The sequence below is a fragment of the Alosa sapidissima genome, chromosome 21, assembly GCF_018492685.1.
Source record: "Alosa sapidissima isolate fAloSap1 chromosome 21, fAloSap1.pri, whole genome shotgun sequence".
Taxonomy (NCBI): domain Eukaryota; kingdom Metazoa; phylum Chordata; class Actinopteri; order Clupeiformes; family Clupeidae; genus Alosa; species Alosa sapidissima.
In genome coordinates, this window is record NC_055977.1 from 12,294,781 (window position 1) to 12,434,408 (window position 139,628).

General features: G+C 41.9%; 14 protein-coding genes and 1 long non-coding RNA gene across 30 annotated transcripts in view; 9 read left to right on the plus strand and 6 right to left on the minus strand.

Annotated features, from left to right (window-relative positions):
• grinaa (glutamate receptor, ionotropic, N-methyl D-aspartate-associated protein 1a (glutamate binding)) overlaps positions 1–3,315 on the plus strand; it is a 24,408-nt gene extending 21,093 nt beyond the window's left edge. The window contains exon 7 of the mRNA XM_042077712.1: positions 804–3,315. Within this exon, the coding sequence (XP_041933646.1) occupies positions 804–953 (150 nt within the window). The 3' untranslated portion in view covers positions 954–3,315. The remainder of the gene's footprint in view (positions 1–803) is intronic.
• A 3,644-nt stretch (positions 3,316–6,959) lies between these two features.
• On the plus strand, positions 6,960–17,408 carry LOC121696293. Of its 6 annotated transcripts, none has more exons than XR_006026282.1 (8): positions 6,960–7,043; positions 7,129–7,189; positions 7,949–7,992; positions 8,305–8,485; positions 10,640–10,676; positions 10,790–11,112; positions 17,006–17,090; positions 17,208–17,408. XR_006026282.1 is itself a non-coding variant. In XM_042077711.1 (8 exons), the coding sequence occupies exons 6-8, from the start codon at positions 11,028–11,030 to the stop codon at positions 12,583–12,585; spliced, it is 1,257 nt and encodes a 418-aa protein (XP_041933645.1). In that variant the 5' UTR covers positions 6,960–7,043; positions 7,129–7,189; positions 7,949–7,992; positions 8,305–8,485; positions 10,640–10,676; positions 10,790–11,027; the 3' UTR covers positions 12,586–13,327. The 6 variants fall into 6 exon arrangements, 5 of the variants coding, with proteins under 5 accessions (XP_041933645.1, XP_041933640.1, XP_041933641.1 ...); XM_042077711.1 differs by lacking the exons at positions 17,006–17,090; positions 17,208–17,408 and adding exons at positions 11,275–11,317; positions 11,457–13,327; XM_042077706.1 differs by lacking the exons at positions 17,006–17,090; positions 17,208–17,408 and adding an exon at positions 11,457–13,327.
• Positions 17,409–17,963: 555 nt separating this feature from the next.
• On the plus strand, positions 17,964–21,059 carry LOC121696296 (transmembrane protein 249-like). Of its 2 annotated transcripts, none has more exons than XM_042077714.1 (6): positions 17,964–18,037; positions 18,476–18,615; positions 18,762–18,862; positions 19,239–19,431; positions 20,032–20,120; positions 20,870–21,059. In XM_042077714.1, the coding sequence occupies exons 2-6, from the start codon at positions 18,504–18,506 to the stop codon at positions 20,999–21,001; spliced, it is 627 nt and encodes a 208-aa protein (XP_041933648.1). In that variant the 5' UTR covers positions 17,964–18,037; positions 18,476–18,503; the 3' UTR covers positions 21,002–21,059. The 2 variants fall into 2 exon arrangements, with proteins under 2 accessions (XP_041933648.1, XP_041933649.1); XM_042077715.1 differs by having other exon boundaries at positions 17,969–18,037; positions 18,457–18,615.
• Positions 21,060–21,314: 255 nt separating this feature from the next.
• Positions 21,315–34,605, plus strand: LOC121696295 (regulation of nuclear pre-mRNA domain-containing protein 1A-like). The gene is made up of 7 exons (XM_042077713.1): positions 21,315–21,900; positions 26,856–26,985; positions 27,580–27,686; positions 28,351–28,445; positions 28,807–28,933; positions 29,143–29,318; positions 32,718–34,605. The coding sequence occupies exons 1-7, from the start codon at positions 21,750–21,752 to the stop codon at positions 32,865–32,867; spliced, it is 936 nt and encodes a 311-aa protein (XP_041933647.1). The 5' UTR covers positions 21,315–21,749; the 3' UTR covers positions 32,868–34,605.
• A 564-nt stretch (positions 34,606–35,169) lies between these two features.
• On the minus strand, positions 35,170–45,615 carry LOC121696292 (Na(+)/H(+) exchanger beta-like). The gene is made up of 12 exons (XM_042077704.1): positions 44,969–45,615; positions 43,394–43,854; positions 40,137–40,387; positions 39,433–39,650; positions 39,064–39,266; positions 38,630–38,719; positions 38,404–38,474; positions 38,046–38,201; positions 37,314–37,428; positions 36,945–37,052; positions 36,758–36,827; positions 35,170–36,588 (listed from the first exon to the last, which is right to left on the minus strand). Exons 1-12 carry the CDS (start codon positions 45,252–45,254, stop codon positions 36,263–36,265), a joined length of 2,355 nt encoding a protein of 784 aa, XP_041933638.1. The 5' UTR covers positions 45,255–45,615; the 3' UTR covers positions 35,170–36,262.
• Positions 45,616–48,520: 2,905 nt separating this feature from the next.
• LOC121695683 lies at positions 48,521–53,342 on the minus strand. The gene is made up of 3 exons (XR_006026137.1): positions 51,749–53,342; positions 50,411–50,500; positions 48,521–49,472 (listed from the first exon to the last, which is right to left on the minus strand). It is a non-coding gene; the product is annotated as an uncharacterized LOC121695683 (long non-coding RNA).
• Positions 53,343–54,965: 1,623 nt separating this feature from the next.
• LOC121696177 (cilia- and flagella-associated protein 69-like) lies at positions 54,966–66,260 on the minus strand. 3 transcript variants are annotated; one of them, XM_042077519.1, is made up of 24 exons: positions 66,139–66,260; positions 65,941–66,053; positions 65,745–65,807; positions 65,482–65,547; positions 64,968–65,077; positions 64,381–64,457; positions 64,208–64,300; positions 63,736–63,894; positions 63,171–63,348; positions 62,912–63,035; positions 62,752–62,800; positions 61,877–61,998; positions 61,416–61,683; positions 60,908–61,072; positions 60,136–60,248; positions 59,823–59,941; positions 59,637–59,718; positions 59,200–59,392; positions 58,616–58,753; positions 58,194–58,270; positions 57,728–57,925; positions 56,551–56,637; positions 56,086–56,196; positions 54,966–55,167 (listed from the first exon to the last, which is right to left on the minus strand). In XM_042077519.1, the coding sequence occupies exons 2-24, from the start codon at positions 66,022–66,024 to the stop codon at positions 54,991–54,993; spliced, it is 2,853 nt and encodes a 950-aa protein (XP_041933453.1). In that variant the 5' UTR covers positions 66,025–66,053; positions 66,139–66,260; the 3' UTR covers positions 54,966–54,990. The 3 variants fall into 3 exon arrangements, with proteins under 3 accessions (XP_041933453.1, XP_041933454.1, XP_041933452.1); XM_042077520.1 differs by having other exon boundaries at positions 61,461–61,683; positions 65,941–66,260; XM_042077518.1 differs by having other exon boundaries at positions 65,941–66,260.
• A 119-nt stretch (positions 66,261–66,379) lies between these two features.
• Positions 66,380–78,370, plus strand: LOC121695978 (lysine-specific histone demethylase 1B). 2 transcript variants are annotated; one of them, XM_042077244.1, is made up of 21 exons: positions 66,383–66,571; positions 66,724–66,884; positions 67,033–67,154; positions 67,244–67,333; positions 67,650–67,761; positions 68,489–68,602; positions 68,733–68,771; positions 69,185–69,377; positions 70,322–70,506; positions 70,853–71,023; positions 71,268–71,345; positions 71,801–71,935; positions 72,555–72,726; positions 73,031–73,158; positions 73,383–73,514; positions 74,301–74,375; positions 75,174–75,290; positions 75,758–75,883; positions 76,271–76,393; positions 76,499–76,651; positions 77,767–78,370. In XM_042077244.1, exons 1-21 carry the CDS (start codon positions 66,556–66,558, stop codon positions 77,848–77,850), a joined length of 2,526 nt encoding a protein of 841 aa, XP_041933178.1. In that variant the 5' UTR covers positions 66,383–66,555; the 3' UTR covers positions 77,851–78,370. The 2 variants fall into 2 exon arrangements, with proteins under 2 accessions (XP_041933180.1, XP_041933178.1); XM_042077246.1 differs by lacking the exons at positions 76,271–76,393; positions 76,499–76,651; positions 77,767–78,370 and having other exon boundaries at positions 66,380–66,571; positions 75,174–75,310; positions 75,758–75,876.
• A 560-nt stretch (positions 78,371–78,930) lies between these two features.
• LOC121696076 lies at positions 78,931–84,440 on the plus strand. The gene is made up of 9 exons (XM_042077400.1): positions 78,931–79,051; positions 79,434–79,688; positions 80,027–80,299; positions 80,466–80,522; positions 80,828–80,863; positions 80,957–81,079; positions 82,553–82,609; positions 82,952–82,983; positions 83,969–84,440. The coding sequence occupies exons 1-9, from the start codon at positions 78,967–78,969 to the stop codon at positions 84,092–84,094; spliced, it is 1,044 nt and encodes a 347-aa protein (XP_041933334.1). The 5' UTR covers positions 78,931–78,966; the 3' UTR covers positions 84,095–84,440.
• Positions 84,285–87,959, minus strand: LOC121696079. The gene is made up of 5 exons (XM_042077404.1): positions 87,803–87,959; positions 87,301–87,666; positions 85,313–85,426; positions 84,943–84,983; positions 84,285–84,805 (listed from the first exon to the last, which is right to left on the minus strand). The coding sequence occupies exons 1-5, from the start codon at positions 87,843–87,845 to the stop codon at positions 84,671–84,673; spliced, it is 699 nt and encodes a 232-aa protein (XP_041933338.1). The 5' UTR covers positions 87,846–87,959; the 3' UTR covers positions 84,285–84,670.
• Positions 87,960–87,981: 22 nt separating this feature from the next.
• lgals17 (galectin 17) lies at positions 87,982–98,979 on the plus strand. Of its 5 annotated transcripts, none has more exons than XR_006026233.1 (8): positions 87,982–88,157; positions 89,342–89,456; positions 89,626–89,973; positions 90,534–90,812; positions 91,179–91,232; positions 91,605–91,687; positions 94,355–94,599; positions 98,033–98,979. XR_006026233.1 is itself a non-coding variant. In XM_042077403.1 (7 exons), exons 2-6 carry the CDS (start codon positions 89,387–89,389, stop codon positions 91,679–91,681), a joined length of 828 nt encoding a protein of 275 aa, XP_041933337.1. In that variant the 5' UTR covers positions 87,982–88,157; positions 89,342–89,386; the 3' UTR covers positions 91,682–91,687; positions 98,033–98,979. The 5 variants fall into 5 exon arrangements, 3 of the variants coding, with proteins under 3 accessions (XP_041933337.1, XP_041933336.1, XP_041933335.1); XR_006026234.1 differs by having other exon boundaries at positions 94,377–94,599; XM_042077403.1 differs by lacking the exon at positions 94,355–94,599.
• Positions 92,398–105,427, minus strand: vps52 (VPS52 subunit of GARP complex). 2 transcript variants are annotated; one of them, XM_042077394.1, is made up of 20 exons: positions 105,272–105,427; positions 103,433–103,517; positions 103,291–103,343; positions 103,109–103,184; positions 102,857–102,924; positions 102,334–102,509; positions 101,807–101,957; positions 99,609–99,709; positions 99,369–99,501; positions 99,008–99,065; positions 98,629–98,762; positions 98,050–98,205; positions 97,138–97,256; positions 96,878–97,001; positions 95,142–95,237; positions 94,853–94,960; positions 94,404–94,469; positions 94,106–94,217; positions 93,782–93,900; positions 92,398–93,163 (listed from the first exon to the last, which is right to left on the minus strand). In XM_042077394.1, exons 1-20 carry the CDS (start codon positions 105,359–105,361, stop codon positions 93,017–93,019), a joined length of 2,172 nt encoding a protein of 723 aa, XP_041933328.1. In that variant the 5' UTR covers positions 105,362–105,427; the 3' UTR covers positions 92,398–93,016. The 2 variants fall into 2 exon arrangements, with proteins under 2 accessions (XP_041933328.1, XP_041933330.1); XM_042077396.1 differs by lacking the exons at positions 92,398–93,163; positions 93,782–93,900; positions 94,106–94,217 and having other exon boundaries at positions 94,414–94,542.
• Positions 105,428–105,635: 208 nt separating this feature from the next.
• rps18 (ribosomal protein S18) lies at positions 105,636–108,344 on the plus strand. The gene is made up of 6 exons (XM_042077405.1): positions 105,636–105,739; positions 106,416–106,514; positions 106,629–106,715; positions 106,827–106,928; positions 107,170–107,261; positions 108,221–108,344. The coding sequence occupies exons 1-6, from the start codon at positions 105,737–105,739 to the stop codon at positions 108,294–108,296; spliced, it is 459 nt and encodes a 152-aa protein (XP_041933339.1). The 5' UTR covers positions 105,636–105,736; the 3' UTR covers positions 108,297–108,344.
• Positions 108,345–109,132: 788 nt separating this feature from the next.
• Positions 109,133–115,911, minus strand: LOC121696075 (E3 ubiquitin-protein ligase RING2-A-like). 2 transcript variants are annotated; one of them, XM_042077399.1, is made up of 7 exons: positions 115,657–115,911; positions 114,946–115,071; positions 113,593–113,753; positions 112,795–113,010; positions 111,212–111,535; positions 110,637–110,862; positions 109,133–110,157 (listed from the first exon to the last, which is right to left on the minus strand). In XM_042077399.1, exons 2-7 carry the CDS (start codon positions 115,021–115,023, stop codon positions 110,002–110,004), a joined length of 1,161 nt encoding a protein of 386 aa, XP_041933333.1. In that variant the 5' UTR covers positions 115,024–115,071; positions 115,657–115,911; the 3' UTR covers positions 109,133–110,001. The 2 variants fall into 2 exon arrangements, with proteins under 2 accessions (XP_041933333.1, XP_041933332.1); XM_042077398.1 differs by having other exon boundaries at positions 114,946–115,037; positions 115,657–115,910.
• Positions 115,912–135,532: 19,621 nt separating this feature from the next.
• Positions 135,533–139,628, plus strand: part of slc39a7 (solute carrier family 39 member 7) — a 9,432-nt gene continuing 5,336 nt past the window's right edge. Inside the window, exons 1-6 of the mRNA XM_042077397.1 lie at positions 135,533–135,674; positions 136,203–136,726; positions 137,460–137,628; positions 138,106–138,186; positions 138,635–138,775; positions 139,225–139,332. Coding sequence (XP_041933331.1) covers positions 136,208–136,726; positions 137,460–137,628; positions 138,106–138,186; positions 138,635–138,775; positions 139,225–139,332 — 1,018 coding nt within the window. The 5' untranslated portion in view covers positions 135,533–135,674; positions 136,203–136,207. The remainder of the gene's footprint in view (positions 135,675–136,202; positions 136,727–137,459; positions 137,629–138,105; positions 138,187–138,634; positions 138,776–139,224; positions 139,333–139,628) is intronic.

Below are 139,628 nucleotides of genomic sequence, written 5' to 3' on the forward strand. Positions count from 1 at the left end.
TGCGCGTGTGTGTGTGTGTGTGTGGCAGTGTACCAGGTAAACTAGTCTAATGTGTGCACTAAGCAACAGCCATGAGAAACACTGCTGCATCGACTTACACGAAAAGCCTCTTAATGTTTAGTTTCTCCCTCTCAGCACACTGCAATGTGGTGCTGGTACAGAACTGGTGTACACTGTCAATGTCAAAGTTCTACTTGGAACAGAGAAGCATTACAGATCACGTCACAAGTTCACAATGACTACCAGAATTTAGATAGATAGATACTTTATTGATCCCCAAGGAAAAATCCCCAAGGGAAAAAGAATTTATACTTTACTTGTGGGGAAACTGTTATTTTTCAACCTGGGCCAGGTATTAAAATGTTAGAGGTACCCAGAAGAAGACTGCAGTAAGATATATTACTGTATAAATTGTAACTTTATGAAATTTGTTTACAACAGAGGTAAACGAAGATGTCGCTCAGTAGAGATTTTCTCCATGTTACCAAAGCACTTTTAATAACATTGCGAGTCTAGTCAGTTTTCCTCATGCCCGTAAGCTGTCATTGCAGTTTTTTCGAAGCTGACCTTTAATCTGACTTTTTTTTTTTTTTTATATATATAAATGGGACTTCTATGTATGATGTGCTAGTGACATATGAAGTGTTATGTTGCTGTACTGGTCTGGATTTGTATGCAATGCAGATGAATTTTGCTGAGGGTACATCCTTCGTCTAGTGTGCGTGCATGTGTGTGTGGTTGTGTCTGCATATATTTGCTGTTGCTATATTGGCCTTATCTGACCCCTCCTCTCTCTTTGGTAGTTCCTGGCCGTGGACACGCAGCTGCTGCTGGGCAACAAGCAGCTGTCTCTAAGCCCAGAGGAGTACATCTTTGCCGCCCTGAACCTCTACACTGACATCATCAACATCTTCCTCTACATCCTGGCCATCGTAGGCCGCTCGAGGGAGTAAGCGCTTGGCGCCCCTCAGTGGAGAGGAGGAGAAGCGCGTGTGCGGTGTGGAAGGAAGGGGAAATAAAATCAAGCGAATGGTTGTTGTTTCTTCTCTCCCTCTCCCTCTATCTCTCTCTCTGTCTCTCTCTATCCTGTCGTCACAACTTTTCCAAAGAACCCTGCACCTCCGCCTTCATTTTCCATCCTCCCTCCGCCCGCCAGTAAGAGTAGGCGTGATTGGCTGAATGATTGACTGACAGACAGACCAACCAATGAGAGCCTCTCTGCCCTGTGGAGAGCAGATGAGAAGTGCAAGTTTTTAAATCCTTATTATTTAACCACTTAAATCAGTCTGAGACCCCTGGCCACAGACTCTTTATCCGTGTAAGGTTTTGTTGAAACTCTGCACCATGCTGTGCTCCATGCTGTACAGTTCGCTTCTTGCGCTGGAGACGCCGACCTCTTGTCAGAGAAGCCGGAGGGATGCATGTTTGAGCTCAGCACTCTGAAGGCTGCAGATGGAACAGATAACACACCAAAACGGGTGTAATTCTTTGTAAAAAAATGGAAAAATCAGACCCGTTAATTCACTCTTGCACCACATGTTGCCCTTCTGTAAGCCTTCAGTGTAACCTCCTGTGCATGCTGATTGCAACACTGCTCAGATAGACAGACGGACAGACCGATCTGAGGACAGACTTCCTCTGCTTCTTGCTAAGCTGTAAATAGCACATCACTTTTCAACCCTCTGCTCTCCTCCTCTCTCCTTTCTTCCCTTTTTTCCCGTCCGCTCTCTTTTATCTCTCTCTCTCTCTCTCTCTCTCTCTGTGCATGCCTGCTCTCCATGTGCAACCCCGACCCAGTGGTGCTACATGGGAAATATAACAGAATGTGCAGACATCACTGTATAAGTAACCAATCACTCTGTTTGGAACAACAGTAGACAACATAGAGAAGAGAAAATAATATAAGAGAATCTACACCGGTAGAGCTAGACATTTGTACTCCTAAATAGACACTGATCTCGAGGAAAAGGCCTTTTAAATAACACTCCCAGCACAGGCGTGAGGGAGAAGGTTGCGGTTTCGTTTTGGTGATTGACCAGAAATTTGCCGTTTTTAAAAGGCCTGTTACACTTGTGTTCCGTATTTGATATTTGCTTTCTCCTTTTTCGTCAGAATCACTGAAATGTTCCCACTATCCCCCTCCTGTCATCCGCCTGTCGCTCCCCCCCCCCCCCTGCTGCTTCTCTGTATCTCTTTTGTCCTCTGTCTCTTTTAACGTAGCGGTCTTAGTGTTGTGTTTTTTGAGACTAATGTGAAAGTTTGAAAAGTATTGAAAGTATTATTAATTTGTTTTTGTTTAGTTTTTAACCAAGCACTCTGAGGGGTTCGGAAGTTATGTACATGAGGCATTTTAACATGTTAACAAGCATTGGACACTTCTCCAATGTGTGTAGTTGTAATTATATTTGACATATTTATTGCAGAGACTGTATAGGCTAGGCTGGAATTGGGCAAATGTATTGGTTGGTTATTTCTCTCTCTTTCTTTCTCTCTTTCTTTCTCTCTCTCTCTGTAAACTTTGTAGTGGTTTCAGGCTGCTTTCACAAGATTAGCATAGAGCATTATCATCGCAAACAATCTGACTTCTAGAAGTAATGAGATGCTATCAAAATCCGGAAACATCATGTGTCAATACGATACAGTTAGCTACATTTTATTTAGGCTTACCGTTGTCTTGTACCCTTGGAAGTTAACATATTTGAAGTCAAATTAATTGCCTACGTATTACCGCTGTGAGTGGTGTAGAATTTATTAAATACATTTCTATTAAATGCATCCAAAGCTGGAGGAAGCATTGATTTGGCCACAGATGCATTTCAATGAAAACTTGTTATAATTCCATACAAATGTTTTAGCATGAAAGAGAGAGAGAGAGAGAGAGAGAGAGAGATGGACAGACTAATGTATTTGTGCTGTAAATCTAATAAATGGTGGATTGAATGTTCATTTCTTAATAAAGGATCTACAGGAAAATGGTAACCAAAAAAAAAAGACTGCTTCCTCTCAACTAACCTGCATGTGGTGCTGGTGTGTGCTGAAACTGCTGTTGCTGGGAGACGCCTCTCGAGAAAGCCCCTCCTGCCTCCCATGTTTTAGTTCTGATCTGCAACCCTCTTTTAGACCTCTGATTTCTCTGTTTGTGTTTGTAACTAACTAACTAACTGTCCGTAAAGCCTCTGTAGTGGACTGAGTGTATAGGGTGAGCTTTGGCCTTTGTAGTTCTGTTTGCACTGTACATTTGCATTAAACTGAACTGGGATTGTATTCCTCTTCACTGCTGTATGCTTTACATTAAAACAAGAAACAAAACAGAAACTCTGACTGTGTGTGTGTCTGTGCATGTCTGCCTGTTTGAGGGGAAAGGGGTTTGTCAGAAAGCCATGTTAAAAAAATGGGTCAACCAGAAAGTTCATGTTCTCACAAATGCAGTTCTTTTTGCGGGCCCTATTTCGGCTGGCAGTTGATCGTTTTCCAAATTCACCTTGAAAGATTACGAGGTTTTAATCGAGGTCCTTCAGACACTTTGGAATTGTTATCAACAACCTCCGTGTAGAAACATCACCCTGTCCATCAGGCACTGAGCTGACCACTATTAGTGACTGGTTCCAAACTTAGTTAAAGTTATATATTAAAGAATTCAACTTATGTAAGTAAAGGACTGTAAAAGCAATCATTATCTTCCATATCCACATTTCCTAACATTGCTCCATCTGTAATCACTAGCACTAGCATTAACACTAACATTGCTCCATCTGTAATCACTAGCAATAGCACTAGCATGATTTCCTAACATTGCTCACTAGCAGCTGGACCTTACTCCTTCACCATATTGCCACATGCAGCTGGCCCTAAATATTATGAATATATTATGTGTTCAGTAGGTTTCTAAACCAGCTATCAACCCTAACGTACTTACACACGGCTTAATTTTTCTTAACTCTTCAAGAGTGGTGTAGATATCTTTTTCAGCTTTTATCATGTGGAATTATACTGACACAAGGCCAAATAAACTAAACTGGAACTTGGAAGTCAAAAAGGTGATCTTCACAACAAACAAAACAGTTCTGATTAAGGCTGGTGGCTTATGCCCCAAAACAAAGTTCTGTGGGTCACAGCGGAACATTGCATTCTTTATACTTAGACATTGTCTCATTCCAGGAGTCATTTGGGAGTTGGTCTGAGTACAAGGATACCTGTTATGGAAAACATATTGTTGATACACACCTTCAATATGTAATTGGTGAATACAGTATAGTGAAGGGGATGGTGCAACAAGGTAGCACTTCTACATAAAACCACAAGGTGGCAGTAACTCGAGCTTTTAGCACCAATCTCTACAGTATACAGTGCTGATTGAAAGTTTGTGAGCCCTTAGACATGGTCAGTTGCTGGTTTTTTTTTTTTTTTACAAAAAAATAATAAAATAAACTTATTTAATGCACATCCAAACCCCAATTTGTAAAGCTGACCTTTCAATGAAAATTAGTTATTTTTACTAATTCTGGCATTTTTACATGGTGTTTTCTATACAATGTTCATAAATATACATGGTCTCTATCAAATAAACCAATAAAATAAATAATAGACAGAAGCAAAAGAAAGTTATATATTTTCATTATTCAACAAAAACTTAAAATATGAAATTTGCAAAAGTATGTGAACCCATGTAGTTAATTTCTTGTACAGCTCCTTTTACACTACTACTTCAACCAAACATCCTCTGTACCCAAACCAGTGTCACATCTGGTTCTGCGGATTTGCCCGTGGCGGACATTCCTTGAGTACATTTAATCAATTACTGTACTTAAGTCGCTTTTTCATGTGTACTGAGTATTTCAATTTTGTTAAACTTTTCACTTTTACTCCAGTACAGGCCAAATATCTTACTTTTCAATCCACTACATTTTGTGACAACTGAAGTTCCTTTTGGAAAAAAAGACTGTCCAAATACATATGTACTTACATGTGTATTTTCTATTAAGTGAGCTATACTTTAAATAATGGTGTTGCCTAACCTATGTTATTGTTATATCGACTATTTACTGTACCTTGTTGACCCCTTTTCACAATATTGATGTTATAACTATGACACCATTGAGCAAATGATGATAGGCAATGATAGACAATGATAGACAATCTGACACTATCAAACACAAAAGGGAACATCTTGATTTTGGTCCGAAAGTGTTAAGCATTCAACAAAGCAAAAAGTGGTTACTTTGAAGTATCTAAGATAAGATATTACATTAGTTTGTTTTTACTTCTTTTTACATACAACAATTCTTAGTTGATTTTGTCCTTGAATGAAGAAAGGCTAATTTAAAAAATAATAAATGCAACTGTTAGTAACAATACATTTCAGGACTTTTACTTTCAATACTTAAGTACATTTGAAGGCAAGTTCTTTGGTACTTCCACTCAAGTGGAAATGTAAAAGGAGGACTTCTTTTACTGGAGTAACATTTGACCATGTGTATCTCTACTTTCACTCAAGTACAGGATTTGTGTACTTCGTCTACCACTGGGATTTGCCTACTCCTCCTAGCAGAACTCAGCCAGTTGAGAGAAGTTGGAGGGACAACTGGCTAAATACATGGCCATGTACTGCCCGCTTCAGATCTACCCAAAACATTTCTATTGAATTGTGGTCTGGACTTTGACTAGCCGAATCCAGAGTACGATTTTTTGTTTTGTTTATTTTGCTTGAATGTTTACAGTATAAGGTCCTGTTGTTAAATCTATTTCCTCCCAAGCTTCATCTCACTGACTGACGTGGGGTTCAGATCAAGAATTTTTTGATAGAATTCATGGTTTCCTCGATGATATGGAGTCATCCTACCCAGGAAACTCCAGAGTTCTCGCTGAAGTCCGGAATCAGTCCGTAAACATTGGACGTATTGTGTTATCCAATTGCGTGCAGTGAGATTTTCAAATGCACGCTTGGTGCTGCCCCTCGTGTTGGGCCATTACACTATTCGTGGTCAGACCTTTAATCATCTAGATTACCAGGGTCTGGAATCTCCAGGCTAGAGCTGTCCAAGTCCAGAGGCAGAAAAGCAGCCCCACACCCAGGGGCGCTGCTAAAAAATAGTATTATCGGGGTCCTCTCGGGGGGCCCCCTTTCAGTGCTGGGCTCTTAGAATCGAAAACTGTGCTGGATAAAAACAATGTTACTGTGTAGATGTGATTTCCTTTATTCCAACTACTCTGGCGCATTTTAAGGTCGCCTGTTGCTACTGAAGAAGTGTGTTGTGTGTGTTGTCCCGTTCACTTGTTCAATTGGCTAGGTTCTTGGCCTAACTTCACTTACCCTACCATGAGTTTGGTATTTCTGTTATTTGGATCAAATGAGTGAGACCCAGTAGCCTAAGTGTTCAAAATAAAACTTTAGGCTAAGGTATTCTCCTAATAACGTAGCCTAGAGAGTCTACAGCGCACGAATTTTGCGGTGAAAATGTTCCGTCAATTTTGATCTAGGCTTGGCTAGCCTTTAAGAAAATGTTTGTTTATGTTGCAAGGTGTGCATTATGTTGCTAAGTGTTGCATTCCTGAATAGTTTCTGGGCCAGAAGGAGTTTTTTCTATCGGGTTTTATCTATGGTTGTTCTGCATTCTGACGGGATGACGGACTGAGCCACTCGGAGGCTGCTTCTGGGCTGCATGTGGCCCGTAAGCCACCATTTGAATAGCCAAATAGGGATGGACAATAATGACACTGTTTGATGCTTGGAAATATTGGTAAACGTGCGGTAATCTAGCCTAATCAATGGCACTGCTGACCAAAGATTTTAGAACAGAGCTCTGTTCTAGAATCTTTGCTGCGGACATTATGTGGAAAAGACGTGTTGATTCGAATGTGTGGCACACAGAGCAGCCGCAACAACGCAAGACTCATTGTGACATCACCAAAGGTCCATGATGTGAATTTATCACTTTTGAGATAAGATAGCATTTATCTAGTGACAGTGGACGTGTGTGTGAAGAAAACGCGTTAACAGTCAGGACTGTGCCTATGTGCAGGGGCGATTCTACAGGAAATCAATGGTAGGGTATTTTTTATATCTTAAACCCATAACTTTTAAGACTATATATAGGTGTTTATGCAAAGCAAAATCTGAATGTCTTTCAGAAAATGCTGCAGCCCAAGCAGACCGAACCTGAGTATGGGCTCAGCACTGACGCTGGTACAGGTAAGATTTACTTGTCCAGAATCTCATGAAAACTATGCGGAATTTTACAGTTGCAGTAATTTCCAGTTCATCCTCTAAGTAATGTTCCATGGCTTCAAGATGAAATTATTTGTATATTTCTGTTAAAATTAATTAACTTTAATTAATGAAATAAATTAACTTCAGGTGGCACTGTACCTGCAATATCTACAATGGCTGAGACTGAGGCAAGAGCTCAGCGCCAGAATGGGAGTTATATCGCAGAGCTCCTTAAGTTTTTTGATGATCTGTCAGAGGAGTGTCTTTTATTTAATTTATATCCTAACATAACAGGAGATCAAATATATTTGTATTAGTCTAACTGAATGTAAATATAACTAGATGTACCGCATAGCGGTACAAAATATGACCGTTGCTCAGTCCTGTACACCCGTTCCGCGAAAATAAATCACACTTAAATTTGTCTCCATATTTTACTCCATCCCCCACTCTTGAAACGTTTGTGTATGCTTGTTTGGCATGCCTGAGTGTGTGTGTGCGGCTGCACAGAAAGTAGCCTACTGGTGCGGAAAAGGTGAATAGATTGTAGAATAGCCAAAGAAGTTGTAGCATTGTTATAAAACCTTTAAAATCTCTAAACAATCACAAGTAGGGCAGTTCATCACAGTTCATCCATTGCAACTGGATTGATGAAAGGTCACTTACACCTGTAGGCTACATTGTATTTGGGAAAAGCAAATGTTTTTTTTTTTTTTTTTATGTATTTATAAACAAAAACAGCTCTGTCAGTTCCATGCCGTTTTCAACAGCTATCAAAAACAAAGGTAATTTTTGTGAATGTTTCTTCTTCTACATAAGATTTTAGTCATCTTTAGTTCATGTAATACTTTATTGTCAATGCACAAAGTAAGTAACAGTAGTCTGAAACGTTATTGTTAATACACAAATTAAGTAACAGTAGTCTGAAACGAAATGCTATTTTACATCTAACCAGTGGTGCAAATAACTTTTACTTTCAATACTTAAGTACATTTGAAGGCAAGTTCTTTGGTACTTCCACTCAAGTGGAAATGTAAAAGGAGGACTTCTTTTACTGGAGTAACATTTGACCATGTGTATCTCTACTTTCACTCAAGTACAGGATTTGTGTACTTCGTCTACCACTGGGATTTGCCTACTCCTCCTAGCAGAACTCAGCCAGTTGAGAGAAGTTGGAGGGACAACTGGCTAAATACATGGCCATGTACTGCCCGCTTCAGATCTACCCAAAACATTTCTATTGAATTGTGGTCTGGACTTTGACTAGCCGAATCAAGAGTACGATTTTTTGTTTTGTTTATTTTGCTTGAATGTTTACAGTATAAGGTCCTGTTGTTAAATCTATTTCCTCCCAAGCTTCATCTCCCTGACTGACGTGAGGTTCAGATCAAGAATTTTTTGATAGAATTCATGGTTTCCTCGATGATATGTAGTAATCCTACCCTGGAAACTCCAGAGTTCTCGCTGAAGTGAATGTTTCTTCTAGTCATCTTTAGTTCATGTAATACTTTATTGTCAATGCACAAATTAAGTAACAGTAGTCTGAAACGTTATTGTTAATACACAAATTGTTAATACACAAAGTCTGAAACGAAATGCTATTTTACATCTAACCAGTGGTGCAAATAACTGACATGTCCAAATGGGTCTTGATGAAAGGCGTCGCTAGACTGTTCATACACATTTTAACGGGCCAAAGTTGAAGAGCTGTTGTCCGTTATTGTTCGTGCAAATATAGGCTGATTCATGTTCCCTTGCATTGTGTAACTGAGGTCCATGGCTAGTCTGGCTTTCATCAGACCAAGCTCAATCTTTTAAGAAATCAAAAAATAAATAGCGGGCAAATCAGGCTGGGTTCACCCAGCCTAGTCCATAGGCACCCGATATTGTTTAATTTTCCGATTGAGATATCCACGCTCTGGCTATTCTAAATGCAAAAATGCATCAGGGAGTTATGACATAACTGTAACTAACAAACTAGATCCTAATAGAAAGCTGTTAGCTTCCCTAAGCTACAGGTAGGCTTATAAGGTAGGCCTATTTACAACATAAATTGTCAATAGGCTATGCTGGCGACACAAAGTAAATCTCCTTTGGAAACCAATGGCTTACGCCTTACAGTATCAAGCGGACTTAAATTGCCATATCGTGGCGAAAAGTTGTAATAAAATTCACGCAGCCTCATGAGTCAATGAAAGCGCGAATGAAGTAGCCACTTCTAAATGGGACCCACTACACAGTAGCTTAAGGTGTGTTGCTAAAGCAGCCATAATGAAATGAAGGTGTCATTGTTTGGATAGGCCTACTTCACACACACGTGCTTTTTAATTTCACAGACTACAACTACCAAGCTGGAATCAAAGCACATCGATTCCCCTCTCACATCCTGCAAGCACTTAAAACAAAATAAACAGGCGTCTCAGTCTCACGCATGTATAGGCAAAACTGTATCAGACCGGTGTAACGTTGGTTAATCTTCCATTGCACAGAATGATTTTGTAGCACGTGCAATAAATGACAGTCGAAAGATACAATTACAGTGCTGCTATCAATTTGCTTGGTATAACCGCATTTATAGTTTTCTACAAATGCAATCAATCAAATTGGCCTCCATCACTCAACCAACGCTAACGGTAACATTACCTAGGTCCTTATTGATATTATAAGATTAACGTACCTGCAGTAAAAACCAAGCATGTCCGATAAACATCCTCAGATTTATTTCGGCTTCAAGAAGAAATGGGAATTACATTTCATGTGAACATCGTCCTATCCTTATTAGATGTTCTCTGCTGTAAATTACAGTCCTTGTAGGAAGCGTCCATTGTTTTTCCAACCCACTTTTAACTTCCAACAAAACGTTGGAACTGCAACGATGCGCCATCTAGTGGACAAACGACTACTTATCGACAATACTGGAAATGCAGCCATGATGATGATGATGAATATTTATTTTGACTTTCTTTTAATCCTACTGAATTTGTAATTATGTATCTGCCGTTCTAATACCGATAGTATGTGGGTGCCTGTGTGTGTGTGTGTGCATGTGTATATGTGTGCACCGCCATCTACAGGCCAATGAGTGTACAGTCACTAAATGTACACATAACCTAATTTTTTTTAGACCCCCCCATGGATGAAATTCTACGAAACTTGGCATTTAGGAAAAACTGCTTTTTTTGCGGTTCGGGGGGCCTAGCATGGGGGGGGGAGTGGCCCCCGGGGACGAAACGAAATTTCTAGTGGTAAAAGTCTAGTGGGGCTACATACCCACCAAATTTCATGTGCCCCGGTGGTTCGGTGTCCCGGGTATCGTTGACCAAAAATTCAGGAAGTAGATGACGAAAAAAAAAAAAAAAAAAAAAAAACTTTGACAATCCCTATATGAACGCTTCGCTAGCGGCGGTCATAAATATTCTTTGTTTTTGTCAGGGAATGGACTGCTTTTTCTCTGAAAATGGACATTCCAGTAAGTTCTTTCTCTTTTGATTTTGTAAATCACATTTGGACTTGTATTTTCATATTACAGACAACATGCAATGTGTGTGGCATTTATCATTTATTCCTCCCATTAATAACCAGGTGCCAAGAGAAGAATTTCTCACAACATGTGTGGACATAGCAAAAGTAGTTTGTTTAACTTCACTGCACATTGTCCTTCCGGCCCTCTACCAAATGGTGGACAAGGACACACAGGCAGGACATCGGGTATCGACACCCCAAGCTGCCAGTCGACCCTCCAGTGGCAGCTCCAGGTCATCTCGTCCCAGAACCTTGTACAGCTTTGTTCAGGATGACGTGGATGTGATGATTATGAAGAATGGCGTCCTCTCCAAAATCCTCCGAAAGAGAAGTGCACCGTCTTCACCCAGCCTTCCTAAAGGCCAATATTCTCCGTCTCACAGGTACAGTATCAATCAGTCTCAGTCATTTGAAAAGGATTCCGTTAGGATTCAGTGTGTTAGAAAACTAGATTTTGAATTGTAGTGTTATGACTTTTAAACTAGACTATTGTGACCTAAACATACTCTTACTCATACTTAATTCATATTTTATTATATTAATAGCACACATCACATTATGGTTATACAGACGAACATACAGATACAGGTGAATATACGCTATAATGTCTTTACTGTAACTTAACAATAGCTTCTAATTAATTTGTATGCCTTCCCTATAATTATTTCGATATTAATGTATCACATGTCCTTCTGCAGTCTAATCTATGTCGTATGATGTCTTAAGGGTCTAAAACCTCATTGGTGGAATTCAAATCGACTGCTCTCTGTGATCAGCTGGAGACCAGCTTTGACCTCACTAAAGAGAGTTTATGCCTCAGTGTCATGCAAGACCTGATGAAGAAATTGATTGAGCGTCAGTCCCAGTCTCTCAGTGGGGACCTGCGGGACTATTCCAGTCACGTCGTTGAAGAGGTAGTTGTTTCTGTCTTTAGGGCACTGAGGACGTCTGGTCAGAATGGTGTTAGTGCTCAGGAGACTACAGAGATGCTCCAGCAAGTCTCCAATAGGCTTTGTGGGTTTTCAACCAAGCAGGATGCAGCAAGAGCCCAGGTTTCTCCTGCTGAGGATGAGACTCTTGAATCCACTTTGGCCTGCACAGCAAGAGACACAATGGATGCTCTAATTCAAACAATGGAAGACTGTCTGGAAGATGGAGATAAATTCAAGCCAACAAAAAATATTCTTGCAACTCTGAAGAAAGTTGTCCAAGTGTTGGCTTGCCGTAGCACTTCCTTGGAGGAATTTAAAGCTGATGCTGTCATCGACCGGGACTGTAAAAGTCGAAGCTTAGAACAAGCTAACACCATTGAAAGTGCCCAGATGCTATCTAGTGAGGAGTTCCACTCCAAATTGGCTGTTACGGATGTACTCTGTGTCCACGGCTTTCTTTCTACTCCGTCCGTTAATTCTCGTCTGACTCCAAGTGCTTCTCCTGTTGGAAATATCTTAGAGAACAAACCTGCCATCTCCTCAAGGTCAGCTCCTGTCCTTTCGGGATCATTTCCTCAGACAGTTGACCCAGCCACCACAATCCTTATTGAAACATTTGTTGGTGAGATAAGGAAAATAGCGCAGTCCTATGAGGCTAGCTCATGTGAGGGTAATTCTCTGAAGGCAGAGAAAATTGCGGCTGAAGAGGCCCTGGATTATGAGGCAAGTGTCACTGGGGCCAAAAAGAGCTCAGTCCTAGAGGCTGCAGTCCACATCTATCACAAGGTGCACACTACGGTGAGGGACCTGTTCAAACAACCACACTTTTATCAGAGCAAAGGTGACGTTATACCCAATAAAAATGATACACATGAACAGGAATGCCAAGGCCTCTCTTTTCAAGGCCTGCCGTTGTCTAACTAAAGTTATAAGAGTTTATCTGTGGCCATCTCAGAGGATTCTGCAGAGCTCTGTGAAGATTGACATTGAATCCTCACAACCCATTCCGGCTTTAACTGAGCCTCAACTGGACACTTGCACAAAGGGTGTTCAGAGGTTTCCTTGCTGCATACTTTAATGGGGTCAAAAAGCAACCCCTCTCATCCACGACTTCAAAAACTAGCCAGTTTCTGGACAGGGTACTTTACCAGCTTGATGATTTGACGTCCTCATCCTCAGCCTCAACTCTCCAATCCAAAGAGACTCTTCTCAGTGACTGTGCCACTTTCATTTCTGATAATGATGAATGTTCAACCAGGACAGCCCTTGAGGAAGCTCCTGTAGCTCCATGCATTGAAGAACTCTGTAGTGAGGAGTTCCAAATAAAAGCCTTCAAAGGAGTGAGTGATGCACTTCTAGGGTCAGGAGTAAGCCACGTTTCTCTTGAATTAAACACCTCTACTAGCAGTGCATGTGGCATTGATTTGACCAAAGAGACAGTGAGTGGGACTCCAGAATCAGCTGATGAGGCCATACCTGACAACTTGAGTGACAACAAGCCTGGAGTGATGCTGGATTCCGCTGCCGCTGGACTTTACCAAAGCATGCATAACAAAGTCAGACAGATCTTTGCCCTGTGGAACTTTAAAGGAGAATTCTGGTGTGATATTGACCTAAAGTGTGTTGAAACATGATACCGAGTGTGAACGTATGTCTCATAGCTCACCTCGGCTTGTCCCCTGCACTCAGAAATCTGGCGCTAGTTAGCCAATGCTACCAACACAGTGTTTTGTTGTGGTGCCTCGGGCATCGCCCTAGCCATGCAAATAAATAACTGTTTTACACCATTTACGAGGCTCAAAGTAGCTCCATACTTCATTGGTAGACTTACAAGGGCCTTGACATTTAAAACGAGACATGGAGAACTTTGAAAAAGCACTGGTAGTTTATTTACAAGACGATTTATACAGACAGTACCTTAAAGAATTTTACCGTTCGACGCCATCTTGAATTTAGTCACGATAAGTCGAGCGATGAGTACGAACGAACAGGTATGATGAGGGATCAGGTCCAAAAAGAATTCAGTGGAAATGCATGGATTCAGTTGCTTCCAGTAGCAGCAACTGGAATCCATGCATTTTCACGGAATTATTTTTGGCTAGGCCGATGCCCGAGGCACCACAACGAAACATTGTGTTGGTAGCATTGGCTAACTAGCGCCAGATTTCTGAGTGCAGGGGACAAGCTGAGGTGAGCTATGAGACATACATTCACACTCGGTATCATGTTTCAACACACTTTAGGTCAAAATCACACCGGAATTATCCTTTAAGGGCAAACGGCCAGAACAAGGGATTACTTTGGAGGATGCATCAACTAGTGGTCCTGCACATGCAGTTGCACTGAATAAAATGAACCAGAATGAGAATGTGGTCAACCCTGAAGCCTCCCAACCAATGGGAGCCACTACTGATGCCCAAGTTCTGGGTGCTGATGCTGATGAGTGCACTAAGGAGATAATGACAGAGATTTTGATGGTCTACAAAGAACAAATGGCTAGAGTGTATATGGTATAAGTATAAGTATATATACTCTTTTGATCCCGTGAGGGAAATTTGGTCTCTGCATTTATCCCAATCCGTGAATTAGTGAAACACACACAGCACACAGTGAGGTGAAGCACACACTAATCCCGGCGCAGTGAGCTGCCTGCATCAACAGCGGTGCAGTGAGGGGTTAAGTATAAGTATAAGTATATATACTCTTTTGATCCCGTAAGGGAAATTTGGTCTCTGCATTTATCCCAATCCGTGAATTAGTGAAACACACTCAGCACACAGTGAACACACAGTGAGGTGAAGCACACACTAATCCCGGCGCAGTGAGCTGCCTGCAACAACAGTGAGGGGTTAAGTATAAGTATAAGTATATATACTCTTTTGATCCCGTAAGGGAAATTTGGTCTCTGCATTTATCCCAATCCGTGAATTAGTGAAACACACTCAGCACACAGTGAACACACAGTGAGGTGAAGCACACACTAATCCCGGCGCAGTGAGCTGCCTGCAACAACAGCGGCGCTCGGGGAGCAGTGAGGGGTTAGGTGCCTTGCTCAAGGGCACTTCATCCGTGCCTACTGGTCGGGGCTCGAACCGGCAACCCTCCGGTTACAGGTCCGAAGTGCTAACCAGTAGGCCACGGCTAACCAGAGTAATAGACCGAAGTGCTAACCAGTAGGCCAAGTGGACTCTGGTGAAGGAAGGTACTCGGTCAGCTCATCTTCGGGATCCCAGCTGATAGATGATATTATGTCTAAGCTTGGAGAGGAATTGGTATCCAGGCCAGGTACACCCATTCCAGAGGATTTAGAAGATAAAGATACTGATGTTACTCTTCCAATCCCAAAAATCATTTTCAGTGAGGACATTGAAAGGAATGCAACAGCAAAAGTGAGCCAGGTTACTTCAATCCGCCGAAAGTTTTGATGTTGCTGTTGAGTCAGATTCCAAACTGCCTCAGGACTCCTTGCAAACCACCACTCTGCCTACCCAGTCTACTGCATCTGACATCATTAGAACAGTCGTCAGAGATATACAAAAGCTTTTCCACTCCAGGCCATCTCAAGATGAATCAGACGATGCAGAATGTGTCCTCCAAGGAAACAAAAGAGCTGAGTCAGCAGCCACATATTCGAGGTCTCAACCAAACAATAGAGTTTGTCATGCCGAAATATGGAACACAGCTCAAAACATGTTTCAAATGCTAGAGATGAAACTCAAAGACTTTCATCATCTGAAGATGCCCACATGTATCAAAACCAATGAAAGAACTGATGCAGATGCCAAAAAGGCTGTCAGCAAGATTTTAGTGACTATTCAAGAGGGACTGCTGAATTCAGCTGACTTTGAACGTTTAGATGAGCTGAAACGGATGTGGAGTATTGTTAATTCCATGATTGATAATGTAGAGAAGATGGATGATGAAAATGGACTAGGTGAACGAAATGTATCATCTGAGGAGCCTCAGAGATCTCAAACCCATCATCTGCTTCTTCAACAGCTGGCACCAGATGCATTTCCGTGGGGCCCATTGTGATACATACATACATAGACATGTCAGACACAGGATCTGCCCACCGTCATGCTTGCATAACTCAGGATACAATTGTCAAAGTGGCTAAAGTAATCATCTCCAAGCTTGGTTTAGCGAAAGACAAGAGTGCTGTCCCATGTGATGATCATTCCACAGTTCCAAAGAGGATTGAGAGAGTCCTCTCCAGGGGAAGCATTTGCTACTTCTCCCCCAGTCTTACCGGTGAGGTGTATTGTCTTTTCCTGGAGGGCAACAAGTCACCCGAGGCCATGGCCCTGGCCGCTGGCAAGAGTGCCTCAGATTCAATACTGCTGAAGGTGGGTAGGGCTAAGAAGGCATCCAAGAGAGATAGCATCGTCCAGCTAATTAAGGCTAATTACTCGGTGGAAAGTATGAAGTACCTGCTCTTGCCACTTTTCCAGTTCAGTTCACTCTAGAGCTCCAATCAGGACAACACCTTGCAGCCAGCTTCAGCGTCAAAATCCTGTCCCAGTGTTCTGCGTAATACACCAGATGAGGTGCCACGCCAGGGAGCCTCAAGATCGCCATCACAGATCCTCAATGAAACCGTGACCCTTATCAGTAATGTTATGGTCAGTGATATCATGGCCACCTCCCTGTCAGATATACTAGAGGATAACGTACCTCTACCCTCTCTTAATGCTGAGTGTCTCTCCCTGAGCCCAAGTTCTGCTGTTCTTGAACCACCTTGTGAGGGCCAACATGGTGTCACAGTTACTTCTTTACCCACTTCTCCAGTGGACGGCGATACGAAGACTACACCAGCCTTGTTTCTTTACTGGTAATATGCTTGCTGTCTCAGGTAAAGAAACAGCCTTTCGGATGATATGTTAGACATGTCCAGAAGGTTGATAGACAAGGTTTTCTATAACTTGGATGTTACAGCAGGCATCTCACGAAATGAGACTTGCGCCCATGTCAAGGCTCACAAGGTCTACAGGGCCATCTATAAGGATCTAGAGAAGGAATTCGGTTCAAAAGAGCTTATGGCAATGGAGTCTCAGGATCCATCCTTTGAGGAGACTGTGATCACATTTTAACACGTGAGCTAGTGCGAACAAGGACTCCCGTTGTTTTGTCTTCTGCACCTAATGAGTGTGAGATGGAGGGCCAAAGCAATTCCACTTTTACCAGCCCAGACGTGAAGACGCAGCCCAGGAAGGGCTTACTTTGTTTCCTTGGAAAGATGCCAAAGATTAATCTGAAGGTTGATATTATGCACTCTAACATTAATGTTTAAGAATTTTACACACACAGTCTATTACTCTAAGGTTTTTGATGCTCTTTTTAGAAATTCAAAATTGGCGTCAAGAAAGACAGCCTCAAACATGCCTCCAGCAAAGATGAAACTATTGAATCAGCCTGTTCTAATACAGGTAAGTACTTTACCTTTTTCATTTGGTGACATATCTGAAAACAGAATATTCATTTGATACAAAATACTATGACACTATTTTTCTCACGGCCTCAACTATGTTGACTTTGTTCATTAGTGTCTGGCTTTTCCTCTGAAGACAAGCCTCGTAGACGCAACATGTTTGCCAGGATGTTCCGTGTACTGACTAAGAAGTCTTAATATTAAATATTTTCAAAACTTGCACCTAATTCTAATAAACTTATGAGCATTATGTCTGTGTTTTGCTTACTGCTTTGGTCAGATTACTTTTGTCTGTGGTCAGCTGCATTTACAGTAGAATGTTCTTTCAGGGCAATGAATCTGACAAACTATAGTTACACAAACTCAATCTGTTAAATCTATGAATTAAATTGGTAAATAAGAAATCACTGTATGTGTAACTATACCTGTCCTACCATTGGATTTGTGCAAGATTCTGACAAGGCCTACAGATACAGGTCTTGTTATAACCTCTGTGTATACAGTTTACAATATTTTGGTTTGTCTGTAGACTGAAGTTTGAACTTGTTAACTACGGTAAATAGTGTTTTTACCCTGGAGTTACACTGTAAATCTGTTGATGTTGTAAGTCTCAATCTGACCATTTCTTTCCACAAAACTCGCCAGAACTCATCATTTAAGGGGTTATTTATTTATTTATTTATTTTTGTACAGGGAAGCATGTCCCGGACCCCCCTATATACAATATTGCCTATTCTAAATATGGTCAATACTCGAAATATGAATGTCCACGTAAACATACTCAAAGATCTCTCTGAATCTGAAGGGGGATTCTTTCCTTCACTGGATTTGGGATTTGGAATGTTGTCAACCTACAGGTTACCATGTCAACCATACCTTTATTGTTTTGGTGACTATTTGAACTCCATTTCTGTAGCCTATAACTTCTCTGCTAAGTGAGCAACAGTAAGTAAACAAACATATTTAAAATATTTGTGTTGGTCGTTGTCCTCTACATAGCACTTGTAATTTCACATCTCTCCTGTGTATACCGTATTTTAAATCAAATGTAGGTAGTTCAGATATAATTGTGTGTCAAATGATAAGGTGGCTATTGTCTAAGTGTACCAAATAAATTGACATGATAAATCTGACTATAGCATAGCAGGCTACATTTTGATTGTTAGTTATTGTTATAAAAACTCCTGCCCAGTTATAGGCTGTAGACTGTAGATCTGGTATGGCAAGTACAACTTAAACATAGCCCTGATGTCAAATTTAGTCAGACTAGCCTATGCCCAATACATGTTAAAATCTGACATTGAATACATGCCATCAAATCTCTCTGACCTCCATAAATAAACCGCCTAATTGTTTGTGACCAGCTTTTATTTAACTCCACAGGACAGTTTAACACCATTGTCTCAGCAGAATGACGATTGGAATCTTTAACAAATACAGGGACAAGTTATTCGTCACCAATCAAGCTTTCACTTCAAAGATCTTGCAAAACCCTAGCTTCCCTTTCATTAAAAAGGATGATGGTAAGGCCCGATGATAGATTTTCTATGTTCTACTCCATACGCATACTTTTGTCCCTCAAAACTTGAACATGCTATCTATCCTGAGAGAAAAAACATGGGATGATTATTGGCAGATTCTGTATTATTTTTTTATGTTTGTTTTTCAGTCTTTGTATATGAATATTTCCATGAAAGTTTACTGAACGGAGCTTTGTTGTTGCTTGCATCCACTATCGGCATGGCTGTGTACGTGACTGTGGACAGTGTGGTGAGTAGGCGGGGTAACCTCTTGTGCAAAATGGTAGAAGGGGAGATCATCTCTCCCTAGACGCTTCTGGACATCAATGGTTTTTGTAAAACTTGGACCAAAAATAATGGCACTCTTGATGCTGACATACAAATTCAAAAATGTTTGAAATAAAAGAAAGCTGGTCATTGATATTGTAATGCAGTGCAGTGCCCTTCTAACCTGACTAAGTGCACTTCTAACCTGAGTCAGGTTAGTGCACTTCATGAATTACTATATAACTTCATCACAATGTCATTTAAGCATAATGTCAGTATACCCACAATCACATAAATATAAGTACTTATGTCAACTAGTCAACTGCATAGTCTTGATAAGCATCTTTCTGCTGTTTCAGGCGGCCCATTCATACATCTCGTTCTTTGTGTTCAGCATGGGGGTGTCGTTGTGGCTCATCAGTTCAGGGGCCTGCCGCCGGCGTCTTGTGATTGACCACAGCAAAAAGGAGTACCGATTTTACATCCACACACACCTGCGGCACAGGGGGCCCCTTAACCAAATTTATATCCGCATCATTACACAAAAAACTGGTGAGGAGATTTATTGTTGTGATATACTATACTACATAACATACTGTACAGTATAAGAAATATGCATATAATTATAATAATATTACCTCTCCCATCAGAGCTGTAGTCGAGGGCTAAATGCAAGTAACACAGTTAATCCACCTCTTAAATTTCAGAAATAGAGTTTATCCACCTCTTTATTCACCAATTGCAACTTTTAACATTCAGAAATCACACTTTATTATCCACATTCACAATATGTACACTCATCAACACTCTATGAACCATTTACACTGGTATTGTTATAAACATTATACAATAACCTCTACCATTATCAAGCATGTTCTGAATGCTTTTTAAAAAAAAAAAAAATCTGATTCGCATGGCGCAGTCCACCTTACCGTGATCACAGAATTCATATTAACCCACTTCTTATTTTACCACTACACCCTGTCTCCCATCAACCTATATTAACCAGGTTCTTTAACACAGCATTCAGTTTAAGATCTGGGAAATATCAGGGAAATACATTTGAAAACACACAAGTCTAACTTTGTGCCCTGCTTTTAGACTTTTGCCATATTTCTTGCTTTGACTCATCCTAGTCTCATACTGCTACAGGAGCTCAAGGAACTCTCATGTACAGACTCATTCTGAATGGATATAAGATAGACTGCCATGCACTCTGTGGCTTCTCTGAGAAATACAGGGTGAGTGCATCATTCATTACCCATGGAGCACACATATGGCTGAGTAAGGGCTGAGCACAGTGTTAGCGCTTCATCTTCATATACTATAGTTAAGGCTCAATGGTGTTTTATGCCCCAACGTCGTCTTCCAGGCAGCGCTGCCACCGCTGACTTAAAGGCACCTAATCCTAAACCTAACCCCAACCCTAACCTTAACCCATGCCTAACCCTTCATGCAGCGCTGCCTTGAAGACAACGTTTGGGGCATAAAACACCAAGAAACATAGTTAAGTTTAGAATTTGTATATCCTATGTTTTAGACGTCCACTGTAGCACATTCTCATACAATTATATTTATATGATTATTTATATTTATTACAAATAATTATGACAATACCTCACAGATCTCCTCCACCCCTACACTCAGTCACGTTCCCTGCGGTCCTCTGACAAGGACCTGCTGGCCACCCCCTGCACCAGGTTGCGGACTTTTGGGGACAGGGCTTTCTCTGTCAATGCTCCCACACTATGACATAGTCTACCACTCCATGTCCACTCTGCCCCATCCCTGCCCATGTTCAAAAAGCACATCAAAACATTTATTTGCATTAAGTCCTTTGACCCCGTAACCCCCCCTATTTGTTAAGCGACCTTGCTACCATGAAAGTCCAAGTTATTATTAGTAAGGGTGGAATGGTTGAGAAAGAGAATTAAATGTATTTGACAACCATAACCTTATTTGATAACGTTATTCTCTCTCACTTTCTCAGCTGCTGGAGTGCCAGGGCAAGACAATTGCATCCAATTTACAGCTGAACTACTTTGACTACTTGGAGTCCTCCAAGCGCCACTTTGTGATTCACCGGCCTTTTCGACCCAAACCAAGCAATGTGAAGTTCTGATTGTGATGACACCCTTAACAACTCCAAACAAGCTATAAAATGCACCATGCAACATGTATTCAATCTTGCAAGCAGTAATCTTTGCAGTATAAAACATTATTGGAAAGTAAAACAATGGGCTATTTCAGTTGTTACAAGTGATAGTGCTAATATGCAATGATTTCTTAAAAATGCACGACTGACGCTTTTGTGATGTAGGCTAGAAGTTCCGGTCCTTGATTATGATTGGCTGAGTCGCGTTCGATGACAGAGCCTTATATATTAGTATTGAGTTATTATATTATATTGCGTAATATTAGTATAGCTTTGTGATTTGGATTGCATTATCAGTGCAACGAGGGCTTTCTCTGGTGTGCATAAACCTGCTCACCTTTCAAAATAAAACGCGGAAGTCGAACGTTTGTACCTCCAAAGCAAAGATTCTAGAACAGCTCCGCTCTAGAATCTTTGTTCCAAAGTCTGCCTTCACCTTCCACCATCTCTCAATCAGACTCGCGTTCATTGTAAGCCAATGGAAACACGGGGCATGCGAAGAAGAGGAAGGTTGCCAGCCTTTACAACTGATCTGTAAACAAGAGGGGGAGCTGGACTCGGACTGCTGAGCACTTAGCGCAGCTAACAAGCTAGAAGCTAGATAGCTAGCATTTCTTCTGTGTTTTGTACAAAATTTAGGTGGGATTAGTAGGACTCCACTGTAAGCAGGAAGACAAATTCTTCCCGCAGAAGCTGTTCTGTTACACACAACAAAATGTCGGTGTTTTCAGAAGCGGCTTTGGAGAAGAAACTGTCCGAGCTCAGCAACTCCCAGCAGAGCGTTCAGACGCTGTCTCTATGGTTAATCCACCACAGAAAACACTCGAAAGCTATCGTCAGTGTTTGGTATAACGAACTCAAAAAAGGTAAGTTGACTAGGTTAATTCACGTTAAAAGGAGGTGAGTGCTGCTTTTCCGATGAAGTTTGCGTTTGCCCAATTGATGAATGATGATGAATAATGTTATAACGTTGCCGTTATTCGCTAACAGTTAGCTAACTTGCTAATGTTATCTATCTCAACTAGCTGCCCCTTGGCTAGGATAGCTAGTCTAACATTAGCTACATGTCGGTGTTACGAATATCATATTGCCAGCTGCAGAATCGGACAAAATTCATATCTATAGTATGACGTGAGTAGGTAGGCTACAATGCAGTTGGGAAGGATAGCTTTCTTTCTTGAGGTGATATAAGTTAACGTTATGTGGGTTTTTTGCGTTTTTCTCACAGCATGGGAAATCGTGAGCTAACGTAACCAACGAGTTAGCGTGGTGAATGTTAAAACGTTTTGTCTCTGTGATTGCACATATATTGCGTAGTTAAGTCTGGTAATGTCGCTAATATAGAAATGTTAATATATTGGCATTGTCGTTCATGCACATGCGCTATGAATTATCTATCCTCCTGGATAGAAATTGTTTAAAATAGCCAGGTTAGGATTAGGGTGGTTTAGGTGATTTCCAACTATGGGCAATGTGGCACGACTCTCAATATGAAATCTTTTAAAAGAATAGGTTGTTGCTAGATTGTGCTGAACGCAAACTTCTCTGCTGCTTTGCTGTAGCAGTTGTTCGTCGTTTGTATGTTCATTCCTACTATGTTTTATGACCGATTCTGTAACCTAGGGTCACGCACCGGTGAATTACTTAATAACATTTGCTCGTGGGGTGTTGTAAGGTGAGTGACCTCAACTTGCGTCTGTGGGTGGTTGTAAAAGCATCTCTGAAGTGGCGTGCACCATCAATAAAAGTGTAAACACATGGCATCCTTCAGACTCAACGACTAATGTGGTGACGGCTGGTTTCTTATGTTTAGTGATAGTAATGTGGAGGACAAGTAAATGCAGATTTGCATCCAGGCTCTTCAAAAAGAGGTCCTCTAACAGTGTGGTTGTTCTGTCCCTGGTCAATTTCTGTACAGCAGGCGTTCCCAATTGAATGCCTATCTCACATTAGCATGGCACAGCCTGTTTGGTTGGTGTTTAACTAACCTTAATGAATCATGCAAAGATACATTTATAAGCCAGTTAAAGCGTTTGGACAGAAAACACAGCTTTCAGTATCAGGACTGGTCAGTTTACAGAAACCACAAGATAAACTCCATTATCAGGAGACAGGCTTGTTTTATTGCAACACTTTATGCATATTTTGAGAGGCAATAGGAGCAAAACTGTACGGTTGTTGGGGGCACGCAGCACTTGCTTTCTCTCCCGTGACACTCGCCTACTGTCTTGTGCCACCTGCCTACTGTCCCATGTCACTTTCCAACTATTCCAACGCTAACCCTAACCCATGGAATAGTTTCCAAGTGGAATGGGACACGGGACAGTAGGCTGGTGGGACAGGACAGTGGCGCGGGACCGTAAGCAAGTAGAATGAAACAGTAGGCAAGTGGAATGAAACAGTAGGCAAGTGGCGCTAGACAGTAAGCAAGTTGCATGAGACAGTAGGCGAGTGGTGCGGCATGGTGAGGTATGTCCCTATACTCATTTTAAGATTCTTGGAGCGACACTGTGGATTGGTGTGTGTGTGTGTGTGTGTGTGTGGCCAAGTCCCTCTCTCTGCAGAAAATCTTGTGACTTTTGTTGATGTGGGAATCTTCAACTTTTTGTCATGGTATAGTAAACTAAAGACATGGTCTAACATATTTGATCCCCTTTGGTTAATGCTTTACATCGTCATGCTTAATTGTTAATTTAATGAAATTCAAGGTCAAGGTCAAGGAAGTTTATTGTCACATGCATATAGTTACTGGAATTGAGCTTATGATCAAAAAACATTTCCCTAATGTTTCTGTTGCTGATTTTGATGTTTTGGTTGTAAAAGAAATATGCATGCAAACTTGTTTCATGTATTATCATGACAAAAATCAATGAAACCAAGTAGGCTAGTTTGCTTGGCAATTTTGCTAACTCTACTAAGTGGTTGTGTGAAGTACAAATGCCCATGTGGTAAAAAAACAGAACTTGCTGTACAGTACAAGATTCCGGTATGGACATTTTCAAATGTTTTGTTTTGAAAGTCAAATCAAATCCTTTCAAATCAAGTCTACTTCTGTTGTAGACACCCTACTGGTGCCATTTTATATGTGGTCACAGCCACACTAGCAGTGTTGCTAACTAGTATGTTTGTGTTTTGTGCATGATGGTGATGAGTTATAAAAGTTGATGAAATGTCTTGGGAGGGCTGTATTTTTGGGGAATGTAGTGTACAGTATTTGAACCAGGCTAAGTGTCTCCTACAGAAATAGTTAAAGGTGATTCAGTCTCTCCCTCCCTGCGGGCCAATCGTTTTAGAAGTGAAAGAGCAAAGCTTGTGTCTTTGGTAGGAAATTATGTTAGATTCAAGCAATTTCTTTGCAGGGATCAAACGGGATGTGGTTCTGAAATTCACCACTGTTAAGAAAACGATGAGGAGATCATAGTTGTGTAAGAAGAACTATTGCACACTGAGCCGAAGAAACCCTGTGGAAGTGCCTTGCACGCACGAGTGCCAGAATATATGGCATCGTCTTTATTTTTGTATTAATAAAACACGCAGTTGGAAATGAGTTTTGAACTATATATAGCCTGTCCTGCACAACAGACAGCCTCTTTGTCTGATGGGATAGAAGTAGCTGCCTCTCAGTTTTGACAGTTGAGGTTAATGTTTCTTAAAAGTATTTGTAATGCAGGTTTACATGAGTTTATGGTATAAGAAAGAAGGCCACTGGCCTAGTGAATGTTCTCTTTATATAGTAGAGGGGAAAAACAGGTGAAAGCTTTTGTCTTGTCAAATTGTGTGTCCTTTATAAATGTAGTATTGTCCCATAGCTATTTATAGGGAATATGTGATGACGACCAGATCTCGTCTTTACCACTGCTGGCTTAGGTTATTGGTATGATGTATGGAATCTTTCTGCGCGTGATATCTGGGGTGGGGAGATGTTGAGTGCATTTCTGGTTGAAATTTCTGAAGTACTGATATTATTATATTCACATGTAGCAGTCATGTCTCACCCTCACTATACTGATGACTTCCTTCATAGCTGTGGCATTTCCAATGGCTTCACACCTCAACAGCACTCATGCCCATTACTGTATGTCAGCTTCGCATACTTTAGTTATGCTGGTTTTGTTTAAGGCTTTGAAACTGCCGTCTCACCTTCACAGACCGTTTCCACTGGTGGAACTTACCTGTACAGTGAGGTGCCTACATGAAGCTTAACGTTTTGAAGTGACTCGTATCCACTAATTAGAGGCACTCGGGGAACAAGAGAAGAGGACTGGGTGTTTGTCCCTATGGATCTAAGTCACAAAGTGTATATTTATAGCCTATCTGCTTTCATTCTGACCATCATCTGCACAGATTCCCTTTGGTTGGCTGTGGTTTAGCGGCTTTGTAGGCCTACTTTGAGTCATAAATCAACAGCAGGGGCTTGAAGATGATGTGCCTGTGGGGACTAAGTGCAAAAGTGATAGGAGGTTGTAGTGGTGATCCCTGAACTATCCTGCTAATATGCTCTGTTACTTCAGCTGGATAGATGATGAGCAGTAGCATTTTGATTTGACTGGCAGGGTTCAACATGGCCATGTTCAATGGCCCGCTGGTCCAGGGCAAGTTGGTTGACCAGTCAGTCATTGGCCCATTGTCAGTTTTTCTGCCAATCACCATGCAATGTAGGAAGGCTTTTTGTGTACCTCTTTTGTCTGGCAGGTGCGTTGGATATGACCAAAGGTCGCAGATCAGGAGCTTAGAAAGAGTCCCGCACACTGACCATTCCGCAAACAATTATTTATTTATAATACAACGTTTCGGTCTTGGACCTTCATCAGAATTTACCTGAAAAAAAATATAAATGGTTAAAGATCAAAAGCAATAAAAACATATAATGCATAAAATGTTAGATAAAAGAAAAGTTAATGGTGTGATGCAGGCCTTCTGTACAGTATTCTGTGCAGATCTCACTATTCTCTCTGACAATAAATAAATAGCGAATAAAAAGCAAAATTAGAATTGGAAGCCTGAAACTGATAGCTCTTAGTTCAGGTAATGGGCCTATCTAGGCATACTGGTTGGAGGTAGGCGAGCTGACTTAATCTCACCTTTACATAGGAGACCATCAGTTGCCATGGTGAGAGAGTGGCCTCTAGATGTGTGTGAGCCCATGGGAAGCCTTGAGTTCCCTGTACCAAAAAACAGAATCACCAGGGAGGGGCTATTTTTTGTGATGCCTTCCTTGCAGCCTGTCTGTGTTGTGTACCGTATCCACTCTCTTGTGCTCTTGATGCTCAAAGGAAAAGCTTCACCACCATGCAGCCCAAACAGCGCTGGGCATGTCCGCTACATCTAAGACAAGCACTGTTTTTCAGAGTGGGCATTAAAGCTATGACTGAAGGGTGTAGGTAATGAAAGGATGGGTGATTTTGGTTGACTTGGCTCCTTGTTAATATTTATACTGATTTATATTGAATATTTTGTTGAAAGAATGTGGCAAGGAAGTGAGGTTTTATTTAAGATGCTTCATGATGGCCATTTTTTTTTTTTATGGACAGGGGTATGTTCTGTATTCTGTGTTCTATTCTCTTTGGACAAAGGCGTCTGCAAAATCCCATAACCATTCTGTAATCTAGGCCTCAATCACGTAAACCTTGGGCTATTTGTTTACCTAATTTGTGGGCTGCAGTAATAGTATATAGTACTATAGAGGATTCGCAACTGAAGACATTTGATTCTTTCTACCTTAAACAAATTGGCTGCTAACAGATGCAATTGAAATGTATTTGATGTACTTGATGTGAACAAGAGCTTCGGGTAACTGAATTTTGTGTGTGTGTCTCTTTAGCCCAGGTCCCTCGTAAGCTCACCTTTATCTATCTGGCCAATGACGTGATCCAGAACAGCAAGAGGAAGGGACCGGAGTTCACGCAGGACTTTGCTCCTGTCATTGTGGACGCCTTCAAGCATGTCTCCGGGTAAGACGATGGTAACTGGATAGTGTGACTGTTCATAGCAGTGGAATGTCCAGTACCAATTCTTCAGAGTATCAGTTGGTCACTTCCCACTTGTAAATGGCTTTCCCTAGTGTCATGGAAATTCACAATATCTCCTTTAAGGAAATGCAAACACACTCCTCAGTCATTTTTAAGAATCTTCAATACCTGCTTTTAATTTGTGATCCCAGCTGAGCTCTAAGGCAGTGAGATACAGGACAACAAATACACCGTTTTTGTTACAGTTCCGTGATGACGGCATGGCCCTTTTTTTTTTGCATAAGTAGTGAGCCACAGTGCCATTGTCCAGGACATGAACATGCTTTGCTTAAACCCAAAGATTGTCGATGAAACTGAAACTGAGTGTACTGCTCCTCCTGCCTCTCCTGGGATTCTAGGATGAGCACGCCAAATCTTAAGCAACCTCATCGCTCATTTATGGAATATTTCAGAGCAGATAAACACTCTCTTAACTTATTTAAACATCAACTGCCACCATGCCCAGTAACGGTTGAATGAGTCTAGTTACCCTTTTTCTGCCCTTTCATTTCTCTGACCTCTCCTCTTTTTCTATAGCGAGGGAGAAGAGAGCTTCAAGAAGCAGTTGGCTCGGGTACTGTCTATCTGGCAAGAGAGAGCGGTCTATGACAACAACTTACTGGACCAGCTTTCCCAGGTGTTGTGTAAGTGTACTCCCATCATCAAAGCTCACGCACAGTACTTTATCTAGACGCCTGTGTTCTCAGTGCCAGTTCTGTGTGCTTAGACAGACAGAGTATATAAAAGTGACGGTTAAGCGATTGCACCTTCACTCTTTGCAAAACAAGTGCAACAGGTAAGGATTGTGGGGTCTGTTGGTTGAAAGTGAATACGTGGCCTATTCAGCACTAAACCTGTGTAATCACAGGAGGCAGAAAGAAATGTGCAGGTAAGACAGGAATATATAAAACAAATAGAATGGCAACATCTGGGTTTTAAAGGTCCAGTTGCCAGGAGTTAGTTAGTTAGTGACATAGAATAGTAGACCATGAAGTGGTATGTCCTTAGAAACATTGTAGTGGTATTTTTTTTTTTTTTTTGTAATTGTTTTTTTTAGGGGGAAAACTGGGAAATAGGGAGACATGCCTTCTGTATCTGTCAGACGTATTAGTTGCTTTTAGGGGTACGGGTAGGGTACGTTTCACTGTCTTTCTTGCTAGAGCACAGCTGTTAGCTAATGGACATGCATAATCCCCTAATGAGATGCCATTTGTGCTCCTCTTCCTCCTCCTCCTCCTCTTCTTCCTCCTCCTCCTCCTCCTTCTATGGTTGTGCTGTGTCTGCTGGCTCCTCCTGTCTGCCGCTCAGTCGGAGAGAAGAAGGCCAAGAAGCGTCCCTACGAGGAGATCAAAGCAACAAGCGAGGATTTCGCCAGCCAAAGCTCCCCAGGAGAGCCCCCTCAGGTGAGCACACACACACACACACACACGCGCACACACACACACACGCACGCACACACACACACTGGGAGCACACACACTCCTCTCTCTCCCCTGCACGCACACACACACCTACACACACACCTACACACACACACACACACACACACACTTACACACACTTACACCTGTTTGTTTTCTATTTTATGTTTTCCCTAGTGTCTCTCTGTCTGTCCCTTTTCTGTTCCCACTATAAGGTCATTAAAAATATGTGTTGCGTGACATTTCAAGTGTAGTAGATGTAGAAATGGTAGTAATATGATTATTGATAGGGTAATTCCGTGGTAGTCCTCATTCCCACCTTCATTCTGTGTGTTCCTCTCAGACAGCCGATCTGATCCGAGCGCTGCAGGAGCTGGAGAACGCCGCCTCCAGTGATTCCGCCCTGCGCCAGAGAATCTCCTCTCTGCCGGCCGAGGTGCAGGACACCTCGCTACTGCACCGCATCACAGGTATAGACCCTTTCAAGAGAGTTCCATTATCAGACACACACACTGCTGCCCCAGTAACACATCACACAGCAATGCTTATTAACATTGATTGTTTGCTGAATGTTTGGTGTGGCCAATAGTATGATATCTATGTGCGTGTCTGAGGCGTGTGTGATTGGCCCACAATCTGATATCTGTGTGTGTGTTTGTCTGTGCGCGTGTGTGTCCAGATAAGGAGTCTGGCGAGCGGTTGGCGCGGGCAGTGGAGGAGGCCTGCATGATGCTGGCGGACTACAGCGGGCGCCTGGCGGCCGAGATCGACGACCGGCGGCAGCTGACGCGCACGCTGGCCCTTTACCTGCAGAGCCAGAAGGAGGGCCTGTCCCACAACGAACAGAAACTAGAAGTGCGTACCAAACACACTCCCGTCTCCTGAGCCTGTCTTTCTCATGCCTCCCTCTAGCTATTCCTCCACCACTCTCTCTCTACGCTCCTTTTGGAGTTTTCTCTCGATCTCTCCGTTCTACTCTACATTTCCACATTTCCCTGAGTCTTGCTGCCTTGCCCACATGCTTTCTCTCTCTCTCTCTCTCTCTCTCTCTCTCTCTCTCTCTCTCTCTCTCTCTCTCTCTCTCTCTCTCTCTCTCTCTCCCTCTCCCTCTCTCCCTCTCTCCCTCTCCCTCCCTCTGTTACCTTCAGTGTGTCATGTTTTACGTCGGTCTCATTTTCAGAAGTGTAGTGACTGTTGAACCAGATCCTGGAACAGTGATTGGTCGACCTAATACTAAAGAACAACATTAAATGTTTGTTTGACCAAATTATTTAGCTGATGTTGCATTGTTGTATTTCGGGAGAGCTGTGGCAGCACGGTACCACATTTGGTTCTCAGTGCCCATGGACACCCAAGTTCGATTCTGGCCTGCGGTCATGTCCCGATCTCACCCCATCCTTCTCTCCAATTCACTTCCGCTCTCTCTCCACTGTCCTATCGGTATAAAGGCAAAAAGCCCCAAAAATATACTGGAAAAAAATGTATTTCAGCATGTGCTTCTCAATTCTATAGGTGTAATTTTGGTTCTAGCAGCATAAACATAATCTTTCCCATAAGAACTTGATGGCAGCTAATGCAAGTTAATCATTAAGCATTTTAACAAGTCATTCTTTAAACATTATTGCCACAGCCTTAATATGTGTGTGGTCAGAAAACAAATCCCATGGTTCTACCAGCAGATGTTCAAACAGAATCTGGTTCAGTAGTCACTGCCTTTCTCCACTTATACTGTTATGGGTAATGTTTACATAGAGGTGTGTGTGTGTTTGTGTGTGTAATGGGATACCTCAAAACCTGGTTCTGTGATTGGTGTAAAGTAGCCGATGGTGACCTGCTACCATGCAGGCGATGCTGACTACACAGCTGCACTCACAGGGTCAGTTTCTCATGCCTGGAGTAAACCTGGTCCTAGACTAAAAGTGAACTTCAGTGATCATTTCCATTGAAGATAAGTGTTGGTACAGAACTGTTCTATAAATGGGGAAACCAGCCCTTAATGTCATGTGTTGTGTAATAATTGGTGTGTCCAAGGAGTGAAACGTCAAGTGAAACGAACTGAGCACACAATCACAGGATCAGGTTTTGTGTGAGTCCCTGTCTAAATGTGTGTCTGACTTGTTTGTAATCTCGAGTGAGTGTTAATTCCAGGGGGCGCTCTGCTAGCGATCGACGGCTAATGTGTTGTGAGTGTGTGAATGAAAAATGTTATCTTGTGTTTACTGCCTAACCCAGTAACTCTTAAGCCATTATTTCACAGGTATTAAAGATGATCGTGTGGTGTGGTGTGTGTGTGTGTGTGTGTGAGCGAGAGAGTGAGATGCTGTTTGTACGTGAACATGTTTGTCTTCACAGATCTGCCCTGTAAAAAGAAAAAAAGAAAAAGAAAAATAAAAGGCAAAAATGAAACTGTGACTCTTCTCTTATTTACAACTCAACTCACAACATCTTTCAAACAATCCACACACTCCTGTAGGTTTTTCCTTTTGGGTTTATTTGGAGTATCTGAAAAGACAAACATGTAACACCATTATTGAACCTGTGACTAAAGAATGTGTTACACAAATAACCACCAAATTAGCATCAACCCATGCAGGGTAATCGAGTAATACAGCCTGCCTGTACCTTAATTTTATTTAATTACATTTAGTAAGGTATTCCATACCCCAAACTACCTCTAGGTATCACCCCCAAATACTCAACACTTCTGACCGGTGATGGCAGTGTAGTGTGTATGCAGGTTTTTATGTTTAACCTACTGTTGCACCTCACTATATATTAAGGACCTACTAAGCCTGAGTGTGTTCTGTTGCCCAGATACACCACAGGGGTTAACACTGAGCTCTATTGCAGGCTGTCAAAACCTTGGTTCTTGGGGCTCGCAGAACTGTATATTTGTAGCTTCTTTTCCTAAAATGTAGGGTAAGAAATGAAAAGGCAAAACAGGAATGCTAAATGACACAACGTCCAGTGAGCAATATAAAAGTGTCTTTTATGGACCTCGTTTCTTAGCATAAGGGGCCTGTTGCAGTGGATCTGTTTTTAATTAAACATAATAGTTAATAATAATACTACTAATAATAAAACTAAGCAGTGAACAGTGCAGCTTGAAATTGTTTAACTAGGTGTGTATATATATATATTGTCGTCCACAGAAGTTACTTACTTGCCTACCTATTTACTTGGTCACTCATGAGAAGCTGCAAAACAAAAGACCTTGATGTCAAGGTTGACATTTAGGGTTATTTATTCAGACTTTTTTTTTATTATTATTTTTGCAATCAGAAATCCCATGAAGGACTTACATTTACAGTCCAATAGGAGGTGTATTTAGCACCCTGTGGTCTAATACCTGTAATGGGCTATTAAGACACACTAGCTGTTAATACATACATAATATCAGTCTTATGCCCTGGGTTAATCTAGTTTCTTTTTTACACGACAGACCAAAATCTACTCAAACATGTAAACCTTCCCTAAACCCAAAACACAAGACCGGCAGAGTCTGGGTCAGGCGAGGTCAGTCACGACTCCTATGTGCTTTATACTACACCCCTGCTCAGTGAGATCAGTGTAGTCTTAAAAACCGCTGAGCTCCAGTTTTCTCAGAGCTGAAAGATTCTTTACAATGGCTTTTTGCCACTACATGAGTAGAATTGAACCCTGACAAGTGTTATCATAGCCTTGAAACTTTTTGCCAAAGCAACATTTGTAGATTCACCATGTTTGGGTAATAGTTTTAGAATTTAAACGTTCTCTGTTAGTTATTGGTGCACTCACTGTCAGTGCAAAAACAAGGCTGCTGTCTGTAGAGGTCTCTAAAGCAATCATGAGGAAGTCATCAGGCTGACTTGGCTCTTAGGTTCACTTGGAGGTCAATGCTTTCACAACACAAAGCACAGAATCTCTCCTAATGGAAAGCACAAGCCAAACCAGCAGACATAATCTGAAATGTCCACATGGATCAACTAGCAAACCAAGCTTGAGCACATCTAAACCAAGGGGAGGGAAATATTAAACATAAAAAAGCAGTCAGCAAACTTCATCTACTTAAAAGGGCAAAATATCTCTAAATATTGAAAATACAGTGTTATAAAAGATCTGTCGTGATGGTCACAATCTGTCACAGCCTCAAAAGCCTTATGACAAAGCCTCATGTCTGCTTGAAAACATTGACTCACATTGGCTTGTTCTGAGTATTGATGTTAGTGGACCATAACTCACTGTTTCTTTTGTATTTGTGTGTGTGTATTGCAGGAATATAAGCGAAAGCTGGCGCGGGTATCTCAGGTTCGGAAGGAGCTTCGCTCACGTCTCAACAGCCTGCCCGACCTGTCGCTTCTTCCCAGTGTAACGGGAACACCTGTCCAGCTGCCGGCCGCCGACCTGTACGACCCCGCTAACTGACCATCCTGATGGACACAGTTCTTTGCCCAGTTGCCATCCTCCACTCGTCCTTGACCCCTCCTCTTCCTCATCCTCCTCTTCCTCCTCCTCCTCCCCTGTGTGGTGCAGCTAACTCCCAGCTTCGTCTTTTGATCTCCCTCCCTCTGACACGCTCTCTCCATCTCTCATGAGTCTCTCTCTCTCTCTTTCACTCCCTCTTTCTCCCCCTCCACTGCTCTCCCTCCCTCTCTCTTTCTCATGCCTTACACATGAGAGGACCCTGCCTCCCTCCTTGTGTCACAGTAGCCAGCTAAAGGATCAACTGCTGTGTCCAGCTACGCTGCCTCAGTAGTGCACTAGTTCTCGGTCCCTTGTCCACAGAAAGGAGAAGCTATTTCAAACGGACACGGAAGATGAGCGTATACTCCCAAAACTCACTCCAAAGCAGACAGCTGGTCTCACCCCCAGTGAAATCCACTGACAACCCCCTCGTCCAGTCATCAAGCCTGCTACTTCAGGATGTGGGCAGGGACCTCTCTCTCGGGAGTTATTTTTGTATTTAAAAAGGGTTTGGAATGTTCTAGATTGGAAGAGTGAGAGAGAGAGAGTAGTTGCATCCAAACATGTTCACTCCATACAACACCCAGTGTGGTGCAGACAGCAGTATTTTAATTGTGTCACTTTGTTTTGGTGGGAGGGCCGATAATGTTAGCCAATAACAATTTTTAATTTTAATAGTTTTTCTAACAGTCATTGGATATTCGAGGTTTTCCCAGTCGTGAAGCATTGACACCCTCTGCTTAGTTTGCTTCAAATCATGTTAAAAAAAGAAAGCAGCCCAGGAGCTGAATTGTATAGTTTGTCGGAAACTATTGTTTTGCCTCTACAACAGAGTTTGACAGCCAGTACTGATCATTGTGTATTCGTCATTCCAAAGGGCACCTGTAGGTTCTAGGCTACATTTGTCTGTACAGTAGCTGTGCAAACAATAGGGTGTGTGTGTGTGTGTGTCCATGTCCATGTCCATGTTGGCAGGTATGGGTGTGTGTGTGTGTTTCCATGTTAGCAGGTATGGGTGTGTGTGTGTGTGTGTGTGTCCGTGTCCGTCCATCCGTGTGTCCATGTCCATGTTGGCAGGTATGGGTGAGTGTGTGTGTGTGTGTGTCCATGTTGGCAGGTGTGGGCAGCTGATGGAGGAATTTGACATGTTTCTGTTGTGTACTGTATGTGTCCAGTCGTGGGTCACTGTGGGTCTGTAGAGCTCTGTTGCGTTTCCAATGAGCTGAGCAGCGAAAGCCTCCCAGACGTCCTGTTTTTTTAACTTATTCATGCCGTTTACATCGTACTCCCTCTCCCACCCGCTCCTCTGTGTGTGTGTGTGTGTGTGTGTGTCGTCCTCAGTGGGATGAGCCAAATAAAGCGGCAGCAGTGCTGGGGCAAATCCACCAGGACCTGTTATCTTTATTGGGTCCCCTGTGTGTGTGTGTGTGTGTGTGTGTGTGTGTGTGTGTTTAGTTTTACCATAGTATCTTCACTGGCGAATCTAAAATGCAATACATCATTATCCAAAAAGGAAAGAGAGTAGTCTCTATACCTTGGTCTCATGGTATACAGCCTTCACTTCAGGCACAGCAAAAATGCACATATGTAACGTGAGTCTGTGATTTCTTACAGTCTGGTTCTGTTCTGCTGTCTAGTATAACATGTAGCCACAGAGGGCTTACGTTTCCAGTGAAAAATAAACCAAACCCAAAGAGAATGCTTGGATTTTTTTTTTTGTGTGTGTACCGTTTTCTTTAGGTTATAATTAATTTTAACAGACATAAATTGCTTGCACGCATCGTGCATTTTCTGTCACAGTTCTTGTACCACTCTGAGCTTTGCATCATTATTTAATTTACATACACATAGATGCACATCACCATCACCCACACAGGCTGACCGGCCCACGGCAGAATTCCCCATCTCTCGTTAAACTGAGATGCAACACTGACGCCTGGTGGACACAGTTTGTTGGGAACTGTTTGGTTAGAAGTTAGTGGTAATAATAACCTTCCATCTCAACTATGTCCAGTCAGGCTTCAGTAGTTAGCACATTGTCAATCTTGATCACATATCTGTGTGATCTTCCCAGTGTGTGATGTAAACACATCTCAACTCAGGTTCTATGTTCTGGACTAAAAACACAAAGGTGAAAAACGGTAAAATGGTGGCACCAGCTTGGAGAATACATGAAGTCATTAAACCTTGCCAAGTGTTGATGGATATGGTGGGTCATTGACTGCTTGTACCCAATGATGAATATCAATCCACATACAAGAGAGAGGCTTTGAATGTTTTTATTTCATAGTCACAGAGAGAAATGCATTACAAATGGCCAAATTAATGAACATGTTGCTTCTTTTTAATACAACTGAATTTCAAAATTGAAATCACATCATGTTTTACAAAATGTCTTTGGCAACCCATACTTAACATTTTATTTATACAAAAATACATAAAGATTAAAATAAAGTGGTTAGCTTGGCATGAGAGGATTTGTGCGTAGTTCATCAAGCAAGGCCATGTGTGGGTTTTTAGTGTGTGATCTCCCTGTGGATTTGTTTTCAAAGTGAACCTCCACAACGTGTTCGAAGAACAATAGGAGGCAGGTGATGTGGTGGAAGCGGCTGCAGGCTACCAGAGAGGTATTCTCAAAATTAGCATTGGCTAACAGCAGTGGCTTCAACTTCACTCTTTACATTCAAAAGCAAACTGGCAACCAGTTCATTGCCATTATGTTTGCCTCTTTGAATTTTCTGCAAAGAGAACTTTTCGCCCACACATCTGCTTGGCGAATAAAGGCAAATGCAAACTCTGGTGCAGTGTGAGTGTGTATAACGGTCATGCTTATCAGTAGGCTACAGACGTACACACCCATTTTTGATGCTCATTCACACAACCACAAAACACATAAAGTAGTCAGATAGACAGACAATCACACACACACACATTTATTCATACAGTCCCTGAGAATGTTGCTATTTCAGAAATCATGCATCATGGAAGACGTAGTTTGAAGCCTTTGGCTCTGTACTGTATTGTTCTGAAGCACCACAATCACTACATGAGCCACCATTTTAGACACAGATAAACTCATTACTCCCCCAAGACACGTAGTGAGATAGAACATTAGTGCAGTTGAACCACACACACACAAACACAATATGCGAAAAATCATGAAGAAAAGTGCTTCCTTGCTCTTCAGTTTTGTCCGTAATGATGTGCTTCTTGTGTATTTGTGGGACTGTGTCAGATATTGGTATCTCTTTATATTTGTCCTATTTTTTCCACAGATGCATGCCTTCACACACAGATCTGCAAAACAACCTTTAATACACACACACCAACACACACACACACACACCTTCCTAGCATCAAGACATGAAGTGCTCCTCCTCGTCCTCATCTTCCTCTTCTATCTTGTTGGGGCCCGGGTCACTAAAGCAGCGTGGGAGCCTCAGGTTGTCCATCTCTCCGCGGATCACGCTCAGCTCTGCCCCAAGGCTGCCATCGCTGCCCGAGGCGCCTTTCCCCTCAGAGTCCTGCTGCTGGGACGATTCGTCCACTAGGCTGACCGACTCCTGGGACATCTGCTCCATGCGAGCGATGGGGGCCCGGCTCACTTGGATGGACGGGACCAAGGACACCTGGAACCTGGAGCTAGGGGTGGAGGTGGGGGTGGAGCCAAACACCTGGTTGTCTGCCAGGAGAGAGATTAACACAATCACCCAGTCATCTACACTATATATAAACACACATATAAATACACACAGCGGAGGGCTTGGGGGGAGCACACGCCCACACACAAGGCTCTGCGGGACGTCATCGATTTGACACAGAAGCATAAAACAGCCTTTAGAGTGTCTCACCTGACTCAAATCTCACTCTCCTGGCAGGTGGGGTCTGTGGTTTAGCTGGAACTGTTAAGTAATGACTCATCTGTAAAAAAGTCATACACAGACATTTTAGAACACAAATACCGGTACACAAGATAAGAGGGACAGTCCAGCATACGTAAATGTGTGTGTGTTTGTGTGTGTGTGTATTTTGGCGTACTCTTCTGTGCATCTCCACTCTCTTCTTCCTCATCTGGACCTCACTATAGTCCTCCTCCTCTTCCTCCAGGGGATCTTCGAATAGCGTGTGCCTGCTGTAGGAGCGCAGCTGCAGGGGAGAGAAAAACAGAATGACCAAAAGATTGTCCATTTTAAAGTATATTTTTTTGTGATTTTATGGCTTTAATTGATAGGATAGTGGAGAATGACAGAAAGTGAGTGGGAGAGAGAGTCGGAGTGGGATCCGGAAAGGACCACGGGGCGGGAATCGAACCCAGGTCACCGGCATATGGTGCAGGTGCCCCAGCCAGTTGCGCCACGGCTGGGGCCGTGTGTGTCCATTTTAGTGATAACTGGAGCCCTGTCTCACCCTTTGTCTGGTGTTCTGCAGGTTGGTCCTGAGGATCTTCCTGATCTCCTCCTCCCTACCTTTAGGCATGTGGGGAATGAGACGCTCTGGAGAGGGCCTCCTGGGCTGGATATTCCTGACAGGAGAAACACACACACACACACACACACACACACACACACACACGCGTTAAACTTAAATAATTTGGCTTATATCCGACAGTTTCAAACCCAGGTCCCTTTGGGGCCTTGGACCCAAATATGGTACTGATGCTGCAGCCACTTGAACCACAGCTCCCCCTGGGCCTCCTCTTGTTTATTGCATTGTTTATCTAACTACCGAAACATATTGAATAGCAACTATAACACTTATACACAACTATAACATGGTTTTACAGGAGTTCTCACACTGACTAAAACATTTTTTACACCATGACCCTATTATAGTAGGTATAGTAGGGAACAGTAGTGAATATATAAAGCTCACACACACACACACACACACACACACACACACACACACACACACACACACACACACACACACACACACACAACAATCAAATATCACAAAGTAGTGCTGTAGGTTAGAAATCACATTCACAGTCTCAAACACACAGAGACACACACATACATACAGACAGACAGACATACTGGATGGACATGTTGGCGATGCCCCCATCCTCCAGCATCATTGCATTCACAGTCTCAAACACAGAGACACACAGACAGACAGACAGACAGACAGACGTACTGCATGGACACGTTGACGGCGGCGCCTCCACCCTCCAGCAGTGTGAGGGCCTGCCTGAGCTCCAGCTTGTGGTAGAAGGAGATGAGCTGGGGCTCCATGGAGCGCTCGCCCGCAATCAGCCACCGCTTCACATAGGACTTGTTAAAACGGCTCAGCCTAAAGAAAACAGAGAGAAAGTCACAGTGTGTGTGTGTGTGTGTGTGTGAGAAAGAGAGAGAGAGAGAGAGAGAGAGAGAGAGAGAGAGAGAAAGGAGATGTTTGAGAAGAAAGATCTGTTATAAGGGTAATATCGTAATTGTAGCGTATGTGGCATCATAAAGGGCAGAGAACCCCCTGAAAAGCATTCTGGGATACATACTTATCCTTCCAGTGGTGGTGCCCATAGTGTCCACACACATCCTCGATGCCAGTGAGTAAATGATCCAGGAACTGAAACACATAATGGCCGTAACAGAGCCACGGGGGGAAGAAGATGGCCGTCATTCACATCCATTTCTCCTCCACGCCACAGATGACTCTACTCCACTTGTCGATGCCAAAGTGGATGTCCTACCTGTGGGCCACTGCAGGCGGAGGGGTCTCACCTGAATGTGGATCTCTTCGTTGATGGAGCTCTTGGTGTCCTTCTTTCTCTTCACGGCCAGCAGCTCCACCAGTGGCCGGATGGTCATCCCCTGCGGAGGGAGGGGACGGGGGAAGGCTATCAGACAGGCATCCACAGCCACTGGGCAAGTTACATTTCAACATGTGCATGTCAAACGTTCTTTGCCATCTCACAACCACAGTGCGTTGTGTGTATATGGGGAGACTAGGGGTTCTGTGGTGCTATGTATAATGTTATTTTGTTGGGTTCTTACAGAATTCTTAAATATATAAACTGCCAGCTTGGTTGATAACATGACACTAGAATCCATCATCTGAACACTTATCACAGGCTTTATACTGGAGAGATCTTTAGAACTCAAAGCATATGCTGTACGTCTTGGGTGTTCTATTCCAAGCCAGCAGTTGAACTGACCTGAACAAACACAGTGAAGAAGACCACGGTGATGATGGCTGTTAGGAACATATTCTTCATTGGAAAGTGATCTTCAGGCAGCAGGAACACCAGAGAGAATGCTATCGCCCCCCGCAGGCCACCATACGCAACTATGAACTGATCTTTACTGGTCAGTTTTACAATGCGAAATCTGTTGATAACTAAGGTTAAGCCAACAACTCCTGTTAACAGAATGACACAGACAGACACACACAGAAACAGAAAAGCAAGTTATCATTTATATAACTTATACAACTTAAATCATATGTGTAGTTGGCTGACCAAAACAAACCACTCCACAACTAGCTGCGGAGACAATCTGATAAAAGGGTCCTACGCAACACTCACCGAGCACTCGCGAGAGGAGGCAGAGGAAGATGGTGACGATGATGAAGGTCCAGTTCCACGAGTGTGGCCCAGCCACCGTTGACACTCCCAAGAAGATGAAGATGAGCGTCTCACTCACACTGCTCCACATCTTCAGGAAGTACTTGATGGTGGTGTAGGACTTGTGGGATACGTTGGCCTCCACATAAGGCCGCATCACCACACCACATGAAATCAGACTGCAGGACAAGGGAGCATTCAGAGACATCGGGTCTGAAAGATCTGCTGATATTGACCTTTAGTTTTTGTATGAAGAGTTGCTCATTTCTATGTTTGTGTTCATTGCACATCTAGTGAGCACTGTTAGTCATTTCAAGTGGAGCGCTCCCATGTTGTTTGTGATGAGTGAAAGAACATCCTTAATGAATTTCTGCATTTTTTTTCATCTGTTCCATAATGATATAATGACAAATATCCAGTAATTTCCTGTGTATTAGCCACATTGTGTATAAGCTGCAGGACAGTGGTTAAAACAATTAAAATCATATTAATACCATATTAACTGCCCCTGTGTATTAACCTAATAGCTGAAGAAATTTAGCAAAATCAATGTATAAACCGCGGCTAACAGTTGGGACTACAGTATATAAAACATGAAAGAGTCCTATGTGTAGGACTTGCAGTTTGAGTTCCCACACTTGCTCAGAGAGACGATGCAAACTTGCCTCATGATGCCGGACAGATGGAACACCTCAGCAGACAGGTAGGCCATGTAGCTGTAGAGGAAGACGAAGAGAGGCTCGATGACGCGCGTGTGGGAGGTGAATCGCGAGGTGAACGCTCCCAACACCCCGTAGATGGCGCCCACCAGGATCCCGCCCAGCGACACCACCAGGAAGCAGGCCACCCCCAGGCAGGCGTCCGCCAGCGTCACCGTGCCCGCGTTAGCAAACTCCTCAAACAGATGGTAGAGGACCTGGAGCAGGCAGACAACAGGGTGAGAGCAACCCCCACAGATCGCATCTGGAGCCCCCACACCACCACGACAGCAGTCCTCTCTGAGCTCTAAACATGGAGGCTAGCTAGCATCCCTTCACCTCAGTCTTCACCACCAAACTCACATCCTACAAACTAGCAAATACTTTTGACACATTTATCACAAATGTATCGACACATTCATATTTATCAAAAGCAACTTACAATAGCCTGAATAAAAATCTATACCAGACAGCGCTCCTGTGGTCATCAGGGGCTAGTGTTCAACTCAATATGAACACTTTTTACTAAATAGCCGTACCTATGCTGCCTCAGCTAACACTGTGTTCTTCTGCTTCATTTCACTATGACCACATGAAGGTTTTTGTTTGTATTTTTGTTTGTTTGAGTCCTTGAGATCCTCCACACACTGCTCACAGACCTCCTGTGCTACAAATCAACTGTACAATTATTGAGGCAAAAAGATTTCAATATCCTCCTCTGCAAATTCCTCTGTGGTGCTGCCAACCCTCGTTCACTGTGTGCCTTATGATCTGGACACATTCCACTGGATTCCAGCTGGACAAGAGGCTTTAAAGGAGTGCCAATCCAAAGGACATCAAAGAAGCGATTGGCTTACAAGAGTTACATGGCCAGGCTGAGTGGAGATAATAAATCAGGTTTACTGAATTGAGTGGAGAGATTATCAACCACATATTTTACTACGAGAAAAACAGAACTGACTTTCTGCTTATGCAATTTGATCTACTCGATCAGAACCTATAGAACGTCCACAACAACAGCAGCACTAAAGAGTAAAGCCAAATCGGGCAGGTACAGAAAGAAGCTCCAGAGAAACTCCTCTTTAGTGCAAGTATGTCTCACTGCGATCTGTAGGACGATGCAGCTGGACATTCATGTCTATCTGCTACGTCAGAACACAATGCCCATCAGTGTCCAGATTCCAGACTATAATCTGGGCTGTAATCTGTGAGTGCTAGGCTAATAAACTCATACTTCTTCGAGATGCCAACATCCTCTGACATGAGTCAGATTTACATCTGCAAGGACTCATTGCATTCATTCACCCAGCCTGACTGGCTGCTATAACAGACAAGTGCTGTGTCACGTTTAATGAGTAATCGATTGTGGCCGTGAGCATGGTTCACACTGGCTGGCATTAAAGTGGCCCAGCTGGTACGCGTGGGTGATTAATCCATAAATTAACATGAGGCAGCTTTACTCCGGCACGGACACCCACCAAATGGGTTTTGCTCCAGATTATGCTTTAGGCCTCTGATGCAGATTAACAACTATGACATCTAAAATCAACAACGATGACATTGCGTGATAACTCGGCCTGCCACAATAATTAGGGATACCTTTGTCCAACTTCGGTGCCTGACCTCACACTTTACCTTCCAATAGAGTGGAAGCTGTTACCACTGAAAAAAGTAGTGCAGTTACAGTAACATTAGCCTATGATACTAATATCGTTTATCGCAATATTTACTAGGATAATATACCGTGCAACAAAACAGTTACCATGACATGCCTAGTGACAACTGAGATATAAGCCCTGTAGCTGCAATGGAAAAATCTCTGCTATTATACAAGGGAGAAGTCGTCTATGTATTATTTTTCCTGTGTTTATGTTATGTTATCTAAAGAATCTTTTTAAAAAAGTTTGTTGTTGACTTGAGACACATGCTCCTCTCCAACAGAACAGAACATGAGTCAAGGATACAGCTCCTGCGTTTTGGGTTCTGATCTCAAAGGACTGAGAAGCCACCATTGTTAATGGCTTTGGCCAGGACAACCTATACTTTCTAAACCCCATTCTAAGTGTTCTCTCTAAGTGCTCAGACATGATGCCAATTTGCGTGTAAGATTAAAGACCTAGTCAGGAACAAGCTGGTGAAACTTTGTGAAGCCACCCTCTTTTTTGATGCATGGACCCAGGAATAAAGCCCTGATGTCTGATCACCACCACTGCTGACGGAGATGCCTTCTCTGGGTTACTGGAAAATATCATTGAGGGTATAAACTGGGCTAAAATGGTTGCATTGTCTATCCATTTCCACATGGGCAGATAAACAATGGCGCCATTGAGGAACTGTCTTTTCCGGCTTTCTAGAGTTGTGTGTGACCTACCCTCCCTCATTTGGCATCTTTGGTTGAACACTCACATTGACTTGTCCTTCCCTGTGTCGCATGTACTGCCAACTATTCCCTTTATCACATTCCTTGCCAAGTAGCCACTCCTGTTATTGCGTCGCACCCCATTCACCTTACCACTGTAAATGTTCCCTCAGACCCCCCCCCCCCCCCCCCCCAGTAATGGTCACTGGGTGCAATCCGAGACTTTCTAATAAGGAGACACAGCACTCAAAGAATCTCACATAGAAATGTATGGGGGTTAGTTCGTAACACAAACATGGCAGTCGTCTACACATATTCCGGCCCTTTCGCCACCAAAAGTTGACATGTGAATACATCGTGCCAATCATGTGGTGTGTTGTGAATACATTGTGCCAATCATGTGGTATGTTGTGAATACCTCATGCCAATTATGTGGTGTGTTGTGAATACATCGTGCCAATCATGAGGTATGTTGTGAATACATCGTGCCAATCATGTGGTGTGTTGGGAATACATCGTGCCAATCATGAGGTATGTTGTGAATACATCGTGCCAATCATGAGGTATGTTGTGAACACATCGTGCCAATCATGTGTTGTGATCTCGCAGCGGGAGCAAGGTTGGTGTCGTGAAGCCTTGTGCATGCACAGTTCTGCCCAAAATAGATGCCTGATAAGTTCCCAAAATGCGATGCAATGTGGCTGCCGAGTGGAGGGACTTCCCTAAAAGGACTTTGGTGTTATGGTTTAACTCTTGGACTACTGTTGAGCTACTGTTGAGTGTAGTTAGTACACCTGAGTACACCATTTTGGACTAGTTTGGGCCCTTGCTCACCTGGATGTGCAGTAACTAAGTACCTACTCACCACAGTGACCGCATCATTGAGCAGAGACTCTCCGAACACAATGATGTGCAGCAGCTCGTTGATTTGGATGTCCTCGAACACAGCCAACACCGCCACCGGGTCCACCGCTGACACTATGGAGCCGAAGATCAGGCACGCCAGCAGGCCCACCTCCCTCAGCTCCCCACCTGTAGCCTGGCACACGCCGTACAGAATCAGGCCCACGAAGAAGGCGTTCCACAGCGTTCCCACCACGGCGAACATCAGAATGGTGCCGGTGTTCTCCGTGAAGGGCCGGATGGGCAGGAAGTAGCCGGCGTCCAGAATGATGGGCGGCAGCAGGCACAGGAAGAAGAGCTTGGAGTCCAGCACGGGCGGGTTCTCGCCCATCAGCTTGATGAGACCGCCCACCAGCAGGCCCACCACGATGAGAAGGCAGCTCTCGGGCACCACACCAGACAGCCGCGGGACCAGGTGGAAGCCTGAGGAGGACCAGAGGGAACAGGGAAGACAACAGACTCACTCTGATCATTGGATTTACACCGGAGGAGCCCGGAAGGAAAGAATCATCACAGAGTTGAGTGAAGACAAAACTGACATTATGGGAGACTATTAAAGCCTAATTAGATATTACGACCTATGAGAGAAATTAGTGAACAAGCACATGTGGATCTGAGCTCATCGGGACTATTATAGGTCTCAGTATTGCTTAGTGTGGCATCTCTTAGACTTAGGAACTATACAGAACAGATGGAACCTGACAAAAGCCATTGCAAGCAGTTTGTGGAGATGTAGTAAACATACATTAATATATTTGATGGGTTGGGGAGCTGCTTCAAATAGAGACTCAATATCCATCAAAGATTTGTTGATGGACAACTTTTTCATCACTATGTAAATTCTGCTTCACATTTGGTGTAAAATATGTCTGTCTACAAGTTGTTCTCCCTCTGGGGCACACCCCTCACAGTCTGATAAGATGTTTTATCAGTGTCAAGGGGTTTCTTGCATTGGGCAGACACTGAAATGGTGCGCAAGCAGCTCTCATGTGCATCTTATCAGGCCGAAAACTGCGGGGTGCACACCACCCAGATAAGCCCCTGGACCCAACGCATTTTGGATAAACAAATGGATGAGGGATTTCATATCCATGATATGAAAAAGCCTAAAACTAATCACATGAGTTATGAGTGAACTTATGAGTGGCTCTGAAGTTGTTGGCTTGCCAAATATTCGATCCCAGCATTTCTCATTACACTTCAGTGTCAACTCTGAGAAAAAAAACTTTGAAGAACAGCAGTATTACAGCCCCATTAAATCTGGGACAGTGATCTGTATTGAATAATAATTACGCATAGCAATTATTTAATGACTAGTTTAATGACAGATGTAGATAAATATCCTACTCCAAACAGATGCTGTCATTGGAACTTGATGTAGGCTACTTAGCCACGTCTTTATACATCCTGAATACGTGACGCAATGCGTGACTATAGGAATCCAATAGCCTACAAATCCCACATTATTATATAGGCTACTGTATCGACATTCATCAAAGAAAATCCCGGAGCAGAATTCTTAACTTAATTCACCTACCCAATTTCATTAATGAAGCAAGTAATATCCATAGAGATATCTCGAAAGGCATCCGAACATAGTCATAATTGATAGAGAGGACTGGAAAGGCCTTTTTCGTGTGATGACTTGTGCCGTTTGTTTTGGAATCGGTCCGAGTAGTCGTGCCGTTTCCCTGGCCGGTACGGACGACAGATGCAGACACGTAACTTGCCATAACAGACAGAATTAATACCGCTACAAGGAGACTCCATCTCCGAACCAGGGAACGGTGTGGACCGCCGGCAGGTCGTAAAAGCGCTGACATCTCAGCGAGTCTGGAAGTTGGACTTAGTTCTTCATTCTAATCGACACGATGAACATGCATCGGGTACGCCGCTTTTGGGCGTAAATCACCAAGCCATTGAAACAGGTGCAGCCGCGCTGTTTTACGCACATCGGTCGACGTAGAATGAGTCTGCCTGGCGGTTGGCTCGATGAGTGTGTCAAGAAACGTCAACACCACAGAGTCATGACACAGTCGGCTCAATGATACAATCAAATACAAATTTTTAAAATGATTATTATCTAGGCCAAAAAGATTTAATGACTTGGAAGCCTTCCACGACATTTTGTCCATCTATTAGGCTACGTTTCCTGACTTTTTGGATATGTTGTAAGCCTATTTTAGGCAGACCATAAATAACTTTCCTAATCTTTGTGATGGTGAGAGAAAGTTTATTTTAAAAAGTAACGCCCTTTTTGGCATCCTTATTATGACCAGTTCTCGTCTGGCTTAAAATAAATAATATGAGACCCGTGGCGTGTGGGGGCATTCAGTGACACCTACTGGATAGGAGCTTCTGAGCCAACACCTGTGTCTGTTTTAGGTTATGACCAACACAACCCAAATATTTGCTTCCAATCATATGGTTATCATAGACATGGATGTACCTTCTAATAGATAATAATAGAACTTAATAGTGCTTCCTTGGAGCTCAGCCAAGTTCCATTTTTGCCCGATAACGATATTGTGGTGGTGGTGTTGATGACAATGATGATGGAAATGCAGTACCAATGATTACCGCCAGAGATCGGGAGAGATCTAGCCTACTTACATTAGATTTTAATGTAAGCAAACAAACCATCCAAAATCCTAGTTATCACTGTGACATATGACTGAGGTGATGATAACAGTTTGTTATCATCACCTCAGTCACATGTCAGGGGATATGAATTACCATGACCTTATACTCTGAGTTGTCTGATGCACTTCTAAGAACTTGATGCTTTATGAAGGGTATGTATAGTTTTGACTATTATATTGTATTAAACTTCCATAATTTCATTATGCATTCTATTAACCAAAAATCAATAGACAAGACTGTCCTGCTCACCGAGACACAAATAACACAAATGAACAATTGCAGTTTGTCATACATCATCGTTAATGTCCACCTGTAATGTCATGTATTGACCCTCTGGTGAATGTATGCATGCAAATGAATTTTGGAGTGAGTGAAGAAAATGTGAGGTATAATGGTCAGATGTGGGGAATGTGGATTGAACAAACAGTGGTCTGGACTCAGCGGACTGAGACATGAAGGGTCTGTGGCCTTTCCTGTATGGCTCACGCTCTGACGCCGTGAATTGTGGGATTTATCCCTGGAGCCCCACTTCCTGATCTCTGTCTATCTGCTTCTCATTATGCACAACAAGCGTTTGATTCTCTGGCTAACCAAACATGACCCATTCACACAGTAACAGGACTTCACAGATGAGCACACACTGGATGACAAGGGTGGGAAGATGGCCACATTCAGAACTGTCCATGCGGTTCAGAAGCTCTCCTTTGACTGACTAATTCTAATAAAAGTGAACCATCCATTACTGCCTATATAAGATGTCATATTATTGTAAATATATTTTGCTATAGTTTGTATGTATTTTTCACATTCCATATGGGAAGGTGCACATATTCTCAAAGATCATTGATTGAATGAAAATGAGAAGTTTCGTTCTCTCCTGTGGAGCTTTTTCTGTGTTATACAGTATGTCAACACCCATCCATGCTGGCTTTACAGTGATAAGGGCAGATAATCACCTTACAGCTTAGAGCTTACAATATGACTTCACTGATTTCAATTCAGTCGAAGAAGGAAAAACAATGAAATACAACTAAATGTATGAGAGATAAGACCCCCCCCCCCCCCCATCACCTGAATTCCAAACACCAGCCCAGTAAGTGCTGCAGTGATGACAGTCTCCAGAATTCCTGGTGGTTTCCCATGGTGCCACTGTGTAAACATGACTTCTCCCAGTGTCCAGCCATGTGTAATAGCAACAAATGGACCAGGGCTTAGCTCCAGTCAGATCTTCCCTTGAGTTATAAAAAGGCTAAAATGAGGTATTGTGAGTCATAACACACAGGCTATCGAGTTGCAACCACACTAAACCTGTTCGCCATCTGCTGTCACCATTAACAAGACGAATACATTAGCTCACTTGAGACACTAGTATAAGACAATCTTAAACTTTGATGGGCAATAATGATTAAGACTTTTGTTTTAATTATTTAGGACTTTTTAATCAAATATTTTGAAACTTCTTGGAACTCAATTGTACCCATAAAAACTGATTGCACCTCAGATAAGGAATAATGGTAAATGCCTCATGAAACTGAGAATTGATGTCAACTTTAACTATTGAGAAAAGCTTGTTTGATATTAATGGACTATGGGGAGTGTGGTGACCACAGGAGGCCTGGATGAGACAGATCTTATTTGCAACAGGTCAATCAAGAGAGGTTTAATTTTTTTTCAGAGTATATTATTCTGTGGTTTATTTTTCAAAAATGAGGAAAATGGTGAGAGACAAATCATGCAGAGCTGTAACTGGTATGTAGTATGTACTAGGTTCAATATTCAGCTCAACACTGAAGACAGTAATGTAAACATGTAAACAATGTAAACAAACATCCATGTATTGAGCACTGTTATAAATTATATTTTGAGTTGATATTACTACCCTGATTTTATTGACCAGGCTGCAGATCCACTCACACAGAATGAAGGCAAAGCCTGAATTGTGTTTCTGAGTGACAGGCCGTGTGTACCCCCAGTTACACATATAACTGTACTGCTTTTAAATATTAAGTTCACATGAATTAACCCATTTAGATGATCCAGCCATCCGTTCAAGAGACAATATCAGTCTCTGCGAAACTTCTTCACATCAGTAACCAAACACAAAACCAGTGGAGTGCTCATATGGAGTTACGTAAGTTACAAAGACCTTCCATTTAAGAGAAGCCGATAAGATCATGTAACATCCCCCGTCATACCGTACCATCCAACACTGTTGCTGCTATTACACTGAAATGCATTATTGGAACATCAATGAGGATAATCTTCCAGAATTCTACACAGGAACAGGAAATTCACAGGAAATGGATTGAAAACCCTTCAAACTTAATAAATCAAGAATAAATAAACAAATAAATAGACATCGGCATACAATGTTGTGAATACATAGTATACATTATTTATATTTATATATTCCAGGTCCTAATAATTTAGACAAAACAGCTTCAAATTATTTAAAAGAAATTTTATTCACAGTTTAAAAAACAGTTTGGTGCACAGTATAAAGTTCCATTCAGTTAACAAAGTAGGCTAATACAGGTGCAATTCTTATGATGAGTTAGTAAAAGTGGCAAATCCCACAGTAGTGTGATGACTAATGTATTCTTAGTATTCCTATAAAGTAGCCTAAGTCTTACAGTATTATTTCATTAAGCTTTTGCTTGTTACACATGTAAGATAAACAGTGTCAGGATGTACATATGTCAAGTATAGTCAGAGTTTGTCTCATACACAAAGACATCTCCATGTTAAAGCAACAAAAACGTTTGGTAGTGACAAACACGAAGGGCAAACGTCTTTCAGAGGAGCAGCACTTTCACTTTTCCTTCACAACACTTTCCAGAAAACTCATCTCTGTTAACACACAGCTTAGCATTCCATCATTCTCCAACAAACACATTTCAACGTACAAAAACACCGAACCTCATCAACCAAGCCTCATATTCATGGTAAGATCCACTCCTTCACATTAGTCAGGTAAAATGAAATTATCAGGTTTTTCCATTTTAGTTTGATTTAGTGTCTGGTGAGTGGTGACAATGTCACTGGTTTAATGTCAGAATTAAGTGCAATTACTTACAGTAAAGGTATGTATGTTACCTGAACATTACATTATTGATAAATCTTTTAAACACTGACCACATAGCTTGTCCTATTTAAACACCAATCGTGTAGCAGGTCTGAGTCCTGAACGTGCCCCATGGTCTTTTGGGCAGAGAGGTGTCCTCTCGTGGCCTCTAGGGGGCGGCATCTCAGGCTGAAGCCTCCTTCAGGTGGACCCGCTCAGCCATCTGCCGGGCACTGTAGCAGGACATCCCTAATCCCACTGTGGCCATCGTCATAGCGATGTGGTTGACAGGGCCAGTCTGCGGCTGCATCCGCACTTCACCAGAGACCTGCCGCTGAGGTCAGAGAGTGCACACACACACATACACACACACACACACACACACACACACACACATCGAATATAAACCAACAAATGCAAGTTAGTCAGTGAACACGTCAAGTGAACATACATGGCTCTCAAAAAAATAAAAAAATAAAACATGCCAAAAACCTTGTTAAAGCATTGTTATCATGAAGGTACATAGGTGATTCAAAATACACAGCGGCCATCATGATGTCTTCAGGTCACAATCCCAGGGGGACTATATAAGAGGGCATCTTTATATAATCAAGACTAGCCATCAAATATTAATGCTCTTGAGATGGGGAGGAAGTGAGGAAGTGGCACGCGTGCTCTGCACCACTCACTGTTGCACATGTACTTGTTCTCATCTTAAAGGGGAACACAGGTTTGATATGTACAGTATTTAGCAATGTGGACTTCCTGTGATCACAGCCAAAACAAAACAATTTGAACAGAAGTTACATATGAAGAGTTTGGTTCCAAAACGCTATATCTTCATTTTTAAAAACATTAAAAAGTCAGGCTATTTAATTGTGTATTTCAGGTAATATCAATCAAAATGCAGTTGTGTTGTTTTGATTGAGTAAAGATAAATCAAATAACATCACCCAATTACAGTTCTACTGAAATAATAAATGAAAGAAATGATTCATGTAAAAAATGATTTATGAAAATTCATTAAAATGGTGGATATGGCGTTTTGGAACTAAACTCTTCATATGTTTTGACCATATATTTTTTACAGTCTATGGTTTTGACATACAGAAATAGCATGTAATGCAATTTACTGTTCCAATATCAAATTTACGGAATAGTCATAACTGTTCTGTTGTACCAGCAGAAACTAGCCATACCATATCAATACTTTAACAAATGAACACTGCTGTGAAGCATAAGGTAAATAAACTGTAAAATATGTCAACAAACCTGCAGAAGACGGAAGTATCCTGGAGTCAGTCTTCCGAGTCTGATGATCATTGTTGCAGTGTACTTTCACAGACCGACTCCACAGCCAACCTGCAGGTGATACATCAAGGTGCAACAGTAACATGAATAGTTAAAGGCAAAATAAACAAATATATATGATCCTAGAGCTTCCTGTGCAAGAGAGCACCCTATTTGCTGTTTCTGTAATGAGGCTTAATGAGTTGTAATCTAATAGGGACTAATCTACAACAAAGTCCTGATAATCCCACAGGAAAAGTTATAGGCTCAACAAGCCACCAAGTGCTTCCAAACAATTTCTATGGTCTGTCTGTCCACCCTAAGAATTTCACATGTTGATTATCCATTCAAACAAATGTTATGACTAATGCTGCATCATCCTATTCCTCCTCATATTAATTCTTCCTTATCCAGTCATCTTTAACAGTGGCAAAAGTACACCAGGTTGGCGAGAAAAGCAAGAAAAAACATACAGATCTGACTTTTGAATGGACACTTTTAAAATCACTCTTTATATTAAAAGAGTTGTTTGTTATAATGAAAAAGTAAGATCAACATAACTGCTAAGTGATGATATAGAAAATCACTTTCTTGTTTCAATGAATTAACAAATGATCTATTATACTATTATTAAGCTACAGTGACCAAGGACAAAGGTTGAACCAAAGCATCATATAATGAAAAACATTGAATCACTTTAGGAAGACACAGCGAGAACCACACAAAGACTCTATTTAGATTATTCAAAGGGCAGGGGACTTTCACGACTGAATATGGTGCCTCATGATATTAATTTAATAGCCCAAAATAAAACACACATAGAAGTGTACTCCCTCCATAGTGAATGCAAGGAATCTGAAACTTGATCCTGTCAAGAACCAAAGCCTAAACTTCTCACTTTTTCAATGGATCAGGATTATAAATACAAAGAAACTGCTTTTCCGTTAAACTTTCTAATCTACCTGAAAAAATGCCAGTATTTCAAAGGATCTAATATTTCCCTGAAACACCCTGAAAGGTTAAATCAGGACATTTTAAAATAAAGAGCCCTCCTGGAATGCTCTCTCTAACTACTTCTTACCAGGGGTGAAACTTGGGAGGTTGCGTTGGCCGAGGTTGCATTGGCCGGTTTTGATTATTGGGGAGTTACAACCCCCACCCACTCTGCCATATTTTACACCTTTGCTACTCACAGTGTCAGAGGACGTAACATAAACCACAAATCTGCACAAAAACTCAATTATCTAAAGTAGCTTCACAAAGTGAAGCTAAGCTATATCTTCTGTAGCTCTAAACCTGTGAGGAACCAGCCAGACTCACCTTCCTCCTGCTTGCGAAGACTGATTACATCCAGCACCAGCAAGAGACCGCTGCACTCTGAGCAGAGACACCCTGAAACTCCCAACACTGCCTCGCTGTGTGTGTGTTTGTGTATGAGAGAGAGCCTGTGTGTATTTGTGTGTGTGTGTGTGTGTGTGTGTGTGTGTGCACCTCTCAGTGGACAGTCAGGGACACACACTTACATAAACATTCACAGAGCTGCACGTACACTGCCTGTCAGATACGATTTAGCCATTTAGTGAACAGAGACTGGGGAAGAGAGAAGGAGAGAGAGAGAGAGAGAGAAAGAGCAAGGGAAAAGGACAGTGCGCTCAAAAAGTATTGCCATGCAGTACGGTGCACGCTTGAAGGAGCAAGTGTGTTAATACGCTGCAGTGTATTATGCAACGCCACACACTTCCATCATTTACTCAAGAAAAAGCCCCCTCCCATTGTCCCACGTCACATATGTGCCATGTATGATGCTGAGACCATATCTAATGCAGTGTCATTGACCTAATTAGAGCTACAGGGCATGAATATAGCCACAGCAAAACAACATGTGAGGTCATGCTCTTCACTGGGCAATGTTTCTGGCATTGTTTTGGTATTACGTAAAACCATTTCTATTTTACATGAAGCTTTATATAATACCCATGGCATTGAGCATGCATCTGGACGGAGAATTCAGATTATTAAAATAAGATCTGAACTTTACATGGGTGCAGAGAGGAGGAAGCCACAAATATTTGAAAACAAAGAACAATGAATTGCTGGATAATGCTGTCTGCAAGCTAGATATTAATGTAGGTCTTATGTAGTTTGGGAGAAAAATCCTATCAAATGACCATGATAGAGTGCCTATAGAGGCCAGAAGAAATTGGAGTTATACAAAACAGAATGCATTTCAAATGAGATCAATTTGAAACATTTTTTCGTTGTTTGATTAGGCTACATTCTGCTTTAAATAAAACGGATAAACGAATGAAAGAAACATTACTTTGAGGCCTCAGTACGCGGCCACACAATGATAGGCTACGAACTTACCCATCGTAGAGCTTGGCCGTTTTCTGGGACTAGGAAGATACATGTAGGCCTATGTGTGTTATGAAACATCTGCTTAAAAAACATTATCACTTACCAAGAATTAACGATGGACTCTTTTCAACGGACTACCTCCTTGGTAATATTTAACGCCGCGCGAGGAATTTCTCCATGCAGGCGTACGTGAAGTATCAACTGGAGAGGGGGAGGAGGGGGTATTGGCTATATAGGGTATTATTGGGGGAATGGGAGCCATACGTTTTGTTGGCGCATGAACTCAACGAACCTAGCAGGTTCCCTTGGTTCATGCAACACGGCGCCGGGTGGATGGGCGGAGACGAAGACATGGGAGTGTGGGGGGTCGCCAACATGGGAGTAGCCCCCTGTAAAATGTCGGAACCATATTGGCATAGAAACACACCTAACACTCTGTTTTTTCATTGAATACTATAAATGTTTTATAGTATGCAACCACTTAGGCTTAATTGCATTGCAATAAAGCAAGGGCATATGAGCCATCACTGAGCAGGCATGGGCATACCAGTTTATTGACAGACCTAGAATCTCACCTTTATGAAGATGTGAAATTTCTCCCCCAATTAAATCAAAATGTCACTGTGTAGTATCCTACTGGCTCAAAGTATGAAAAAGTTCATTGTGTTCATAATGCAAGCTGACAGTCAGTGTTGTGCCAGTTCACAGCTTTTCTGAACTAGTTCACGTTCAGTTCATACATGCTCAAAGTGAACAGTTCACGTTCAAAGTTCACAATTTTAATTCTGAACTAGTTCAAAGTTCAGTTCATTTTACTTTTTTCGTGAAATATTCAAATAAATACTTTTTTTCACACTACGAGCTAGAAATCACTATACGTTCTTTGAAGCTGCTCATTGTAGACATTTGCTCATGACACTGCAATTGTGTGAAGAGTTCAGATGCAAAACCCTCTAAATCCGTCTGACCACATTTCTTTTAAATGAGCATTTAAAATCCGGTTCCTATAGGTTTTTGCATAGAAATCGATATTTCAGACCAGGAAGAGAGTGTTATTTGATGTGTTTTGAAGTTAAATTATTTGATTAACGTATACTATGTGAGGAGAGCATTCACTCACCATCTTTATCTAATTTTTGACGTAGGTGGCATTTAGAGGCTTTTGCATCTGAACCCTTCGTTTCTTACCAGGTGATGAAACTTGCAGCAGTAGCCTACAGACAAGGTAGACCAGTTCTATACTTATTAGTGCAATGAAATCCAGCCCTCCGCGCTCTCGTCGTTGCCTGCTACGCGGCGTTGCTATGCCTACCCCGCTCTGCTGCAATTCATCACGGGTAACGTTGTGCGGAAGCCAGTATGCTATCAAAGAGTATAGAAGTAGTTACTTCTATACTCTTTGATGCTATTCAACTATTCTCAGCCGGACACTACGTTGCCCGCAATGCATTGCGCACACAATGTCAAAACCATTTCTGTCTGGTGATACATGATTTAAGCGGCACCAGCGAGAATACAGGAGGGAGGAACTTTCTCTCGTTGCGTTTCAAAAGAGAAAACGGATGTCACTCAGTTTTCAATGGAAAACAAATTCCAACGTTCATTTACAGTGATGTCTGCCGTTCATGACACATAATGTGAACTAATTCACGTTCAAGTTCTTTATTAAAAAATGTGTTGCGTTCAGTTCAACGTTCACGAAAAAATGAGCGTGTTCAATGAACGCGTTCTTTTGAACTCGTTCACGCACAACACTGCTGACAGTAGGCCTACACCGATGTAATCGTTGATTTGGTCCTGTCAAATGCACACAGAGGTCATCAGGGCAAGTTAAAAAGTTGAAACCCATTTACCATGTGGGAATGAGTTTTATATTATATAAAAAAAACAATGCATGACTGTAAGCATCCGATAAATGTATTTTATGGAGTACAGAACGGTTGATTAAAACACAGAATAATAAGAGTGACTCCTGGCTCCTGCAATGATAAGTCACATTTAACTGTCATTAAATATATTTTTTACATTCATTTCCTGAGTGTTCATGAATATGCCATTACTACAATACCTGTGTACATTTAATAAAATATCCGTAAAAGTCACCACAGTGGTATTTCATATATGCCTGTACAGAATATGCATTTGTTGAGATGAATTTACACTCAATAAGTGTAAGTGCTTTATGGTAGAAAATGAGGAGATCTTTATTGCACAGACACAGCGTTGAGGTGCTCCAGGTCTTGCTGGGTGGCTTGGGGCAGCTTCCTCAGGGCTCCCCCCTGCATGGGGACCCTCGCTAGGGCTAGATCTGTGTTGGCCAGGGGGCCTCCAGTCAGGTGCGCTGGGGTACTCTCTACTGCCATCACTCGGCCACAGAATGTCTACAACACACACACACACACACAGTTATGTGTACACAAAAAAGAGCACACATACACAAGCGAAAAAGACGAGGGGATGGTGGAGTAGGTCACCAAATTGCTGGTTGAGGGCATAGGCCTACATAGGCCCACACTGTGCATAAAAGAAGCATGAACATAGTAACAAGTAATTGCAGTTTCACAATGTAGACTCTCCAACTGACACAACGGCATACAATCACAGCACTGTTTGCCGTGATGACGACACAAAACCACAGACTCCCAGACAGATAAGCTGCACATCCTGGATGCCATCAGCATTGTGCCCATAAGAAAGGCTCTTTGTGTTGGCCATGCTAGGCTGCAGCCCATGCCAGGTGGCTATTGGCATGCACTCATGACTGACAGAATGAAAGGTCATGATTGGTTCTACTGATTGAGTGTGAATTATTTCTTTGTTTTCAAAAGCTATTTGTCGAACAAATTTTAACAATCGATTTAATATCTCCTTTTTAAGCTGGTTTCTTAACCTGATCTTTCACTGTCACACCATGATTGGTTTTACTGATTGAGTGTGAATGATTTCTTTGTTTTCAAAAGATATATGTCTCTATAACATCTATTAACAATTGTTTTCATATATTCTATATTGTCTATAATATGTTTATGATGGCTTCTTAACTTTATCTTTCACTGTCACACCATTGATCTGGTGACTCTGTGTGTGCGTCACTGGGCAGTAAGACCACATGGCTGATTTGCGTTTGTATTGAGTAGTAGTGGAAGTGTGCACATCCCCACCGGTGAGGTGCAGGGCAAATGGGACTAGAACTGCAAAGGAATGAAATGCCCGCTAAAACTCCCATATATTTAATGTGTTGCAACGTTTCGACCCGGCTGGGTCTTCCTCAGGCAAATGTGATTTGCGTTTGTACTCACTGTGGTCTGCAGGCCTGGGATGTGGGTGTGGTGGTAAATGGTGCCACTGTCCTTTCCTTTGGCCTTTGGCCGCGACGACTCAATGGACTTCTCCTGACGCTTCTTGCACTCCTGAGTATAACAGTAAAAAGTAAGCTAAAACAAATTGGCAGATTCGAACAATAGCCCACTTTTTGTTCCTTAATGTATACTAATTATACCTATTTTCCCCTCTGTTTTCAGAATCATCATTAGATCTCTAGGGCAATTCCGCGCAAAACTGTGACATCCATAACGCTAACATAATGCCAAGGTATTTAGTTAGCGTTATGGACGTGACGGTTTTGAGTGGAGTTGCCCTCCATCATCACAACAATTCATAATTCAGTCTTGAGTTAAGTGAAGACGCCTGTTCAGTGGTGAGTTTTAACACAGCAAATGTCATTAGTAAATGCAACGGTACTGGTGTGAGCTGACACAGAGTACCTTTAAAATCTTGTGGTCTGATGTCTTCGCCACAAAATGCTCCCATGACTTGGCTGTAAGTTCCTGCTGTTTGTGATTTGATCTTATCTGGTGAATAAAGCACAACATAGCTTTTTACATGTAAAGCCTATTAACATTTTAAGAGTAGACTATTAATGACAACAGGGATGTTGAATGGACAAAGAACTGTACACTGTACAACTACTGACAAAAAATATGCTGTCTTCATTGAATTCTCAAAAGCAGTTTATGGACGTGTACTGTTGGTCTACTACTTATTCTGACTAATTTTTACTTTTTGTGTACTGATCAGAGATACACTAAATTGAATTATACCTGGCTTATACTGATAAGTACACATACATGTTTAAGTATATCTAGCTCATACTTAAATATACTTAATATACTTATACTGATGGAAAAGGCTGGGTATATTATCATTTACTTGTACTTGTAGCCAGAGACTGATCTTTGAGAGGCTGCATGACCAACTTTTTACTGAGGATATACTTTTAAGTATACTATCAAAAACATGAAAAAATGGGCTAGAAATATATATATATCAGCAGTGAGCAGCAGTGGCTCAGGAGGTAGAGGAGTTATCCAGGAACCGCAAGGTTGCAGGTATGAACCCAGATCCTCCTGACAAAACACTTAAAACCAAAAGTGCTCCAGATGTGTCAGTTGACATCCTGCATGGCAGCCTATGCCATTGGTGTATGTGTGTCATATATATGCAATATATAAATGCAGTTTATTAGTAAACTGTAAACACCCAGCATATAAGTTCACTTGTAGTGCACCTAAATGTTTAGTACTTTTACACCTTAAAAATATAATGAACTAAAAGGTGTGCTAGAAGTATATAACTAGTATATTCACTATCTTCGAGTTTAGTATTATAAACTGAAAGTGGGCCAATTTAGTCGAAAGAAGTATAAACATAGTACATAGTACAATTGTACCACAAGTACATTTATACTAATAAAATTACTACCTAAAGTAAACTTGGGAATTATACTTCAACTGCACTTCAGTTTACTTGATACAATGAATTTAAAGTATACCTTTTTTTGGTAAGGGTATCCCGGACTAACAACATAACAGTATTTATACAGTACAGCATGAAGAGGCCAGTGGGAGTCGGAAGGATCCTCGTCCACTGTCCAGTCCTCACCTCTGCGTATGTCTGCTGCTCCTTCTGAGCCTCCTCCTCCTCCTGCCTCTGCAGGATGGCACTCTGCTGCTCCGACACCCTCTTCGCTGTGTCCTCCGTTGCCTGGGAGATGGTCTGCAAGGCTTCTGCGTCCGGGGTAACAGGCCGTACGCCTTCAAGTGCCAACTCACGTGAGATCTCCTCCCAGACCTCGCCCGTCTATAGGCAATGAACGCATGTATGTACAGACAAACACACACACACACACACACACACACACACACAGAAACAAACATACACATACACACTCCCCATACACCACACATACACGCACACACACAGAAATATTACCTACAATTTCTTCAACTACTGGCTTATCAGCATCAGTAGACACATTCAGAAGAGTACTCCCATACTCGGCCCATGTGCACAAACACAGTGAGAGATGAGAGATCTCAGCATGAACGTACAACATGACAGGCTTTACCTTAAAATCCAAATATCTGCTGACAATGCTTAGAGTGATGTAGTCTTCCGCCACCAATCCAGGCAGGTCCTCAAAACCTGAAAGGGACGCTTGCTCATTATACAGAGTTAAGAGCAATTCCACGCAAAACTGTCACATCCATAACGCCAACGCCATGCCATGGTATTTAGTTGGCGTTATGGACGTGACAGTTTTGTGTGCAATTGCCCTTGAACAGACCCAGAAACACACATAGACAACCAGCAAAAACGCTATTGGTATTGGCATGGCAAAAAGACTAACTAAAAACTGTTCTACAAAACAACCTCAATGAATGATCTCAGTGACCCAAGAAATAAATACTGTCTGAATCAACATTCATAATTGTATGTATGGTATATTTGTATTATTTCTAATGGATGTGTTCGTATGAGCAGGCGCACCTAGCTTGCAGAAGAGGCCGTAGATCTTACAGCGCTGGTTCCCAGCCACATCCACCACGGCAGCACTGGGTGTGTCTGCTGGAGTCGACTCCTGCGCTTGCTCCTCCTGGTGAGCGTGCACCAGAGGCCTCACAGGGTCTGCCAGAGATACACACACACACACACACACACACACACACACACACACACACACACACACACACACCATGGAAGTGGACACACACACACACACACACACACACACACACACACACACACACACACACAGACCACACAAAAGTATGGTAAGGGGAAATGTAAGGGCAATGTAATTGAGGGTTTCAATTCCAACTCCATAGACTATCTGGTAAGACCATCTGGATAAAAATAACACCATCTTTTCATAAAACAACACCCCTTTAAAGCTACTTTAAGAAAACTACTCTCCTTGACTTTCACCATGAAAGAGGAGGGCATTGGTCATAACTTTATGTCACAGAAGGACACAATGATGCATAACACTGCACGGCATCTCAGTATTTGTTGACCTTCTATGACCTTCTCTCACAGCTCTAGTATGCACGCACGCTGTTGTACAGCCCCACCTGTGATCCGCCCGTGTTGGTCCCGCTGCACACCCAGGTCCTCCTCCTCCTGCCTCCAGAGCTGGAGCAGCAGGTGGGGGGCGCTCTGGCCGTCGGGCCCCCGCCAGGCCCGCACGTGGGGCAGCGCTTTGGGGTTGTCACACAGCTCCAGCAGAGCCCCCAGCACCACGCCATGCATCGTCATCGGGCTGGACTGGACAGGGCAAGGAACAAATGGACTCATTATGCAACGAAGCATTGATACAGTGAGGTATTTGGTAAGAGAGGCAAAATATTTACAAATATCCATTTGTATTGATAGAGTTGTATTAATAAATGGTAGTCAACTCACAAATCTATCTACGAAGTCACTAATGGAATATTACACAATATGAAGTATATGGTACGATTTTATAGAATAATCTCACTCACTCACTTTTTATAATAATTTCACTTACATGAATGAGATCAAATAGAAGAAAAATCCCTTCCCTCTCCAGAAAAACATCCTCATTGGTGAAACACCCAATGATACAGGACCTGTATATATAAATATACACAGATGGATAAAACATATAACTTAGCCAAAAGTAGCCACTTAAAGCAGCAATCTAACTGAATGTACTATTGCTGAATGTGCTGACCAAACACAGTCCACAGTGGAGAGAATGAGCTTGCTGTGGCCCATGCCACTGAAAAACTTGGCTGAGTTCATTTTCAGAAAACGGACAGTCATGTCAACCCCTTCAGTTCCAAAGAGTTCCTGTGGTGCAGGGAAGTCGGCAGTTACTATTCATTATTCATTATTAGAATTTATTCATGTCTCTTTGCATGCGCATATACACTAATGAAAGCACTCATTACATGTACAAAAACAAATACAATATTCATCAAAGAATAATAATTAATCTTTGAAAACAGTGGCCCCCAGCCAGAGTCACAGTTTACACAGTTTACCTTCCTGTGTATGTCACTCTCACAGAGTGTCGACAGGATGAGCTGCAGGTCAGCTTTGATCTCCAGGGTAATGGCATCCTCATCATCAGGCCCACCCAGCTGTATCAGCAGCTCTGCAGGTGAGAAATGGGTCAGTGTGGTCAGTGTGTATGGTGTGTGCGGTGTGGTCAGTGTGTGTGGTGTGTGGTCAGTGTGTGTGCGGTATATGCAGTGTGTGGTCAGTGTGTGTGGTGTGTGGTCAGTGTGTGTGCGGTGTGGTCAGTGTGTGCGTGCGGTATATGCAGTGTGTGTGGTGTGTGGTCAGTGTGCAGTGTGTGCGGTATATGCAGTGTGTGTGGTGTGTGGTCAGTGTGTGTGGTGTGTGGTCAGTGTGTGTGGTGTGCGCGGTGTGGTCAGTGTGTGTGGTGTAGTCAGTGTGTGCGGTGTGGCCAGTGTGTGCGGTATATGCAGTGTGTGTGGTGTGTGGTCAGTGTGTGCGGTATATGCAGTGTGGTGTGTGTGTGGTGTGTGTGCGGTATATGCAGTGTGTGTGGTGTGTGGTCAGTGTGTGCGGTATATGCAGTGTGGTGTGTGTGTGGTGTGTGTGCGGTATATGCAGTGTGTGTGGTGTGTGGTCAGTGTGCATGAGGAGTGCCATGCACCAGCTCCAGTAATGTCTCCACTTTAGGGAACCTGCTTGTTAAAGTACGCTATCCGTCCAGGAGAACCTCTGTCTTTCTTTTTGCCTCTTGAGAGAGTATTTATTCGGCAGTGAGCAGTGTGTGTATGTTACCTATAAACAGGCTTATCGCCCCTTGATCACAGAGGTCCTGGTTGATGATGGGGTTGGCAAGCGACACCATGGATCTCAGGAGACGCACACTGTAGCGCAGCTGAGCCTTCTTACTGCCCCTTCCCCCAGTACCATGGAAACTGTGGCCCTGGCTGAAGTACGCATCTGAAAGACCCACAGCAGTGGAGGAAACAAGAACAGAATGACATCATGTTCTATTTGGCTGTGTGATTTTTGAGTCATCTTTTAAAAATCATGTAATGGGTAGTTTTAGATTGGTTACTATGACTTCTCCCAGACAGGTTAGATCTAGTTAGTGATCATAAGAGAAATTGACAACTAGACTGACTGAAAAGAAATGACTGTCAATTTAAGCAAGTGGCAACCAGGTTATGAGAATACTTAACAAACCTTACATGGGAGTACAAACACACACAGACACACACAGACACACACACACACACACACACACACACACACACACACACACACACACACACACACACACCTTTATGAACACCATAACCAAACTTCCCCGACTGAGCTCTGTCACCTTCTTGAACGCACCACTCCAGCAGCATGAGTAAGCAGGTGTTTGCCTGGCAGGTCATGTACTCCTCCAGCATCAGTGGAGCCACGGTGGTCAGCGAGGCCAGGGCCTGCAGCTGCAGCTCCTCCTGCTGGACAGGAGTCCAACCGCGGCCGCTGGACTGAGCTGTGTCCGGAGGCTTCACCAAGTACATCAATGCCAACATGACTCTACCCTCTCTAAAAAGCTGTTCAGAGACGCCAAGAGGTTTGTATATGTAAGCGCATTCATGCAATTATCAATCAGAAATGACACACAATCCCCTTGGCAATACCACAACACCTCAGATTGTTCGCCAAGCACTTAATGATGGAAAACTCATCAGAAGGAAAATGTGCCGTTGTTTGAACTTGGGTAACCTCTGTCAGAACTGAGCTCACCTGCACGGAGGATAAGTCCTGAGACATGACAACCACCAGGTTCAGCAGCAACTTCTTCATCTCAAAGTCCTCATTGTTGAAGGTCAACTTGAGGTTACGGGTGAGGGGATTATGACTCTTCACTAAAAAGCAGTAAAAGGATCACCACTGGGAATGTAGAATTGTTTATTGCAACTCTATACAACAATTTGTTACTTTCTGGGGCTACTTTTGGCATCATCTTCAAATGAATATGGCCATGTAAAGGATAGACAAACACACCTGTCGTTCCTACTAGTGATCCGGTCTATGCACTGTGTACCTCTGTGGTTCAGGTTGGAAAATGTAAGCTGTCACAGTATGATATTGGCAACAATATCCCCAAAAGACGCCATTTTGCTTGTTGGCGAACTTGCCTTTTTTCAGAATGTTTACTGGATTGTTGGTGATCTTGGTAAGGTTTTTACATGTTTTTAGGTTGGTAGCAAGTTTTACATCAAAACGCCCTTAGGCTAGCCTAGAAATCTAGACACACCCTAGCGGCAGGGCTAGTCTAGCAATGATTGATGGCAGAGTTGCAACGGTTTGGCTTGAATTCCCTGCTACTTGAAAACAAATAAGATAACGTTGCTGTTGGCGAACAGTGTGACACGAGTTAAGCTTTTATTAAGTTGGCAAAAGTTTGAACTAGCCAACTAGCTCCGCTGGTGGGAAACGCATGGGACTCATAGCGCTGTGCTATTGCGTGCAGAGGAAATTTGAAAGACAACCGATTATCCCGCCCCTCGGACTGAGCACTGCGAACGGTGAGTGCCCAGACCCTACATTTTATATGTGGGTCTGGCTCGTCAGGCATTTTATGTTGAGGAAAAGTACTGTGGGGAAAAAATACTCACTTTCTGGAAAGGTAGCAAAAAGGATGAGCTGCCGGGCAAACCCACTTTCCTGGCCAATGAAAAAAACATAACATTATAAGACAACAACACAACATTACAATTACAAGCCTGGTGCACAGAATTAAACAAGCATACACTGCTTCAGTTCTGCAATCCTTACAATGAGTGGTGCTTTGGGGTTCTCTGCAATAAGAGTTGTGATGACCAGAAGATCGTTTCTTAGCTGCTGGTCATAGTTTCTGTAGCCATGCCGGAGCTGGTTTAGAAAGGCCTCTTTCAGGCACCTACATGCAAAATACAGCTAGATTAGTAAAAAATGAAACAATAAACATATACAGTATCGTGTGTGTGTTCGCAAATCTACCGATAAACTGATAGACTGGCTTGATTGGCTAGTCAGCTGACTGACTGATACTAACAGGATGCAGTCCATGCTGCTGAGCTGCTCAGTGAGCTCCTGGGGGCAGCCTCGTTCCAGCAGGTTCCACAGAATCTCAGAGGAGCGGAACAGCAGCTGGCCAGAGGGGTCAGGCTCGTTCATGTGGAGACAGATCTTCTGGGCAGCTTGGGCCTTCAGCATCAGCTCACAGTTCACCTCTGACGCAGAATTAACCAGGGAAAGACAGCATGGGTTGGGTACACAACATAACACACACATACATACTCATATGTACTTTTTTGGGGATGTATACTTCAGTAGGGGCTGTACATAACATGCAAAACTGTCTCTAGGTTTGTGCAGTGCTCTGTACACACGCACCATGTCTGTGTGTTTGTATGTCCTGTGTGGAAGGAGACCGTACTAGACAATAGAAGAGAGAGACCATGTGTGTGTGTGCGTGTGCGCGTGTGTGTGTGTGTGCGCGCGTGTGTGCGTGTGTGTGCGTGTGTGTGTGTGCGAGCGCGCGCGCGCGCGTGTGTGTGTGTGTGTGTGTGTGTGTGTGTGTGTGTGCACGCGTGTGTGTGTGTGATGAGGGCAGGTACCAGAGGTGCAGGAGAGGACCTGCAGAGTGTGGAGCAGCTGCAGCCGGACAGCCAGCTGGTCCTCCAGCAGAGCCAGGGCCAGCACCAGCGTCTCCACCACACCACTCTGCTCCAGCAGCCGCCGTCTGGAGCTCAGACTCAGTGGCTGCAGACCTGTGTCTGGGACAAACGAGAGTGCAAAACATTACTGGAGAATATACAGTACAATATCCAGCGTTGCCCTCTGAAAATATACAGTATACAAGTGTTCTGTGCCATGCAGCCTTTTATCATAACAAATTATACAAAGGATTAACCACCGTTCTGCATAGCCCGTCAAGATAAAGTTATAAAGTTATAGTAAAGTTAAATTAGCCTCTGCAGAGATTCTTATCTTAGCTGTACAGTAAATTAGGGGACTGTAAAGAAAGCTTAAGTGTTGCGAATAAAACCCTACTGCCGTGCTGTGTTTATACTGTCATAAAATCCAAACCTGGTGGCTTAGGTGTTGCAGAGTTGTAAAAGGACGAAATTGATGCACAGAGCTGCAGTCGGACATCTGCTTTGGGTACTCTCATCAGGTATCCTGGGACAAGTGACAGCATGTAACAACATGCCTTCATGAATAGACTGCTTTAGAGAACAGACATTTCCTTGTCTCCTTACCCAACTGAGAGAGTGACTGTTTTGCAGCGTCGGTGTATTTCACCTCATCTGAGGTCTTCTCTTTCAGGAAAGGGAGTCTACAACAGAAATAGATTGTATGACAGGCCTGAACTTAATTGTTGTAACACAACACAAAACAATTGTAAACCTGAACTGACATCTTTACCCAACATCAAGCATGTGAGCACATCTAAACATATTGGATGAAGTGTTTGTGTATGGGGTCATGTCATAAAGGCAAAGTATTAAAGAATGATACATGTCCAATACAATTGATACATGTCTTTTTGTTGTTGGGGATAAAAACAGATCAAAACTAATCATAATACCAATAACAGTTTTAACTGGACACTAAAGGTGGAAGTACACTATAGGAATACAAGCGACTCACAACACCACCAGCCGGTGAATAATCAAATTATAAGCAATAGACTGATACTTTGGATAACCAATTAGCCACTATCGTTAAACGCATGACTTACCCTATATGCCGTAACACACACTACAAAACAGGACTATACTATATTTAAATGCATAGCCTATATTTCAACATACTCTCTCATTAAGAATTAAAAGCAAATTCTTACCCACATATCTTAAGCAAATCATATAACATAGGAGTGTATTCTGGGTGGTCCTTGATCTTCTCTGTGCAGATGTCTAAGACTTTGATGATGTTTTCAAGATCCCTTAAACGCTTCAAATGATCATGTTAGGGAAAATGTACTGTGAAATGCGAACTTTCTGTAAACAGAATATAAAACAGAGGGGGACCTACGACCATCACTCTACGATGGCTGACATTTTCTCCCCCTGATAATGATTAAGCTTATTGTGGTGCTGATGCTGATGCTGGTGGAATTACTGGTAATTGGAGTCTTGGGATTTGCAGCTGTCCCCTGTTGACTCTCCCAGGACATAACTGTGTTCGAGGGCCCAGGCCGTATGTGTGGTTCCATCATCAAACATCAAGATAATTAAAAAGCATTTTCATCAAACTCTCATCAGACATGTCAACTTGACTTATGCTTAGTACAGAGACGAATCCTGTCACATCCAGTCTATTTTTTTTTTTCCATTTAAACACTCAATTAAGGATACAAATCCTTTATGATATGTCTTTATCACCTTCTTGAAAGTGAATAAATGTCTTTCCTTTAAAGAAACCTGCAAGAAACCAAATGTTTTGCTGAGGTTGCAGAACCATGGGTTTAATTCCAAGCTTTCATTTGTATGTGTCGTGCATTACAATGCAATGAAATAACGTTACACTTACTTACAGCCATTACATTACTTTACATGTAAAGTTTTAGGATAGGATATTTAGGGTGTTAGGCCTGTTTTTTATTTAAGGTGTTACTCACGGCTAAAGGATCCTGAAGGAGACGTAACACGCGATTTAGATCAACTGGTTTAGGGTTTATAATCTAAAATGAATGAACACAATGTCAATCAAATGAATCACAAGGCAAAGAGTAATCTTGAGTAATTAACAGATCTTACATTAGAACTAATCGTTAACTGTAATACTTTAAATAATAATGTATACATTTACTTTACCTCGCCTTTGCCTTTAGCAGTTATCTTGTGGTTGACCACAGGAAGTCCAGGCTTCCGTGAGGGTGTTTTAGAAACTCGTGCCATTGCATTTGAACTTTTCCTGATCCGAGTGTCTGAAGTAGGCATTATAACAAGTCCACAGGCCCAGTGAAGACAGCGACTGAATATGATTTTTTAAAAAGACGACAATCTAATTACCTGTATTTGTCGTTCATCAAAGAAAATGTTGGTTATCCACTACGCTGTATTATTATATATGACATCCTTCTAATGTTTATGTAGCTAGCCCACTTGGGCTCCGCCTGTCTACACGCTTGACAATCTCCATGGTTACAACCAGCCACTACGGCAAGTGAAACAGTTCATAACGCGTTTTCATTGGATCAGCGCTGTTCAACATCAACGTCAACAGCGCGTCTCGCCCAGCTCCGCCTTTTCCGATTTGTCACCGGAAACGATTATTAGATGACAGATAGACGATACAATTGTTTTGTGTGTTGTTAGCGCTAGCTTGACTTTTGCACAGGTTCATTTTTGCTGTATATACAATTACGCCAAGTTAATTTCAGATTTGGTAGTTCAGCTCTGTGGTTTTCGGAGTGGGATCACTCAGCCATGCTGTCTGACGCAGGTTTGATACAGAACTCTCTCTGTCTTTCTTGTCATAGTATAATAATCAGCTGGACACATACTATTCGGAGCCAAAACAAAATACAGCGTAATATATAAATACTCCGTTGTTTTGGTCCAACGATGTAACCATGTTTGTGTTTTTTACATCAGATTATGGTGGCAATGCGTCCGGTGGCAGACAACGAGGGAAAAAGCGAGGAGCCGCGGCAGAAACCACGTCAGTAGACAGCCAACCCATGCGTTCTACTGGCAGACAAACCAACGTCAGGGTGAAGCGATCCAGCAACAATAACAACAATCCCACTGGGCAGGTAACGTAATATGTGTTCCCTTAAGTACATGGTAGAATCATTTTTCTTGCAACATTGGAATTGGGAAATCTTCCATGGCTGTGTTTGCTTTTGTTTGCACGAATACAGTGGCATCCTTGTGAGTGAATTTGTGTCATACACGTTCTAGGTCAAGAGGAAGGCCACAGACACAGATGAAGAGGACGACCAGGCAGAGAAGAAGTACAGGAAATGTGAGAAGGCGGGGTGCCCAGCCACTTATCCAGTGTGCTTTGCCAGCGCCTCTGAAAGGTGCCCTTTCAGTATCAAACACCTCTGATATGCACACTTCAACCTAGTGTCTGGTAGCTCGCTTAACCCCTTTATTGCCTGTGTTTCAGGTGTGCCAAAAATGGCTACACATCGAGGTGGTACCACCTCTCCTGTGGTGAACATTTCTGCAATGAGTGTTTTGACCACTACTATAGAAGGTGAGATACACATATCTATTGAAATCATGAGAATTCATGAATACGATACAAAAATACACAATGTTGAAGGTTTGCCTAAAGTTGATACTTTATTGGTCAGATAGTAATGATAAACAAGTGTTAAGTTGTGTCGGTAAAGGGTAAACACAATCAAACAATGGATCAAAAAAATGCTTGGTGGCACGGTTGGTTAGAAATGCTTGTCTCTTGTGATGGAATTGAGTTGCACCAGATCAGAGCATTTTATTTTCTTAAACAGGAAACCCATGCCACTCTCAAAGTAGAACATAACATTTGGTCTCCTGTGCTTTTCTAGTCACAAAGATGGCTATGAGAAGTACGCGTCATGGAAGAGGGTGTGGACGGGGAATGGGAAAACTGAGCCGAGTCTCAAGGCCTTCATGGCTGACCAGCAACTTCCCTACTGGGTAAGGCCTCAGGGACATACATCTGATGATCTACCTGGAGCATGTGATGATGCACATCTGACTTACATTTATTTCCTTTTCTGATTTGAGCTTCTTCAGTCACTTTGTTCCTGGAGTAACCAGTAGAATTAGATTTATTTACATTTTTTTCACCAAGTTTAAACATTGTTTACTTTCGGTCGATTCACTCGGAACAACACAGATAGTATGCTCTCACGTGTCTGGCTGAAGACACCTCTCTTCACGCCTGAAAGGCAAGACGTGTGGAGGCCCTGCCGTCCAATTACATAAGCCACGTCGTCACTGTCACCCCCTCAGTTCAAGCACTCTTCACCTCGCTCGGACACTGCCACACTGCCTGTCTAGCTGGTTTAAGTGTGTGTTGAGCATCTTCTCTAAACAGTTTAACTAGTATAGTATCTAGTATGATTCGACAACAACCTCAATTGGTGAGTCCGCCTACCTTGGGCTCTTTAATGCACAACCCACCTGTCACAGAATTATCCAATTTTTTACTGGTGGTGCTAGTAATCTCTGTGGTGATGCTGATTCTGAGTTTCTGAGAACATGCTTTCTGTGTCTAGTATGTGATGCTTGCTCTCTGTATGTAAATATCAGTAGGAAGTGTGCTGTATTGCTCATATCACTGTTTGTTTTCAGGAATTAGTTTGCTCATTTTGACTCATTAAAGGGACAGTATCTCATTCTGTGCTCCTCCATCCTGCAGGTTCAGTGCACTAAATCAGACTGTGGCAAGTGGAGGCAGCTCACTAAGGAAATCCAGCTCACTCCATCTCTGGTCTCCACCTACCGCTGTGGACTGAAAGTCAACAATGTCAAGGTAGGAAGATGTCTGCCTGTACAGCATTCCTTTATGTGACAATGGAACCATAAGCCATTTGCAGCAAAACATAATGTGTGTGTGTGTGTGTGTGTGTGTGTGTGTGTGTGTGTGTGTGTGCGCAATGCAGACTGAAGGACCAGACCAATGCTCGCTCCCAGAGGACATGGTGAGTGCATTGCATCTAAGCTGCCAGATCTCTGAGCGCAACTCTATTTAGAGGGTGTATAGAATTTCAGATAGTCGGTCGGTTTGAAGTTTTTACTATAAATACAACACATAAAGAAATGTGTATTGGCCTTCTCTTTCAATACCCACTCAGTATGACCGTTAGATATCTCATAGGTGGCTTTGTTTTCGGCCACAGGTTAACATTAAATTTGGATTAAGATTTAAATTATTATTAGGGATTAAGGATGTAACATTGAGGTTAGTATCATTCTTACCGACTACACTGCACTGGTCGCTGAATGAAGGGATACTAACAATTTAAAACATGATGTTCTCTTATTGCCTCAGCTAGTTTTGTATACCATCCCATTCTTGTTAATGTTCATAATGTTGTTGTCTCCTTGTGTCTAGCGAGTGGCTGGAGTGAGTGACAGCTGGTGGAACTCCATGTTAATTGTGCCCCCGTTACTGAAGGACAGTCCGGCCAACCCTTTCCTCACCGCCTACTACCCTGACTGTGTGGGCATGAGTCCCTCTGCGTCGCCTAGCAACTTTGCCCACAGTGACCTGAGGACAGAACACAGACGAGTCGTACAGCCACAGAGTAAGAGCCAGAGCACTTCAGCTGATTATGAAATTGCTTTTGCTCCTTTCATGGAAATCAAATGACATTATATGGCTGACACGGAATCACAGAGGGTTATCTTCCACCTTCATATACAGTGTAATAGAAAATAGGAAAGTCAGTGTTTCAGAGAAATTATTGTTGTTGTTGTTGTTATTATTATTATTATTATTATTATTATTATTATTATTATTATATATGTTTTTTTTAGGCGTTTTACCTTTATTTGTATAGAACAGTGAAGAGTGAGACAGGAAGTAAGTGGGAGAGAGAAATGGGGAGGTCGCATTCGAAGCTGGGTCCCCATAGGCACTCGTACCCGTACATGGTATGAGCGCTGCAGCCTGTCGCTCCACAGCGCCCCCCCCCTCCCCTCAGAGAAATTATTTGAATTAAGAAATGGAGGTGAGGCTCTCACAGTCTAGTAACCTGTGTAGAACTCCTTCATCAATGGACTCCTTCATCAAATGACTCCTTCAAGTCATTTGAGTCATAAAACTTGAAGCTTTAATTTGTTTGATGCACAAAACAGCAGATAATTTGCCATAATGTCCATCATGAATAAACTGTTTAATTACTAAGCAAAATTGTTTTGGTAATTTAATACCATATGGATGAACCTACAAGCAAATTTGGCTGGGCAGCCTGCTGGGGTGTTCACGCTTAAATGAATGATTTCTCTGTAAATGCCAAAGCCACGCCATTTCTGTAAAACTTCTAAAAAACAAAATTGAACGAATCTCATTCAAAGTGAAACTCCACTATGTTCCTCTAATTGTCAAAATTCATTACTAATGATGAAATTGATTTATCCTTGGTTGTGCCTTGCAATCAGACAGATGATAAAATCTGTCTCATGTATGTGAATGAACTGATTGTAGTTAATAGTTAACTGATTGTTAACTTATTGTATATGGTTCCAGTTCCAGGACTGTGCCCATACTTCCAGCCGTTCTACCAGCCTAATGAATGTGGCAAGGCTCTGTGTGTGCGGCCAGACATGATGGAGCTGGATGAGCTCTACGAGTTTCCAGAATTTTCCCGTGACCCGACCATGTACCTGGCCCTGCGAAATCTCATCCTGGCTGCATGGCATCGGGAGTGCAAGGTCAGACTTCTGACTGTGTCAGGACGACTGTTAAGAACTGATATTAGACATTGTGGTTAGTAGTTGTCACCAACATGTGTGGTAGTCTGCAAATGCCCAGTTTCTCTACTGGGGTGCGTTTCCCAAAAGCATAGTTGCTAACCTGTTAGCAACGTATTGGTTGGCAATGGGAAAATGGATTGCATTGTTAGCAACTAAGGTTTTTGGAAACACGCCCCTGAATGACAGTGACTCCGTCTTCTCAATCTATATAGTGTGTATGTTGTATGACTGCTTGTTGTATTCGTAATAAAAACTGACCCACTGTGTATGTGCACTCACTGCTGTCTATGGCCGTGCCTTGCAGGAGGTACTCACGCCACTGAAGTGCATCCCCCATGTGATCGTGCGCGGCCTGGTGCGGGTGCGTTGTGTCCAGGAGCTGGACCGAGTCCTGCACTTCATGACCCGAAAGGGGCTGATTAACACTGGAGTCTTACTGGTGAAGCAGCCCACTCTGCCAGAACCGTACCATCATGTGAGTGGGGCCATCGATGGGTTCAATGGTGGTCACTGAAAATGGGGGACTTGCTAGTAGCACCTTTTAACACTGGTCCAACAGGTCCGTTGTTGTGACCTGCATGTGTAGTGTAGTTTCTGACTACTTTTATCATTGGTGTGATGATTAGTTATTGAACCAATAGAAAAGGGTTAACAGGTGAATTGGTATTCACAGTATTGGTGGTGCATGTTTACAATCTGTATGTATCTGTCTGCCACAGAAGAAGAAAGTGCTTGTCATTGGTGCTGGAGCATCGGGATTGGCAGCAGCTCGGCAACTCCAAAGCTTTGGCATGCAGGTGAAGACTCCTAGCTTGAATTTACTTGAATTTCCCCTGGGGATCAATAAAGTATCTATCTATCTATCTCTATCTCTATCTCTCTCTATCTAAGTTATCAATACTTTCCTTGTCCATTGAAGCATAAGACTCTCAAAACTCTGGAAAGCCACTTGCTTTTGGTCCAGTTTGTGGGTATTCAAAATTCAAGCTTTGTTGTTTTGCAAGTTGATGTATTCAGCCCATAAGAAGCGATCCTATTAAAGTAGTTGTTGTTGGTATACTCCAGTCATTATCCAGAACTATAAAGAAGGGATGATCATTTTGGAGCGCTAATATGGACACACACTCACACACACACACACACACACACACACACGCACGCACTAAGGACACTGACTCAGATTTGCTTTTGAGTAAGTACAGGGTGAGTCCAAAAGGAAAAGGTTTCATGGTCCTGTGTGCACGGTGAACAGGTGGTGGTGCTGGAGGCTCGGGACCGGATAGGAGGCCGCGTCTGGGACGACAAGTCACTGGGTGTCACTGTAGGACGAGGAGCTCAGATAGTCAACGGCTGTGTCAACAACCCCATCGCTCTCATGTGTGAGCAGGTGAGTTGAATATGCATATTCACATGTGTTTTTTTTTTTCCTTAAAGAAATCTTAATATAAAGAAAAGCATAATACTAGTTCACAGTAGTCAAGTCAGAACCATCTGTCAAGCCATTATAACAGGGTTCCCACGGGTCATGGAATTTCTGGAATATCATGGAATTTTGGAAAGTCTACTTCAGACATGGAAATTCAGGGAATTTTATCATTTTGGGGGCAAAGTCATGGAATATAAGGGAATTTTGTTGTAGCAATTAAAAATGTACTTGCCAAAATACATACAGATATATTTCCACTCAGAGTTGGTGTATATCTGGTTATTAGCTTTACTGCTTGAGTAGTTGTGGTTAGCCCAACTTTGTTCATTCACTACCCATTTATTCATCTCCCACTCTAAAAAAAGAAGTAAAAGATTCTTGGACACTATGCGACTTTTCTGAAAGCTTTGGTCGGTATATTGTCCCCTTCATTGTAAAGTAGGTCAGGGAAAGTCAGGGAAAAGTCATGGAATTTTCCATTTCACTTAGTTTGAACTCTGTTATAAATACCAGACAGTGTTTGCTTGTTTTTGCGTCCTCTGCTTCATGTGTCTTTGTGTATATGTCCATGCCTGAGCAGCTGGGTATTAAGATGCATAAGCTTGGTGACCGGTGTGACCTGCTGCTGGAGGGAGGGGGCGCTACAGACCCAGCCATAGACAAGCGCATGGACTTCCACTTCAACGCCATCCTGGACGTGGTGTCTGATTGGAGGAAGGACAAGTCTCAGCATCAGGACGCCCCTCTGGGAGGTATGGGAGAAGAGCTCTGGGTACTGGGGGACCATTTATAGTTACAGAATATAAAAACAAAACAACAAAAAAATAGATAGAAACTATCAGTCATGTTGTCTTGTGCCATTACACTTGTCAGTAAATATTCTTGGGTAGTCTTATAAGGTGTTGCTGCCATTCCAACATTCCCTGTTTGTATAGTAATTTAGAAGTCAAATATACACTGAGATACTGAGTTTCAGAGCACTATCTGTCGGGGTGATATCGTATTTCTCCTGTATCTGCTTGACTTGTCTGTTTTTTGTTTGTTTGGTGCAAACAGAGAAGATCCAGGAGGTGTATAAGACTTTCCTTCAGGAGTCTGGTATCCACTTCAGTGAGCTGGAGGAGAAGGTGTTGCAGTTTCACCTCAGTAACCTGGAGTATGCCTGTGGCAGTACGCTAGACCAGGTGTGCACTACTTCTTGCCGTGCCCAGCCACCCAGCTGTCTGTCTGTCTGTCCGTCCGTGTTACTGCCCCAAACAGTCTCTCAGTTAACCTCAAATCAAATATTTTTTTATGCTGTCTTTCTTGTAAAGTTGTTTTCACTGATAAAATATAGCCACTATGATTGCATGGTTTTCCATGGGGCGTTCAGACATGTATAATGAGTGGATATGTGTGGTCTCCTCAGGTGTCGGCACGGTCATGGGACCATAACGAGTTCTTTGCCCAATTCTCTGGAGACCACACGCTGCTGACGGAGGGCTACTCTTCTGTACTTCACAAGATGGCCGAGGGCCTTGACATTCACCTCAACTCACCGGTCTGTCTGTCTGCCTGCCAGCCTGCCTTTTTCTTAATTTGATCTTGTTAAAAGGGACACCAGGCAACGTTTTCGTGTTGATTACTCATCTTCGTAAGTCGGTATATGGTTAAATGACTCATTACAGGGCGAATGAAGACTCTCTCGTCTCGCCCGCCCCTACTGCCTGTAGGAAGAATATCCCGCTTGCAAGTTCAGTGTATCGTACCTGCCGACCAAAGCAGGATCATTTACATCCTGCATCCACAGCACAGAGGCAGGCTAACGAAACGCTAGCGATTGTTGCAAACGTGTGTATAATGGCAGAGCAGGCGAAAACCCTTGACGGAAGATGCAAAGAAAAGGAAAAGAGCTTCAGACCGAGCGAGAGGGAGTTTCGTAGAGAAAAAGCATCAGGCTTGCCTGGTGTCCCTTTAATTATTAAGTATGAATTATTTAATTTTCAATCTGGGCTCTAATTTGAAACTGCAAGACAGTCTTCGAACATTGAGAACATATTTGCTAATTTACTGACAAATCGGAGGGCGCATTTAGGAGTTAGTAAGTAGTAGCGCTATTTAACATTTACAGGAATGTTTTTTTGACGTTAAGTGAGTATCCTGTCAATGTTTTTAGAAGTATCACAGAAATGGTGAGACATGAAAATGTGTCCTCCCTTTAGTTTGAGTTGTGGTCTCATCATGTTCCATTGCATTGTAGTGTAGTATAGAGCTGGTTTGGATGTCTGGAAAGGTCATTTTAGAGTGTCTGGTGGTGCCTCTCCCTTAATGAGCCTTTTCCCCACAGGTCCAGTCCATTGACTACTCTGGAGACTTAGTCAAAGTCATGACTACCAGTGGCTCGCAGTGGAGTGCACAGAAGGTGAGAGAAATGAAAGACCAATGATTCTGTCTGTAGAAACTAAAAATGGATGTCCCCTAGTTTCAGTCATGTAAATGGATTTACAGAAAAGTCGTTGTGTTGGTAGTACACCTGTGGTTGACCTTGTGGTGGAAAAAGAGTTGTGGCATTGGAGTGCTATTTTAGTGCGTGATTGTGTGTTTGAAAAGAAATGCCTCTCTGTTGGCACTGTGACTCACATGTTATACGGTACGTGATGAGTCTGAAATACTGTACTAACAGTATGGTCAGCAGGAAAATTACCTGTCACCAGTGAAACTCATATGGTTTGTTTCCAGGGAATAAAAATGAGATATTTGTGCTGGCTTAAACTTAGCCTAAAAAACACAGTCTATTGAGAGTGCCCAGGAGGTAAGAGAAATGAAAGACAACAGTGATCCTGTCTGTAGAAAGATGGATGTCCTCTAGTTTCAGTCATGTAAATAGATTTAAAGAAAAGTCACGGTGTTGGGACACCTGTGGTTGACCTCGTGGTAGGCAGAGTGGAGTGGTGGTGGAGCTATGGCTGTTCTTTTCGTGTCTTTTTAAAAGAAATACCTTCTAGTTGGCACTGTGAACCACATACGTATCACCAGTGAAACAGTGAAAAGACTAACAGTCTATTTGGTCGTACTTGTTCATGTGTTCAGTATCTTCTGCTTATTACTTTGAGTCCTGCTAACGTGAACTGAAAAAAGATGCATAATAACAGCATCAACACAGTTCACATGGGAGAGTAACCAGAGTATGGTAACAATGCGGGTCTATTGATGTTTCCAGGTGTTGGTGACTGTTCCACTGGCTCTCCTCCAGAAGGCCATCATCCAGTTCTGCCCTCCCCTCCCGGAGAGGAAACTGAAGGCCATTCACAGCCTGGGGGCTGGGGTCATAGAGAAGGTCCATTAACAAGTGTTGAAGTAAATATAGCGGGAATTAATGGTGGAAAATACAGGAATTAAAGTGGAAGTAACAGGGGCCAAACAACATAACTCCTAAGGATTGCTACATAAAATATGGACTATTATTATTTTATTATTTGTATATTTTGTGTATCTCTTTTGTGTTAAAATATAGTTGAAGCCACAAATTGGTGGCTTTAAAATAGTTCTACTTACTATACCGGGGACTTCCAGTTGGTACACAGACGTTCTCTAGAAGTTGATGACATGAAAGTCAAGCCAAAAAAAGTAAAAGAATATTTGGCTTGTGTTGCTCCATCAGACCTCTCTAACCACTTTACGAAATGAGAGATATTGAGGAAGATTTAGCTTTTAGAGATAAAAACAGCAAATTCATAAAAAAGTTAACTTTCCATTCGTCTAGTGAGTTTGTTTTCGACTCCTCCTCTGTCTTCTCTTTTACAGATTGTCCTGCAGTTCCCCTATAGATTCTGGGACCGTAAGGTCCAAGGGGCGGACTACTTTGGCCATGTTCCACCAAGTCCGGAGAACAGGGGCATGTTTAGCGTGTTCTACGACATGGACCCAAAGGTGGGAAAATTGGGAAGATTTCATTTAGCAGTGAGGCATGCATGCTTTCTGGAGACAAGGTTGAAAAATGATCAAAGTCAAATGTGTCAACATGATCTGACTCAAAACATAATCAAACTCAGCTGAATCACCAGGCAGATTCTTCCCTCAGATCTCAGATCCCTTTGATTACTTACGTAAAGGAACAACCACTACAGAGTTCATTTGGTGGGAGGGAAGAGCAAACTTATAATGAGCTAAAAACTTGATTTGATTTTTATATTGACTTATATTTGTCAAAGAAAAAAAATCCCATGTGGCGTAGGCTCAAGGCTAGATCTCCATATTTTGCGACACCTCAGCAGGAAGAAATGAAAATGTAATTCATTACAAGACGTGTCTGTGTAGGGTAAGCAGAGCGTGCTAATGTCCGTCATCACTGGAGAGGCACTGCCCACGGTCAGAGACCTGGAGGACAAAGAGGTGGCTGACATGTGCCTGAGGGTCCTGAGAGAGCTGTTCCAGGATCAGGTAAAGATCACAACTTTATGGGATAATATTCATTTTGCCCATAGAGAGGTATATTTAAACGATTTGCATGCTTTTGTCTGTAAATACTGCTGTTGCCATCCTCAGGAGGTTCCAGATTACCATAAGTTCTTTGTGACCCGCTGGAGTCGAGACGCCTGGGCACAGATGTCCTACAGCTTTGTGAAGACAGGGGGCAGTGGTGAGGCCTACGACATCATCGCAGAGGACGTCCAGGGAAAAGTGTTCTTCGCTGGAGAGGTGAGACTTCTCAAGAGCTTGCCCTCAGAAGGTTTTTACATGAAGTCTGGCTACTGATCTGCTCTCCACAGCATGCCATAAGTGCCAAAATGTGCTTTCCAATCAAATTTGTTTACAGTAATTTTTTGTTTCACATTTTGAGGGAATTACTTGTGTGCAAACACGGCAACTGGGCTTTTCCGGTCAAAATAAATATGCATCTGGTGATGGTATAGATCTGTGGTTGAGATGCTCCTGAGTGTGTACTACAAGCCACCAGTCTTTAAACTAATATTGACAATAAGCGCTTCCTAATTTGACACTTGTCTGCCCATGTCGCGGTCATTATCCAGGTTAGCCTGACACTACAAATCACTGTGACCAGTGGGACACTGGGTCTGTCATGTTTCTCAGCAGAACTTCCCGTTAAATCCGAAATACCAGGCAAAAATAGCACTTCAACTTCTCTCATAGTATTTATATTAGGCAACTGTAGTTGGTCATTGAGACCTCATGAGGTTTGGTCAGTGCCTTCACAACATTAACAGTTACAGTACTTTCCAACTTGCACATCCCTTACAAAAATGAAAAGTTTGGAGCAGATTTGCAACAAACTTGTGGGTGAGTGTGAGTTCACTAGAAAATATTGCCAGAAGTTTGCCAATGTTGGCCGCTAGAGGCAAACTTCCAGCATAGTTCTGGCACAAAGACAAGTTTGCCAATAGTGGCAAATGTGTTCGCCAGTGATTTCCCACCACATTTAGCCAATAATGGCAAATTCCAATGAACTTCTGGTGACAAACCTAATTAACATATGACATTGCTGCATATTTGCACCTACTGTTAGCCAAAAACCTGAAATTTCTATAAGGGATTGGAGCAGGGATAGACCCACCCCCACAAGTCTAACACCTCTACTTAAACCATATACAGTATGAAATGATCTGTGCTAAGTAGAGGTGTGATCTACATCTATGATTAATTGCCAAAACCAGGATGTTACAGTGCACTGTTGGTCGTCTTTGTGTCCTTCCTCACCAAGTGTGCTATATATACTGTATATGTATTTATTTATATGCATACACACTATGTAAGAGTCATCAATGACTCCCCTGTTCTGTTTTTGTCCTTCTCAGGCTACCAACAGGCACTTTCCCCAGACTGTGACTGGAGCCTATCTCAGTGGGGTCCGAGAGGCCAGTAAAATCACCGCTGTCTGATATCAGGGATTACAATAGTAATGCCTCAACCTCTGTCTGACTTCTATACTGTACTGTACATTCTGGTGCTTGCCATGGAGAACGCAAGAAGATGGTCGGCTCTCGCCCACAGTAATGATGTTGGCTGTGTAGCAAATTCTTGAGTAGTAACTATTTCAGGTCGCCATTCTTTTATGTTCTCATTTTGATGATGTCTGGTTACTCAGTTTAATAGTCAAGCACGTTTAACACAGCACTTATTGTGTCATATTCATTGAAATTACACAAAGAGATTTATACCAGATTGTGTTGATACAGTGGAACATTCTTTTTTCAGTGATGGAGAGAACATACTTTTGTTTGATAATGCAAGGCAAGGAAATCCTTAAGGGCTTGTCCAACTTTCTAATTTATCATATCATGACTGAAGCAAGCTCTTGTACATATAAAGATATTATGAGTTTGTACCTATTTATGATTCTTTGTAATACCCTGTATAACAAGAATAATGCACATGATCAAAATATATAATTTCTTTGTTTCTCTGTGTATTTGTCTCTATATTGTGCACTATTACACATCCGAGACCTACCATAGGAACTCTTAACTGGCAAGCAATGTTCTGCTCAGATGGATAAACACAATTCATATATAATATACAAAAGCACTCTTATAATATTCATTTATAAGAGTTAATTTACTGTATGCCTATGCACAACCTAATACCGAGCCCAGCTTAGGTACATCTACACATATACACATACACAGAAAATACTACTGTGATGACCGCTTACAGGGTTTCCCCACATATCCTGAATAAATGAATGGCTCAAATAAGTATGTCAATGAAATCACAAGAAAATGTATTCAAAAACATTTTTAGGACATGATGAACAGTTAAATCAACTGTTTAGGCACGCCAGACGGGTGACCAGAATAGAAATGGTCTAAAAATGGGCTTTGTCCACTATCTCCTTTACCATCCTCACTGGTCTGTGCATCATGCACCACTCTGCCAAATATAACATGCTCCCAGATGCATCATCTCCTGAACAGGAAGCTCTGCACGGGTGGATATGTTGAGGAGTGGTGGGAGTGGAGGCCATATTATTTAGATGCATTCGCCCAGACACAGTAATGAAGAACTTTGAAACCGGTTGTCTTTATCTGCTCATTCTTTTAAATCTTTTCACCAGGGGTTTCGCAGGGGTTTCGCATATCGGTAAGATATATGAAAAATTAACAAATACTTTGTCTAGTTTTAGTGCTGAACATGTATTACCAAGACCATATAACTTTGCTCCATAATTAAACTGACAAATTCAGTTCAACTTGTTTTCAAGCTTTCAGCTAAATGTTTTTCTATTGATTAAAAACAATGTATGTGGTATTCTTCACCAAATTGTCACAGACTTTGAGTGAATTGTTAAAAGAAATAAATTATTGCAGTTGCATGTCATTTACAGTGGAAATTACTTACAAGACTGACTGTAAATCCTTTACAATTATTTCTGCCAGGTATTCAGACATGTACAGTGAGTGTCGATGAGAAACTATGTGCCTAGAATGTAATTGTTCGTTCTCTCGGCCTTTCTCCACCTCAGTCAGAAGGTACTCTGTTCCTGAGGACCACTTCCTGTTTCTGTGCTGCGACAGTGATCCAGACAACCCCAATATGGAGTGGAGGAACGGGGCAGGCCAGGTCATTGCCTCCAAAAAGGGAGCTGCCGTGTCCTATCTCAACCAGAATAAGTACCACATATCAGACGGATTCCTGCAGATTAAGGACCTGGAGCGGGCCGATGCTGGGGAGTATTACTGTAATGGTCACTTGGAGGCAGAGGTGGAGGTGCTGACAGGTACAGAGGCACATCCACGGCTTTGGGAGCAGCAGCTGCTGCTTCATGGTCAATTTAAAACTGTTTTGGTCATGGTCAATTTAACACTGTTTTGCCTGTCAATTGGTTAAAAAAAAAAAAATCAGGGCAATCAGCAATTTAGTGCTTTGTTCAACTGGTAAAATTTGTTATTAAAATTATACAGTATTTGTTGACAAATTGCAATACAAAACCATGGGCTTATCATAGCACTATGGACAGATGCCAGAGTAGACCAATGAGAATTGATAGTGGATGTTCAATATATTACATAACTAGTGTGCCTTATTTTTTGTCATGTGGATGTGATGTCAACACAGGTCAAACCTTTTACATATCTGAAGGACGGACCCTGTTGATCCCCTGTGAAAGTGACAAAAAGCAGGTTTGGTCCTTCAGGAAAGAGAGGAGCCCCAGGCGTGTGAACATCTTCACCGTCTTCAGGAACGGAACAATAATCAGAATGAGGGATGACCCACAAGGACGGTTTGTCCCATATCATAAGGCTCTTGAGATAGTCCGTCTGGAGCTAGAGGATTCTGGGAAGTACATGTGTAACAGCAACGTGGTTGCCAGGCTTACAGTGATTAAGGGTGAGGCTGATGGAGGTTGTAAAGATTTGATTTAGTGTTGCGGCCTTAAGGTCTGGATCAATTGTGTTGGTTTGGTAGAAATTAATATTTGTCTGAAACACAATATCTCATATACAGTATAGACAATTTCTATCATGGTTTCCACAAGATTTGTTTTTCTTTGTAGCTCACAAGGATCAGATACATCAAACCATAACTGCAGTAACAGATACAATTGTTACAGGTAATTTACATAACATTCATGCACTTGCTACTTTTTTTGCATGTCAAATGTTTAGTACAACACATTAGGAACCAAACAACTTTGGTGCTGTTGTTGTAGCGGATTTATTACCAGTGTACCCCAATAGGCTCAAGATCCAGACCCCAGAGCAAAGACTAGAATAAACACTCACAGACAACATAGTCAGGGAAAAGTTACTTCATTTAAATCAGCATGATCAAATCTGGTGCCTAAGTGAATTCATGTGGTTCAGTTAAGATACAACACCATTTAAGTTTGGTTTGACTAAAATCCCCTTTTTGCAGATTCACCAGAAATAACAGGTCCTATATTGAATAAAGGTAGGCTTATATAAAGGTAGGCTTTGCAAAATGGTATGAATGTGTTAGGTATGTCTGTTTGAATCTTAATTGTTTGTTTGTTTTTTCTGATAGTGGCTGTTATTGCCGTTGTCGGACTATGTGTGCTGGTGTCATCAGTTTTTCTGGTGTCCCTAATTTTGTGCCAGAGAAAGATGTCGAAGAAAAGAAAGAACAAAAAGAATGTCAGAATTACAGGTGAGGGCGGAATTGCTTTGCCAGTACTTCCGTCAGATTAATAGTGATATAAACCTGATAACAAATACAGGTGTGTCTCAAAAAATGTGAATATCGTGGAAAAGTTAAATCCCCCCTCCCTAATTTATGTCAAAAAGTGAATCTTTCATATATTCTAGATTCATTAGATATAAAGTGAAATATTTCTTGATTACTTGATTACAGCTTACATCTGATGAAAACCAAAAATCAGTATCTCATAATATTAGAATAAAGAGGTTATAACAGCAGAAATGTTATTTTGAAAATAGATCAACTAATCTGACAGTTCTAAAATAGTCCATTTATACCCTCAATACTTGTTCGGGCTGCTTTGCACAAATTACTGCATTACTGCATGTGGCGTTGTATGAAGGCAATCAGTCTGTGGTACTGCTGAGATATTATGGAAGCCCAGGTTGCTTTGATAGTGGCCTTAAGGTCATCTGTATTGTTGGGTCTGGTGGAAAGGAAATCAGCATCTCCATACAGCTTGTCAGCAGATGGAAGCATGAAGTGCTATAAAATCTCCTGGTAGAAGGCTGCATTGACTCTGGACTTGATAATACACAGTGGACCAACATCAGCAGATGACATGGCACCCCAAATCATCATTGACTGTGGAAACTGGACAGCAAACAACTTGGATTCTGTGCCTCTCCACTCTTCCCCCAGACTTTTGAGACCTTGTTTGTACCCTGATATCCAAATGAAATGCTTAATTTGTTTTTATGTGAAAAGAGGAGTTTGGAACACTGAGCTGCGTTCCAGTTCTGTCTCTAACCTTGTGTCTGATTCAGGAGTGGCTTGACTGAATGTGCCACTTGTAGCCCATTTCCTGGACATGTCTGTATGTGGTGATTCTTGATGTAGAGTCCAGCCTCAGTCCACTTCTTGTGAAGTTCCCCCAAGTTCTTGAATTGGCTTTACCTGACAATTCTCTCACGGCTGCAGTCATCCTTGTTACTTGCACACCTTTTCCTACCACACTTTCTCCCTGCAGTCAACTTACCATGAATATGCTTTGATACAGCACTGTGAACACCCAGCCCTTTCAGCAGTCATCTTTTGTGGCTTACCCTCCTTGTGGGTGTCAATGAGTGTCTATCAGTGGGTATCAAGTCAGCAGTCTTCTGATTCTGGTTGTTTACAGAAACCAAGAGGAATCAGGAGGATCAGGAAACCGGATTTCTGTATTATAACGTCTTTATTCTATTTTGAGAAACTGATTTTTTATTTTCATTAGCTGTAAGACATAATGATAGACACTTAAACAAAAATGGCTTGACATATTTCACTCTATTTGTAATGAATCTAGAATATATGAAAGATTCACTTTTTTAAATAATTTAGGGGGGGAAATGAACGTTTCCATGAAAATGTATTCTATTTTTTGAAGACCCACCTGTATCTGAAGAGCTATCTTGTGTTTCAAACCTTATGCTGTTGTCATAGGGACAGGATATCATCATGAAGAAACTGAGCTGCAACCGCAGGGCCTGTGCATTAGAGGTAACACTGCTCTGCCTCCTATTTCTGTGTTCTTTATCTCCATGCAAACATTAACATGTGACATATTCATGCTTTTGAGAGGGGCAAGTACAATAGCTAGAGATAGGCATTGCATGATAAAATGATTAGACAGTGTATGTTATGACTGTATTTGTTTATCAAGTGCAACTGTGATTCCATAAAGGGAAACTATTTGAATACCAGTTAAGAAATTGGTAATTAACAATGTTGCCAAATAGCTCAATTCCATTTGATGTGTTAATCCTAGTGTTTTGTAATTGGAACATTCTAGTATTATTTTTGAACATTATAAAATGTCGATGCTCTCAATCTACACAACAGGTTCACCAAAGATTCACAGTGATGTTGGCCAGGTAAGAACCTATCAATCAAGTTCAATAGCTTCACTCACCACTACGTCCACTATCACTGATTCCACCAGTGATATTTCTTTTTTTTTTTTTAAACGCTCGGGGCCGCTTATACGAATAGAAAACACATAATATAAGAATAAATGCAATGTACATAAAAATAATAATCCTGATTTGAAACAATATCACCTCTACAGTACGTATTGACACATTACACTAGTGCTTTCATTTACTGCTTATCAAGTTAGAGGTCATCCCACCCGTGTTTATGCCTGCCGTGTTTATTGCTGCCTGCATGTCTGAATTCGAGAACCTGAAACTTAACATTGGTGTACATGTGACACTACATGCAAAATGAAACCTGTATGGTCAGTCCTCATGAGTCTTGGTCACACTTTCATTTCTGGAATTAACACTCATGGTATCCAACGAAGCGAAAGGGTCTGTGTATCATTCGTTCATTTGATATTCAATTGAGAATCCAAAATGAAAAAACAAAAAAAGGACTTGTTTTTTCATTATTTGTTTATGAATGTGATACAAACCAACAAATAATGCTTTGTTTTTCAGACTTTTGATTTCATGATCAGATCAAAAGTAGAACGTTTAAAAAACGGCCTCAGGCCTAAAACTGATTTTAGTTTAGAGTTTAGAGATTTTAGTTTAGAGTCCCATAGTGATTGATTCCTCTTACATAATATACTTATTACGGTGGCTTTGAAGACAAGAAGACATTTACCAAAGTGTGTTTGTGGTTATATGTATATTATATACTTATGTATTATGTATTGTATATTTCAGTGATATTGTCAGTATTATTCATATTACTTTATCTTTCATTTCATTATGAATAATCCCTTTATCTATTTTATTTCTAAAATATCAGTCATGGAGTACACCAGGTTTACATTTCCATAGTTAATGCTATACTGTTGTATCTAGTATATGTCAAATAAATCTGTTGAATCTTGCATGTGTGTTTTGACAGAGCCTTTCAGCTGAGCAGGACCATGAGGTCCACTATGCATCACTGGGGCGACAGAACTGGCTGGAAAGAGGGCGAATGCAGGATAAGGGTCACCAGGTCATCTATTCCACTGTTGCCGTGGCATAGCCAACTTCAGAATAGATTCTGTGAGCAAGTTTTCTTGAGAACATAGAGGGTGTGTAAATATAACATATATATTATTTGTCATATTTGTGTAGAACTTTCCTTGATAAGCTGTGGGCAGGATGTAAAATAAAAACGTGATTCTTTTTTTTGTTATTTTATTTAAAAATAATGTCAAAACATGTTCCAAGTAAAACAAATAAAAATATATTTCTTATGCTTTTATTAAAGTATATAGTTTGTAGAGAAATATGCTGTGCTGGACACATCAAATACTAAGCTATCTGCTACAGGTATAGCATAGTCAATTCATATCTGCCAGACATATAGTCGTCATCCACCCACACATAAGCGCATTGAGATCATGTCATCAAGACATTCAGCTCATGAAAAAGTTTTTAGGTTGTTATACATTGAATTTGCTACAGGCATGTTTGATTTGGCTTCACATAGAGTCCTAAGTCATGAGTACCCCCCACCCACTCTCTATTTCACACACACACACACACACACACACACACACACACACACACACACATTTACCAACAAATAAAATAGCTCAATTGTCATTAAGAACATTCAGTGAAGAAGACCACTGACACCGACAGGAGAACGACTGGCCACGGTGGCGTAGGTCACATCTGGGGGACGAGTGAGTTTTTTCTGACCATTTATACCGTGGCATTTCAGGCTGGCATAATGCAGATCAATGCCCTGGAATAAAAATAAGCACAATGGTAAATGTGCCCACTGTCACTTTGTCAATCTTTAACAATTCTGTGTACATTTTTGGTGCTAGCTGGTGTGTGTGTGTGTGTGTGTGAGAGAGAGAGAGAGATTTTTATCCTCACCTTTAGATCTTTATTCCCAGGGTTGTCGGAGCTGCGGTTTGCTAATTTTAACATGACAGAAACGTAGAAAGGAAAATAGATACAATAAATAATTAACAGAAATACAAAAAAGGAAAAACAGAAATATTGATGTCAATAATGGCCTTATGGGTTGAGCAAAGTTATGAGAACTTCTATAAAAATTTAAAAGATCTTTTTCTACGACACATTAAAAATTACATTTTTTAAAAACACATAACATGCCATGTATACTAAATCTTACTGTATACAGGCTAATAGGAAAATGTATAAAATGCACCAGATTCAGTTTTTGAAAAGTGACCAGATTCAGTTTTTGAAAAGACTATTTTGAAAAGTGGTTCATACGGACCTTGGTAGCGAGCTATGGAGAAGGTGACAGACGCCCCTAGAAAGGCTGCAGCAAGCCCTACACAAGCCAGGAGGGTCCAGTTGAGGGGAGACCCCTGCTCTCCACTTGTCTCGCCTAAAACACAAAACCACACAACAGTTCTGAAGAAGCCCCCCAGTGATGCAGCTCAGAGTTACTCAGAACGTGTGGTTTTGTTGACTCTGATCACAAGACGTGCTTTGTGGTGGTAAGTGTCAGTGGTCAAGTTGAAAAACAACCATTTCCGACAGAACGATTCTTATGCAATGTGGTTTCAGTATCCTGGAAAATTATTTCATTTTTTAAGTTTCTTTTTTGAGCTTGCAGTAAAACACGTCCAGAAGGAGCAAATATTCTTATTTTTTTGCATGCATTTTTAATGTTATTTTACTGCTGTAAAATACCACATTTTGTTTGAGTTATGCAACTCACCATGTCTCACCAGGTTGGATTGCAACCCAACCCGCATCCTGCTTTATATCTATTCATGTCAGCAACAATGCATACATCCACATTGCACAACACAACCAGACAGGAATGGAAGCCCCACTGATGCTAAATTATGACATGCCAGTTTTCAACTTAACCAACTGTAATGGACACCAGTAAAGCTTCTGGAATGTAGACAGAAAATGTACTGTAACAGTTTTGCTAATAAGAAAAAAATGGATGAACTGATGAGAGAATACATGCTGGATTTTCAAGAAGCCCACTGAATAGGTACAACATATGACATGGGAGCTTTTCGGTCCGTGTAACGCTTTGCAGGGCTATGTTCTATTTGCAGAATTCACATGAGAAAATATAAAAATAGGCTTAAAAATCAGTTATCCATTCTTTAGGACGGCACAGTAAATGGGATTGTTGCATATTTTGATTTTCATTTGAGCACAGTTACGGTTTTCTGTTGAGAAGTTAAACATTGAAATGATGCGTCAATTTTTTAATTTTCCTTTTTTGAGCTTTTGGTTGGACTGAACCACGAGCACCGGGGGAGAACAGCATCTAGCTGGGCCAGGCTAGATGGTGGAAGAGAGCGCCGCCTGAAGTTGTGCGTGATTTTGACTCATTACTTTAGAGATTAATAACTAAAACTTCGCCGATTTTGGGAGATGGCACGTTAAACATAACTTTCAGCCTATGTTGAACATATCTACAGTATATTTGAATACCATGGCCATGCCATACCATAGCAAATAATTCCCCAAAGCAGAAGACGTCAGTCTACAGGCTACCCCAAGCACTGTTTGACGTGGGACATTTTTGCTTATTTAACACTTTACGCTAGACCAGGTCTCATTAGGCTAAACGAAGAAACAACCGTGAGTATGCCTAATTTATCAGTTTATCCATTTATTCATTGCAACAGCAAATAGCCTACATTGCTATAGGCTACTACGGCTCAAGTCCATTGGATCATGTAGGCAAAGATCCTTGATTAGGCTACTCCGCTTGAACCCTCTCTGATGTAGGTCTCCAAAGCCTCCCAGAACATGAACATTCTACACACGTATATCAGGATGCAGCAATGTCTCCCTCTGCATCTGAAGTTATCTCGAGCTGACATTATCAATCGCTTGGCACCTTGATGCAAGCTGAACTGTGTTTGATAGCCCTCTATCTCTACATACGCTGATAAATTGTGATCACCAACACCGCGCGCCAATATGTATCAGGTCACCCCCCTACGCTTGTGGTTCACCCCAACAAAAATGGTAAAAAAGGCAAAAATCCGATATTAACTGAATTTTACTTTTGTTTCCAATCCAGTTTCTGTTTTTTTCTTTATCTTGCGTGACTAATGACACATTTAGACAATAGCAGCAATTATCTATTTGCTGACCAGTTAAAAAAATTGAAAATTGGATTATTGAACACATTTTTATTTGGATCAGATGGATGGAGCAAATAGAACAAAGCACTGCAAAGCGTTACACGGACCCTTTTCAGTCCCTAGATGTCTTACTAACCTGTGAATGACAATCTGATGCTTGCCTCAACAATCAGCGCTTTGTTGTGTCGTTGAAGCAAACAGTGATACACCCCCAAATCAGACTCTTTCACTCCTATAATTAAAAGCTTCCATGGGTCAACTTCGTTGTTTGAATCTGGCGGGGGGTTGTTCTCATTCTGGATCCTCATGTAAGTTTTGAAAAGTTTAGAAAATTCTGTGACCATCACTGGTTTCAACTCATCGTCACGGTAGTGGAACCATGAAACTGTAATAGGCTGACTAGCTGAAGGCCAATGTGAGATATTACAGGACAGAGTGGCATTGTCATTGGGTTGCACAATGTAAGTCTGAGAGCTAGCTGCAGAAAGATCTTGTCCAGCACCTGCAAGAAAACCAATCAAACAATCAATCAATCTATCTATCTATCTATCTATGTGGCTGTCTGTCTGTCTGTCTGTCTATCTGTCTATTAAACTCTCTCATAGACTATCATACATCTACTATTTCAGAATACTCACATAATAGAAGCAGATTCAGTGTTAATGCCAGCCAGTGCACCATGTCTGCTTAGACTGAGTGAATTGTATGAAGTGGGCTGAAGGAGGGTCTGTGATATCATTATTAGTCAAAACGACCTGAAAGCTTAAGGGGGGTACAGGGGGTGGAATGACTTTGACAATGAGGACAAGGTTGAAATTCCTGACAGCTTAATTGTTTTGTTGACAAGTTAATGAACTGCAAGCTGTCTGTAAGTTTCTATTTCTGCTAAGTTTCGTTTTCCTTCGTGGGGACTCAAGACGATGTCTGTAATTCGGCTCAGTCTCTCATCTCTCCTCTTGCAGATCACATCCCATGACAGTGGGGCACAACTTGGGTGAGTATTTTACACTTACATTATAGCAATTTATGACAATTGTAATAAATCAAAGTCAAGGAAAATGGTCGTGGGCGCGAAACAACATCCTTCGTGCATGCTATATGCAATACAAATAGGCGCTCCATGAAAGAAACAGTGGGCAGTCACGGGCAATCTGCACAACAGTCTGCAAAGAAGCATAGGCTAGCCTACTACTTGTTAGGAATAGAGATAGTGGTTATATTGTTCCATCAATATTCAGCATTGTCATATTTAGACATAGGCTAATGCATTGAAGCTGGTCGACAACCATTTAGACTTGACATTTAAACAAGTTCCAGTTTAAACATAGTTTCCATGTGACCTAATCCTTTGGACTTGTAGATCTATCCGCACCTTTGAAATGAATGAAAGGTAATGTCATGCATTGAACATACATAGTTTGTGTTTGGTAAGCCCATAGCAGCATGCACGTAGCCTACCAATGCGGAGTGAGCAGCTGAGTGAGTGAGTTGATGTTGAGCATTATAGCTCTCGTTTTCGCTGAAGCTGTACGGGCGGGGCCGTCCCAGCTCTCACGGTGAAATTGTGTCTAGCAAAGAAACCACATACTGTATATATATCTATGTAAAGAAACGATACCACTTCCTGAAGTGTAAAAAAAAGAAAAAATATATGTCTTCAGGTAGCTTTACATTGTCAACCGCTGAAAATATTAACAAGTGGTTTTCAAAGAAAGAAAGAAAGACAGACGAAACAAGCAGCTGGATATAGCCTGCAAAATGGGAAATTAAATGCTACTGTGGGGTTTTAAGTTTTTTGACAACAGAATTATAGGTTGCACAAAATTAAGGATTATTTATTGCTCTATTCAGGCCTTAACCCATTATCTATCTATCTAACTAAAAATAATTGTTTAAGGACAAGGGACAAAGTTTAAGTAGGCTAGCCTACTATAAGAGGCAACAACTTGATATTTAGAGTGAGACCTCTTGGGAAAAGTGGCTACACATAATCATGTCATAATTGAAAGTTAAAGTTGTCTTTGAAAAGAAACGCAAAAATCATTATAATAACAATAACAGTATGCTTTGCTTAACTTGGACTTTACAGTACGTGCTGTAAAGGGAATTTTACACGTCCACTCTGGACATTAATGGGGGAAGTTAATTTAGCTCAGTGTGTTTTTGGATTCTAAACCGCCAAACCTGTACATTGATGGAAGATAGACCTGACCAGATCAGACATGACCAACCACCCTTCAAACTCAACCACCTCAAACCTACCACTGTATCTTGGGATTGTCTTATCTGTCTGTGAGTACTTTTCCATCCATCAGTGTGTGTACTTTTTGAAGCCCGTTTTGTGCTTTCATAATAAAGTGTGCTGTCCAACATTATTCTTTTAGCCTATATTTAAATATCAGTACTTCTGACCAACATAAAGTACGCCAATGAGAAAACAGCCTGTGTTTCCACCCTACAGGTTCCTCTATCCAGGGTTCGATGATCTCCACATCATGTGATGTAGGGCAGTCTGCAGTGCTGCCCTGCCTAGTCTCCTCACTTCACCGGTCTCCACCCTCTCCTTACATACAGTGGCTGAGCACGTCGGAAACAGTGTTTGAGGGCATGGGCACAGAGAAGTTTCAGGGCCACGGGTATGAGGGACGAGCCAATGTGCCCCAGCAAATGCTGGAACAAGGCAACTGCTCTTTGTTTCTGGAAGACGTCCGGCTGACGGACTCTGGCGTGTACGAAAGCTACCTGGTGGTTGGCAATACGAAAGTGAAAAGGAAGGTTTTGCTGCAGAGTGTTCAGTTCATTGTCAGGGGTAAGGACATCTTTAAACAAATGTGGCAAACTGGTTCATTTTGGTAATATCAAGTCAAGTCAAGTCAGTTTTATTTAGTATAGCGCATTTAACATGCACAAAGTGCAACCCAAAGCGCTTCACATACAAGACATTGACAAAAAGACAATAAGACAAAAAATGCCAGACGGAGCGGCGTAGTCACCAGCGTTGACACCACATGACAAAAACATTTTATATCAGTAGTCAGTATTATCATAATGTGTTTTCACTTGTCCACTCCAAGAGTTTCGGTCATCTAACAAAGTGGTACAGTTGTAGTGACAACTATTTAATAAATAGCAAAATGGTATGTATTTGGTACATGCTGCTCCCATAGGATAAATTGTATGGTACAATTGTCTTACTGTAAAACTCAAGCCTGAAGGATCACAAGAAGGTCTGAATAGTTCTTAGTACCAAGCACGATTCTTCGTCCCTTCGGATGCACCAAATGGCCAAAATGCAGGCAGTTTATATTCTAAAAGGTATTCCATGTCTCTCATCCCTTTCTACCCCTCTTCCTCTGTCCGTTTCTGTAGACCACAAGCTGAAGAAGACGGTGGAGAGGGGGAGGGACCTGGAGCTGGAGCTTTACACTCCTCAGGCCAAGCAAGTGGTGTTTCAGCCCCGGAGGCTCTCCCAGTGGGATGTCCTTTGGAAGAAGAAAGGGGAAGGGTCCCAGATGACCCAGCATCCCCGGGCCAGGGAAGGCAGCTTGACGGTTGTCATTGAAAACATCACATGGAACGATGAGGGCACCTACCGTGTGTTGGATGAAAATGGATTGGCTCTGAGCACGGTGATGGTCACAGTAACAGGTGAGAAATGCCCTGTAGACACTTGTAGTTCAGTTGATCATGGCATTGTGCCAAGCAGATATGATAGAACTCAGTTTTGGGCCTTTTGGCAATGGACAGTGCTGTCTGTGGGGTCCTGTGAGCTCAATATACAGTATGGTTTAAATACAGATGAAGTGGCCACTCCACTAACAAGTCTTGGCTATTTATTTCCATTGTTTCCACTACTCTCATATCACAATGTGTACATTTAGAAAAAGGTAATTTCTGAATCATTGATGTTGCCTGCTTCAGAAAAATGAATGAATACCACTAGACAGAATGTTATTTGTGGAACTGTTGCAGCCTTTACTGGTTGTTTATCCAGTCTGTCTTTTTGTGATGTAGAACCTAGCCCTGACAAGCCAGAACAGACTCAACAGAAAAGGCAATTCCTTGAGGGTAAGCACATTTGGTCATTATGGTAAAAATGTACATCACACAGCAAATATGCAGTATCTTTCAGCCACATAGGGCCCTAACTGAAATGGCAGGCAAAGTTCAAAGCCTGTCCAAAAGCAACGTTCTCATGGATTACTTATAGCAATCGTGTCTCGTGTGGGAGTATTGAGATGATTCATTAACGTTTGCGCTTTAAAACACCTTGTCCATTTGCAATTTGTGGAATTTGACAAAGTGTATGGGATTAGACACCCGGACTTTACCTTTTAAATACAACATGTGGATGGTGGTGTCTTTGGCTGGCACAGAGAAGTCATGGATTTGGCCAAACACTGACAGGTCTCTTTTCTCTCCCTGTCTGTTTCCCCTCAGACCGATCAGCAGGCAGCAGGTCCTATCCAGGCCTCCCCCTCTTCTTGCTCTGTGGCTTTATGCTTTATTTCATTTGATTGGGGGTGAGTGCCATGCTGTTTTCTGTTCCAGTAGTGCACTACCTTTCTGTCTTTACTGCACATCTTGTAGACTGTCTGTGCTGCAGCAGCTCAGCTTCTCAGCATCCTACAATCACCTTTAGGTGGAAGTGAAAGAACATTTCAGGATCAGATCATTCATCAATGGAGAACACCAGCTGCAAACCACTTGCATAAGCAAATTCTGCAAAAGTATTGTGAATGTAAGACTATTTGTTTTTTTATCTGTGCATCCTTTTGTTAACATAACTGACTTCTGATGTCATGTAGTGTGAATAACTTGATGAAATGTATGTAGTGTGTGGAACAGACAGCATGAAAGACACAGTGGGATAGTTGACAGCAGAATAATGTGTGCATATGTGTTGGAAACAGTTAGGTCAGATAAGTATGATATGAAGGTCAGCTCACCATAGACATACCACACAACAGGTACAAATATGTGGATTGTCTGTAGTGGAGTTATCTGGTTGAAAAAAAAGAACCATTGTTGTGTTTGATTTAAGGGGACAGTGTATGGGTGACACTTGCAAGTCAACTGGTCTATCTGAGTTTTTTTGTTGTAGCAACTTTTTACAAACCAGGAGGACTGTGCTTGTGTACTTGTGTGGTTATATGTACAATCATTCTCACATCTCATAATATTTATTACTGCAAATTGTACAGAACTGAACTGATAAAAGGTTTTTTGAAGATCAGTTCAAATCACTTTATTGTCTCCCTAACAGTGTATACAGGCACAGCATTCTTGCAACAGATAAAAGCAATAATCAGAATAGTTTTTTCAACAGCAAGATATTTACTTTTTTGCCAGATAGAGGACTTCCACCATTAACACTACATGATGGGACCACAACAAGAATCAACAATTATCTGCATAAGTTAAATATATTAATCATAATAGAATACCCATTAGAATGCTTTCAAAGTCTTGCTCCAACTTTTCCATGGTTAAAACATATGGAATGCTTTAGTGTACGTACAAAGCACATATATACACATTATATGTCCATTTTTTTACATGCCAGAAACTTCCATACAAGTAAAGGTACCTTCCTATCCAGTGTTAACATTTTCCAGCAGTGCCTCCCTTCAATGGTATACAACAGCACCTTGTTCTGAATTCAGACCCCGCAACCACAAGGAAATGGTCATTAGAGTGCAGCTTCAGTTTACGAGCCCTAACAGTCCTCTGGATCCCCGGATATGTTCTCATGGGTACAGTGATTGTTGACCCAGGCCACACTGACCCTGGCTCCTTGTTGTACCAAACTGGCTGAGCTCAGCTCTACAGGTTTTTAGTCCGTCCGTTGATCAGAAGTTGGGCTTGTGTTTCTTCACCTCCACCATCAGATGGTGCAGGTTGATGAGCTCCGAGCGCACGGCCAGACTGCGGAACGTCGGCTGCGAGAGGACCTTGTGGAAACCGTGGTAATACTGGATGAGCTGAGTCAGAGCCCCCTAGTGGAGAGGAGGGAGAAGCACAACATCAGAAGGCAACATCAGAAAGCCCAAGGGACAGATCCAATCCATTTGTGTATCAGAGGCATTTACTGAAGCCCTTTTAGTTGGTAAGACTTCATTAAGCCTTAAAGGTGCTATAAGTGATGCAGGGTAACGTCACTTCTGTTGACATTCAAACGAAACAGAGAGCTAGCTCGCTACTCCCTCCCCCTCCCTCCCGTGCAATTGAAACTCTCCCAAACACGCATCTCGTCTGTGATTTGCTGGAACAATTTGTTATGTTGTTATGGGCAAGGTTGGCCCAAGTTGTTTTGTGGCCGTTTTTGGAGCTTCGGCTGTCTACGGAGACTGCGTTTTCTACAGTGTATTCAGGGCACAGGCAGCTAGCGAATTGATGTTAGCTGTATTTAACAAAAAATGTTTTAGCTTAGAAACCGCGTTACATCGCTTATAGCACCTTTGCGTTTTTAAAGGATCTTAAAATGCCACCATACAGAACATCTTAATAGGAACATTAAAATTATGGTCACTGTGTTCTCCTTTTTAATGAAAGCCAAATACAGCAGAGAGAGAGAGAAGGTCAGTTATGAGCTGTGCTGGGTGAGATTGCTCTACCTGAATGATACTGGTGCCGTTTTTAAAGTTGGTGAAGGACCTCATGACATCCTGACTCATAGCCTCCACTGACTGCTTCCAGGTGCTGGAAAAACCCCTCACCAGCTGAGTGATCCGAGCTGCAGAGAAAAGGAGAAGCAGAGAGAGAGACAGAAGCAGAGAGAGAGAGACAGAAAGAGAAAGATAGAGATATATAGAAAGAAAGATAGAGTGAGAGAGAAAATGGGTACAATCAGACAAAATCAGACAAAAGTGGATATAGAGATGAGAACACATTAGAGTGCAGAGTTGAGTAGGTCTTCCTTAAAAACCTTCAAAACAGACCTTCATCATTCTTCAGCCGGTCCAGCTGACCTCTCTCCATCAAAGCCTCGCTCTCTTTCACAAACGCAATCATGCCACCAAAGGGGGGTGACAAAATCTCCTCTATGAACTCCTAATCAACACACACACACACACACACACACACAAAAGGGACCATTGTGGAGACAATTGAAGCTTCCATCAATTTTTAGTACATAAACAATATACGAATTAACACACAATATTTCATATCATATTTTCTGTCTTCAATAATATTCTGCATTACTACCAGCTTTGGTTGAACGACCTCTGCGCTCACCTGAGTTCTGGCCAAGAGAAGCTGCTGGAAGCCCTCCACCTCCTTACTGTCATCAGCCGCCCTCTCCTGAAACCATCGGGGGAAACGGATACAGACACAGAGCCAGCCAGGGAGGGAGAGTAAGAGACGGAGAGAGAGGCTGATGAGATAACGGTCAAAAGGGGTTGTTTTGGGGATAATCAAGTACTAGGACTAGGTGAGCATCATGTATCCCTGCAACACCAGCCCATGCATAGATGCATGTGCACACACAACATGTAAAGATACAGATAAGTGCTTGCTTTGATGTGGTTCATCACAACCCAAACTGTCAACAATTTCAGGTAGTTTCTAAAATGCCACCTTTAACGGACTCAAATTTAGGTACTTTCCAGTGATGTCAAGGTGGCCGAGATGGAGAAGGAAAAAAAGCAACTACAGGCTATACTCCAAACTAGCCACAGCCTCACCATCAGAACACTGAGCAGCATGTCGTAGTTGTTGATGAGGAAAATGAGTTGATCCTTCCTGGAGGGGAACTCCGCAGCCATCTTTAGGACAAAGTTCTCCACTTCAACCTGAACACACACACACACACACACACACACACAAATGAAACGTATGCAAATAAACACAGATATGCACCCAAAAGTACCCAAAAGCTCCACCTCCACCAGCTGGTTATGTTTGGGAGGGATCTTTCTGAGTGCTATCATTTGCGAGCGGTAGAAAGAGCTGCCTTATGAAGAGTTGGCATACCTGTAACTGAGCCAGCAAGGCATGAGTGCGCTCGTTGGGGAATGTCTGGTTAATGCTGACGATGGCTGAGGAGAACTCAGCATAGCGCCGTGTGATCTACAATAGAGAACAGTTTCACATTCATTCTTATTTTATTAGAAGTATATAAGAATAGTAACACTGGGATCTTTGTGATATGACAATATGTACTGTATAGAGAATTCCTATTGAAATGCAAGTATAGTCTTAAAATATATACAGTAATATGCCAAAGTCTTAGGGCGCCCTTTATATTTGTTGTTTTAGCAATATTAATTTATTTCTCATTCTCTTTGTTAGAATACAACTAGAAGATAGAGAAAACAAAACACAAAAATGTGTATTTTGCACAAAAATGCCCGCGGGATGGCTATGAGGCGCCCCCAGCGCACCTTCTAAAAATAGCCAACAGGTCGCCTGCAGATCACGCTCTAAAAACACGCTCCATTGTGAAGTTTTCAATAGATATTTAAGTCTAGACCAGAACCATTTTAAGAATGTATGTAGCCATCATCTGTAACATTAAATTGATATTGGTGATACCTTACAAATTGTAGCTGCGTTAAAATGTAGCCTTTGGCTCCAAATCCGTTTCCCATTCAATCTTTAAACAACGGAAACGGAGCGCAAACACGCTGCTCGCACGCATAGACAGTAAAGGGGGAAAAAACTTGCTCGTCTGGCGTAGCCAATGGAAGCATATCTTTGCAAAAGTTCTGTGGCCATTCCATGTTCGTCAAATACGGTTCTTGCGTGATTGGGCAAGGACTGAAAAACAATTGTTTTAGCTCACAGGCCTTTTCTCCTCCGTAGGCTACTGCTGTATAATAGCGCTGAAAATCGTGTGGCATGCATGACTGGGCAGGACTGTGCATTAGCTTTTTTTGTCAGATCATGGGGTGATTTCAGGTGTGCAATAACTTTAAAAGGAGTCTTCATTATGTTAGGGTGGTGTGGGCGATTACTATTGAAATGTTAAAACCGAATTGTACACTGAAATCAGAACTTAAACAACCCCTGAATTCATAATGGTGGGTGGGTATAAATTGGGTACAAATTGTAACCCAAATTATTAATTGCACAAAAAGATGGTTTTTTTTGTAAAAAAAAAAAATAGATTAGATTCCCCATGCAAACTTTGAAATGAATAAACTGGACAAAAATGTTGGTAGTGTTGCATATTGATATTAACCCTTTCATGCATGAATTATTAATTCACTGAGGTAGATTTTTTTCCTTTAGAAGCTTTTGTTTACACCCATTATGTACAGTTGCTTAATATATAAAGACTTATAGGCCTACACAATATTGATAATTTAAAAGTAAAAATCACATAGGCCTATTATTTAGGAGGACTACCCTCGCAAAAAAGGGTTGAGGGTCTGTTTGTTTCAAATGAGTAGCCCTCCATATGATTTCGGGTCTTCAGATAGCCCTCATTCCCAAAAAGGTTGGAGACCCCTGGTGTACATATTTCCTGTGTTATATGGTTATACAGTATATTATATTAAAAACAGTGAGAGGTAAATATGTATGGTCCTTAAAGCACTGCAGTCATGCGAATTCATGTAATTGGTGAAACAGGCTGTTAAACTGAGTCTGTGAGTGAGTCTAATGAATTTGACCAACAATAACTAAAGAATTATGGTATTTGCCCATAATGTGGTTTGGTGCTTGGCTGTGCACACAGATTTAAACAGTGTAGTGCGTATGCCTACGTAGTGTGGTCTTGTGTCCAGCACGCCCAGTTTCTGAGGGTCAGTGTTGCGAATGCTCTGGATGTTCATCTCCAGGATGAGCTCAAACCTTGGCCACAGTAGCTCCAGTACTGCCTCCCAGTATCTGCACACACACGCACACACAAACCAAACACCCATGCACATTAATATGTTGATGTTGCTCAGATGATTCACACCTCACAGACACACAGTTAGTTACATAACTGAGACCGTGTTTGTGGTGTGTGGTATGAACTGACTTGTCCATGGCTGGAATATTCCTCTTCGCCGTGATTGTTTTGAACCGTAGGATGATGTGGATGCACAGAAACACGGCGATGCTGTCATAACAGTCCGATGCGTAGGTGGAGATGTTCTTCTGCAGAGATAGAGATGGCAAGCAGAAAGAAAGACAATGATGAGAGGGGGGTGGGTGGGGGGGTGAGACTGATCACACCTCCTACTGATGCTGCATCACACCATGTCACATGTACTCTCACACACTCTTCAGAAACCACAGATGCCTTTTTGAGGAGCCCAAACGTTCAACACTCTTCGCACCCTACTGTGCATCCTAGGACCTTCCTGGCAGAGTTCATCCTCCCCCAGTTTACCACAGTCTGAAAAGCATGTATCTGTAAATCAGACCTTTCCAATGACGTCACCTTAGATAGACTTGAACTCTACCTAAACTGGTTCATGATTCAGGCCAAAGGTTAGTTGATTTAGATAGATAGATAGATAGATAGATAGACAGATAGATAGATAGATACTTTAGCATACAGACAACACACACACATTCACTAACAGCAGAAAAAGTAATTAAAAGTATATAATATAAAAACACAACTAAGCAATAAGGACAGTAGAAGATAAATAATATACTAAATATACTAAAATACAAATTATACTAACTAACACTAAATCTAAATCAATTCTAAAAACAGTATCCACATAGTGGTGATTAATTAATCAAAAGGCGCTTGCAATGACTGAGGCAGGTAGATTTAGGGACAGACACAGATACTTGCACAGCGCTATCAAGGGCCCAGATATCCATTGCTGTGTCCTGGGGTTAGAGGTTTAAACATGGCTTTCCTGCGCATGTTGCTGAACATACCACATGTGAATTTCACTCTCTGCACCCTCCCACAGAGGTGACCTGGTCTTACCAGAAACATGCCGAGCGTTTTTCCCATGATGCAGTTGAAGAGGTCCAGTGCAGAGTTGCCAGCCACCATGAAGAAGTCAGACAGGAAGAGGTACTCACGGCAGCCATTATCCAACAATGCAAAGTGCTGACTTCGGAACAGCGTCTCATAAGGGTACTGGAGATGGGAAAGGGGAAGTATGTTATATATATATACCTATGTTTAAACAGTGCGTTTGTACACACACACACACAATTTTGTGTATATAGTACGCTGTGACTGAATTCAAATCTGACACTGTAACTGTGTAATTTTGACAGTTAGCTGTGGAATGCATATATAATTATGTGTTATTTAATCTGGTTTAAAAGCAGATAATACATATCTAATTTCCATAATAACAGTAGCAATCATTGCTGTTAGTGTGCTCTGTGGCATGACCAAGTCTAGCTCTGCCTCTTTGTGTGTGTGTGTGTGTGTGTGTGTGAGTGTGTGAGAGAGAGAGAGAGAGAGAGAGAGAGAGGGAGAGGGAGAGAGAGTGAAGGTCTAGGTTTCCAGGTGTCAGTGGTGTGTGGAACTGTGAGGTAGTGGTGTGCTTACCCTGACGTCTCCTCTCTGAGCGGTGTGGGGGATGAGGATGGGTCCCTCCAGCTCTGCTGGACTCAGCACTGCCCCCCGCTGACCCAGAGTGAAGATGGTGTTCCTGCTCTTCAGGGATGGCTTGGAGAAGAAACCTGCTCAGCTGTTAAGGATAAATCACTGGGTACTGAGATATAAATGCATTATCCTGATAAAGTAATAAATAATAATTTATAATAATAGATAAAATAATAATTTAACCCTTTTTTATCCAGTCATTTGGTCCACGATAATATTGCACACAATAAAACTATAATGTGTACAACATAGTGAAACTTCTTTACAAAGTCAAATAAACAACCCTGGAATGTTCATGATGATTGTCTGAGTGAAAGGATATCTTTCTTAGCTGTGTCCTCCACACCCATGAGGTCATCCTTGTCTGCCACGTCCTCATACTTAGAAATGATGCAAAAATATTATGAATGAAAAAAGTAAAGTGTCAGAGATGTGTTGACATTTAAGTAACATTTTCTTTAAAACTTATAGAAATCTTTCATTTAGGGGACAACTTCTACAAATGTGAGCAAAGGCAAAAAAGCCTTAAGCATTACAAATACTATTTTACTTTCAGACAAAATTGCACCTTTTTACTATGGTGATTCGTGGCTTTTCAGAAGCTCTCCTTAGCATTTTATATTTGAATGTGGCGCCCCCTTGAGGCTCACAGCCACATTTCCATCATCTGCCTTTTGGCTCACCTGGACCTTGAGGAGGCGACTGCTGTAGGACTTGAAGTAGCTGTAGTAGATCTTGCTCATGGTGTCCACATATTCATCTCTGATCTCCTTGGCAACCGACCTCTCATTAGCGAGTAGGAACTGATAGAAGAACCTGATGAAGTAAAATAAAGGACAAAAAAAATTAAAACAAGTGCATTGACAGTTACAACTGAAAACTGATACAGACCAAAGCTCATTGGTAGTTGCACACTTCTGTACCTGTACTTGAGAAGGTTGTTCTGAGGGATCTGGTAGTTGGTCATAGGCTTCCTAAAGGAGTAGATCTTTTGCAAGATGAACTCTCTGATCTTGGTCACTGCCTGCAAAACAAATACAGCACCTTTTAAACAGCTGTTGTTGTGGTCAAAAAGTCCAAATGGCCATCGGCTGAGCCCCTTCTTATCCAGACTCAACAGACTCATTCATTGTTTGAATCTATGGACAACTTGTGGATACAGAACACGTGATCTGGGCATTTAAATCTATGTCACAGAGGAACAAGTCCGCCTGAAGGGGGGACCCCAGATATGACCTTCATGTTACTAATTCAATTAAATTCAGTTTAATTGCTAGACTCATGTCCAAAAGCTACGCAAGACAGAACAGATAAAAACAAACAAAACAAAACAAGCAGACAAACAAGAAGAAAAACAAATACAACAATTAAAATACATACAGACATTTCAGCCAATGCACTCTCAGTCTGGATGTGTACCTGGAGCAGCTCACAAAGGGATTTGAGTGCCACCATGATACTGTTGGTGGACTCATCTAGACGTTGCATAAACTTAAACATCAAATTTCTTAAAAGTGCTTTCAGTGTGCTTACTCCTACAGATACAAACATCTGACTAGCACTCCCTCCTCTGGGAACCTTGAGTAAAATTCGCATTGCATCATTGTAGGCAACTTGTAACTTCTGCATGCTGGATTTTTTGTAAGAAGGCCACAGACGGCAGTATAGAGTGGTGTGCAGTAAGCTTTGAACAAAGCCACTTTAACTTGACTAGAAAGGTAACTAAACTTACGTGCTATGGCGTTTGCCTGTGCATATAACTTACAACACTGTCTGTATATGTCATCATCATCATTCATATCATCTGCAATACAATGACCAAGGTATTTCATCTTTTTGCATACCTCAATACAATTATTGGCTAGTTTAAACACAGGGAAATTAATTAGGAGAAGGCCTCGCAGATGCACAGAAACGTATTTAGCATTATTAAGACACTCCGAGACAGAACTGATTAGCATATTGTCTTAAAACTTAGCACATAATAAATGACAACAAGCATGCAATATCAGAAAACTTTTATTTCTGTTAGATAAAAGTACCCCCTGTTGGAAAAAACACTACCTGATAATAAAAACTACTTGTTAAATGTAAACATGAATTAAACCCATATGGTCTGAAAATCAATTAAAAAGATAATCAACAGCAAAACGCTCTAGTTCATGAGAACCTGTCTGTGTGTTTTCTTCTGGCTGAGAACTGACACAACAAAAGTGTAAACTAGGCAGGAGCTTGAGTGATGTGATGGGTGTAAATGTAGCTGAATTGAGTTTATAGGTACATGAATAGACCTCTGAAGTTCCCCTACAAAAAGCTACCATCTTTGCCCATATAAGAAGATCCGGTATCTTGATATTTTATCTATGGGAAAATAACATGGGGATTTTGAATTATCGCACCTGTTAAACTCTTGCAGGGACAAAGAAATCGGAAATGCAGACATTTTGCTCTACACAGTTTTGTCCTCTGCCTTCGAGTGGATACTCTGATCTTCGGCACGTGAAGACAGCACACTTTGATCTTTGCTACCCCACAGCTAACTTACAATACAACTTGCCATAGGTAGTTAGCTTCAATTAACACCCGGATCTCATTATATGGGCAAATATGGCAGCTTTAGGTACTTCTTGTAGGCGAACTTGGGGCAGCCGTGGCCTACTGGTTAGCACTTCGGACTTATAACCGGAGGGTTGCCGGTTCGAACCCCGACCAGTAGGAACGGCTGAAGTGCCCTTGAGCAAGGCACCTAACCCCTCACTGCTCCCCGAGCGCCGCTGTTGATGCAGGCAGCTCACTGCGCCGGGATTAGTGTGTGCTTCACTCCTGTGTGTTCACTGTGTCCTGAGAGTGTTTCACTAATTTACGGATTGGGATAAATGCAGGGACCAAATTTCCCTCACGGGATCAAAATAGTATATATACTTATACTTATACTTCAGAGCTCTATTGTATGTCTGCATGCTGCTGAAGTGTGGATCAATAAACCTGTAGTGTGATTGATGCTGTTGGAAGCAGTGAACCTCTGCTCCATTTCAGACAGACATTTACAGAACAGGCTCTACACCTCTTCAAAGGGCTCCACTCTGTCCATTCACCTCTGGTCAAAACTCCTTGCGCTCACCTTGATCTTGAGTCTGTCCACAATATCCTGGATGTCAGAGCAGGCCAGGGTCTCTCTAAAGCTGAGCTCCTTGGCAAAGTTGATCTTGTTGTTGAGCTCATGCAGCTGTTCCATAAACTCTTGCTCGGTAACAGGGCTGTCTAGTATTACACTAGGAAAAAAAAGAAAACACAAGCATACTGTGACTGACTACCTGAGAACACTGATCAGCACATAAACTCAGGGCTTTAAGGACTTTAACAGATGTATGCCCCGTCATAACAAGTCATTGACTTGATTTGTCATGAATATAAAGAGGAGGTTATTACACAGAGTTTTTTTTGTTTGTTTACAAGTGATAGGCTTGTTCATTGTGATGGAGTGTCATGTTTGGCTGCTTACTTGGCTGGGACTCACTTAAATAAATCAGATCTAAAGATATGCATCTTAGGTGAACACCGAGTAACAGGAGAGAAATGAATCTATGAGGCTACCCTTCACCTCCACCTTTCACTTCCCTCCCTCTTTCCTTTGCATTGCGGACTCACGAGATCATGGCTCCCGGCACCACCAGCTCATCCACCAGCTGACTGAGTTGGCTCCGCACAGCCTGCCTGTTCTTCAGGCGCATGTTCATGCTGACAGACTGCTGCTGCAGCGTCTGGATCTCACTGCTGATGGACGACAGGTCACTCTGAAAGCCACTCAACATCTCCTCCATGCGCTGGAAGAGGACGGGGTAGGGAGGGAGAGTGAGTGAGAGACAGAACGAAAAAGAGAGCAGTGTTTCCCATACATTGACTTATTTGTGGCGGCCCACCACAATATCAACATTGACCACCACACAATGATTTTCCAGGTTGTGCTAAATTGTGCTTAAATCTGGTTAGCATCATAACCACGCTGCGCTAATTTGTTAAAAACTGTTGCATTCAAGTTAATTCTGCAAACCTACCACCACAAATAGAATTCGATTCTGTGGGAAACACTGGAGAGCGCTTCACAGTAAAAGACCACTCTGCTCTCCGTGATAATCAGAAAAGCAAAATTAAATCATGGTGAATATCCTACCTCCAGTATTGAATCACATGCCGTTATCTGGTTGTGAAGAGATGCAATATTCTGGCTCTCTTTAATATCTATCAGTCTTTCATCAAGGGTCATTGGTACAAAACTGGCAAATTGATTCATTCAAAATATAATTGTAACCAGATGACTAATTTAGAGTACTACCTGTCTGATATACCTAGCATTGAACCAGTGAAACATTTTGCTCAAAACAGTTACACAATGAGAGAAAGTGAACTGATGCATGAAGGATACAGTCTTTGATTGAGGCCTGTTCAATGCGTTGGAGCTCAGCTTCCACTTGCTTTGAGTACTGCCGAAGGTCAACCCCCTAGTTAGAAGAGTTAGAGGAGCACCAAAATCAAGGTTCTTCAATTTCAGGCCATTTTTATAACGCTTACAATTAGAATAGAATAGAATTCAAAAGCAATCAGTACCGTTTTAAGGGCCTCCTTTACCAAATCGTCTTCCAGATTGGCCTGGATGTGTACTGTAAAGCAAATACAGTTAGCAACAAATATCTGCCTAATTAAACAGGTGTGCGTAGTGTGTATAAAGTACAAGTGAAAGAAAACTTACTGTCCACTTCATCCAAGATGAACTCATCAGTGGTCAAGTCTAAGTCACCCAGGTTAAGTGCAGGAACCAGATCCGAATCAGGTTTCTGTTGACATGGGTGAAATTAGCACTGGCCTTTTTCTAAAGAAAGAAGGACTTTTCTTGCTATATATCAGGAAAACCCTTTCAAATGATGCCTTTGCACCAAATACCTTGTAAAGACAAGTTTACTTCTAAAGATTCATTGATCTTTCATATAGGGTGACCAGATTTGGGTTTGTGAAAAAGAGGACACTTCAGTGGGGGGGGGGGGGGGGTCAACAGACATGGTGACTATGTATGATAATGAGCTTGATTGGCCGGCCCAACACTAACATCTTTAATGTTGCATATCTCTAAATTTGATCCAAGGTGTTTCTGAAAATACAAACTGAATCTTTTACAATAGCCTAGCTCTATAATGCTTTCGAGTTTAATAATCCTGGCCTGTGAAAACAGTTGTGTTGATGGGGACTGATGTGGATATGTTGTCCATTTTCTTATATCTAATCAATCGTGTCTGGTCTATTATTAGGCCTACCTCTTTTCAATCCATTATTATTAGATCTTTTTTTTGTAAAGAAATAGGCATACATCTATCCCTTATGTTATGCCAACATATTTAATTCACCTGCATATAGGCTACAGTAGCCTAGATAGAGGATTATTGATATCTGCTGTTGTCAGTGTGCAGGCTATCCCTTAAAGGCAATTTAAAGGGATAACCAAAGTGCAGTTTCCTACCCAAAGCTAGAAAGTTGCTAGGTCGGCAATCGTCCAGAGAAGGCCGCTCAGACAATGGCAGAAGTGTTCGTCATGTTATATTTTTTACAGTCTATGGTTATGAGTTGATGTGCCATCAAAATGTTTTTGGAGACGTAATGTTAAGGTCGAAAAACTCTGTCACTTTAGCTGATGAGATCTCACCCCTCGCTGCCGTTCGATGCTTTGCTGAATATTGTGTAGCCTACCTGTAGGTCGGTCGTTGGCACCTTTATTTGCGACCAGGCTCAACACCCTACACTTTCCACTCAATGCAAAGCGAACTGTAGGGGGAGGGCGTGACTAGTATGTGAATGAAAGACATAGATATATAGGCTAGCCATGAATGAAACATGAATGAAAGAGAGAGTAATGCAAATTCGCTGTAAACACGTTTGAGGCTAGAATAAACAAAATCCCGGACGACTTTGAAATTCCGCCCGGACACATTTTTAGGTTTGTCCGGGCAAAAGAGGACGTCTGGTCACATATTTACATATTACCACATATCTGGTTTCATATTTAACACGATTTCAATTTGCTGTACACAACAGCCTGGACATGTTTACCTCTACGTTTACTGTTGCAATTGTATTGTATTGTATTTCGCAGAAGTCAAGTGGTGCGTGGAAAAAAACACTATTTGTATGATTTCCACTGTTTTGAGGCTGCATGAAATGTCACTGATAGCAAATTGTGATTATGAAACTAGGAAGTGACAACGTAGCTGGATGTCATTTTTGTTCAGCCGCTAGCTACTAGCTAAAAACATTAGTAAGTTAGACCATGGCGTACAGGTGTATGGGGTTTCACGTTCTCATAGAATATATCAACATGCTTAGTAGTTTCATTTCAATCAATCAAACAAGCAGCAAGTAACATTAGCAATCAATGTAATTAGGACAAAATTGTCCTAAAGTCACCCTTCCAAACAACTGCTGGACTAGCCGAAATAACCTGTTAGCATGACTTTCCACTGCCAGTTGTGCTACCATATTATATAAATTAAAATAATGCACCACAATAGAAGACCGTTTGGCGTAGTGAATCGTTTTTTACCTCATCTTGCAAATATGCCATTGCATTAGTTGTTGAGCTTTCACCAGAGATAACATCAGACCTAGCCCCACTGACCACCGCCTCCGCCATAGTTCCTCTTGTCTGAACTACAACGAACTACGGTGCTACACGGTTTGATGATCCTCAGAAACACTGTGGCCAGAGAGGGTTAAAGCGGAGCTAGTAATCAAGGATCTTTGCTGTGGCTGTTGACACCCATGAGTAAGATATGCTTGATTAAATTACAATATTACACACAACACTTCAGCAAAGGAATTCACCATACACTGTTTGGATATGATTTTATTTTTAAGCTTGTCTACGTTAATATTGACAAGGAACATTTTTTGGTTGTATGTTACACGAGCAATTTATAAAGGGTGGACTCATTTCCTGCGAGAAGTCAACGGATAAACTCTCGCGAGAGCCCTTGAAGTTCCTCTTTGAACGGAACCTGTTTCCAAGATGGTGAGTGTGAGATTTAGCTTCTGCTATAACCAAATGAATATCTTGATTCATCTGCTTCTGTTTGTGTTTTGTTAGAAAGAAACGACTCGAATATGATCATTAAATACAATTGTTGTCTACTGGAATGCGATATTTGTTGGACAGATTAGGTATTTAATGTAGGAACACACCCTGGAGTTGCCAGCTAGCAACCCTATGATATTCAAGCCCGCGTCGTTGTTGAGCATGGGAATAAAGTTGACTCAAGAAAGGCTTTCTGGTTCTCCGAAACATGTATTACTTGTGTCGGTTTTCCCTCTTGGTCGGTGTGAAACCAATGTTTAAATGCATACTCAAGGGTCATAAATACTGTACCCCCTAGGTAAATATTGGCCTTTACAGAACTAGCGATGCTAGGTTAACGTTAGCTGGCCGGCTTGGTTTGCCATCGATTTGAGAGCCAGCATGCATTTTGACTTGCCATGCTGGAATTTTTGTAGTTCAAGTCGTCCCATAAAGTTACAATGTGGTCACGCCACGGACAAATGACTCGAGACAGCTCAAATAGTTGCTTGGTTTCCTATTTCCTTGGGGAATTGAACGTATAGATCAAACAGTTAGCCGACTGGGAGCCATTAAACTTTGTGCATATGAAGGAGGGCTGACTATTTTAATGCATTGTTGTATGGTCTTTCAGTCTCTGGTTATTCCTGAGAAGTTCCAGCACATCCTTCGTGTTCTTAACACGAACATTGACGGTAGGAGGAAGATCGCCTTCGCCATCACAGCCATTAAGGTAAGCTTACTCATCCTTAGGCAAATAGTAGGTCCATAGTGTAGCATGTTGCCTTCTTGCTTGAGGTCTATCTTGGTATACACACTGATTCACAAGTGGGATACTTTCTTTTAGGGTGTGGGTAGACGATATGCCCATGTCGTCCTGAGGAAGGCTGATATCGACCTCAGCAAGAGGGCTGGAGAACTCACAGAGGATGAGGTATGGTTCGTTGTGATTTGAATGAACGTGCAAGATGCCATTTTGCTAGTAGTGTTACATGGGTAATACATGTATATTCTACATTGTGAATTGATTACATTTTGTTAACAGGTTGAAAGGGTCATCACCATTATGCAGAACCCCCGCCAGTACAAAATCCCTGACTGGTTCCTCAACAGACAGAAAGACGTCAAGGATGGCAAGTACAGCCAGGTATGTGTCCATGTACTCCCAGTTTACTCTGTTTGCAACTGTTAAAATGCACCACTGGTTAATGGTGTGTTGAAAAGATGCATGCCCATTTGGTATACTATTACTTGCCTTATTTCAAAATATCTGATTTGTTAGCTTAAATTGAATAGCTGAATTATTACATTATGCCTTTGTGAAAAATCACAAGCATGAATTGTGTTGCACTCAGTGGTGACCAACCATGGTATCCTTTGGCTTTCAGGTCCTTGCAAACGGTCTGGACAACAAGCTGAGAGAAGATCTGGAGAGACTGAAGAAAATCAGGGCTCACCGTGGTCTCAGGCACTTCTGGGGGTAAGAGCTGTTTTTCTATTTATAAATCTTTCAAATCTCAACACTCCTGTGGCCTCTGAAGTGGTAAAACAGTGTCTCCTGCGGGCAGCAGCATCCCAGCTATGTTTGGGTGCAAGGGCCCACAGGGACCGTGGTTTGTTTCCTGACCCACTGTCATGTCCTAGTCCCATTACGGTCTTCCCCTCCCATTAGCTTCCGGTCACTCCCTACGATCTAGATCTGCATAAGGGAAAAAAGGCCCCAACTCAAACATCTTCCTGCTTATTTTAGACCGGCTACTCAAAACATATGCACATTAAGCTTGACAATAGTCTGGTGGTCTTATGATGGCTTGTAGAGCAAACGGCAAAACTTCCCTGGACATGTACATGAAGTGACCAGTCTTGTTGCTATGTCGAGGTATTCAAATGAAAGCCAGACTGGTTGCTCTACATTTTTTACCACTTTGCCAGCAGTTTAGTCTAATGACGAACAGTGTTCCTTAAACAGCATCTGCATTCCCCTTTGGAATCTCTTCCCGTTATTCCCACCTTTTTAATGCCCCCTTACAAATTATCCTCAAAACACATTGCTGAATTACTCTTTGAATTCAGAAAGCAAGTGTGTTGTATTTGAATATTGCATTTCTTATAATGTTTGCTTGAGCAGATAGGAATATAGGAACATAGAAATTTGGCTTGAGGCGAACGTGGCATGATGGAAAGAAATGTCCTTTTTTTTGTTAAATGAAGGTACAGCCACTAACATGTAGTTTCTTTCTAATTTGCTCAGTAAACCGTTGACTTATTGGTTATAGGCACTAGGCAGTTTTGTTTAGTCGGGGGCCTATGTGGATGCTGTTAAATAGTGGTTGAGCTATACCTCTTCCTGGAATGGATGAGCGGAGCTTAGCTCCATTAATGGTCTGCTTAATTGTTTGTCTAATTCTCATTGTTCTGATATTTCTCTTTCTCTTTTAGTCTGCGTGTGCGTGGCCAGCACACCAAGACTACCGGTCGTCGTGGTCGCACCGTTGGTGTGTCCAAGAAGAAGTAATTCTCTCCCTGCACCCCATGTGTCAATAAATGTCACATTTCACAAAAACCTTGTTTTTCTCCTGTGGTGCTTTGCAAAGTGCTCATCTGGACTGTGAATGAGAGAATATTTATTTGCTAGGTGAGAATCTGAAACTGAGGGGGAATGTGTGGTCATTCATGGGATGTCTGTCATGAAGTCATAGGCTTCACAGATTTTTTTTTTAGGTCTGTCAGAGTACATTAGCAGAAAAGTAAGTATCTAAAAGACCCTGTACATCAAAATAGGAACATTTGTTTGGGAACACCTTGGGTTAGAAGACTTTCTGATAATGTGAAAAGACCAAACTTTGAATTAGTACCTTTTGTCCTGAATGTGCGTGGCTTTAGCACAGCATTAGAGCAGAGTAGACCAGGCATTTTTTCATGAGTTTGAAACTTGATTACTTTGCATAATCTTATGGATCTGGGTAGTTGATGACTCCTTATGAAGTCTGACAAACTCAAACACATTTGAAGGGAGTCTAAAGCTAGCAAAGTTTTGCAGATTACCTGTTCCCAAAGACTTCTAGGTCTATTGGCGCTCAGGACTTGTAAAGGCTGCAATGTTTGACTTGATTACTTCAGGTGTTGTCAAACGTACACCTGGTAGTTTTTATTAATACTTATATTTCTGTGAGTTTTGAACAAAAGATCCTGTTTGGACCATATTAAAAAAAAAAAATCAGGACACTATAATCCCTTGTGGAGATATGTGGACTGAAGTTAAATGTCAATTGTTTTCAGTAGCCGTAAGGCTGTTTTAGTTTCACCTGATTAAGTAAAAATGGAAGAATTTTGACCAGAAACTTGAACAGCTGTTTTCATCAAAGAATTTACCAAACAGATTTGAGTGGGATATAGCTGAGTGGCAGTTCACATACAGAAGACTGTCCAGTAAGAAATGAGATTCAAATTGGAATCTAAAATGACCCATCCTAACGTAGATTATGGTTTGGAGAAAGTGCATTTAGAAACTTGATTTATATACATTTAAAATTAAAGCGAGGTCTTGAAAAGACATTTGCTCTTGTGGATTGTGCCAAGCAACTTTCATGCGGAATGATCATTTACGATTCTGCAAAGCAGCCCCTTATATAGCTATAAAATTGAACATTGCAGTAATAGCAGAACTAAATCTTTACGGTTCTAGGCCATAATTACATGTTTCTTTGGTGCACACCATGGATACTCCGTAGTAACAATATTGTTTTCTAGTTGATGGCAGCTTTGCTGTTTATGACAAACATGGGTAATAAAAATGCCTTCATTGTTAATTAGATAATTGTTCATTTAAACATCGTTCTGTGCTGGGTGAGACTGACTGTCAAGTCCTCTCTCCGTATGCATAGGGTTGTGAAATAATAATAATAAAAAAGTCAATTTTTTTTCAAGGTATGGTACTGACTGACTTCTGAAGAAAGAAGGTAGTTAACCTTGGCATTATGCAGATGCAAAAGTCCTTAGCATCCTTACTTAAGGATAACATTTCAACCCCTCCATACATGTCATGCCTCCAATTGTGTCTGGAGCCAAGAGTCCTTTCACCAACCACTGGACAGGTGACACAGGGGTAGAGGGTGTGGTTTAGTTGTGAGATTCATCAAGCTTACAGTTCCATGCTGTCGGGATAATAGAGCAAGCAATGACGAGAGAGACGGATCTCTTATCAGCCTCCTTACAAGTCTTTACAGCTGTGATGAAGATGACTTCTCTGGCTGTGGAGGAGACTGCTGCTGCTGCTGTGGCTGGTCCTGGGTGGGAGCGTAGTAGAGCTCCAGAGGTTTGTTCACCTTCCAATACTTCTCATTCACTAGCTCCAGAGTCAGGGAACCATTCAGAGTCTGAGGGACGGAGGGATGGGATGTTGGCAAAAGAAAACCAGACGAATTGTGGAAGAGCGCAACAATAACGTGAAGAGATGCTGTTAAGTATAGTTAGTTAAGTTAAGTATAGTTAGTTAAGTTAAGTATATAGCTTATTGAACTGGATTTGTACCCTGATAGTTCTCTCCTTAAACCAACCAAGGATCGAATAAATAACCTTCAGGACTGACAGATTGCTTCAAGTAAATTTTTTATAGTATTTCAAGGCACTCACCAAGAACCCAAAATTCCAACAGATTCTTCATTTCATTTACAGTACATAACCTTAGTGCCCCCCAAACTAAGGTTATGTACTGTAAATTAAATGAAGAATCTGTTGGAATTTTGGGTTCTTGGTGAGTGCCTTTAAATAGTTAATTTACACTGAATTAAAATTCCTTTATATGCATGTTGTTAATAATTTCATGCATTATGGTAGCTTGGTCAGATGTACTCACAGAGAACTGGCCGCCGCTGGTGGTGATGTAGATGGTGTACTGCTTCTCACTGACATCTCGAAGACGGACAGGAGCCCTTGTCCTGCTGTCCTCATCCCCATCTGCTGTCTCTCCTACGCCAGGCTCCTCCGCCGGACGATCTGTCTGTCTCTCCTCCAGGGCGATACGCAAGGCCAGGTACTTGGAGAGGTGGTCCACTGTGGCATTGGCAGTTGTTTTGACATATCTGAAAACAGGATGGGGAGAAAATGACTCTAATGAAACTAAAGGACACCATAACGTTTTGCTATGTAAAAAAAAAAAAACTCATGTAATGCACAGTCACTGTTATTATATAAACAAAAAAAAACCTTGGGGTTTATGCTAGATGTGCTGTAGTCTAGTGAATACCGGAATAAAGTAATTCTGTGTGTATAATCTCAACAAGGTGATTTTAATTCATTTAGTTAATGAAAACTATTGAGTGGGTCTTGCTGAAGGAGGATTGTGAAACCTTGAACCTTCCCGAAAACCCCAATCTGTGGTTGCCAAAGGATAATTGCTGGCTGTGCCAGCCAGACAGGCCTCTGTCTCACCTTGTCTGGCTGTGCAGGTCAGTGTTCACTAGCAGGGGGTGTGGGTGGAACACCAGCTCGATCTCGGACTTGGTGCTGTTGCGCTGCAGCTTGCGAGGTGGGGTGGGGCTCTCGCCGTCTGCCTCGGGACCCGACTCGTCGGACCCGTGTGGCCTCTTGGCTCGGCTTGGCCCCGCCTCTGCGGCGTGATTGGTCAGGAGGGAGGTCTGGTGCGAGGGGGCAGAGTCGTGGGAGGCATGAGAGCGGGCGTCTGCGTTCTCCTCGTCACCACTGAAGGTTGTGTTGTCACCGTCGTCCTGCTGAGCTTTGCGCACCCGCAGAGGTCTGTGAAAACGTGGGATTACACACTAGAACTAGAACTGCCTGGAAAGGGATGTGATCATTAGGGATTCACATCCTCAGATGAACCTTAGTGGCTAATTAGAATGTTAAAAATCATACAGCAGATTGCTTCTGTATTTGAAACATTTCAAAGCACATCAAGCACAACAATGCAATGCCAAGCTTTCTATCAAATAAAAAGATACAATAAAAAAAGCAGTATACACACTGGATGTTTGCTTTATTCAGGTATGAATTGTGTGACTTGTCAGCGCTAGCCTCAAAACTCACCTCAACAGTTTTTACAGATGTGCCACAATTATTGGCACCCCTGAAATTAAATCTTTCTAAAGGCTCTCTTTGCCAATAAAGAGCTTTTAGTCTTCTATAACATCTCATGAAGTCTGAGAATACAAAGCAGGGGATTTGAGAGCATTCCTCCGGTTTGATTTGAAAGGATCCTGTGGTCCTCTCTTGTGCATGCTCCTCTTAAGATCACCACATTAGTTTTCTGAGGAGTTCAGGGAACTGAGATAACCATGGAAGAAAACAGTGTTCACTAAAACATTTTGTGCTGATATGGACATATGTTATAGATCATTTGACCTGCTGGATGATCCAATCATGACTGTTAGTATAATGGCAGAGGCATTCTGATTTTGATTTAAAATAAACTGACACCATAAACAAATATGATTCACAGAGCCTTTGGATTAAAAGCCCCAGAATATCACAACCCTCCACCATAATTGCACTTAGGTCTGGAGTTATTTTCAGTATGGTCATTCTTCTATGAACGCCACTGCCGTTATTTGAATTGTGTACTCTCTCTTGTATTTCGCATGTTGACAAGTGACGAGGGCTTCTGCTCTCTGTGAGACTTTAAATACCTTAATAAAACAACCACTCATAGATTACTGCTTGAAAGCTCATAAGCACTCTGATTACCTTAAATAACTTGAATTAGTTTAGAAGATGTTCTAAGGGTCTTCTTGTTTTTTCCTTTTAGAGTAAACTAGCACCCGTTCAAGACTGATTTTTGTCCTCATTGTTTCCATTGTGAAACTAAGATCAAACAGCAAAAGATGTAAAAAAAAAAAGAAAAAAAAAAACATTTTTATTAATCTTTACCAGGGATGCCAATTAATGTTGGCGGGCACTGTATTCAACTGCAATCATATTTCTATCTCTTGGCAAGTACGGCGAGAGAGACAAACCCCACCCCCCCCACCCCCTGGCCCAACCCTCTGTTGACCCTCGACCTGTATTTGGCCTGCAGGCGGATGCCCTCCTCGATGCTGAGGATGAGCGGCTGTGGGTTGTGCAGCTGCTTGAAGCGGTCCAGCGCGCGCCGCTGATGGGCCTCGTACTCGTCCCGGCTCGGGTAGATCTTCGAGATGAGGGCGTCGAAATTGGGGTCGTGGCGAAGCGAACGCTTTGACACCAGCTTCTTGCGGCAGGTAGGGCACTCTTTGTTCCTGGGAGGGGGGGGGAGAGAGAAAATTTGGGGAATCGGTTGAGTAAGATATAATCTTTTTTGACTCGCATGACCTCGGCGAGATTTTAGGATTGAATCAGATTTGCCAAAAATGTTGCCAGGGCAACTGTAATCAGCGTGGTTATTTTTGGCATTGGGTATTTGTTTTCAAAACAGCAGGGGTTAGCTATTAGGAATACTACTTTAGTAGAAAAAGAGACTGAACAAGAGCATACTATGGAGAATGCACATGTTATACTCAAAGCCTTAAAGGGCATGTACTTGTGGTACCTATTGTATGTATGGCACTAACTACTCAAAATGTATAGAGAGCTGAGTCTGACATATTGTTGACTCCCTCAGCTGTTAATCTTTCCATCCAAGTTGCAGACCTCATTTTAAAGTGCAGCTTGTTTTGCTAAATTGTGTGCTTGCAGTGTTCCGTGTGTGAGAGAGAGAGAGAGAGAGAGAGAGAGAGAGAGAGAGAGAGAGAGAGAGAGAGAGAGAGAGAGAGAGAGAGAGAGAGAGAGAGAGAGAGAGAGAGAGAGAGAGAGAGAGAGAGAGAGAGAGAGAGAATACACACCCTGATCTGAGGGCAGTGACAATACAGTCATTACAGAAGCGATGCAGGCACTCTTTAGTGGTCATGGTCTTTTTGAGCATATCCAGACAGATGGGACACATCAGCTCACTATGGAGACTTCGGGGAGATATGGCAATTTCTGTTCCATCCATGATGGCTTCCTGCCAAACGACAAGAAGTAAATGGGCAAGACCACCGCCACCCATCTCTCACACACACACACACACACACACACACACACACACACACAGACACACACACAGACACACACACAGACACAGACACAGACACACACACACACACAGACACACACACAGACACACACACACACACACACACACACACACACACACACACACACACACACACACACACAGACACACACACACACACACACAGACACACACACAGACACAGACACAGACACACACACAGACACACACACAGACACAGACACACACACAGACACACACACAGACACAGAGTGGGGCAGCCGTGGCCTACTGGTTACACACACACTATAACTGGAGGGTTGCCGGTTCCAACCCCGACCAGAAGGAACGGCTGAAGTGCCCTTGAGCAAGGCACCTAACCCCTCAGTCCCCGAGCGCCACTGTTGTTGCAGGCAGCTCACTGCACCAGGATTAGTGTGTGCTTCACCTCACTGTGCGCTCACTGTGTGCTGAGTGTGTTTCACTAATTCACAGATTGGGATAAATGCAGAGACCAAATTTCCCTCACGGGATTAAAAGAGTATATATACTATACACACATGTACTGTTACTGTGTAAAAGTACTCGTCTTGATTTGGATTTGGATCCTTAAGGGTCAGTCATTTTTGCTGCATTTTTGCATTTTTGCATGTATTCATTTCAACATACAGTCAAACAAATATTACCCCTCTCTCTAACCACTGTAACTTGTTTTCCATTGGCTAACATATGATTGGCATCTAGGCATGTCTCTGTTGACTGCCTGAACATCTCATTGCCTTGATTGGTTTGGCGGATATTATTTTTTATGCTTTTGTACTTTTTAACTTGATCTCAACTTCATAATATATCTAATTGGAAATTATATGTGTAGGAAATACAGAAATCACTTAGTTATGTACAAATAGCTGGCATCCCTGAAAAATGTATATCTAAAAAAAAAAATGCATCTTTTGCAATTGTCAGACTTCAAGTGAAGTGGGTGGACACTTAGTGTAGGGACATGGGAGAATGCATATAAATATCAATATCATTGAGTAAGAATGTATGTGTAATCAGAATGTTTAGGCTCATCCTTTTCAAAATGAGTGGCTTACGGCCCTAATTGAGCTGTCTTAAGTCATATGTACTGGTACTTTACCTGGGGAGTTCTGTGCAACTCATATAAACTCAGCTCCCAGGTCTTACTAGGAGCCTGGATGTTCACTGGGTTTGCCATCTGGTCAGAATAACCTGAGGAACAAGGTAACCCATCAAAAATCCCAGGCTGAGTCAGAGAATGGGATGCAAACAGCAACAGAAAAATGAAGACTTAGTTCTTCAGTGACGTGATACAGAGAATCAATTCAAACTATTTTCAATGTATTGTATTAATTTACTTGTCTGTATTTGATATGTTTACAGTCAATTGTGTGGGTAGGCTTAGGCTACTGGGCATCATTAGAATATAGGCCTAATTGATTAGGGGATAGCCTACCTGAAGTAGGCGTGCTCTTGCAGGAAGTTATGGCATGCCAATGTTTCAGGTTTCAAGGTTCTTATCAATGCTTATGTCAGTGCCTGTCACTTGATAAGTACATACTAACTACATAAATAAGTACACAACTGTTTATAACGCAGAACTTACAATGTCCCAACAAAAATGCTGTAGGCTATCCAACAAAGTGACAAGTGAGCATGCATGAACAACAAAGAAACAGAAACAGACAGAAAGTTGACAGTCCTACTGCACAATCCTGCATTCGAGGCAGTTTGCTTATTAACTGTGTCACAGTGTCACCATCATACCCTCACTGAAACGTTCCCTTGAGGTTTAGGCTACTTAAGCTGTCAACAGCTGTGTCGTACTTACTTCAGTGGTTACGTAGAAGAGGTGATGAACAGCTGGCTCGTCGCTCGGCAGTTTACACCAACGACGGGAGAGGAAAATACTCGATCAAAGCGAACTTCTGACGCTTTTGGGCATGATGCAACTCATAAGTACTATACATTTACGACGATAGCTAATTATCTGCAGGTCTACAGTTAGTTGTTAGTTTTGCTTTGCTCAACATTTACCAGCAACAAAATGTGTCACTTTCCGCCGGATACAATCTCTCTGCGTAGACTTCCTTTGTATTCAGTTGGCTATATACCATAGCGACATCTAGTGGTTCTAATTCTGTAAACATTATATAAAAATACGTTCTAGATGTAGGATCGGACCTTCAATTTCTAGCATACATGAAGGAAAGAAAAAATAAATGTTGATTTACAAAATAAGCACAGCAGCAACAACAATTTGACACCATGTGAAAATAACATCAGAACTGTAGCCTACCGAAAGGCAAAATCTTCATCACTTGACCCCTTTGACTATAATGATTCTGCCTGCTTTTGTTGGTCATACACATTGATCCCCCGGGCTAATGGATGAAATTGTTCTAGTTTTGTATTTGGAACTGCAACTGAAAATGCAACTGATAATAATTTATTTGCCGTAATTATGTAACAGTCAAAATTATTAAAAATGACAACATATATACAAGTGTTCTTTTTATTGTTTTTATTTATTTAATCTAAAAAGAAAAAAACAAGTTTACACAGGATAATCAAGACAACAACACCTAAAGCAATATAGGCTAAATGCAAGATGTCAGTGCCTGTAAAAATTGTTTTTATTTATTTAATCTAAAAAGAAAAAAACAAGTTTACACAGGATAATCAAGACAACAACACCTAAAGCAATATAGGCTAAATGCAAGATGTCAGTGCCTGTCACTTGATAAGTACATACTAACTACAATGACAAATATGACTGTTAAAGCTGGATTTGTGGCTTTGTCAGAAGATGTTTGAAGTTCTTTTTTGGGGCAGCCACAGATGGCCAAATATCTTTTTAGCAAATATGGCTGCTCTGGGTGACAGGACTAGAACTGCAGCAGGGCGAAGCCCCACCAACCTGTAACTGACAATCTCAGAACAATCCACACACAAGCTACCAAGCAAGGGTTCCACAGGGCTAAATAACCATGGAGATTCTGACGGACTGTGTGTGTATTGTGTGTGTGTGTATTGTGTGTGTGTGTGTGTGTGTATTGTGTGTGGTGTGTGAGTTTGTAAATAAGGGAGAGAGAGGTGGACACAATGAGAGTCAACAATAATCTAAAAGTTATATTTTGGTACAGGACCTGCCCACCTCACTGTATCACTGTTTATGTGAGGACATCAGTCACCGGTTGACATTTTGTGTGTGTGTGTGTGTGTGTGTGTGTGTGTGTGTGAGGCGAGCGTGAGCACTGTGTGGGGGATTAGCCCCAGTGTGTGTCCAGCAGTGATTTGCTTGGTCAGTGCGCCTGTTGTGTGCTCACTCAGGCCATTAGCATATTAATGCTGGCTTCCTCTTGATCTCTCTCTCCCTCTCCCTCTCTCTCTCTCTCTCTCTCTCTCTCTCTCTCTCTCTCCCTCTCCCTCTCCCTCTCTCTCTCTCTCTCTCTCTCTCTCTCCGTCCCTTCCTTCCTTTATCGCATTGCCTCTTGCTACATTATTGCCTTGTCATTTTAAACATACTCTTTCATCTGGGGCCCACTTCGAAAACCTTAACTTTTCTGGAAAACTCCAAGAAAATTGTGATTTACAAAATAAAATCCCTATTAAAAAAAAAAGACAAATTATCCCAGTTCAAAAAATAAAATCAAAATTTCCTTTCCAAAGTGTCCCTCCAAATCCAACTTTCTGTCTTCCTCTGCCTCTTTCTATTCTAATCCCACTTTCGCGGGGCGGCACCCCTCCTCTGCGTCTCACCCCAATCCCCCTCTTTCTCTCACTTTCTGTCTTTCGCTGGCCCCATTCTTCACACACGCACACACTCTCATTCATTCCCATTCTCGCTCACTTCCCACCCTTTTCCTTTGAGAGGCGCTGAGGGAGACGGACAGCCACTGGGAGAATGGCAACAGACGCAGAAGTAGGTGAAAATACACAAACGGCAGAACAAATCAGACATGTCCAACTGGCCTCTGTAGAGATAAGTGTTTTCAACACTCACCCCCACCCTCCATGGCTCTTTCACTCCCCCACTCACTCTCTCTCTCTATCACTCTCTCTATCACTCTCTCTCTCTCTCTCTCTCTCTCTCTCTCTCTCTCTCTCTCTCTCTCTCTCTCTCTCTCTCTCTCTCTCTCTCTCTCTCTCTCTCTCTCTCTCTCTCTCTCGTACTCTGTGTTCACTCTGCTTGCTCAACTTCTTTCTTCCCGGCACTGGAGTGTCACTCCAATCCCACCTCCTGGGTCCCAGGCTCTGAGCCGACAGGAAGCCCTGCTGAGTGCTGGGTTGTGTGCTATGCTGTGCTGTGCTGTGGTGGGGCGTTTCTTTCTTTTTTTTTTTTTTTTTGCTGTTCTCAATGCTACTCACCACACAAAAGGCCAACATGGCCACAGAGAGGCCTCCTCCAGAAGACTGTGTGTCCATGCGGCCGTCCCCTTCTGGAAGAGCTGGGGACCGTCGGGGGCGTGATGTCCATCCACAACTCCTGCTTTCACACTGGTATACACAAGAATTGCGTTTGGACAATCAGCTCCAGACGTCCAGTTTCAGGACAGATGGGATAGGATGGACGGCCTCGGACGCTGGCACGGCGGATGGATGTACGGACGGCTGAACAGTCTAATAAAAGGGTCGAGGAGGAGAGGGGTAAGGACCGCTTTGGGGCTTAGGCTCAATAACTGGCTGACCCTCACAGTCACAGAAGCACAATGGACATCGGAGGAAGGGTCAGCACACAGGGCAGCAACAGAGTGACCTTCACAAAAGGCTCCTCGCCCTCACAGGGATCAAAGGAGAGAGGCTTAAATAATAACTTGGCATGCCAGCATGGTCCACACAAAAGAGACACTAAAACAACAGAAAAGTGAAAAAAAAAGAAAATACAATGACAGGAGAGCCCTAAGAAAGAAAACCATAAAATGTATTCTTTCTCAGATGTGCTGGTTTGGAACAGGCTGTCTGATAGCAAGTGTGCCAAAACTTAGCTAAAACTTAGCTAAAAAGTCACTTATTTATACTATCACATCAACTAATTTTGCCTCAAGTTTAGAATCAAGTATTCCAATACAACGTTTTTACAAAACATCATCAGTATATGTAAACTTTTTGTGCCTAAAATATATGCTAAAAACTTAAGCTACAAATAAAATGACTTCAAATGTTTCAAATAATTCACCATTGAATAGTTGAATGAACAATTGGCCTACAATGAATCAGCACATGGCCACTGTTACTGCTGTCACTCACTGCACACTGGATCCCAAAAGTTGGTCAGCTGCAGCCGTCCTTCTGCAGCACCTGCTTGACCCCTTCAGGTCAGAGTTTGGGAGCAGCAGGCCTCCCCACGAGCTGGAGGTTACTACGATGGCACCTGCTTTCCTCAGAGAAAACGCCTCAAAATACACTAAATACGGCAAGAATGATACATGCGGTGTATGTACAAAATGTACATACAGATAGAAAACACTGCAATGATATTCTGTAGCAGGTGGACAAGCGTCTTCTTTCTGATTTGCCAAGTAAAATTGAAAAAAAATAATAATAAAATAAAAAAAATAAAGTTTGTGTGACCAGCAGTGCCACACAGAGAAAGGCTTTTTTTTCAAGAGGGAAAGAATGCTAAGACCTAGGCCTACATTAAATACTGTGTTTCATGGAAGACTCAGCAAAAGAACAAAAAACCCTCTTTGCAGAAAATCCCTCGTTTGCCGGGAACATCCTCAGTTCTTGTTCATCCATGACTTCTTGCTGTTCTTTTCCTCCTTCCCTCGGACCTTGGAGTTTGCAGGGTGATCTCTGAAACACCTGCCCTACTTTGTCCATCTCTCCTGTGGACTTCTGCTTAGGCTGTTTTTGCAACTTCTTCCTTGTGTGTCTTGGACACTTCTGCCCGCTCCTTGCACTGTCCCCCCAGTTTGCTTCTCGCTGCCTTCCTCTCTCCCTCCCTCTTTCCCTCCCACTCACCCACCCACCAACCCTCTCTCTCCTCTCTCTCTCTCTCCCTCTCTCTCTCTATCCTTCTCATTTCATGCAGCACTGGGGTTACCTAAGAAACTGGGCCTCAATGGAGAAAATCTCCTTTGGCACAATGAATTGAGCAAAAGGGGAGGGAGGGGGAGGAATGAGAGAGAGAGAGAGGGGAGGGGGGAGGGAGAGAGGGCTGGGCAGAGAGGGAAAGATAGTGATGCAGATGCTGGATGGAGTGATTGCAAATTCAAAAAACTAAATAAGTGGCTGCACTTGTGTGATTTCAGGGCCTGTGGCTCTGTGGTGTTGCAAAGAAAGCATAAGCTATGGTCAGTCCTTTGATAGGAGCATAATTTATACTACTCATTATACACATAATGTGTTTTATTCAGTGGTAGTCAAAGTCCAAAACTTTTTGGCAGAAAATTAGCTATTGCACCATGAAAATGCCTCTATTGATGTTTAAACTACCACTAACACATAAAGTACCACTGGGGTTGATGTGACACAACATAAATGTTTGTAAAGACATTCAGTGAAACATGTGGGAAACAGTATGTTGAGAGAGAGAGACTTCATTAGCTGAGTGTGTCCTCACATTGTGTGCTTGTTTTCTTGTTTGTTCCCTGTTGGGTTAAAGGCCATCAAGCTCTTCTGAGGGACAAGAGGAAGTGTTTCCGACACCTTGTGCTTTTGTTTTTTTCAAGCAACCCCACAAGGGCCATAAACTGGAACTGGGCTTAGTGAAAAGAAACATGAAAACAAACACACACAGAAACACACACACACCTATACAATACCCATAATTACTTCTACTTAGGGGCGAGACAAACTAGGAAACTGAACAGACACCAAATGATGTAATACATATATTATTTCTTTACATAGATATTCTTTAGCAAAGCATAAATGTCCAAAGACTTCTCTGGTAGTCTACCTCATATATACCTGTGACTGATATAAATAATTATTACACTGCACTGAGTTTCTGCTAGCCTCCTCACAGCACATGTCCTCATAGCTGACTGTGATTTGGTTTCCTGCCGGATAAGCCAACTGCATCATGTCGTCCAATGCGATAACAATATCTGAACCGTATTTCCATGTGCACGTCTATGTTGCATGCCAAGATGAATCTGCAATGCTGTTGGTAATGACTTTATCAGTCTGCATGACCAGAGACCCTGCAGCGGAATGAATTGTGCGATTGGGGTGCGATGGGGGTGAGAGGGGTGGAGGAGAAGAGGGGGTGGGGGGGAGGTGGGGGATCCAGGGGGCAGATTGTCCGCGGCTCGGTTGAATGAAGTTATTTCCAAGGCCCTGTCCATCTGTTACCGTGGTAGCCGTGGCCGCGCTGTTGCCATGGCGAGGTCCACACAAAAGGGCGTGGCGTGGGAATGAGTCCAGGGGTCAGGAGTAAGGGTTAGGGGTCAGAGGTTATAGGCAGCTGGACAGCACAAGAGAAGATGAGGGTGAGAAAAAAGGGAGGGATTTCTTGGGCTTTTTTGCAGGGCTCAATCGACTGGACAGCACACTGGACATTAGCATTGAACTGTGCAGTTAGATGAAAGTGTGTGTGTGTGTGTGCGTGTGCAGGCGTGTAGGCGTGTGAGTCTGTGTGTGTGTGTGTGTGCAGGCGTGTGAGTGAGTGTGTGTGTGTGTGTGTGTGTGTGTGCGTGTGTGTGTGTGTGCAGGCGTGTGAGTTTAAAAAAGAGGCCCACCGATGCTGCTCTATAGGAGACCTCACATATTAGGAGCAATAGCCACTGCTGCCTAATCGTGCATAGCATTTGACAGGCAATTGACTCTGGTCAATGTCTTCACAAATGCGTCTATTGAGGGCAGCTTGGAGGTGTGTGTGTGTGTGTGTGTGTGTGTGTGTGTGCTTGCATGTGCATACAGGGGCTTTAAAACAGATAAGTGATACTTGGAGAAACAATTGGACATTTGCAAATGTTTCATTCCGGTCTGGTCCTTTGAATCAGAAAATTCTCACTGATGGCACAAAAGACAAGAAACCTTAAATATCACAATTGCTCAATGTTGCAAAAACGTTAAGGATTTAATATAGATTCAATAGCTGGAATAAAACACAGATTACAGCAATGAGATTACCACCACAGATTATTGAGACCTAATCTCAAAATATGCTGATTTGAACAATAAGTAAATTACATGATTTAAATGAAAACAAAGGTATTAAATCCACTCAGCCACTGTATCAGTTCATATCATACATGCACACATACCTGCTTAGCAAGCTTTTGATATAAGGCCACACCATCCATCCCCAGCAAAGCGCTCAGTTGGCTTTGGGTGGATGGCACAATGGGGAGAGGCTGAAGGTAGCAGGGGGTTGATCTGTATGAAACGGGTAGCGATAATAGGATTAAGGGCAGCCGTGGGAGAACACGGCAGTTTTAGTCCAATGCTCCGTTTGACACCTTTTGTGGATCAGCAGAAACTGTGTTCACAGCAAGGCCATGCGCCACAAAGGCTTTGAATGTGGTGTTGTAGCGACAGATATGCTCCAAAGGGAGAGACAAGGGGTGCAACTTCCTCCGTGACCGAAAAAATGACACACACGGCAACATGATATCTCAATCTCTGAGACTCCGATTTATGAATTGTGGCGATACTTTCACGAGAAATCATTTTCTCATGTCACACCATTAAAATAGCTTATCACTTGAACACTTCATGTCCTGCAGTGTTTAGTTGAGAAAAGAACCCAAATATTTTTAACTTCACCATTTGTGTTTGCTGTCAACCAACTGAAAAAGCATGTCTTTCAACATATATTTTAATCTGATGTACACTATTAAAGTTTAAATGGATTCATCTGCACTGTGTAGAACATTAAGAAACATTTATTGATTTTGTATTTTATCTTTTGCAGCCATAGTGTTTGATTCCAAAGGGTTCACCTGAAGAGAATTAACATCTACAAGCCATCTTGTAACCAGTAATACGCAGGACTATGCAATATACCCACTTAAAAAGCATCACCATCTCAGTATATCCACTTAAAATATAGGCAAGGATACATATTAACATTTGGGGTCGATCACAGTACCCATTACAGCTAACTACTACATCACATATATCCACTACAGCCGATTAGACTACACCACTGCTTGTAACCAAATGTGCTACACAGATAGTCATTCCATGCCAACCGCTGCTGGCACTGCAGACCGGGACATTGACCAAATATTTTACATCAAAGACAAATTAGTATCTCATCAGGGTGTGAGGAGGAGAGTTCAAAGATCACGCCTCATCCCCAGATTGATTACATCCTTGGGCTGCACAGTGCTTCACAGTATGTCTATCATCAGAGCCTGTCTTATGCTGTAGACATTTAACCAAGATAGTTTCAAGTTGTTACATTACATGGAGTCTTATGATACATCCCAATGCCACATCATCTTTAGCATACAGTAATTTCCTGTGTATTAGCCGCATTGTGTATAAGCCGCAGCACAGTGTTTTATGCAAGTTAAAAGAATTAAACCATATTAATACTATATGAACTGCCCCCGTGTATTAACCTCATAGCTGAAGAAATTTTGCAAAACAATGTATAAGCCGCAGTTAATAGTTGGGAAATTACGGTAGTCATCCTTAACTGAGCATGATTTTCTTCAATAGATACTGAAATGCACAACTGAGTTTTAAACCTTGTAATTTACTCATATATGAGAGGGTTTGCACATTGTCACACAGTATCACAATTTGTCAAGCAGACTGCTTAATGTGTTCAACACAGAAAATATTAGATACTGTTTCAATAGTACATGCCGAGATGTGAAATGTGTAATGCTGAAATGTTCTTTTTTTATTTTCAGTGAGGTCTTTGATAACAACAGCCCAGAAAATCATAATTAAGACACTGAACATAGGATCCGAAATGACTGACAACAATAGTATTTATCCTTTTATACACAACATAGTCAAATGACGCTCATCATTCTGGCTTACTTCACCAAGAAAAGACATTTGAATGAATAACCTAAACTTTTCAACATGTTAGATCACTAGATAGATAGATAGATCCCTCAAAATTATTTAGATCCCTCAAATCAGGTTAGGCAACTATTTCACATTTTGATAGTCTAGTTGGAGCTAAAGGTTGTTGCACCCCCTGATGAGAGTTTTTGTGTTGCCTCTGTTGGCTCCATTTCTTGACTCTGAGATTACATATATATCGGACCTATTGGACACAGGGGGCTTTCAAGAAACATACATGCCTGAAAGTATATTATTAATATAAAATAGCATATTATGTTATAGATTATTATTTATCTGTAATTTAAAAGAGAAACAACAAAATGGGAGTACTTAAAAACTTTTGTTTGTGAAATTGTGCGGCACTTGTTCAGTGCTGGCAAAGCACTGAACAGACAGATCACACCACACGCCTGTCTTGACAGCCAGTTTTCTGTTGCTCTAACCTTCTGACATGCTTTGGTATCATTCCCAGACAACACAGAAGGTCTGATAAATCAGAACCAGAATAGGAAAACGGTTGTGGAAAAAAAACAACAAATGACTAAAGAAAGAGCAGCCCTTTTTTTTATTTGGAGGAGAATTGATTTAGCATCGAAAGGCTCTGATTTTTCAGACCACCGTCATGCTATTGAGTGCTGTCAGAGGTTGATAGAAAAAAAAAGTGTGAGAACCCCCCACCTCGACCTCCAGAAAAGAGCGGTGCATATGATTACCAGGGGCTAGGGTTAGGCTCTTGAGGGCCACAGACCAAAGCAGAAAGGGAACGTTTACCTTGAACTCAGGCCGGTCTGTCTCCAGGGCGGGGTCTGCGATTGTGGAGGGGTCTGGCAGGTCAGAGGGGGAGGTTGGGGGGTGGACTGGGCTGGGCTGCGGGCTGCCCTCGGGGTCATGGGGCTACCCGAGGGGGGTGAGAGAACTGGGTGGGAGGGGTGCTGGAGGATTTTCAGGGGGCAGATGCTCAATATGCAGATGTCTGTAATCAAATCGGGTGGGGATATTCAATTGGCCGTCGTGATTAGCATTATCACAATGGGGACCCCCATTCCTGCCTATTGCTCAGGGGTCAACCGAGTGCCCTGGCGAGCCTCAGAGACAGAAGGCTGGAGAGATGTGAACTTGAAGGAGAGTGGACAGACAAGGGGAGAATATGAAGGTGCAGGGCCAGCCAGACCAACAGAGCGGACCACAAGGGCAGAGGGCCTCCAGACCAAGCCTGGCTGACCAGATGTTCAAACTTGTTATTCTGCTTTAGATAAAAAGAACCCCAAAAGGATCGAAAGGATTGAGTCTAGACACAGAAATGGACTTGGACTCTGGTTAGTGTGATGTGAACCCAGGCATTTTCTTGTGTGCTTAATAATTTGGATCAAACTTCAGTGTGACTATGATGAAACCGGGATAGATGTTTGTTTGTTTGTCCTAGCAGATGCTTTTGTCCAAAGCGACTTACAATGACATCAATAAACATTATATTAACATTAAAATGATCAGTTAGTAGTCATATGGTCTAAATAAAAAAATGGCAATTAGATCAGTATCACACTGACATCATGACTCCCTTAAAATCTACTCAACTAATTCACTTTTCACTTCCTCTGAGATTTCATATGTCCAACAACATACTGTAAACTTTCAATAAAGTGAAATGTGGTGCAAAACACAACAGGGAGTTACGGGTAGAACTATTAACAGGCAGAGCTATTTTACCACAATACAAAGCTGTCGTCTTTTCAGTCATTTGAAAAAAGGTTTGTGAAGATGTGTTTTAATTTGAAATGAGCAAATAAAATAAAATGATAATAACTAGACATTTTTTGAATTCTTATATGTGTAAAAAGAGATTATATTTCAGGATTATATTATAATTAGACAGTTAACCATTTCTGATGGTGATTATTGATCTTTTTTAGATGTGTCTGATTTTCATCAAATGGCTATAAAGTGGCTATATATATTTGGAAAACATGGGCAAAAACTATATCACATGCTGCCGTGTTACACTTGCAAATGACAAATGAGAAGAACTTTTCTAACAATTCCACCAACTTCTAAGCAATCTGACTAATACCTCCCATTAAGGACTTTGTGGTTGTAGTTGAACCTCCTGCTGGTCTATGTTGAACGAGTTGCAGCTGCAGGTTAGGCAACCAGAAGAAAGGGTGAAATATCAATTATGTTTGTTTTTGATAAAATTTGCATCAACCTGTGTGGCCTGCCAAAGGATGCTGTTTCTGATGACCCAGGGAAGTTTTTTCTGTTTTCTTGAAAGAATACCACATACAATTTTATCTTTCTTCTAGAACTCTGATAGCTTATCTTTAAACCTCTGAAAATAGCAAATCATCCAGCTTGTTTTCAGATAGAACTTTCAGTGTTGCCAGCATTCGTGTAACTGAGAGGGAAAGGATTCCATTTAGCCTTCCAGAAGCCATTTAAATAGGTTGCTGATTGAAATTAGTTACCAATCAAAAATGATTTGGTACTCCTTTATTGAATCATGCTAGATCACCCTCAAGCACACTGGATTTTTAAATTTAATTTATATAGTATATTTAGTATTTAGTTTTGTTAGTTTTTCTTATCTTCTACTGTCTCTATTGTACAGTGGGGCTTTGTTATGTTTATACTTATATTTACCATTTCTGCTGTAAGTGCATGTTGTGTGTGATGTCTGTGCTACTGAGACCTTGAATTTCCCCTTGGGGATCAATAAAGTATAAAGTATCTACTTGAATTTGGGTTTTAGAATTTTATGTTAGATTTGAGGGGAAACGACTGTTAAAGGGACACCAGGCAACGTTTTCGTGTTAATTACTCATCTTCGTAAGTCGGTATATTGTTAAATGACTCATTACAGGGCGAATGAAGACTCTCTCGCCCGCCCCTACTGCCTGTAGGAAGAATATCCCGCTTGCAAGTTCAGTGTATCGTACCCGCCGACCGAAGCAGGATCAGTTTACATCCTGCATACAGCACAGAGGCAGGCTAACGAAACGCTAGCGATTATTGCAAACGTGTGTATAATGGCAGAGCCAGCGAAGAAGCAGCGAAAACCCTTGACGGAAGATGCAAAGAAAAGGAAAAGAGCTTCAGACCGAGCGAGGGGGAGTTTCGTAGAGAAAAAGCATCAGTGGCGGTTCTAGGATTTTTCTGAGACAGGGGCCATAAAGGGGCCACATCATACACTGAGGGGCCAAGAACCGTCAACATCCATACAAAGAAAATCACTTGTTCAGTAAGGCAGAGGCACGTTGTCTACGTGATACGCAGGACTATACGCAGTATACCCAAAGTCCTTTTAGGCAAGTCCCTCCACTCGACGGCCATATTGCAACGCTTTTTGGACACTCATCGGGCATCCTATTCGGCAGAAATGTGCGTGCGCAAGGCTTCACGACACCAATCTTGCTCCAGCGGCACATGATTGGCATGATGTCTTCACAACACACCATATGATTGGCTCAATGTATTCACATCACACCACATGATTGGCTCAATGTATTCACATGTTGACGTTTTGCCGAGGAAGGGGTGGGATATGTGTACTGGCGTTACAAACTAGCCCCATGCATTTTTATGGAGGATTTTTTGAGTGCTGTGTCTCCTCATTAGAAAGTCTCTGGTATACCCACTTAAAAAGCATCACCATCTCAGTATACCCACTTAAAACAGACAAGGATAGGTATTAATATTTGGGGTTGATCACAGTATACCCACTACAGCTAACTAGACTACACCACAGCAGTAAGGTGCATACATTTCACCAGTCTTACCTTGTTCAAATACTTGAATGTTAAATGCTAAAAAACAAAAAAGCCAATACAATTCTTAACAATTTTCCCATTTATTTATAATGTGCATTGAAAACACAATATAAAACTAAAATATAATAGACACTTCAGTGGAAATACATTAATATTTTAAACAGAAATCATACATCATCATTCACACATTTTTCGTTCAATTAAACAAGTTTTACTTTAAAGGAGAATTCCGGTGTGATATTGACCTAAAGTGTATTGAAACATGATACCGAGTGTGAACGTATGTCTCATAGCCCATCTCGGCTTGTCCCCTGCACTCCAAAATCTGGCGCTAGTTAGCCGATGCTACCAACAGCTTTTTCAATAGTGGTGCTTCGGCATCGGGCTAGCCATGCAAATAAATCACTGTTTTACACCCATTTACGAGGCTCAATGTATCTCCACACTTCATTGGTAGACTTCCGAGGGCCCTGACATTTAAAACGAGACATTGAGAACTTTGAAAAAGCACTGGTAGTTTACTTACAAGACGATTTATACAGACAGTATCTTCACGAAGTTTAGCGTTTGCAGCCATCTTGAATTTAGTCACGATAAGTTGAGCAACGAGTACAGGTATGATAAGGGATCAGATTCCAAAAATAATTCAGTGGAAATGCATGGATTCCAGTTTCTTCCAGTAGCAGCAACTGGAATCCATGCAAGGTAAGGCGCACTAGCGCATGTAATATTATTAATTTCGGACCCCAAACAAACAGGATGTCCATTTCTCTGCATTTCATATAACACCATTTCAAACACTTCATACATTACCTTTCCATACATAAAATCTATCAGCATGCTAACAAACAATCAAACCTAACTCAAGTAACCTAACGTTAAGTTAATGTTAACAGTTCACTGACTAAGTCAGTTAATAGTTCACTGCAAGCTTGCTGCTGCTTCGTAATTTAATTGACAAACTTTAACATATTGTGACAGCAACAAATAAACGTCCCTTTCACATAATGATGATAACCAATATAGAGATTTGGGACTCACCAAGAAACTTCTGTGGAGGATGAAACGCTGTCATCGGTTCTTCACGTTAGAATTCTAGCTGATACTTTCGTTAGCCAAATGTATCGGTTCTTCACGTTAGCTGATACTCCCGTGAGCCAAATGTATCGTTTCTTCACATTAGCAGAGACATTTCTGGTTAGCCAAATGTATTCTTTCTTTTACAGTTCACTGTGTGCTTTAGCTTTCAAGCTTCAAAGGTGCATTACTGCCACCAGTTGTTTGGGAATGGAATTGCATCTCTGATCGTTGTTCTCAACAAGTTTGACACTTATTGATGATTGACGGTACAGGGGCCAGTCAGGGGCCAATGAGATTTCAGATGGGGCCCGGGACCCTGTGGCCCCGCCCCTAGAACCGCCCCTGAAAAGCATCAAGCTTGCCTGGTGCCCGTTTAATGAAGAATATTCAACTGAAATAGGATTTGAAAACACTAACAGCATAAACACACAGGTTATTATTGACAATCTTTTAGGTTTCATTGCATCTTAGATTGAGATGCTTTTCAAAACTGAGTGAAACACAATGTCAGCACATAAAAAAAGTGGAGGAATCAAACATCTGTTCTACGGAAACTGTTTAAATCCCACTGTCAGGCATTTTCAAGAATCTTTGTTATATTCGGTAATATTGTAGTTGTGAAGGCTCCATCAAACTTAAAATGTTGTAAAAATAGTATTTCCCTCTAATCTAAAGGAAATGATATGTTGTCAAATTAGCAAAGACGTGAGGATTTCCAGGCAAATTATGGTGCCATTAACAGTATTACGAACATTTTCACACCAGAGATGAATGAAGATCCAGCCAGGCACAGGAAAAATATGGAACATAGTTTTATTTACAATGATGCATATCGAGGGAGAGACAGCCTTCACAGACATCCACCAGCTGTTCGAACTAAACAATCAAATAGTCATCTTTCCAGGTTGCAAAGAGTGTTGGTCATCTCAGTACGTGAACCACACTGAATCCGACCCTGATTAGGGCCAACCTGGATATCCAGAGAATATAACAACTCATGCAGGGGATGGATGTCCTGTGTGTGAATGTCTGCATCTGTGTGTGAATGTGTGCATGTGTGTCCCTGTGTGTGTGCATTTGTGTGTGTGTGTGTGTATGTGCCTTTGTGTGTGTGTGTGTGTGTGTGTGCACATGCATGCATGCACATATGCACATGCACACATCCACAAGCAATGATCATCAGGGTCCAAGTCATTGAAATGTGTCAGTTGCAGCACCCTGTATGTAGCCTAGAAATCTAGACGCGCCCCTAGCGGCCGCAAATTATATTTGCTGCCAGGGCTAGTCTAGCAACTCTCCGTTGGCTTGTGAGCTCCAGAAATCGAAACTTAATCAGACCAATGAAATCGTGTATAGAGTCGTTAGGTGGGCTTAACATAATGATTGATGGCAGAGTTGCAACGGTTTGGCTTGAATTCCCTGCTACTTGAAAACAAATAAGATGGATGTTGCTGCTGGCGAACAGTGTGACACGAGTTAAGCTTTTATTTAGTAGGCAAACGTTTGAACTAGCCAACTAGCTCCGCTGGTGGGAAACGCATGGGACTCATAGCGCTGCCGCTGTCCTATTGCGTGCAGAGGGAATTTGAAAGACAACTGATTATCCCGCCCCTCGGACTGAGCACTGCGAACGGTGAGTGCCCAGACCCTACATTTTAATGTGGCTCGTCAGGCTACCCTGTATGGACAGAACATCACAAAATTTGGATGTAATCTAAAGCATAGTACTGAGGCAGCATGCTAAATTTCAAACTTCAAACCTTCACATCACAACATATTGGCATAAAATTGCTTTGGTTGCTGAGTTCTGTTTGGCAGTTGGCGGCAAATTTGTTGAGTGAACCAAATGAAATTTAAGGAGATGTGAGATGTCAAGTGTAAGCTTACCAAAGTTCTAAACTATAGGTTAAAGGCATTTTACCATAATATAACAGCTTCTAAATAATTTTGATGGTAAACTAACTTGTAATAGGGAGAATTGCATGCCTTTTGCAGCCTTAGCCCACCTGCCTAGGGAGAACCAGTCTTACAACTTGCTGTCCCCCGACCTGGAGAATCATGAATTGATTTACAGCAATTGTGCAATAGCCCATATTTCTATTTAATCACATTTATCAGGGATTCCTAATGTTTGTTCCCACTTTGCCTAACCTTTACAAACTGATAATATATTACATTGGCAGTCAGGAAACAATGTATCTAGGCCTACCTTTGCTGTACATTCTCGACTGCAATTTCTTTATATATATTACCACAGCCACTTTCGATTTTGAGACTATAAAGCATCATCCCCTTTTTGTCGCTGATTGGCCCGTCACCCTTTGTGCCTAAGGAAACGTTAGTATATTGTCGTGTGCCAGACTAGTGTCTCACTGAAAGGAGATTCTAGGTGGCCAGGATAGCCCCCAGGTTCTTAAAGCTTCTATTCTTTACCAGCCTAGTAATACATGCTAAATTTCATGTGGGCCAGTGTTCCAGTATCCCAGGAATCAGTAACCAAAAAGTTGATTGGTTGTCACAGGCATCGGGTTTTGAATATGGGTCCAAAAAGCAATGCATTTGTGAGTCATGGGCTGAAGATCATCTGTGCCAAGTTTCGTGAAAATTGGAGAAACTTTATTACCCATGAAGACTTTTGAGGGTTTTTGATGAAATTCAATATGGCGGATGGCCCAACATGGCGGATATTGACATCATGGGGTGCGTTGAGTTCGGCCTCATCTAAGGATTCCAACTATATCTCGATGTTAGAAATCGGGCATATGGTTCAAAGGTTAAGTGCATAAATGCAATGTGGACTTTGACCCATTGGTGGCGCTAGACTGCCTTTGGTTCAGACCTGAAACTTGGTGAAAGGAATTATGGGACTATCCCGAATCAATGTGCCAAATTTCACAACTTTTTACTGTACGGTTCTATGGGCTGCCATAGACTTACATTGGAGAAGAATAATAAGAAAAGGTACAAACACTAATGGTGCCTCGCAGCTTCGCTGCTTGGCCCCCATAATTAACCTATGACAAAACCTACATAACCGAGCAGTGCTAGCAGCTGCCATCATTAACAATTGTCAATGTATTTGTGCTAGCATTTTCCCAAATTAAGCTTTATCAAACCAAGTATGATGGCTAGAATGATGCATGAATAGGAAGGAGGTCAAGTATTTCATTTTCATAAGTATCCTGTGATATCAATAATGTGGATATCTACATTTACACAGAAACACTTTACTTTCTGTGATCATACAGAATGTGATACAGCGACTCATGATCCATCTCAAGCTTTTAACAATGGTTGAATGTTGGTTATAGCAGGAGTATCACAAGTTTTACACACTGCAGATAAATCAGTAAGTGCTACTTAAGAGTTTTAAGATGGATCAGAAACAAAGAGCTTCAGACTTGGCAGAGTTTCAGGCTTGACCAGTGAAGAAAGCCAAACATTCACTTTGTAATAATTCAGAACAGATTCAGACTGGTTAACCTTAATATTCTGATTTGAGCAGTTTAAAGGGACACCAGGCAACGTTTTCGTGTTGATTACTCATCTTCGTAAGTCGGTATATGGTTAAATGACTCATTACAGGGCGAATGAAGACTCTCTCGTCTCACCCGCCCCTACTGCCTGTAGGAAGAATATCCCGCTTGCAAGTTCAGTGTCGAAGTTCAGTGTACCTGCCGACCGAAGCAGGATCAGTTTATATCCTGCATACAGCACAGAGGCAGGCTAACGAAACACTAGCGATTGTTGCAAACGTGTGTATAATGGCAGAGCCAGCGAAGACACAGCGAAAACCCTTGACGGAGGATGCAAAGAAAAGGAAGAGAGCTTCAGACCGAGCGAGGGGGAGTTTCGTAGAGAAAAAGCATCAAGCTTGCCTGGTGTCCCTTTAAATTCGAACTTACTATCTCTAGTACTAATTAGCCTGACCCAGGGTTGGTACACCTGCAGACATAAACATGTTCTAAAATCCCTTTTTAGTTAGTGATGCGCCAATATATCGGCAGGCTATCGGTATCGGCCGATATGGCCCTTTTTTGCTGCCATTGGCCATCTGTGAAACGGACAATATTTTCAAATTTGCTGGCCATGACTAAATCGCTGATAAGTGTCGCCAACTTATTCTAAGGGTGCAGATCTGAAAACTTTCCATAGGGAGTAGCAGAGGGAGTGGCACATTAAAAAAAAAATTCTTCTCGCTCTCTTCTAATTTTCTTGTTGAAAAAAAAAAAAAGAAATGTATTTTGAATACTTTTTGGCCAGCAAAGGTATATCAAAAACAATGTCAATAAAATTATGGGTATCGGCCAAAGTGGAATTTTAAAGATTGGTATCGGCCCAGAATTTCAATAGCGGTGCATCACTATCTTTAGTTAAAGACAGGGACAGTAAATTCATTTGTGTGAGAGAGACAGAAACGTGGTTATCGCATACAAACAATACAGGAAGATGGGGCAAAACACAGGATTGAAAACTGCTGGTGGATGTTGGAAGGCAATTGCTAATTCCACTGTGTATAATTGACTGTTTTGAGACCAGACATCGTGTTGTATTGAGTGTGAGCGCATTGCTTACTTTATTAAGCTAATTATTCAAGATGTGATGGAAGATACTGAAAGGGAGAGGTTAAGGTATACAGAACTGGTGGAAGAAACAAGTGAACAAGACCAGTGGAGATATTATAAGGGGCTTTGGGTTGGGAGAAAGTGCAAACATAATGAGTCGTCTTTGTCCCTTGTCCAAAAAGCCTAGTGAGCCCAGTCAGATATCATATCAAGAAACAGTCTTCAGCTTTAGAGAACTAGCCTGGCCCCACCTACCTAGATCTTATTTCAGGGAGATCTAGTCTGGAACACCATAGTTCATAACCATTTGACTTGACTGACTATTATTGTGTTACATGCTTCAAATGTAAAGCACTTTGAGCTGCATTCTGTGTATGAAAGGTGCTATACAAATAAAGCTTTATTATTATTATTATTATTATTATTTCCTTCAAACAACAAAAATGTCAGGCCAATCGATTTGCGATGAAAGGGGAAGACGAAACCGAAATGTATTGTGATAAACAGAAGCAGCAACAACTGGAAACGTCAAAAAATGCAGACATTTGTTGACAGCAAAGGTAGACCCACGTACATTGTTTCCTGACTGTTGGTGCTGTTTATTGTCAGTTTGTAAAGTTTAGGCGAAGTAGGATGTAACAGAATCTTTGATCAATGTGATTGGTAAGGCAGGACTAATGATTTCAAAGTTAGTCCCAGTCACAATGCAAGTGATAAGATAAGACTTTATTAAATCCCAAACCTGGGAAATGTACTTATCACAACAGCCCAACAATGCATAAATAAAAAGTAAAAGACAAGTATTGGAAATGTTTCCCAATCGAGCGTCACCAGACTGTATTCACTTCGTGAATGAGTTTGTATTTTTCCAGGCTATTAGAGAACAGAAGAGGGTCGATTTATCGATTGGTTTATCTGCATCTCCATTGAGATAATTAACTCACTGCATTGTGACTTAACTGGGAAAACAATCATACTGGTGGAACAATGACCTGGTGGTGAACAGACACTCTGGGTGCAGTGCAGGCCATGGGGCTGTGATATCGTGACTCAACACTTCCCTCTCTAGGATAGTAGGGGGAATGACATCAGATGGTCATGCTTGATACTGGTATTTACCATAACTATAGGTACCATAACCATAACCATTTATAGCAAATTACCTTTCAATAAAATAAAAGAAAGTATATGTTCATTCATGCACCTTATAATGATGAGACAAAACTAGTGACTCCATGTCCAACACAAAGAACCACCCTAGAAATAGGAATTCCAGAATGTGCTATGTGTTTTGAACTGCATGTGTTTCAACTGCAACTGCAACCACATGCATCCTTACAAAGGAACAGATGGCACATTAAGTAACTCTCTTTAATTAAAACTCCTTTGCACATCTTTACCGTCAAAACCATCAATGTAGCTTACCTTATCACGTCATCTTGTTGCTTTGACTGAGTTAAGTAATGCCAGTGGGTAATAGGCCTATCCAGTTCATGTGCAATTACCTACACACTGACATTAACTTAGCCCATCTATTCTAGTTGACTTGATTTAAATAGCCATATAATTTTTATACTGTAGTATATAACATGTCCTTAACAACATGGTCAATGTTTAATACAGTTATTTCCAGACCTAACTGCAGTTGCGGATCATTAGGGGCTTTCTTGCATAACTTGGATCTCTCACGTTTTCAAATTAATTTGACGTCTTTGGACATGCAGGAAAGGTAGGCCTCGAAAGGAGCCACTGAGCATGTTCAACACCAAGATAAACCTGGAAATAAGGATTCTACAATATGCGTTTTGCTAAACCAGGGTTTTCAAAAGGGACAGCAGTGGCACATTAACGAGCCTAAGCCCTAGGCCTAACTGTGCGGGTAAAAAAGAGAGGAATCTCTCATCTCATAAATGTACATTCTACCTTGTCAAGTAATCTTAATTAATCTTAGAGTTAAGTTATGGGTCAATGGGACAGTGGATATCAAGACATTTTGCCATTAACTTGTCAAGTCTACATCATCTTACTTAACTAGTTAAAGCAACTACATTGATTGAGTTAAGCAGCCAGTCATTTTTACAGTGGATAGGCTATAGGCTAGTGTATGCTAAACATCCATTGTTTTTTTTTTTTTTTTTTTTACTTATCGGGTCGTCACCTGACATCCAGACAGATCTATATCATATTCCTATTCCACTAATTCAGAGGTAAGTGGTCACAAAAATACTAATTACCAGCTGCTTTCTTGCATAACCCGGATCTCTACGTTTTCGAATTTATGTAATCTCGCGATGCCTCCTTGGTGTATGAGGGTATGCATTCACGCGAGACTCTACACAGTTGACGATATGCCACGTCTTTGAAAGTGCAGCATCCAATCATCAGAACACACAGGTAGAAATAACCAGGATACTGAAGCTTGCATTGTTAGTACAACAGATCCTGTTCCAGACATTGTAAGTAGAACCAGTGTTTATCGTTTGCAAAAAATAAACAGTCGCGTTTCGAGCTTTCCGTAAAATTGCCGCATGCAACATTAACATCTAGTGTCTTGCGGCTAGCAAGTTAGCTTGAACAGCTAAATATCTTTGTTGTTTGCTCTTGGTATTATTGTCAGCTGAGCTTGCAAGTAATCCAGTTAATACTGTCTAATCACGTGTGTGTTTGTTGTTAACGTGAATATCTAATACTCTTACTCATTCAAACTTTATCCAGTGTCACACACCTATTCGTGTAGCGTTTCCGTTTGAGTTACTGTATTGAAAACAGCTTGCATAGACATACGTACAGTAATGTTGGTAGAGTAACGTTGATTGTATTTAGCTTTCCAGTTTCTCTAAAAAGCTACTTGTCTTTATAAATCCACCATTCAACACCATATCAAACCAGAAGAACCTTGTCACAAATTGCAACACACAATGATTCTTTGGAGACATTCGATTTCCTGTGTTTAGAAACGGTCAATTTTTTTCTGTTTTTGTCAGGCAAGATGGCAGGTCTTCGATGCAGTTTGGCACTGAATCTGCTAGCAGTGGCAGTAGTGCTTTTAGCTGCCCAACAGACCAGGGCACACTCCCATTCTCATGGAGACCATGGGCATGGTCATGGCCACGGGCACCATCACCATGGGCACCACCATGGCCACTCTCATGAAGCACCGAAGATGTTTCATGGAGCCAGCAAGTGGAGTGCTGAGGCTAACATCCCAACAGGTGAAGAGGAGATCACTGACCACCATGGACACGCGCACGATCACCATGGACACGCTCACGATCACCATGGACACGCGCATGATCACCATGGACACGCACACGATCACCATGGACATGCTCACGATCACCATGGACATGCTCACGATCACCATGGACATGCTCACGATCACCATGGACATGCACACGAGCACCATGGACATGCACACGAACACCATGGACACTCCCATGACCATGCTCCTGAGCTAAAGCAGGAAGCTGAGGCAGAAAAACGCGACTTGGTGGAGCTGTGGATGCAGGTACAACTTACTCCTCTGCTTCCTAATGAGCTATCAGTGTGAATCAGTGAAAGTGGACTGGGGAAGTGTGTGTGTGTGTGTGTGTGTGTGTGTGTGTGTGTTTGTGTCCAAACTTTGTGTTTGTCGTCTTTTGTGTTTGTGTGATTGATTTGTAGATTAATATTTATTACTGGATGGAACAATATCTGATTTAACTGGACACTGATAGCTGCAGCAGCTGAAAAGGGTGTCAACCTGTCACTGTAATAGTCAAAGACGAGAGAAAAGTCTCGCTGCTCATCCTTCTGTAAAGAGGTTGTGCCCTCCCTCAGGGAGTGCAAACAAAATGGCTGCAATCACTTTCAGTAAGCCTGGCATGTTACACTCAGATACTAGATCAAATATTGGCGCTTGAATGCCTTGTTCATAAGTGTGAGGTGAGCCAATGACTGGGCCGCACACTCTGGCTGTTTTGCATTCTTAAACCCTGAGGTCTTTGTTGATATGGTGAAGGTTTGCAGTGTTTTGATTTAATTACATTTCTGCCATTTATTTTTAGGACATTGCGAAATCCTGAAACCTCCAAATTGCAGGCCAAAACCCACAGTACTACAATGAGTAAACTCTCAAAATAGGCAAAATAGTGCAATCTTTGACCAAAACCAGATACAATGGGTCCTATTCTCTCCGAGCCTATCATATTATATCTCATAATTCATTTCAGCTTTTTTCTTCTCTCCTCTGTGTTGTCTAGGCAATAGGTGCCACTCTGCTGATCAGTGCCGCACCCTTCCTCATCCTCTTCCTCATCCCGGTCCAGTCCAACACGGACCAGCACCAGAACCTGCTGAAAGTGCTGCTCAGCTTTGCGTCTGGCGGACTGCTGGGAGACGCCTTCCTCCACCTCATTCCTCACGCGCTGGGTCAGTGGAGGGTTTGTTGATGTCTGGGAGGATCACAATTGTGGTCAAGTGTAGCTGAGTTAATGAGGTTCACATTTTTCCTGAGCTTAAGCAGAATATACCTGCCTTGTAGCCAAATTCACAACTAGTATTCCACAATAAGTATAGTTAGTAAAATTGTTGATGTTGCCATTACTGCTTGCCTGTAGGTAAATGATGTAAATGCAATTTAAATTGTTGCTTTTATTGCTGTGGTGAAGATGCTAGATATGAAGAAACTGACTCTGCTTTTCGCCTACCTGACTCCAAATCATTTACAGCTGTGTTAGTTTGAGAAATAAGGCCACGGTAGTCATTAGGGATGTTTTGTTTTGACTTCTGCAGCATGGTGAAATAGGCTTGTGTGTTTTGATTTTAATGAATGCCTCATGCTTGTGAATACTGATGCATGCTAGTCATCGTCTTTGAGCTTTGATCACAGTTCATACTTTCCCACAGAGCCTCACTCTCACCATGGAGACGAGGGACATGGGCACGGCCATGCCAGCGAAGAGTCACATGACCACGGCCACTCTCACGGTATACACCACTCACATCAGAAGAACATCTAGTGCAGGGTGTGTGTCTCACGCTCAAGAAATGGCTTATACAGCAAAGTATTGTAAATCACATCAGATTCTGGTGTTAAAACATTGTGCAACACGCAAATACCTCTTAATGGAGATTGACAAACGTTGATGTTTACTTACCAACCAATTGTACAGTTATTATGTACAAATATAGTGGAGTCTTTAGGAAGGCGTCTTAAAACCTCAATCAGAGATTTACCTTCTCTTTGCTGAATCTGTAGTCAGACTCCTGTTCTGAGGCCAGCAAGCAAATGCACCTCTCACTGCGCACTCTGTGTAGGCATAAATAGACACTGCAGTCTCCATCAGCCATCACCCTGCATGTGAATCAGGAATCCATGGTAACGGAGCAGGCCCCCTCCCGCCCATACTCACAGGCTCCCCGTGTCTCTCCTCAGGTGCCAAACATGCTCACATGATGTCTGTGGGCTTGTGGGTGCTGGGTGGAATAATGGCCTTCCTGATGGTGGAGAAGTTTGTCCGTCTCCTGAAAGGAGGACATTCCCATTCCCACTCGCATGGACACGGACACTCCCATGGTAGGAGCATTTCCAACATGTAACTCTAGCAAGGAATGATTCCAGGAAGTGGCAAAATGACAAGAACTTTTGTGATTCTTATTGTTAAAGGAGACCACATTTGAGTATTGTCTCTCTTGCTGTCATTGGCCTTTCTTACCGGTATTAAACAGTCCCCAAATCTCATTCTCTTGGCCTCTCCCCTTTTTGGTAAAAGCTTAAAGTGATATTTAAATAGTGTCTGTTATTGTAGAATTGTATGTAGGTCAATTTGTATGCATGAAAGTTAATAGAACTAACATTGATTTCCCATTTAGTCTTTAACTGTGTGTACAAGCTCTCTATCCCACTGCCTTGTCTAAACCACACTGATCGAAAAACTTACCTCTATGGAACCACATATGTGTGAGCTTCACTTCTTGCTCATTTCCTACGCCTGTATTTTGGTCATCCATTTTTATTATCTCCAGGTGCTAAAGCAAAGGACAGTGATGGAGAGGAAGAAGAGAAGAAAGAGAAGAAAGAGGGAGTGAAGGAGGACAAAAAGGCACCCAAGACAGTGGAGGAGAAGGGAACAGGTATGGAGAGTTGAGAGCACATGTACTGTATATTGTCAGAAAGAAATTAATCCAGGCACTCCAATTACGCTGACGGCGAGGAAGAGATATGGATACATTTAAGAAGCCTTTATTGTAACTGGCTACTTCATTAGAACGGCAATATGTTTCGACCTAGCGCAGATAGTCTGAGCGAATTAGGGTTGAAGGTGGAAGTAAATACAGCAAAAGGATATTTGGTATCAATCAAACCGTAATTTTATGTAGATTAAGAATTTCAGGTGCCTACAGCACAGATTTGTACCATGGTATAATGA

Bases quoted from the DNA above. Each gene is read 5' to 3' on its own strand.
- LOC121695978 (XM_042077244.1), top strand. The intron at 72,727-73,030 runs GTATGGGAGAAG...TGGTGCAAACAG, and splicing joins TCAGGACGCCCCTCTGGGAG to AGAAGATCCAGGAGGTGTAT. The intron at 73,159-73,382 runs GTGTGCACTACT...TGGTCTCCTCAG, and splicing joins GTGGCAGTACGCTAGACCAG to GTGTCGGCACGGTCATGGGA.
- LOC121696296 (XM_042077714.1), top strand. From the start codon at position 18,504: ATGACGATTGGAATCTTTAACAAATACAGGGACAAGTTATTCGTCACC. The intron at 18,616-18,761 runs GTAAGGCCCGAT...TTTGTTTTTCAG, and splicing joins TTTCATTAAAAAGGATGATG to TCTTTGTATATGAATATTTC. The intron at 19,432-20,031 runs GTGAGGAGATTT...ATACTGCTACAG, and splicing joins CATCATTACACAAAAAACTG to GAGCTCAAGGAACTCTCATG.
- LOC121696295 (XM_042077713.1), top strand. From the start codon at position 21,750: ATGTCGGTGTTTTCAGAAGCGGCTTTGGAGAAGAAACTGTCCGAGCTC. The intron at 21,901-26,855 runs GTAAGTTGACTA...GTGTCTCTTTAG, and splicing joins GTATAACGAACTCAAAAAAG to CCCAGGTCCCTCGTAAGCTC. The intron at 28,934-29,142 runs GTATAGACCCTT...GTGTGTGTCCAG, and splicing joins GCTACTGCACCGCATCACAG to ATAAGGAGTCTGGCGAGCGG.
- LOC121696075 (XM_042077399.1), bottom strand. From the start codon at position 115,023: ATGGCAAACCCAGTGAACATCCAGGCTCCTAGTAAGACCTGGGAGCTG. The intron at 113,754-114,945 runs GTAAAGTACCAG...GTCGTTTGGCAG, and splicing joins AGTTGCACAGAACTCCCCAG to GAAGCCATCATGGATGGAAC. The intron at 113,011-113,592 runs GTGTGTATTCTC...CCCCCCTCCCAG, and splicing joins GTCACTGCCCTCAGATCAGG to GAACAAAGAGTGCCCTACCT.
- LOC121696177 (XM_042077518.1), bottom strand. From the start codon at position 66,066: ATGCCTACTTCAGACACTCGGATCAGGAAAAGTTCAAATGCAATGGCA. The intron at 63,349-63,735 runs GTACCTGCCCTC...ATTCTGCGTCAG, and splicing joins GGTCCTCTCCTGCACCTCTG to AGGTGAACTGTGAGCTGATG. The intron at 58,754-59,199 runs GTGGGGCTGTAC...TATCTCTGGCAG, and splicing joins CCAACACGGGCGGATCACAG to ACCCTGTGAGGCCTCTGGTG.
- LOC121696076 (XM_042077400.1), top strand. From the start codon at position 78,967: ATGAAGAACTTTGAAACCGGTTGTCTTTATCTGCTCATTCTTTTAAAT. The intron at 79,052-79,433 runs GTAAGATATATG...TCTCCACCTCAG, and splicing joins CGCAGGGGTTTCGCATATCG to TCAGAAGGTACTCTGTTCCT. The intron at 80,864-80,956 runs GTAGGCTTATAT...TTTTTCTGATAG, and splicing joins AGGTCCTATATTGAATAAAG to TGGCTGTTATTGCCGTTGTC.
- LOC121696292 (XM_042077704.1), bottom strand. From the start codon at position 45,254: ATGTCAGCGCTTTTACGACCTGCCGGCGGTCCACACCGTTCCCTGGTT. The intron at 38,202-38,403 runs GTATGTATCCCA...TGTTTTCTTTAG, and splicing joins CACCACCACTGGAAGGATAA to GCTGAGCCGTTTTAACAAGT. The intron at 36,828-36,944 runs GTACGCCAAAAT...ACTTTTTTACAG, and splicing joins GAGTGGAGATGCACAGAAGA to ATGAGTCATTACTTAACAGT.
- lgals17 (XM_042077403.1), top strand. From the start codon at position 89,387: ATGACCAACCACCCTTCAAACTCAACCACCTCAAACCTACCACTGTAT. The intron at 89,457-89,625 runs GTGAGTACTTTT...TCCACCCTACAG, and splicing joins TGGGATTGTCTTATCTGTCT to GTTCCTCTATCCAGGGTTCG. The intron at 89,974-90,533 runs GTAAGGACATCT...CCGTTTCTGTAG, and splicing joins TGTTCAGTTCATTGTCAGGG to ACCACAAGCTGAAGAAGACG.
- LOC121696293 (XM_042077706.1), top strand. The intron at 11,113-11,456 runs GTACAGTATCAA...GATGTCTTAAGG, and splicing joins CAATATTCTCCGTCTCACAG to GTCTAAAACCTCATTGGTGG.
- rps18 (XM_042077405.1), top strand. The intron at 106,515-106,628 runs GTAAGCTTACTC...ACTTTCTTTTAG, and splicing joins TCGCCATCACAGCCATTAAG to GGTGTGGGTAGACGATATGC. The intron at 106,929-107,169 runs GTATGTGTCCAT...TTTGGCTTTCAG, and splicing joins AGGATGGCAAGTACAGCCAG to GTCCTTGCAAACGGTCTGGA.
- vps52 (XM_042077394.1), bottom strand. From the start codon at position 105,361: ATGGCGGAGGCGGTGGTCAGTGGGGCTAGGTCTGATGTTATCTCTGGT. The intron at 99,710-101,806 runs GTGAGCGCAAGG...TTTGTTTTGCAG, and splicing joins TGGACAGACTCAAGATCAAG to GCAGTGACCAAGATCAGAGA. The intron at 94,470-94,852 runs GTGAGGCTGTGG...CGATGGTTTCAG, and splicing joins TGCTGCTCAGTGTTCTGATG to GAGAGGGCGGCTGATGACAG.
- LOC121696079 (XM_042077404.1), bottom strand. From the start codon at position 87,845: ATGGTGCACTGGCTGGCATTAACACTGAATCTGCTTCTATTAT. The intron at 85,427-87,300 runs GTTAGTAAGACA...TTTGTGTTTTAG, and splicing joins CATCAGATTGTCATTCACAG to GCGAGACAAGTGGAGAGCAG. The intron at 84,984-85,312 runs GTCCGTATGAAC...TGTTAAAATTAG, and splicing joins CTCCATAGCTCGCTACCAAG to CAAACCGCAGCTCCGACAAC.